Source organism: Microtus pennsylvanicus, chromosome 1, assembly GCF_037038515.1.
Source record: "Microtus pennsylvanicus isolate mMicPen1 chromosome 1, mMicPen1.hap1, whole genome shotgun sequence".
NCBI classification, from domain to species: Eukaryota; Metazoa; Chordata; class Mammalia; order Rodentia; family Cricetidae; genus Microtus; species Microtus pennsylvanicus.
The window spans coordinates 91,282,255-91,424,330 of record NC_134579.1 but is presented as its reverse complement, the minus strand read 5'-3'; the positions used below and the strand labels follow the sequence as shown (position 1 = coordinate 91,424,330).

General features: G+C 46.7%; 5 protein-coding genes across 9 annotated transcripts; 3 read left to right on the top strand and 2 right to left on the bottom strand.

Moving 5' to 3' along the window:
* Positions 1-52,934: 52,934 nt before the first annotated feature.
* Arpc1a (actin related protein 2/3 complex subunit 1A) lies at positions 52,935-78,207 on the top strand. Of its 2 annotated transcripts, none has more exons than XR_012910646.1 (10): positions 52,935-53,086; positions 59,490-59,583; positions 60,154-60,258; positions 64,048-64,270; positions 65,542-65,649; positions 70,349-70,561; positions 74,028-74,103; positions 74,275-74,468; positions 76,377-77,010; positions 77,218-78,207. XR_012910646.1 is itself a non-coding variant. In XM_075973155.1 (10 exons), exons 2-10 carry the CDS (start codon positions 59,520-59,522, stop codon positions 77,862-77,864), a joined length of 1,113 nt encoding a protein of 370 aa, XP_075829270.1. In that variant the 5' UTR covers positions 52,957-53,086; positions 59,490-59,519; the 3' UTR covers positions 77,865-78,207. The 2 variants fall into 2 exon arrangements, 1 of the variants encoding a protein (XP_075829270.1); XM_075973155.1 differs by having other exon boundaries at positions 52,957-53,086; positions 76,377-76,467; positions 77,826-78,207.
* Positions 78,208-84,889: 6,682 nt separating this feature from the next.
* Arpc1b (actin related protein 2/3 complex subunit 1B) lies at positions 84,890-100,242 on the top strand. 2 transcript variants are annotated; one of them, XM_075973073.1, is made up of 10 exons: positions 84,890-84,999; positions 93,548-93,624; positions 94,305-94,409; positions 95,242-95,464; positions 96,361-96,468; positions 97,628-97,834; positions 97,927-98,002; positions 98,987-99,192; positions 99,639-99,729; positions 99,932-100,242. In XM_075973073.1, exons 2-10 carry the CDS (start codon positions 93,561-93,563, stop codon positions 99,968-99,970), a joined length of 1,119 nt encoding a protein of 372 aa, XP_075829188.1. In that variant the 5' UTR covers positions 84,890-84,999; positions 93,548-93,560; the 3' UTR covers positions 99,971-100,242. The 2 variants fall into 2 exon arrangements, with proteins under 2 accessions (XP_075829188.1, XP_075829197.1); XM_075973082.1 differs by having other exon boundaries at positions 84,920-84,999; positions 93,503-93,624.
* A 1,099-nt stretch (positions 100,243-101,341) lies between these two features.
* Pdap1 (PDGFA associated protein 1) lies at positions 101,342-111,938 on the bottom strand. Its single transcript, XM_075973124.1, has 6 exons — positions 111,809-111,938; positions 108,008-108,099; positions 106,666-106,773; positions 104,578-104,699; positions 103,043-103,194; positions 101,342-102,066 (listed from the first exon to the last, which is right to left on the bottom strand). Exons 1-6 carry the CDS (start codon positions 111,819-111,821, stop codon positions 102,008-102,010), a joined length of 546 nt encoding a protein of 181 aa, XP_075829239.1. The 5' UTR covers positions 111,822-111,938; the 3' UTR covers positions 101,342-102,007.
* A 201-nt stretch (positions 111,939-112,139) lies between these two features.
* Bud31 (BUD31 spliceosome associated protein) lies at positions 112,140-119,784 on the top strand. Of its 3 annotated transcripts, none has more exons than XM_075973102.1 (6): positions 112,171-112,268; positions 113,257-113,393; positions 114,477-114,593; positions 116,826-116,948; positions 117,897-118,063; positions 119,549-119,784. In XM_075973102.1, the coding sequence occupies exons 3-6, from the start codon at positions 114,500-114,502 to the stop codon at positions 119,597-119,599; spliced, it is 435 nt and encodes a 144-aa protein (XP_075829217.1). In that variant the 5' UTR covers positions 112,171-112,268; positions 113,257-113,393; positions 114,477-114,499; the 3' UTR covers positions 119,600-119,784. The 3 variants fall into 3 exon arrangements, with proteins under 3 accessions (XP_075829209.1, XP_075829217.1, XP_075829226.1); XM_075973111.1 differs by having other exon boundaries at positions 112,199-112,268; positions 113,257-113,319; XM_075973094.1 differs by lacking the exon at positions 113,257-113,393 and having other exon boundaries at positions 112,140-112,268.
* Positions 119,785-119,934: 150 nt separating this feature from the next.
* LOC142850071 (pentatricopeptide repeat-containing protein 1, mitochondrial-like) lies at positions 119,935-121,832 on the bottom strand. Its single transcript, XM_075973138.1, has 2 exons — positions 121,583-121,832; positions 119,935-120,248 (listed from the first exon to the last, which is right to left on the bottom strand). Exons 1-2 carry the CDS (start codon positions 121,754-121,756, stop codon positions 120,066-120,068), a joined length of 357 nt encoding a protein of 118 aa, XP_075829253.1. The 5' UTR covers positions 121,757-121,832; the 3' UTR covers positions 119,935-120,065.
* Between the last annotated feature and the right edge of the window lie 20,244 nt (positions 121,833-142,076).

The following is a 142,076-nucleotide window of genomic DNA, read 5'->3' as shown; positions in this document are numbered from 1 at the left end:
TTCCAGTAATAACAACAGAGAAGGTGGTTGGTTCCAGAAACCCTAGGGTCATCAAGGAGGATACATGGGAGCCTGTCCGTATGAATGACCTCAAGGAAATTAAACAGGCTGTCATGACTTTTGGGATGCAAGCCTCTTTTGTTAAAGAGATGCTAAGATCTTGGGCCACGACAAACAGAGCAACCCCCTTGGACTGGCTCCAGCTGAGCTCTGCAGTACTTGAGAGTGGACCGCAATTGAAATGGCAATGCTTATTCAGGCAAGAGGCTAGACTCTTAGAACAGCAGGAAAAAGCAAAGAGAATTGACATTTCCCTAGATAAATTTCTAGGTGAAGGGCTCTTTTCCGACCCTCAGGAACAAGCTAATTTGGATGAAAACACACTCTCCATGTGTACTACAGCAGCCTTAAGGGCTTGGGACAGGGTACAAGACCCAGGACAGAGAATAGAATCATTTGTCAGAGTTAAACAGGGTCAGAGAGAACCCTTTAGTGACTTTTTACAAAGATTAACTAAGGCTGTACAAATAGGGATATCTGACCCAGAAGCAAGACGTATAATGATTGAGTCTTTGGCTTATGAAAATGCAAATGTGGAATGCAAAAGGATTTTGGGGCCTTTAAAGCTCAGATCAGCGCCTTTGGAAGAATGGGTCTTGCATACACTCAATGTTGATACATTTGATTATGGCACTGAAGCATGGGTAGAAGAAGCAATTTCCAATGGTAAAAGGAGACACCAGAATACCAAATGTTTTAATTGTGGCAAAATGGGTCATATGAAAAGGAATTGTAGACAACGGATTTTCAGAAATAATAATAATAATAATGCATCTTTCAGAAATAATAATAATAATGCATCTTCTAGAAATAACAGAAATAGGAGGACTCAGCCTTCAGGTTTATGTAGAAGATGTGGAAAAGGCAGACATTGGACGAATGAATGCAGGTCTACAAGAGATAGACAAGGCAACCTGATACAGTCGGGAAACGTGAGAGGGGGGGCCTCACAGGCCCCCATGGCAAACATGGTTCAGTCATATCCAGTTTCTGCAGAGAACGTGCCTCATCAGGACAATTAGGAAGCCCCATGCCTACTGTTACAAGCAATAATGATCAGAAAGATAAGTTACGTGTGTTTTGGCAAACTTCTATAAATGATCAAAGACCTAAACTGAGAGTGTGTGTAAATGGCATTTTTATTACTGGCCTGCTGGACACAGGTGCTGATGTAAGTATCATTACCCCAGAATCTTGGCATCCGTATTGGCCTCTTCAGAATGTAAATGTTCAGCTCCTGGGAATTGGAACCCTATCTCGAGTAAGGCAGAGCACGAGATGGGTTGAATGTATAGGGCCAGAGGGACAAATAGGAAAATTAAAGCCATATGTAGCCAATATCGCAATGAATTTATGGGGTCGTGACCTATTACAACAATGGAATACCGAAATTAACATTCCTGCTACTTCTAGAGCCTATAGTTCTGAGAATAATATTAAAAGATATTTCAAACGGAGAAAACCGGCCATTCGGGCTGTACAAGAACAAGCAATTGATGTCCCTTCAGAGATACCAACAGCCTTGCCTCTAAAATGGTTGACTGAGAAACCAATATGGACAAAGCAATGGCCTTTAGCTGAGGAAAAGTTACAGGCTTTAGAACAGCTGGTACAAGAACAATTAGATGCTGGACATATAGAAGAATCTACCAGCCCTTGGAATTCTCCTGTATTTGTGGTTAAGAAAAAATCAGGTAAATGGAGAATGGTGACAGATCTCAGGGCCATCAACAAGGTTATTCAACCTATGGGCCCTCTGCAATCTGGAATTCCTTTGCCCTCTTTATTACCAAAAGGATGGCCTCTCATAGTTATTGATTTAAAGGATTGTTTTTTCACTATACCTTTGCAAAAAGAAGATAGAGAAAAATTTGCCTTCACAGTGCCTACTTATAACAATTCTCAACCTTCGAGGAGGTACCACTGGACCGTTCTCCCCCAGGGTATGTTAAATAGCCCCTCCCTGTGCCAATATTTTGTGAACCAACCATTGCAAATAATACGCAAGAAATTTCCCAAATCTATAGTATACCATTACATGGACGACATCTTGTTATCCGATTCAAACATGGATACCTTGAACAGACTGTTTGAAGAAATAAAGATACTTTTACCTAAATGGGGATTGCAAATCGCTCCTGAAAAGATTCAGAAGGGAGATTCTGTTAATTATTTAGGTTATAAAATAGGTTTGCAAAAAATTAAGACACAAAAAGCACAAATTAGGAGAGATCGCCTACGGACTCTTAATGACTTTCAAAGACTGTTAGGAGACATTTCCAGTCTACGACCAGCTATTGGAATAACACCTGATCTAATAATTCATTTGAACAAAACCTTGGATGGTGATAAAGATTTAAACAGTCCCAGAGAATTAACAGCTGAAGCAGAAAAGGAACTGACAATGATTGAGGAAAAATTACAACAGGCACATGTGGACAGGGTGAATCCAGAGCTCGATTGTATTCTTGTCATACTACCATCAAAAATTTCTCCTACAGGAATTTTAATGCAGAGAGATGATATTATTTTGGAATGGATCTTTTTACCACATAAACCAAGTAAGAAACTGAAAACTTATGTGGAAAAAGTCTCTGAGTTAATTATAAAAGGCAAGCTGAGACTTCGTCAACTAGCAGGCATAGACCCAGCAGAAATTATAGTGCCCTTCACTGCTGATGAACTAAAGAAATTATGGGAAGATAATGAACCATGGCAAAGAGCTTGTGCTAATTTTTTGGGAGACATTAATAACAACTATCCAAAAAGCAAGCGGCTTAACTTCATAAAGAGAACTTCTTGGATTCTTCCTCGAATCGTCCGTGATGCTCCAATAACTGGAGCCCGTACATTCTATACTGATGCCAATAAATCAGGGAAGGCAGGTTACAAATCAGAAGACTTGGATAAGGTGGAACAAAGTCCGTATAATTCTGTCCAGAAGGCAGAATTATATGCCATTCTTATGGTGCTAAGGGATTTTAAAGAACCTATTAATATAGTTACAGATTCACAATACGCAGAAAGAGTTATTTTACATATTGAAACTGCTGAATTTATACCTGATGATACTGAACTAACCTCATTGTTTCTCCAGGTTCAAGATTTGATCAGAAACAGGCTTTGCCCTATGTACATAACACACATCCGATCCCATACGGGTCTGCCAGGTCCTCTAGCACAAGGTAATGCAGAAATTGATCAATTACTGATTGGTAGTGTGCTACAAGCCTCTGAATTTCATAAAAAACATCATGTTAATAGCAAAGGTTTGAAGAAAGAGTTTTCAATTACATGGCAACAAGCTAAGGAGATTGTAAAGAAATGCCCTACTTGCTCTTTCTATAACCAAACGCCACTGCCTGCAGGGGCTAATCCAAAGGGCACCCAAAGGAATGAAATCTGGCAGATGGATGTGTTCCACTTTGCAGAATTTGGCAAATTAAAATATGTTCATCACACCATTGACACTTATTCAGGCTTTCAGTGGGCAACTGCTTTAAGTTCAGAAAAAGCTGATTCAGTAATCACTCATTTATTAGAAGTCATGGCTATCATGGGTATACCTACACAAATAAAAACGGACAATGGTCCTGCTTATGTTTCTAGGAAAATAAAACGGTTTTTTGATTATTACAATATCAAGCATGTTACAGGTATACCATACAATCCTACAGGTCAAGCAGTCATAGAAAGATCAAATCGAACTATAAAAGATATGTTGAACAAACAGAAAGGGGTGGAAAACACCCCCAGAAATAGGCTACATAATGCTTTGTTAACCTTGAATTTTCTCAACGCTAATGAGAAGGGAACAACGGCTGCAGAAAGACATTGGATAATGGAAAAGTCTACTGAACTAAATCAACCAGTTTATTTCAAGGATGTGCTGACCTCACAATGGAAGCCAGGATATGTGCTACGTTGGGGAAGGGGTTTTGCTCTTATCTCCACAGGTGAGGAAAAATTGTGGATACCATCAAAATTAATAAAGGTTCGGTTTGAAGAAGAGAAGCCACTTGGAAAAGATAAATAACAATTCTTTCATAAGGATGGCGAACATACTGATGGTAAGAAATACAAATAGGTTTGGAGGCGGGGTTCTTTTCTTATCTCCACAGGAAAACACTCATCTTCAAAGAAATTAAGGAACCCTGAATATTTAATTACTGATGGATGGACACATTTTGTAAGTATTAATTTTTATTTATATATCTTATTAAACATTTCTTTATAAATATATAGAGCTGGTTTTGAAGTTGGACTCTGGCTCAGTCCTTCTCCAATTCCAAGCCTGTTAGTAAGAGAAAAACCCAGAGTTTCTGGAGTTTCTGTCTCATGTCAAGAGCCATGATATGGGACAGAAAGAAATATGAGTTTAGAAAACATCTTTGCTTTTCTTCATATCTATCATACTTTTCATTGAATATATATATCATGCCTTTTATTGAATATATATATGTATGTATATATATGTCTATATGATTAATGTTTAAGTTTTTCACAATGAACAATGAGTTTTTCCCGAAGTGACATTTGAAGTTTCCAGGAAGAAGATGGGGCCCCACAACAACAACTCTACCTGGTTGAGATGACGTCATGATACTGATAGCGCTACTACAAGACCTGTTTTGGATACCAGCTGCACAAGACGATCCCAACTTGGTTAGCTGAAATGGTGCACATCTTGTACAACATTCTGGCCAGACCTCCACAAAATACTCAGAGACTATTTGCAATTTTAAAAGACATTGATCTTGAAATTTAACCATCATTTTACTTTCACAGGATCCCCCAGAAAGAACGTCGCCCCCATGACAGCTGGAAGTAATTCTAGAGGACGACGTCCCCTCTCCCAGTAAAGTTTACCCCTGGGTTTAGGGACATCATTTAGGGGTTGGGAGGTTGGGGGAGGAATTTTATAAGCTCAGGGATCATTTTGAAAAAAAAAAAAGAGGGAATGATGGGATTATAGATTTATAATTGTGAGTTACTGCTTTTAGACAAATATATTGGTATCAATTCTTGTATATTGAAACAAAGTTAAATTATATTGACTATTGTATGCATGCATGTTTCTATGTCTGTTTAAAACATTTTTATATATTGACATATATTGTATTGATATATATATTGTATACATTTACCATATTGCGATGTACATTTCTACCTCTGATTAAGATACTTATATAATGTTTGTGCATTGATATATATTTACCATATTGCAATGTATATTTGTACAGTGTTTATATTTGGAGGTCATTATCCTCATTTGTTACACAGTTGTTTATTGTCTTTGTCTTTAAGTTAGATAGATATTGAGAATTATATAGATAAATAGTCATCTAAGTTTGTCATTTATAATCAGACTAATCAGGTTCTTTAGATATATAGAGATTATACTCAGTATAGATAGATAATCTTCAACCTCTTCAAAGAGCTGTAGAAAATGGCCTTTAATCTAACTCAGAGTTTCGTGATAGTGAGACACAATTGCTCCTGGCAACACCACTCCATTCCCGAGAGAATGTTGAGCACCAAAGACACTCCACCTGGAGCCTTTCTATTTGGCAGAACTGGCCTTTGGGCAAAGAAATGCCTATACCTCAACCACTGACACAGATACAGAGCGTGCATCAAAAGATAAAACAGGACTGTCATATCCTGCCAAGACAGGGTAAGATAGTTTTGAAAAGTTCCTTGCCTTTAATAATGGTATGTCAGTTATGTTAGGCTTTAGCCAAAATTGGTTGACTCAACATTGCAAACGAGACTTTGGGTGATTGCCCAGGTAGTCAGTTGTCTGTCAATTGTTGCACATTTTGGATATATCTCGTTTGTTGAGTAGTGTTTATTCCCTTCTCAGATCTTTGACTGAGTTGAAGATTATATAATTGTAGTTACTCTTTACATTATTTGGACTCCTTGAGATAGAATGTTTAGCAAAGCTTTTGTTCTCAATATTGTTTGTTATATTTAGTATTTGTTGTTATTGTATGTAGTTGTATTTGGTTTAGTTCTGTCTTATTTAGACAAAAAGGGGAGATGTAGGGATAAGTCCCGCCCCTTAGGGGGCGTGTTCGCCTCGGGCTAATGTCTGCCTATAAATTTGGCGAGCGTGCTCCGAGCTTCCTCTTCTACTTTCCTGGTCTCCGCGGGAACGGTGGTTCTGTAAGTCTATTTCTGCATTAAAACTATATATATATTTTTACAAACTGTCTGCATTCGTTTACGCCTCTACAAAGGAAGCTTGGATTCCCCTGTGAGGGCTGGGGTGTGGCTCAGGGGTAGAGCACCTGCCTAGGATTCCCCAGTGAGGACCTGGGGTGTGGCTCAGTGGTAGAGCCCCTGCCTAGAATCCCCCAGTGAGGGGCTGGGGTGTGGTTCAGTGGTAGAGTACCTGCCTAGAATCCCCCAGTGAGGGGCTAGAGTGTGGCTCAGTGGTAGAGCACCTGCCTAGAATCCCCCAGTGAGGGGCTGGGGTGTGGCTCAGTGGTAGAGCTCCTACCTAGAATCCCCAGTGAGGGGCTGGAGTGTGGCTCAGTGGTAGAGCTCCTGCCTAGAATCCCCCAGTGAGGAGCTGGGGCGTAGCTCAGTGGTAGGGTGCTTGCAACCGAAGGAAGTGCCCAGGGGGAGAATTTTCTGCTTACCCAGCATGGAGTATTTGCTTGCCCTTGCATTAGCCCAGTCTTCTCTCTAATGAAAATGCTGGCACTGAGGATGAGGGAGGGGATCTCCCCGAGTCTGTCAGACCTTATGATCTGCTGGGACCTTATGATCTATAATCAGAGTGCAGTGTGACAGCTGGGGGCGGGAGGAGGGGCATGCCTTTAAACCTAGCACACAGGAGGCAGAGGCAGAGCGAGTACCAGGAGAGCCAGGGCTACACAGAGAAACCCTGTCTTGAAAAACAAAACAAAAGAGAGTGCAGTGTTAGGAATCCAGGGGAACCCGAGAGTTCATTACAAGGCATTTCATATAGTCCTAGGAAGTGATGAGAAGGCCCCTTCCTCTGTTAGTGCTCAAGAGAACAGAAATTCAAGGGTGTAGAGACTTACCTTCCTGGGTGGGGATGGCAGTGGTGGCCTGGCTTCTGTCACTTGAGGTTACCTGAGTCGACATGTCATCCACAGAGTAAAAAATGAGACTGAGAAGGTGGATGAGGCGGAATTGATTTTCCTCCTCTGGCTTCTCAGAGCATCATCCTAAAAAGTCGGGTCATATACAATGCTGCCCTTCTCCTGAGGTTTCTCAGCCTTCAATAAGACAAATAGTCCACAGTCCCTGATCTGTGGGGCTTCAACCTGACACAGAGGGACAGGGAGGAAGTAAGTGGGAAGCCAGAGGCACATAAGCAGATATCACCAGACATCAGAGTGTGCTAACAGTCCCCTACCACTTACCATGTCCCCGTAAAACAAAGTGTTTGCCTAGACTCCCCCAGTGAGGGCTGGGGGGTGGCTCAGTGATAGAGCCCCTGCCTAGAATCCCCCAGTGAGGGCTGGGGTGTGGCTCAGTGATAGAGCCCCTGCCTAGAATCCCCAGTGAGGGGCTGGGGTGTGGCTCAGTGGTAGAGCCCCTGCCTAGAATCCCCCAGTGAGGGGCTGGGGTGTGGCTCAGTGGTAGAGCCCCTGCCTAGAATCCCCCAGTGAGGGCTGGGGTGTGGCTCAGTGGTAGAGTCCCTGCCTAGAATCCCCAGTGAGGGGCTGGGGTGTGGCTCAGTGGTAGAGCCCCTGCCTAGAATCCCCCAGTGTGGGGCTGGGGTGTGGCTCAGTGGTAGAGCCCCTGCCTAGAATCCCCCAGTGAGGGCTGGGGTGTGGCTCAGTGGTAGAGCCCCTGCCTAGAATCCCCAGTGAGGGGCTGGGGTGTGGCTCAGTGGTAGAGTCCCTGCCTAGAATCCCCCAGTGAGGGGCTGGGGTGTGGCTCAGTGGTAGAGCCCCTGCCTAGAATCCCCCAGTGAGGGCTGGGGTGTGGCTCAGTGGTAGAGTCCCTGCCTAGAATCCCCAGTGAGGGGCTGGGGTGTGGCTCAGTGGTAGAGCCCCTGCCTAGAATCCCCCAGTGTGGGGCTGGGGTGTGGCTCAGTGGTAGAGCCCCTGCCTAGAATCCCCCAGTGAGGGCTGGGGTGTGGCTCAGTGGTAGAGCCCCTGCCTAGAATCCCCAGTGAGGGGCTGGGGTGTGGCTCAGTGGTAGAGCCCCTGCCTAGAATCCCCCAGTGAGGGGCTGGGGTGTGGCTCAGTGGTAGAGCCCCTGCCTAGAATCCCCCAGTGAGGGCTGGGGTGTGGCTCAGTGATAGAGCCCCTGCCTAGAATCCCCAGTGAGGGGCTGGGGTGTGGCTCAGTGGTAGAGCCCCTGCCTAGAATCCCCCAGTGTGGGGCTGGGGTGTGGCTCAGTGGTAGAGCCCCTGCCTAGAATCCCCCAGTGAGGGCTGGGGTGTGGCTCAGTGGTAGAGCCCCTGCCTAGAATCCCCAGTGAGGGGCTGGGGTGTGGCTCAGTGGTAGAGACCCTGCCTAGAATCCCCAGTGAGGGGCTGGGGTGTGGCTCAGTGGTAGAGCCCCTGCCTAGAATCCCCAGTGAGGGGCTGGGGTGTGGCTCAGTGGTAGAGCCCCTGCCTAGAATCCCCAGTGAGGGGCTGGGGTGTGGCTCAGTGGTAGAGACCCTGTCTAGAATCCCCAGTGAGGGGCTGGGGTGTGGCTCAGTGGTAGAGACCCTGCCTAGAATCCCCCAGTGAGGGCTGGGGTGTGGCTCAGTGGTAGAGCCCCTGGCTAGCACAATATCCTAGTTCTATCTACTCCATCAAAAATTCCACAACACAGTCACTCTTAGGTTTGTGTCACACATAGCATGCCTGGACTCACAGAGGTTTAATAATGTTCCTCAGAACATGATGATGACCAGGGTTTGAGGATGGGTATTGGTCCTAAGTCCTGTACTAGATTGAGTCCTTGTTTTCATGGTCACATCTGTCTGGGGCGTGAGAGTGTGTCACATCCTCTGTTTAGTTCTATCCAAGTCTTCCTGTGGGGCTGGTCATCTTCAGCTATACACTGAGTTTGAGGCAACCCTCGGGTACATGAGGCTATGTCCCAAACAGAACAGAATCAAGCAAAAGCAGAGAGCGAGTGGGGAGGAAGGGACAGAGAAGTGGAGTAGGAGGGCTGTACACCCAGGCAAACTGGTCTTCAGCAGGCTTGGCAACCATGTCTGGGGTCTTCTAGAACACACACTCCCTGGGAAACCTCTAGGAGACTTGGAACAGAGACCTTTTTCGAACTCTCTGGCAGTGCAAAAGTCCTTGTCTGCATCCCAGGCTTGTCTCTGCCATAATTTAGGAGCCTTCTGCTCAGAACAGCCTGTCCTAGGCCTCCACTTCAAAGCCAGCACAGAGGGTTCCAACAGTCGCCTCCTTTGGCTCTCGCTTCCTTGAGATGACCCTGCAGAATTCCAAGGCTCTCTGGGGCAAGGGGCTATTTCTGGGCCCAGGATCCGTGTCCATGTTTGGTCTTTAAGGAGTACACAGGGAACCAGGCAATGCTTCATCCTGCACCACCCCTGGGACAGCACTGATCCCCCTTCTTCCCGTGTCTACTGTGGCAAACAGCTGAGAATGTGTCTTCTAGAGTGAGCCAGGAGGACCCTCCCTCCACCACCACAGTCTGAAGACTAAAGAGAGCCTCTGGCCATTGATTTATATTTGATTCCTCCTTATAATAAAACAAAATAGGTTCAAAATCACTAACAATAGTTTCATATCCTAAAACTAGTCTTCCTGGGATTATTTTCAAGGAACTTGATATGCTTAAAGAAGGTTTATTTACTCATTTATTTCATATTTATTTGTGTATATGTGTAATGTCTATGTGTATATATGGGTACCCATTCATGTGGAGGCCAGAGAAAAATGTTAGGTGTCTGCCTCAATCATTCTTCACCTAATTTTTTTGAGGTAGCGTCTCTCACTGAATTTGGAGCTCTCTAATTCAGGTAGAATAGCCCCAGGAATCCTCTTGACTTCATCTTCCAAGCACTGAGCTTGTGGCTTCTTACTAGGGTGCAGCAGATCTCAGTTCAGGGTCTTATGCTTTTGTAACAGACACTGAGCCATCACCTCAGCCACTAAAGAAGGCTTTTTGTTTGTTTAAGTCACCTTTGCTGGGTATGACATTACATGTCTGAGGATCAGGAGCTCAGGAGCTCGAGGCCAGCCTGGGCTAAATAGGGAGAAGCTGACTCGAAGCAGCAACAACAACAACAACAGAGTGTCAGCATGGTGGCACACATCTTTAATCCCAGCACTCAGGAGGCAGCAGCAGTTGGATCTCTGTGAGTCTGAGGCCAGCCTGGTCTACAGAGTGAGTTCAAGGGCAACCAGGAATACATAGTAAGATCAGGATTAAATAAGTAAATTAATAATTTTTTTAAAAAAAGAACAAACATCACCAGAAATTTCCTTACCCAGCACGTATGTGTGGCATCATCTGACTGAGCATCCTTTTAGAGAAAACACCCTTCATGTTTTCTGATCTTATCCTGGGGGGTCAGACAAGCTCCTATTTGGCAAATGTGGAGTTTTCCTATTCCAGACATTTTTCAATAGCCAACAAAGAGTTGGAACCAGGTTCCAGAGTCTTGTACATCCTTCGAGCTTGCGGTTCATATCAGTAGCTGCCTGGGGAGAAGATAGCTCAGTGAGCAAAGTGCCTACCATAGAAACATGAAGACCTGAGTTTGATCCCTGGTATCCATATACAAAAGCTGGGTATAGTGATACATGCTTATAATCCCAGTGCTGGGAACACAAGAGACAGGAGGTTCCCTAGGGCTCCCTGACTGGCCAGCCTGGCTCACCTGGTGAGTTCAAGGCTAAAGAGAGACCCTGTGTCAGAAAAACAAGGAGGAAGGCCTCTGAGCTTGATCTCTGACCTCCGCACAACACACACACCTACAACACACAAATGTATTCCCTCCTCAGAAAAGATACCAGCCTAATTGCTGTTGACAAAGGAGAAGGCTGAGAAGATGGCTCGGTGGGCACAATGCTTGCTGCACCAGAATAAGGTCTGGTTTCCTGGCAGGTACTTAAAAGCTGGATACGGTAGCATGGCATGCATCCTTAACCCAAGTGTTGAGGGGGAGGAGGCAGACATACGTAGATTCTGGGGCTAGCTGACCAGCCATACTAGGTGAGTAAGCCAGCTCCAGGTTTAGTGGGAGACTTATCTCAAAACACAAGTGGAGAGCATCCTGAAGACACAAGGTTAACCTCTGGTCTACTTGCTCACACACACGTATGTGCAAGTGCACACACACACACACACACACACACACACACACGCACACGTGCCCAAAAGCATGCAAACAGCCCAGGTGTTATTAACAGAAGAAATTCTTAGCTCTATTTTCCTCATAAGATGAGGGCAGATGTTTGTATTAGTGACAAGCTGTGTGTCTCTTACTCTGCCTTTGGGGCTGTTTGTGTATCATCCCGGGTGGATTTCCGTCTTATCTCCTGCCTGACTTCCATCTATGCTGAGCAAAACCAACAGAAACTAGAGAGCAAGAAGATAATGTGATTGAACTGTCAGGCAACAAATGACAAAGGGATGCTTATGGTGTGGGATTATCGCTTCCAGAAGACAGATGGGGAGGAGGGAGAGGCCATGGAGGTGACTGAGCTGTCCAAGGGTACTGTAGGAAGAGCTATACCTGAGTCAGGTTTCTTTTTTTTTTCCTATTTTTTAAATTTTTTATTCATTTTACATACCAACCACAGTTCCCACTCCTTCCCCTCCTCCTGCCCCCCCCATCTACTCCCACTCTACCCTCCAGCCACTCCTTTATCGGATGAAAGGCAACAGTTTCTCAGATTGTGCCTACAGTGGTGCATGCCTGGAATCCCAGTCTAGAGGCAGCAGAGGGGTGGGGGATCGCGAGTTCAAAACCAGCCTGTTCCACAAAGCAGGACCATGTCTCAAAAAGTGATAAAAGCACTTGCTGCTAAGCCTGATGACCTGAGTTCAATCCCTTCAACTTGATGGAAGGAGAAATTTGACTCCTGCAGGTTGTCCTCTTACACCTTGGCTTTTAAAAGACAGATGTTTTATCTTTTGAGATTATAATTGTCTCATTTCCCACTTCCCTTTCCTCCCCCAAACCCTCCCATATACCCCTCTTTCTCACTGTTTCAAATTCATGGCCTCTTATTTCATTACTTGTTGTTATATGTGTGTGTATACATACATATACATATATATATGTTACTTTTTGTATATGTTTTTAGGGCTGAACATTGGTTAAAAAACTGTTTTTACAATACCCTACACTATATACATAAGGCAAGATTCCCTACCCCCAGCTCTCTACCATGCAGTAGCAATGAAGCTGGTGGGGGGGGTGTTTTGCTTTTGTTTTTGTTTTGTTTTGTTTTAAGACAGAGTCTCACTACATAACACTGACTGACTGAACTTGCTATGTAGACCAAGTTGGTCTAGAACACACACAGAGATCCACCTGTCTCTGCCTCCTAAGTGCTGGGAACAAAGGTGTGCGCCACCACACCAGACCTTGGGGTTCTGGGACATCTTCAATGTGAAAACAATTGTACTATGATTTTCACTGTCTTTTAGTGAAAGGGGTTACAGCATTGAAGCCATCCTTTCATAGTACATCAATGGCAGGTTTCAAACCATTAATTCTCTAAGACAGTGTTTCCCTGTGTAGTCCTGGCTATCCTGGAACTTGTTCTGTAGACCAGGCTGGCCTCGAACTCACAAAGATCCTCCTGCCTCTGCCTCTTAAGAACTGGGACTAAAGGTGTACGCCACCATGACCAGCTACAAAACACTAATTCTTATTGACTGAAAAATGACAGTGTTCTTTAAATCCTCCGATAAGCCATGGGTGGCTTAGTTTATTTGTTTTCATTGCTAGGAATAGAACCCAGCACCTAGTTGATGCATGCCAGATACTCTCCCACTGAGCTATATATGTGTGTGTGTGTGTGTGTGTGTGTGTGTGTGTGTGTGTGCAAGCATATGTGTGAAGGTGACATATACACACCAAGCCACACCCCAGCCTCCCACTGGGGGATTCTAGGCAGGTGCTCTAACCCTGAGCCACACCCCAGCCCCTCACTGGGAGATTCTAGGCAGGGGTTCTACCACTGAGTCACACCTCACTAACTTGCCTAGGCAGGTCTTGAATTTACAATCTTCCTGCCTCAATTAAGCACTGGGATTAAATGAGTGCTGCCATCTAATCCCAGAAAGAAGGCAGAAGTGTCATGAGTTCAAAGACCGCTGAGTAACTTAGCAAGATCCTGTCTCGAAATGAAAAATTAAAGAAGAGGGAGCAGGTAAGAGGCTTATCGCACAGGCTGGTGGGTCTAGGTTCAGATCTCTGCACTTACACATGGTTGTGCAGGTCTATAATGCTGGTGTCATGAGCAGTGGAGACAGGAGGGATTGGTGGGACTTGTTGGCCACCAGCTTAGCTCCAGGTTCAGCAGGAGACTCTGACTCAAGGAAATAAGGCAGAGAGTAAAAGACGAGGACAGTCAATGTCCCTAACTTCCACACACATGGCCTAGAATCCCCCAGTGAGGGGCTGAGGTTGTGGCTCAGTGGGAAAGAAACACAGGAAGAAGGGACTTGCTCGGGGGTGTCTCAGCCAACAGTGAAAAAGGACAGCTTAGAACCAAGGCTGCTCTTGTATGTTTGGGCTACATACTACAACTTCAGATGCAATGCACTCTGGGATTTCTGGGGTGCTTTAATAATTTATGAGCACAATAGACAGATATTTTGAAAGCCTGCCAGCTGAGGGAAATCATCCTGCCAATAGTCACCCCACCCTTAGTAAACCCAGCTGGGACTTTCATAGTCTTTTCTAGCAGCTTTCGGATCTGGGAGTCTCGCGCACACAAACACCTCCCTGGGATCTTCCAACAGAGCAGTGGGGGGCTCTATCTTCAGGGAGGACTCTATCATCTCAGGAGCCACGTGAGTCAGCCCCATAGACTCAGCCTTTTCTGTCCCAAGCCTGATTGGCTGGCTCCTTCACTGGGGACCACTCAAAGAACTTGAGTGTTGCCCTTAAATTTTCTCCAGACCCCGGTCTCTGGGGTACCACCCCTATAGCTCAGTCGTTTCTTGCCACACTACTATGCTCTGCCCTTTGAGAAGTGTGCTTCTGGTAAGAATTGGGCTCACGTCCTATGTTCAAACCCACTGTAATGCAGCTATGGGCTCATATTTCTGAGGTCATGTCCCTTGAAGGCAGAGGCAGGAAAGAACACAGCTCACAGAAACAAGTTCTCTGATCACACAAGGACTTTGGCTTATTTAGGGTCTCGCTCTGCAGACCAGGCTGACTTGAACACACAGACGTGCACTTGCCTCTGCCTCCAAAGTGTTGGCGTTTCAGGTGTGCACCAGCACATCGAGCCTGTGGCCTTTAAAAAAAATATTTTCATCACATTTATTTTGTGCTGAGCTATATTCCTGGCCCAGGTTTCTTTAACTCGTGAAATTAATCAAGAATTGATTGACTCTCCACTACAAAATTATGCACGCCAAGGACAAATGGGTCAGCGATGCAGAGGTGCCTGGCGTTTACGCCAGATACAGTGTTTTGTTGTGTTTGAGACAGTCTTGCTACATAACCCAGACTGGCCTTAAATTCACTGTTTCCCTGCCCAGTCGCAAACTCATGATCCTCCTGTCTCTACCCCACAACACTTGGGAGGCAGAGGCAGGTGAATCTGTGCGTTTGAGGCCAGCCTGGTCTACATAGCAAGTTCCAGGACAGCCAGGGCTGTGTAGAGAAATCATGACTTGAAAAACCCCAAAAACTAAAAAATAAAGAATGAGGATCCTCCTACTTCTTTCTCCTCAGTGCTCTGATAACAGACATCTAGCTGGTGTGGCTTTGTGAGACAACCTGATCTAGTTCCGGCTGACTTTGATCTGATAACCTTCCTACCTCAGCTTCCCCCACGAGGGAATTATAGGTATGCACCACAATGGCCATCTTTATTATTTAATTATTTGTTTGTTTCTTCACTTAGGGGGGAGAGCACATGTACTATGGTTCTCCTTTAACTTTGGAGTTGGTTCTCTCCTCCCACTGCGTAGGTCCAAGGGATCGAACTTAGGTCATTTGGTTTAGTGGCAAGCACCTTTACCCCCTGAGCCATTCCAGTCCCACAGGCCCCTCTGTTAGCTTTTTATAACGACCCAGCAAAGAATCCTGTGTTCCAGGAGTGACCAGGGCCTTGTGGAAATAGTTTAACAAGAAGTCCCTGCTCCCATCTCTCCTTTGACAGGTGCAAGGGGCTCAGACTCTGTCCTTTTGGCACAGGAACCAGGGTCTATCGCCACCCCCTTCCCTGTATGACACCCACCCTCAGCTGCTTCTCCCTAATCCGTATTCTTATCTCATAGCACTAACTCACAGAGCAGCCAAGAATCACTAAATCTGAAGAGGGAGCTAGACCTTCTCAGGGGCGGGGCTTGTTTTCCAGTTCCCCTAATGTTGGTAAGCGATGATTCCCTCTGTGTTCTCAGTCAGCAGCGCCAGAGTCCCCACTGTAGGTGGAAAACAGAAGGTGGCAAGTGGAGGGGTCACAGGGAATCGTCCCTAGAGAGGGGAAGCTATAGAACGGACACCTTTCTACACACGTCTCATTCCCTCAGACCAGACAGATGAACAGGTGAGGGACACCAGGCTTCCCTCACCACCCTATGCCCTTAGCAGGTGCAGCCTCCCTCGCCCTGTTGAGCCTGCTCGCAGCCTGCAGACTTCTGCTCAAAGTCCCCAGATTAATTCCAAGAAGGCTTAATTATATGTGTAAGGCACAGGCCTAATTATATGTATATAGACTGAGAGACGGAAGAGACACTTACGTGATTAGCATAGACTGATTTTCACGATCTGTGGGAAAGAAAACAGCCACAGGAAGATGTAATTAGGAAACGTTTAGAAATTAAGCATTTGATAGTCCCCTACCCAAGCAGTCAGCCTTCTGCAAATCCCTCTCGGCTTCAGCAACAGCCTTGCCTGCACTCAGAAGCTCAAACCCACATCTGTAGGCACCTGTGGCCATGCACCCACTGCCAGGTACACTCTTGCAGAAAGGGCCAAGAATTTCATAGCTACTTATAAAGCAACATAAAGAGTAAAGATCATGGCCTGGGGGTGCAGTCCAGTCCCAGAAGGCCCACCACCATGTGCCCCAGAGCTTGTCATGGTAGGTGTTGCAGGAGAAGAAGAGGAGAGGTGGGGTGGCATCTCTCTGTGCTTCTTGCCTATTTATATTGGACACCCAGGTCCCATAGATAGGCAGCCACCTGGAGGGGCTCCATGAAGAACAGGCCTGCACAGGTCTGGTAGGAGGAGATGAAGATGGTGAGCTGGTCTTAGCTAGTTCCCTTGACTGGGCTATCACTGACTGAGCTAACTCAGAATACCACTGACTTCTCTGCACGAGAAGCATGGATATCCTTCAGGAATAACTGTAGATCTGAGATCAGCTGGCAAAAGACTTCTCTTCTCTTCTCCTCCTCCTTCTACTTTTTTTTTTTTTTTTTTTTTTTTGGTTTTTTGAGACAGGGTTTCTCTGTAGCTTTGGTGCCTGTCCTAGAACTAGCTCTTGTAGACCAGGCTGGTCTCAAACTACCAGAGATCTGCCTGCCTCTGCCTCCCGAGTGCAGGGATTAAAGGCGTGTGCCACCACCGCCCGGCTTTTTTTTTTTTGAGGTAGGGTCTCACTATGTAGTACTGGCTGCCCTGAAACTCACCATGTAGACCAGACTGGCCTCAAATTTACAGAGATCCACCTGCCTCTGCCTCCCAAGTACTGGGATTAAAAGTGTGTGCCACTATGCTCTTATTTCTTTGCTCCGTTTTATTCTGAGTTAGTTTGAGTTAGTTATTATACCATATAACTCAGTCACTGTGCGGACATCTCCACAACTAGAATTACCCTAGTCTGTTCAGTGCTCAACTCCCACCCCCCAGATACACAATGAGTTTGTTATATACAGAAATTCACCTGTCTCTGCTTACCTAGTGTTGGGAGTAAAGGCATGCATGGCCACATCTCCCTATTTTTAAAGATTTTCAAAATTATTTTTGTTAGTATGTTGTGGTGGTTTGAAAGGAAATGTCCCCCAAAGGGAGAGGAGTTAATGGAAGGTGTGGCCTTGTCGGGGTAGGTGGAGTAGGTGTGGTCTTGTTGGAGGAAGTGTGTCACTGTGGGGGTAGGCTTTGAGGTCTCCTATGCTCAAGCTACACCCAGTAAGACAGTTCACTTCCTGTTGCTGCACAAGATGTAGAACTCTCAGCTACCTCTCCAGCATTATGTCTGATTGGACACCACCATGTTCCATCATGACAACAATGGACTGAACCTCTAAACTGAGTCACCCAATTAAATATTTTCCTTTATAAAAGTTACTGTGGTCATGGTGTCTCTTCACAGTAATAGAAACCCCGACTAACACATATGTATATGTGTGAGTGTATGCCACACGTGTGTATGCCCAAGGAAGTCAGAAGAGGGCTTCAAATCTCCTTGAGCTGAAATTGCAGAGGGTTATGAGCCACCCTATGTGGGTGACAGGAAAGGCACTTAGGCCCTTTGCAAGAGCAGTATATGCTCTTAACTGCTGAGCCATTTCTCCAGCCCTGATCCTCCCTCTTTTTTTAAAACAAAAGATAACAGTCTATTTCCTTCCTTTCTCCTGGCCATCCTTTCTGATCCTATTTCCTGAGTGTAAAGATTATAGGTGTACATCAATATGACCAGTGTACGTGACAGTGGGGGATCAATCTCAAAGCTGAATTCATGCTTGGGGAGCACTAACCACTGATATACATAATGAGACTGGCTTGGAATTGATAGCCCTCCAACCTCAGCCTTCCAAGTGCTAAGATTAAAATTATGCCCCTACTACATGTGGCAGTATAATGTTATTACATTTCTTCCCACCCCACACTTCCCTTTTATTGTAGCAGAGAGATTTCTCATGGGAAGAATTCATTGAGAGGTTTCTTGGGTGTTTTACTAGTGAGGGGCACTGTGTAGGCTCAGTCTCCTACTCATGGGCACATGCATAGGAAGCACTCTTTTGTTTTGCTTTTGAGACATGCTCTCACATATCCCAGACTAGGCTCAGACTCAAAATGTAGCCATACATGACCTTGATCCTCCTGCCTCTACCTCTCAAGTGGGAAGATTACAATTGTGTGCACCTAGTTTATGTTGTACTGGGGACGGAACCCAGGGCAGGCCAGGCGAGCGTTCTACCAACTGAGCCACATCTCCAGCTCAATTTGTCTTTTTTTTTTCCAATACAGTTTAGAAACCTTCCACTTTGGAGCTGGGGAGATGTTTCTAGGATTGACAACTCAGTATTTACTCAGTTTTTTGAGAAGGGTCTCTAGTTGAAGATTGCCAATTTATCTAAACTGTTTCAGAAGTTAAGAGTGCTTGCCGAACCAGGTGTAAGTGGCACACTCCTTTAAGCCCAGCACTTTAGAGGAAGGCAGAGCAGGTAGATCTCTGTGAGTTCGAGGCTAGCCTGGTCTACAGTGGGAGTTCCAGGGCAGCCAGGGCTGTTACACAGAGAAACCCTGCATTGAAAAAAAAAAGTAGAGGCAGACAGATAGCTCAGTGGTTAAGAGCACTGGCTGTTCTTCCAGAGGTCCTGAGTTCAATTCCCAGCAACCACATGGTGCCTCACAACCATCTGGAATGAGATCTGGTGCCCTCTTCTGGTGCACAAGCATACATGGAGGCAGAACATTATACATAATTTTAAAAAATTCTAAAAAAAAGGGGGGGAAGTAATAAAACCTTTAAAAATCTTCACTTCAATGCAAATGGGAACAAACACCTGCAGCTTTTCTTTCAAATAATGGTGATAAAGAGTTTTCTTCCTTTCTTTTTTTTTTCTTCTTTTTTTAGTTTTTTAAAACAGAGTTTCTCTGCGTATTCCTGGCTGTCCTGAAACTGGCTCTGTAGACCAGGCTGCTCTGTAACTCAGAGATCTGCCTGTCTCTACCTCCTGAGTGCTGGTACTAAAGGCACACACCACCACCGCCCAGCAATGCAGTGAGTTTTCAAATGAGTCATTAAATAAGAATATTAGCAAGAAAAAGAAAAGAAACTAGAGAAAAACCATGAACGAGCTGAGAATGTGACACACAGTTTCTCATGTTGAAACTGTGGCCTCTGAGTCACTCCCTCCAGCCTTGTTTCAACCAGGTGAGCTGGCAGGTGTTCTGGAAACCAGCTGTGTCTTCATTTGGCTAAGGAAGGATCTGAGAAAGAAGTCGCTGCAGCTGGAGGGGCAGGCTCTACTTCACAGGTTGTCTGTAGTGGTCTGAATGAAGGCCTTTCATATGAGTGCTGTCTTCCAGGGTTGGAGAGCTGGCCTAGCAAGTGCAATGCCTGCCAAGCAAACATGAGGACCTGAATTTGATCCTCAGAGCCCACATAAAGAAGCTGGGCATATGGCTCCTCCAGATCTCCCCTTACCTTCTGTCAGACTCGAGGATGCAGCCTCTTTCATGTCTAAGTGGCCATGGAATTTACAAAGTGGTGGCAGCGGTAGCACACGCCTTTAATCCCAGCACTAGGGAGGCAGAAGCAGGCAGGCAGATCTCTATGAGTCTGAGGTCAGCCTGGCAGCCTGGTCTACAAAGTGAGTTCCAGGATAGCCAGGCTGATGTTAGAGAGACCTTGTCTCAAAAAGAGAGAGAGAGACAGAGAGAGAGAGAAGAAAAGAAAGGAAAAGAAAAAGAAGGAAGAAAGGGAGGAAAGAAGGAAATGAAGGAACAAAGAAAGTAGAAAAGAGAAAGCCTAGGAGTGCCATGAGCTATTCTTCCACACCTGTGGGTGTCTCCACATCTCTATTTCCAGCCACAGAGGTAACTTTTGGGGGTCCTGCAGCCTCCTCTAACTCCATTCTGTCTTCTTTCTTACAGCCTCAGGGGCATCTTCTCCATCTTAGAAGAATCATGTCTCTTCCCCAAAGCCATACAGCCACATTCAAGGCAGCCGTGTATGACCACCACTTGGAAATTCAGCACCTTTCTCGGGCCTCAGGTAGGCAAAGGGGGAGGGAGCTATGACCTGCTTCAAGCTCATCCACTACACAGGCACCCTAAGTGCCAGCTTTGGTGACTTCTGTAGCTACCTGCACGCTGTCATTCATCCCCTTGCCCCATCACTGGCTCCCTTCTCTAACTGGCACAACCGCAATGTAACAAGGTACTCTACCAATTGAAATGAATCATGGGACATATTTCATCCCTTTTCCTTTGGAGAATTCCAAAGTCATGCGACCGAGGAGGCCTGTTAGGGTCTAACCAGGAGTTAGTGCCATCAGATCCGCTAGAGCAATGCTAGGACGTATAGTCCTCTTCCATCCAGATGACTGAGAGTTGCTGCTGGCTTGAACCGATCTCTCTCTCTCTCTCTCTCTCTCTCTCTCTCTCTCTCTCTCTCTCTCTCTCTCTCTCTCTCACACACACACACACACACACACACACACACACACACACACTGTGCTGAAGGAATGGCTCAGTGGTTGAAGTTCTTGCCCATGTAGTTCCATTCTGTTGCTCGGACAAACACCCTGACCGAAATGACTGAGGAGAGGAAAGGGTTTATTTCTTCTTATACTTTCAGGTCACAATCCATCATCCAGGGCAGCACCCCCAGGCAGGAGCATAAAGATGAGACTGGCTACTATCTACACAGTGCAACCCCCAACCAGGGAACTGACTCACAGCCAAGGAAGTACAAGGGAAGAAACAGAGGCCTGGCGATCAGTCATTTGCTCTGGCTCATGCACTGCTAACTTCCTTACACTGCCCAAGACCATCTGCCCGGGGAACAGTTGTAATGGCGTAAACGAATGCAGTGGCCTGGGACCTCCTATACCAACTAACAATCAAGGCAGTCCCTCACAGATATGCCCACAGACCAGTCTGATCTGGGTAGTCCCTCAATTGACTCATGTCTCAGATGACTCTAGACTATAACAAGCTCAAGGTAAAACTAACTTAGGCATCATGCATGCAAGCGTCAGGATCTAAGTTTGGATCCCCAGAACCCAATGTATACCAGGTGGGCATATATGCAGCCTGCTATAATCATAGCCTTGGGCAGGTGGAGACAGGAGATTCCCCCAGAGCAAGCTGGGTATAGCCTTGAGCTCTGGGTTTGACTAAAAGACCCTGCCTCAGTGAGGTGGAAGACTGAGAGTGATTCCTGACATCAACCTCAGGCCTACAGAGAGGAGAGAGAGAGACAGAGAGAGATGGGCAAAGAAGAACACATGAGCCTATTAATTACTCACAACTCAGTATGCCCTTTTGATTGTTTGTATCTGTTAGACCAATAAAGGGGCATCTGAACATCTGTAGACCAGAGACTATTTCCCTCATGACAAACGTAGTCATTGGGAAAGAAGGAAATCAAGTGTAGACAGGACCAGGGTTCTCTCTGTATAATGAATGAGAAGCTAGCGTCTGTCCATCTAGCTTATAAGGAGGTGCCGACTTCCCCCTGGATTTTAATTTGACTGTAAGCATCAATGCGCCTGTTACCAGCAGAGTTCACAGAACCCCTGTGGATTTAACTGCAGGAAGCAGCAGCCATCAGCAGCACTGTCAGGAAAGCTGCGATTGCACTGGGCACCGAGGCCGAGATTTCATATCACCAGCCCAAACGATGCCAATTACTCACAAGTGAACTGGGCAGAGACTCTGAGCAAGCAGAAGGTTTGGAAGCAGATTGCTGTGTTCTGTCTTCCTCTCCCACACTGGAGTGAAGCTAGCACTCTATTTAGAGTGATGGAAAACCCAAAATCGAATGGGTCCCGTGAGCTTCCCCGAAGGACCTAAGACAGGCACTGAGGGGACGGATGACGAGAGGTTAAGTAGGAGAGGGGAAGCTCAAAGGTTTGGTTTTTCACTTTTTTCAGTTGGCTCTGCTCAATGGAAGGATCTAGAAGGCTGCTTTCTCTTTATCCATCTTACCAGAGGCACATATCAAAATAGGAAAAATGATCAGGAGGGATAGAGCCTCCTCCTTGAATGGAGGGATTGCCCTTCAGAGTTGAAACCTGCAGGGTCTTCAGCAAAGAGTCCGGAAGCCCTCATGGAGGTTTTTTTTTTATAGAGTTCAAGATTTTCATAGCCAGAGCTAATGACAGACAGAAAGCTCTATGCAGAAAATGACCCAAGTGTCAAGGAGGCTCAGTGTAGCCAGTAGTGCCAGCTGTGCTGAGGAAGGCCACAGCCCCAGAGGGAAAAGTCGTTCTGTTGACTAGACAGGATCTGCCAATGCTATGGCTTCAGTGCCTGTTCACTACCGAATGCATGCCTAGTGTCTAGAAAGGCTGTTTTGGTTGATGATTTGAATTTTGGGACAGTCTGGCTTTGTAGCCCAACTAAGCAGGCCTTGGGTTTACTACCGTCCTGCCTCAGCCTCCCATACTAGAATTATAGGCATACATCACCATTCCCAGCTCCAGAAAAACATTTTTATTTATTTTAATTTTCAAGACAGGGTCTCTCTATGTATCCTTGGCTGCCCTGAAACTCACTCTGTAGACCAGGCTGGCCTCAAACTCAGAGATCCGCCTGACTCTGACTCCTCAGTGCTGGGATTAAAGTTGTGTGCCACCACTGCCCAGCCAGAAAAGTATTTTTACACTAGAGAATGCATATGCTTTGGCACAGACTGCTTAAAGGGACTGTCTATCCCTGTGCTAGAGACTGGCACAAAACACACTTTGCCTCTTCCTCAGCTGCAAGCAAGCAGCACAAACGAGGGGCCTTTCTTCATGATGTGTACCAACTTTACAGGTTGAGTAAGGGCTGCCTGGAGACCACGTGGGGTCCATCACCCACCCACCAACCCCTCCTTCCTTCCAATGGAATGATGGACGACCTACCTGCTGCATCGCAGTCAAGGGTAGAATGATTTCATTTCTTTGCCTGTGTTTTCTCTTTAATTTGGAGTCTCTTTCCTTTCAAGGATGCCACAGAAGCATAAGACCATTAGGCCGAATGCCGCCTTTGAAAAAGTCTAATCCAGTTACTTCATCTTTAAGCTCAAAAGCACTGTGTGGGCTGAGTATGGTGCCTCTGACTGTAAGAGCAGAATGCATGGGGCTGATGCAGAAAAAAAAACTGACTTCCAGGCTAGCCTGAACTGCACAAGAGACCCTCTTTCCAAACAACAGTATAAAATAAATGGACTGTTCAATATAATAAATCAAAGATAAGAAGTACTCAAAACCAAAGTATACAGTTCAGTGATAGAGTGAATGAATCTAGAATCCCCAGTGAAGGGCTAGGGTGTGGCTCAGTGGTAGAACGTCTGCCTAGAATTCCCCGGTGAGGGGCTGGGGTGTGGCTCAGTGGTAGAGCCCCTGCCTAATCCCCCAGTGAGGGGCTGGGTGAGGCTCAGCTCTACAGTGCATGCCTAGTGTGTCCAAGACCCTGAGTTCCACCCCCAGAAACACAAGGTTTAAATCTTGTGTCAGAGATTTAGCTTCTCAGTCTTCAGAGCTGGCTACACCCTCTGGAGTTTGAGGGTTATTGGGAAAACTTTCCATAGTACAGCCAACAAGGAAATACTGCAAGAAGGAAGATTTCCAAAGCACTGGGCTACCCCAGGGCAGTCACTTCCTTTGAAGGATCCAAACTGTAGAGAAGGGACCATCCATACATCACAAAGGTTATCAGAAGACACAGGTTAACTGTCTTCTGGGTGTCTGTATGCTACCTGTGTCCACGGAGGCCAGAAGAGGATGTCTGATTCTCCAGAGCTGGAGTCACATGCAGTTGCGAGCCACAAAACATAGGTACTGGGAATTGAACTCAGGTCCTCTGGAAAAGCAACAAGCACTCTTAACCCAAGCCATTTCTCCAGGCCCTGCTTAGCAATTTTCTTTTTCTTTCTTTTCTTTTTTTTTTTTTTTTTTGTAGATCAGGCTGGCCTCGAACTCACAGAGATTCGCCTGCCTCTGCCTCCCGAGTGCTGGGATTAAAGGCGTGCGCCACCACCGCCCAGCTCCTGCTTAACAATTTTAAGAAGTCAGCAGGGAGACATTTCAGGGATTAAGAGTGCTTGCTGCTTTTCCAGAGGAAAAGTGGGGAGATAGCTCAGTCCCCAGAAAAGCTGGGGATTGGGGATACACACTTGTAAGCCCACTGTCAGAGGTTTGGAGACAGAAGAATGCCTGGGGCTCACTGGCCAGCCAACCTAGTCAAAGCAGTGAGTTCCAGGCCAATGAGAGATCCTGTCTCAAAATAAAGTGCACAGCACCTGAGAAACAAGACACAAGGTTGTTCTCTGGTCACCATATGCATGAGCACACACACACAAAACCCATTCACAGCCAAGGTCCTGGACCTGGCTAAGTCTGGCAGCGTATATGGGCAGGGCCTGGTTGATGAAATCCAGGTAATCCCAGCTCACTCATCCGTCGAGTCTAAACCTTGAGCTGGCAGACGAATCCAGACTGACTCAGAGTAGCCTCCTGACTTTGACTCACTGGGTCTGGGCCACCCTCCAGCTGCCCCCTTTCCTGCGGAGGGAAAAAAAGTCCCACTGAGATTTTAAGGGCCACACAGGCTGGTAGCACAAGGTGTCCATCTACAGCTTCTTGACAGAACTGCATCTCATTGTGACAGAGGGTGACCTAGGAGGAGTGATTGACTTGGCAGACAATCTACACATACATGAGCATATACCATCACATACATACACACACAGAGCAGACAATCTGCACATACATGAGCATATCCCCTCACATACACACACACACAGAGCAGACAATCTGCACATACATGAGCATATCCCCTCACATACACACACACAGAGCAGACAATCTGCACATACATGAGCATATCCCCTCACATACATACACACACAGAGCAGACAATCTGCACATACATGAGCATATCCCCTCACATACACACAAAGAGCAGACAATCTGCACATACATGAGCATATCCCCTCACATACACACACACACAGAGCAGACAATCTGCACATACATGAGCATATCCCCTCACATACACACACACACAGAGCAGACAATCTGCACATACATGAGCATATACCCTCACATACATACACACACAGAGCAGACAATCTGCACATACATGAGCATATCCCCTCACATACATACACACACAGAGCAGACAATCTGCACATACATGAGCATATCCCCTCACATACACACAAAGAGCAGACAATCTGCACATACATGAGCATATACCCTCACATACATACACACACAGAGCAGACAATGTGCACATACATGAGCATATCCCCTCATATACATACACACACAGAGCAGACAATCTGCACATACATGAGCATATACCCTCACATACATACACACACAGAGCAGACAATCTGCACATACATGAGCATATCCCCTCACATACATACACACACAGAGCAGACAATCTGCACATACATGAGCATATACCCTCACATACATACACACACAGAGCAGACAATCTGCACATACATGAGCATATACCCTCACATACACACACAGAGCAGACAATCTGCACATACATGAGCATAGTCCCTCACATACACACACAGAGCAGACAATCTGCACATACATGAGCATATCCCCTCACATACATACACACACAGAGCAGACAATCTGCACATACATGAGCATATACCCTCACATACATACATACACAGAGCAGACAATCTGCACATACATGAGCATATACCCTCACATACATACACACACAGAGCAGACAATCTGCACATACATGAGCATATCCCCTCACATACACACACAGAGCAGACAATCTGCACATACATGAGCATAGTCCCTCACATACACACACAGAGCAGACAATCTGCACATACATGAGCATATCCCCTCACATACATACACACACAGAGCAGACAATCTGCACATACATGAGCATATACCCTCACATACATACATACACAGAGCAGACAATCTGCACATACATGAGCATATACCCTCACATACATACATACACAGAGCAGACAATCTGCACATACATGAGCATATCCCCTCACATACATACACACACAGAGCAGACAATCTGCACATACATGAGCATATACCCTCACATACATACACACACAGAGCAGACAATCTGCACATACATGAGCATATACCCTCACATACATACACACAGAGCAGACAATCTGCACATACATGAGCATATCCCCTCACATACATACACAGAGCAGACAATCTGCACATACATGAGCATATCCCCTCACATACATACACAGAGCAGACAATCTGCACATACATGAGCATAGTCCCTCACATACACACACAGAGCAGACAATCTGCACATACATGAGCATATACCCTCACATACATACACAGAGCAGACAATCTGCACATACATGAGCATATCCCCTCACATACACACACAGAGCAGACAATCTGCACATACATGAGCATATACCCTCACATACATACACACACAGAGCAGACAATCTGCACATACATGAGCATATCCCCTCACATACACACACAGAGCAGACAATCTGCACATACATGAGCATAGTCCCTCACATACACACACAGAGCAGACAATCTGCACATACATGAGCATATACCCTCACATACATACACAGAGCAGACAATCTGCACATACATGAGCATATCCCCTCACATACACACACACAGAGCAGACAATCTGCACATACATGAGCATATCCCCTCACATACATACACACACAGAGCAGACAATCTGCACATACATGAGCATATCCCCTCACATACACACACACAGAGCAGACAATCTGCACATACATGAGCATATACCCTCACATACATACATACACAGAGCAGACAATCTGCACATACATGAGCATATCCCCTCACATACATACACACACAGAGCAGACAATCTGCACATACATGAGCATATCCCCTCACATACACACACAGAGCAGACAATCTGCACATACATGAGCATATACCCTCACATACATACATACACAGAGCAGACAATCTGCACATACATGAGCATATCCCCTCACATACACACACACACAGACAATCTGCACATACATGAGCATATACCCTCACATACACACACACACAGAGCAATCTGCACATACATGAGCATATACCCTCACATACATACACACAGAGAGCAGACAATCTGCACATACATGAGCATATCCCCTCACATACACACACACACAGAGCAGACAATCTGCACATACATGAGCATATACCCTCCCACACACAAATGGCAGACAATCTGCACATACATGAGCATATACCCTTACACACACAGCAGACAATCTGCACATACATGAGCATATACCCTCATACACATACATGCTTGCATACATCATACAACCAACTGTGGTCTGTACTTATGACCCACTTGAAAATCCAAAATGGAGTTTTCTGGTACATATGCCGATAACCTCAGCACAAAGGAAGTGGACCTGGGAGGACTGCCTCAACTGTATAACCAGCTCAAGGCTAGCCTGGGCTTTCTAAACCCTACTTCAATCAAACAACCACCTGGAACTTACACTTAACCCCTCAAGCTAGTTCTGAAGTTTTGAGTTAACTAGATCCAGGCAAGCTTCAAACTTCTGATCCTCCTGCCTCAGCCTTACAGGTACCCAAGTGCTGCGCACACACACGTACACATTCACACACGCACTCCACATACATATATGCTACATACATACATACATGTTCCCAGCTTGTTTCTAGCTCTTTCTGGTAACCATCAAAAGCTGGCTTCGTTTTCTTGGTGATGAGCTGCCCCATGCCTATGCCATGAGTTAAAACCTGAAATTGCTTCTCTTTTTTTATGAGGTATTTAACCACCTTCCTCCATTACTGTCCCTTCTCCCCACAGCCAGACCCTTTAGGACCATGAAGTGTTGGTTCTACCTAAAGCCTGTTCTTCATTGTAGTAAGGGAGAACCCTTCACCACGAGGCTGCAAAGCAATCCCATGTCATAATGCTCCCGCACATTTTGAGCCTGACTGTGCTTTTCCCCATGTTACCTCCCTTAGTCCTTATAGCCTTCCCTTTTCCTAGATGAAAACCTGGAGCGCTGATGGGATGGGGGATGCGGCTCAGCTGGGAAGGACATTTAGTGCACTCCTGTGATCCTAGCAGTTCGGAGGTGGGGGCAAGAGGATCAGAGGTCAAGGTCATCCTCAACTACGCAGTGGGCTCAGGCCAGCCTGGTTACTTGACCCTGTCTCAACAAAAAAGAAAAAGAAAGGGGGGAGAGCTGGGCAGCTCAGGAGGCAGGAGCACACGGATCTCCATGAGTTCAAGACCAACATGGTCTACAGAGCAAGTTCTCTGTCAAGAAACCCTGTCTCAAACAAAACAAAACAAAAAAAATCTAGGGCTGAAAAGTTGGCTTAGCAGTTAAGAGCACGTTCTACTCTTCCAGAGGACTTGAGTTTGGGTCCCATCCCCCACGTTAAGTGGTTCACAAGGACCCACATGCCAGCTCACAACCACCTGTAACTCCAATTCCAGGGCTCTAATGCCCTCTGGGGGTACCCGGCATGCACTCAGCGCACATGCATACATGCAGGCATCTGCACATGCTCATAAAATAAAAATAAATTTTAATTTTAAAAAATCTTTTTTTAAAAACACTGGGCAATGGTGGCACACGCTTTTAATCCCAGCACTCAGGAGGCAGAGGCAGGTGGATCTCTGAGCTCGAGGTCAGCCTGGTCTACAGAGTGATTTTCCAGGACAGCCAAGTTACACAGAGAAACCCTAGAAGCACTAGGGCAGTGGTTCTCAACCTGTGGGTCACAACCCATTTGGCAAACCTTAATCTTCAAAATTATTTACATTATAATTCGTAACAGCAGCAAAATTATAGTTATGAACGAAGTAGCAAATGAAAATACTTATATGGTTAGGGGTCACTACAACTTGAGGAACTGTATTAAAGGGTAGCAGAATTAGGAAGGCTGACCTAGGGCTTGAGCCAGTTCTGAGTTCAGGGTTGTTCTAAGACTACAACCCTCTCCGGGCCTGCACAGTGTTACTCCTGTGCTATCCAGAGAGGAGTGCAGTAGAGACCCTCACCCATGCTGGGGCCCAGGGCAATAGAGACCCTCACCTATGCCAGGTCCACAGCCAACTCCTGAAGGGTTTTCAGCAAGTATATCTAAGAGAGTTTTCCTTCCTGAATCTTCACGCGATGATTTTGAACCAAAGGCTCCTGTGGTCGAGTGCAAGCTGGAGTCAGGCGTCTGGCACATCTGTGAGCACTAGGAACTTACCAGTGAGTTCTGCTCAGTCACTGAGAGGGCCCGCATGGCTATGGCGGACGTACGTGCAGGTGTCATCCAAGTTAGTAGACAGAGCCTGGCACCTGAGCCAGCCCAGCTTGAAGGGCCTCTGTGGATTCATTCACAGAGACCTGCAAGGGACATGGAAACCTGCTTAGAAGGGGCCCAAAGCCAAACACATGACGTGGGGAAAGAATTACAAGTTATACATGATTTTGTCAAAGCCTGACTATTAAGCCAGAGAACTCTGAGCAAAGGAGTCATTGAAGTTGGGCCTTTCAAGAAGGAGGGGAAGCATTCTGCCTGACCGTAAGAAGGCAAAAGATGGTTATCAGCAAGATGTGCCACCAAACACTTCCCCTTGTGTCCCTTCAGGACTCACACAAACCTTGAAGATAAAGGAATGCAGACTTTGAGGTACTGGGGATCAAACCTAGGGCCTTCGATGTGCTGGGCAAGTGTTTCACCAGAGCCTCTGTCTCAGGGATACAGATGTTCATCCTCAGCCTTTCTACTTTCTGGAAATGTCAAGAGCTTGGGAACATTGTGGGCTTTATTTGGCACTGTTTCAAAGTCATAGACCCATGTATGGTATGCCTTTCTTGACTACATTCAGAACGTATTTGGGAATGAGGGAACAGAGAGGGAAACTGCTAACGTAGGATGCTGCTGTGTCCTGAATGGTTCCAGGGACTGACCTAACTAGGGCAATGAGGGAAGAAAGGTGTGTCAGGCATCGTCTGCACACACTGTCAACATTTGCACTCAGAGCAGAGGAAGGCTCTGCCGTCCCTGAACCTCACCCGGGGAAGGCTCTGCCGTCCCTGAGCCTCACCTGGGGAAGGCTCTGCCATCCCTCGCCTCACCCGGGGAAAGCTCTGCCGTCCCTGAGCCTCACCCGGGGAAGGCTCTGCCGCCCCTGAGCCTCACCCGGGGAAGGCTCTGCCATCCCTCGCCTCACCCGGGGAAAGCTCTGCCGTCCCTGAGCCTCACCTGGGGAAGGCTCTGCCATCCCTCGCCTCACCCGGGGAAGGCTCTGCCGTCCCTGAGCCTCACCTGGGGAAGGCTCTGCCATCCCTGAACCTCACCTGGGGAAGGCTCTGCCATCCCTGAACCTCACCTGGGGAAGGCTCTGCCATCCCTCACCTCACCCGGGGAAAGCTCTGCCATCTCTGAGTCTCCCGAGGAAGGCTCTGCCACTCCATGGACTGGGACACTGGTCCTTGACGTGGCTGTATCCGTGTCAGACAATGCACTTGCTCTCTATAGCATATTGTTCTGAGCATTCCCATTACGGACTGTGTGTCCCTTGTGGGCATGATATGAACGGTTTTACTTGAGTGTCACCAACTGGCAGGAGCTGTAGAAAACCAAGAGCTAAGAGGTCACCATCAAAGACCTGAAGGCCAAGATGCCTTGAGGATGTGGAGCAGCAGGCACTACTGGGAGGAAAGGCAGGGAGGAAAGGGAGGAAAAAGCACAACTATGGAGGTGAAAGTCAGGTCAGAGCCACACTGAGCCTTTTGCCAAAAGTCTTCCCTGTTTTGATGATGAATTGGGTAAAACAAGTACCAGGAAGGAAGGGAAAGGGAGACAACAACCTCAACTTATTTACCCAAAAATCCTCCTAACTCCCCCCTAGATAAATCCTCCTAACTTTCCCCCAAGATGTGTGTGTGTGTGTGTGTGTGTGATGGGCATGTATAATGTATAAGCAAGCGTGTTTGCATGTGTGTAGATGCGCATACATGTGCAGGTGCACATACGTGTTCAGGTACACACAGATGCTCAAAGTTAATGTTGGGCATCTTCCTTGACTGCTCTCCACTTTGTTTACTGAGAAGTAGCCTCTTGATGAACCTGGAACTCGCCTACTGGGCTAGTGTAGCTAGCCAGCTTACCCCAGATATCCCACCTCCACACCTCAAGGGCAAGGACTGCAGGCAGTTACCATGCCTGTTTGGCTTTCTTTCTTTCTTTCTTTCCTTTCTTTCTTTCCTTTCTTTCTTTCTTTTTCTTTCTTTCTTTCTCTCTCTCCTTTTCTCTCTCTCTCTTTCTCTCTTTCTTTCTTTCTTTCTTTCTTTTTTTCTGTCCTTCCTTCCTTTCTCTTTTGTTTTGTTTTATTTTTGGAGACATGGTTTCTCTATGTAGTCTGGCTGTCCTGGAACTTACTCTGTAGATCAGGTTGGCCTTGAATTTGCAGAGACCTGCCAGCCTCTGCCTCCGAAGTGCTGGGATTAAAGGCAAGCACCACCACTGCTCAGCTTCTGCCTGGCTTTTTTAATGTGGGGTTTTAGAAATCTGTGGTGTGGTCCTGAAGCTTTCAAAGCAAATGTTTTACCCACCAAGCAGTTCCCCAGCCGCCATTACCTTTCCCCTAGAATGTGCATGGCCTCCCAGTCAGGCAATTCCCTACTTTCTTCCTTCGTGTCCTTCCAACATGGTGCTTTCCTCTGACTTCTCACAGCAAATAGGCCCCACGTTTTGTTTTCAACAGGATAGCTATGCCTCAAAACTCACTATCCTCCTGCCTCATCCTCCCACAGGCTGGGATAATACACATGAGCGACTCTACCTGGTTACAGTCTTTACCCCACAAGATGTCAGGCCCAAGGATTGGAATGGTTCGTAATAACCATTCACTTTGTCCAGTGGTGGTGGCAACACCTTTAATCCCAGCACTCAGGAGGCAGAGGCAGAAGGATTTCTGAGTTCAAGGCCAGACTGGTCTACAGAGCGAGTTCCGTGACAGCTGAGGTTATACAGAGAAACCCTGTCTCAATCTGTCACTTCATCCAGCTCCCTGACACCTTTTTCCCAGAGAAGGAATCCTCAGGGGACAAGTGACATCGGATGTCTGGAGGAGGCAGTTTCCATCCAACTCTCCCGTGCAATATGATCCACTTATACCTGGGCAAGAGGTGGATGCTGTAGCCGTGATGCCCTTGTTCAGGACTCCCTGAACTCTGAACTTCAAAATCATTCTATACTCAGTTACATTTGTTCTCTTCTTCTCCCCTAGATAAAAGTATTGGAGACGGAGCTGAACAGAGTCACACGGCGACAGTCACGATGCTGTGCAAAGCCAGAACCATATGACCAGCAAGTCCATGTTCATGAAACAATGGCACAGCTCAGTGCTGGTGTTGGGACAGGACTCCCTAGTGCAGCTAGGCCAGCCACTGTTGCTTGTAGGGTTAGAAGAAAAGCTGATGGGGGATGTCAGACTTTTCTTTTTCTTCCTTCTTTTGTTTTGTTTTGTTTTGTTTTTCAAGATAGGGTTTCTTTCTGTAACAGTCCTAGCTGTCCTGGAGACCCAACTGGCCTCGAAATCACAAAGATCCTCCTGACTCCGTCCTCTGAGTGCTGGGATTAAAGGTGTATGCCACCACACTGACTGATGTTAGGTGTTCCTATACTAGAAGTTGAAGCTGTGTCAGAAAACTGGTCTTACAGACAGAGGAGGACTACAAGATGACCCAGTACAGGTGGGAGCTCGCAGGAGAGCTTTGGAACAAGCTGAGAGTCTACAAGCGCAGGTTAAAGAGGCAGTGTGTGTGTCCACGCCTCCTTACTTCGCTGTCCCAGCACTGCTTCCCAGTTCACGTCACTGTCAGCCTTGGTTCACACTGAAAGGGCCAAAAAGTGAGCCTAGCGATGACTCTCTTGAGCTTGTTACCCTTGGCACCCTGTTCTCCCCAACATGAACAAAGGAGACTAGATATTACATGTAGAAAATAATCCATGAAAAATGGTTGGCAGAGCTGGAGAGATGGCTCAGCAGTTAAGAGCATTGGCTGTTCTTCCAGAAGTTTGGAGTTAAATTCCCAGCACTCACATGGTGGCTCACACCAGTCTGTAACTCCAGAGGATCTGACACCTTCACACCAATGCACATAAAATAATTTTTTTTTAAAAAAAGGGTAGGGGTAGGCTGGAGAGATGGCTTAGCAGTTAAGAGCACTGGCTGCTCTTCCAGAAGTCCTAAGTTCAATTCCCATCAACCACATGGTGGCTCACAACCATCTGTACTGAGATCTGACACCCTCTTCTGGCAGGCAGGGATACATGCAGACAGAACAGTGTATACAAAATAGATAGATAGATAGATAGATAGATAGATAGATAGATAGATAGATAGATAGATAGAGTTTTTAAAGAGGTGTGGGGGCCTGACAAGATGGCTTCGTAGGTAAAGGCCCTTGCTGCCAAGTCTAATACAATTTCCAACCCTCATGGTGGGAGAGGAGAACCAACCTCCACAAGTTGTCCTCTGTCCTTCACGCACACAGCATGATATTCACACACAAACGAATTAAAATAGACTCCCTATCCCATCCTGCCCATGCATAGACCTTCTCGAAGTCTCTCTCGCTCTCACTCAGGCTGACATGGGTCTCGACAGCAGTCCTTAGAGAGGGAGAACATATGAAGGCAGGAAACGGGGCCTACCTTGACACTTGTTCTTGCGCAGAGCACACACCGGAAGTCAGTATTGAAGAACAAAGACAGTGTGGAGGAAAGGGGACCAATTCCCAGCCACTGGGACAATGAAACGGTGTGCTGTTGTAATGATGACTCCGTTCTGGTTGACAGTCTATGTGTTCATGTCAAGGACAGAATGTGTGGTTCTCATTTGTGACTGGCTGTCATGAAACAATTCCTCATGGTGACAGCTGCAATGCCTGTCCTAAAAGGGCATAATAAAAGAAACATGAAAAACTACTAGAGCTTGTTTTATTGACTTATTGTTTCTAGATAAAGTCTTGCCATGAAGACCAGGCTGACCAATGGAACCCTCTAGGTAGCCCAGGCTGACCACTGGAACTCTCTAGGTAGCCCAGGCTGCCCTTGAAATAAAAAAAAATCTTCCTGCTCAGACTCCTGAGTGATGGGGTGGCAGGTGTGTACCCAACTATTCCCAGTTTTAGAACTCTTTGTTTGGCCCTGAGAGCCTTGGAACTCATTTTGTAGACCAGGCTAGCCAAAAACTCACAGAAATCCACCTGGCTCTGCCACCTGAGTGCTGGGTTTAAATGAGTGCACCACCACACCTAGCTGTAGGGCTCTTTGAAAGAAAAAAAAACCGTGTGAGCTTGCATATATGGATGCAGGTTCTCAAGAGGGCCAGAGCACTTAGTTGGAATTACAGATAATAGTGAGTGATGTGGATCCTGGGAACTGGACTTGGGTCCTCTGCAGAAACGGCTGATGCTTCTGAGCCAGTGTTTCAGCTCCCAGATATTTTTGTTTAGTTTTATTTTGTTTGTTTTGAGATTGAATCTCACTGTGTGGCCCTAAGCTAAGTAGTGAGTTCAAGACAAGCCTGGGCTATATAGGGAGCCCCTTGGGGCTGGTTCTAGACTCTCTAGACAGCTCCAGAGGGAAGTCATTGCTGCCTTTGCAACTGGAGCAAATGTGTAAATACTGCCCTCTGGTGGTCAGTGTCTCTACTGCTGTACCTGAGTACTTGCTGCGAGATCAATTACAGAACCTTAGAAAACATTGCCAACTAGAGAGTCTGTAAAATTCTTGAAAAAGACAGTAATCCAATTTCTACTTGATGCATACTGTGGATGCATGGTGGGATGGAGCATCTCGTTCTAATTTGGACTGGTATTCACAGTCAGAGTTCCATTTACTGTCTCCAGAGCAGATCACACTGTATCGGGCCTTTATTTTCTTCTAGCATCTGTATTTATGATCATATAAGTCTAATCCACACACATTTAAGCTATATCCCAGTTCTATTGACCCGAGGGTGTTGGGAGGGTTTCCTCAACTATGAAATAGAGATAACAGCAGAATCTGCTTCGTAGGAATGTGAAGTTTATATTTGCATCTATGTACATGCATGCGAAGGAGTGTGTGTGTGGTGTGTGTGGTGTAGGCCAAATGTCAAACCCTGGTGTGCTCCTCAGGAGCCATGCAACACTTTTTAATGCTTTTTAAAAAGCTTTAATTTGTGTGTGTATGCACACACACATGCACATGTGTGAGATCAGAGGACAACATATAGGAATCTGTTCTTTCCTGCTGCCGTGTGGACTACAGGAACTGAACTGAGGTCTGCGTCAGTGCCACATGTAGTGGTCAAAAGACAGTTTGCAAGAAGCAGTCCTCTCCTACCGTGTGAATGCAGGGGTTGAATTCAGGCCACCAAGCTTAGAAGTAAATACCGTTACTCATTGAGCCATTTGCCAGCCCCCAACTTTTTTATTGATTTTATTGATCTCTACATTTTTCTCTGCTTCCCTCCCTGCCTCTCCCCTCCCCTTCAACCCTTCCCCAAGGTCCCCATGCTCCCAATTTACTCGGGAGATCTTGTCTTTTTCTACTTCCCATGTAGATTATATCTATGTATGTCTCTCTTAGTGTCCGCATTGTTGTCTAGGTTTTCTGGGATTGTGGCTTGTAGGCTGGTTTTCTTTGCTTTATGCTTTAAAAACCACCTTTGAGTAAGTACCTGTGATAATTATCTTTCTGTGTCTGGGTTACCTCACTCAATATGATGTTTTCTGGCTCCATCCATTTGCCTGCAAATTTCAAAATGTCATTTTTTTCTGCTGTGTAGTACTCCATTGTGTAAATGTGCCATATTTTCCTTATCCATTCTTTGGTTGAGGGGCATTTAGGTTGTTTCCAGGTTCTGGCTGCCAGCCCCAACTTTTTAAACATTTCTTTACATTGGAAATGGGATGGGGGAGTAGAGCACATACCATGGCATGTGTATGGAGGTCAGGGGACAACTTTCAGAAGTCAGTTCTCTCCTGCCAAACTCAGGTCGCCAGGCTTGGCAGCAAGTACTTTTACCATTGAGCCGTCTCACCAGCCCCAACTTATTTGTTTGTTTGCTTGTTGTTGCCTTATGGAGTTGGTTAGCCACTTGGGCAAGAAACTGTTCTTGCCTGGACTGTTACATAAACTGGACACAAAGAGCCCACAGAGAGAGGACTGCTGAACTTGCCTAAAGGTGAGATGATCCTTCGGGGTTCCTGATTCATGAAAGAGTCTGCAAGACATTCTGCAAGATACAAAAGAAAGTGATTGGACTGTCTTTGAAATTTCCTGCTTCATGGAAAAGTCTGCTGGATACTATGGGTCTGAAGGCTGAAGATGGATGCCCCAAAGGTACAGAGGAACTTTGGGTGACTGTTCAGGCAACGAGATGTCTCTGTCATTTCTAGAGTTTTGGAAGTTGCTTATAATGCACTTCCTGTTTACTTAGGTAGTATTATATCCTTCTAGAATCTTTGATGGAGTTGAAGAATATGTAGATATAGTTTTCCTTAGTTATGATAAAAGATAAAATAGATATAAATATTGTGACTATAATTCTTGCTTGATAACTGTTTTGTTATATGTAATTTTACTATGTTAAAATGAAAGCCCTTCCTTTTTTGTCTAAACAGAAAAGGGGGACATGGTGTAGGAGGGTCTTCTTTCTATGTGTTGCTTTCATTGGTCAAATAAAGAAACTGCCTTGGTCTTTTGATAGGGCAGAATTTAGATAGGCGGGGAAGACAGGACTGGATGCTGGGAGGAAAAGGCAGTGAGGCAGATGCCATGGCTCTCCTCTCCAAGACGGATGCTGATTAGACTCATGCCGATAAGCCACAGTCAGGTGGCAATACACATTAATGGAGATGGGTTAAACTAATATGTGAGAGTTAGCCCCAATAAGGGGCTGGAGAAAATGGGCCAGGCAGTGTTTAAATGAATATAATTTATGTGTTGTTATTTCTGGGTATAAACTAGCCAGGCGGCTGGGAACCAGGTGGGACGCAGCCCGCTCCTCTATACAACATTTGTTTGTTTAGACAGGGTCTCACTATGCAGCCGTGGCTGATCTGGAGTTCACTATGTAGACCAGACTGGCTTTGAATTCAGAGACCTGCCTGCTTCTAGTTCTAGGATTAAAGGCGTCACCATCACACCCGACCCCAGCTTGCTTTTGAAGCAAGGTCTCTCCTCACTGACTTGGAACTTGTCAATCAGAGGAGACTGACTGGCCAGTGAGCCCTGGGATGGAGTTACGAGCATGCACCACTGTGCCTCACATTTTTACACGAGTTCTGGGGTTCACATCCAGGTCCTCAGGTTTGCACAGCAAATATTTTATGAACTGCACTATTTCCTCAGCCCAGGATGTGAAGTTTAAATAACTTAGCACAGAAGCAAAATCACATGACAATTAGACATTCGCCATCTGTCTTCAAATGCTCTGTAGAACTTCAGCATTTTGGTCCCCAAAGGAAGTCTTAGCCAGGCCCATCACTCTAGTAGCCGACAGGCAGCAGCACTTGCTGGAGAGATCCCAGGATAGTCCATGAGACCTTAGCATCATTGCTTTCAGGAAATGGTCCGTCTGTGTCCTCTCTACACTCTAGGAGTTCTAAACAGCCTCTCGCTTTGCAATGGGACATGACCCACATGTGACTCAGCCAAGTTCTGAGCTCTGCAGGAGGTCCAATTCCCAGCACCCTCATGGCTGTTCACAGCCACCTGCAACTCCAGTTCAAGGGATCTAACACCATCTTTTGGCGTCCATGGACATTGTACACACATGTGCACAGACATAGACTCAGGAAAAACACCAAACATATGAAATAAAAATAAATAAAATGTAAAAAACGAAAATGTTCCTGCCTTAGTATCTATTTTGGAAAGAAAGAAAAGGAAGGAAGAAAGGAAGGAAAGAAGCACTTCCAGAGGGTGGTACACACCTGTAATTTCAGCTACTGGAGAGGCTGAGGCAGGAAGGTGACAAGTTTAAGGTCTACCTGGACAACTTTGAAAGACTCTATCCCAAAATAATCTAAGTTTATTTTACTTTATTTTATTGAGACAGTATTTTTCTGTGTAGGTCTGGCTGTCTAGAAACTCACTCTGTAGACCAGGTTGGCCTCAAACTCAGAGACCCGCCTGCTCTGCCTCCCAAGTGCTGGGATTAAAAGTGTATGCCACTCCCACCTGGCTCCAAAATTTTTGAAAGAGGATTATATGTAGTAGTAGAATGCTTGCCTAATATAGTCAAAATTCTGGATCCTTAGTACCACATACATACAAAGGAAGCAGGAGCAGGCAGATCTGGTCTGTATAGTGAGACCCTGCCCCCCGCAAAAAAAGAAAAACAGAAGGGAGGAGGGATGGAGGGAGGGAAAAAAGAAGAAAAGAAGGAGGGAGGGAAGGAAGAAAGGAATGAAGGAAGGAGGAAGGTAAAAAGTTGAGAGAGAGAGAAATAGAGAAGCGGGGGGAGCTAAACATGGTGGCATACAACTATAATCTCAGTAAAGTAAGAAGATCAGGAGTTCAAAGTCATTCTAAGCCATATAGTAAGTTCAAGGCCAGCCTGGGATATAAAAGAACCTTTGTTTTTTAAAAAAAATGAGGGGGCTGGAGAGATAGCTCAGAAGTTAAGAGAACTGATTACTGTTCCAGAGGTCCTGAGTTCAACTCCCAGCAACCACATGATGACACACCCATCTATAATGAAATCTGGTACCCAGAACACTATATATATAATAAATAAATTTAAAAAATTAAAAAAATAATAAAAAATAATTAAAAAATGGGGAACCAGGCATGGTGGCACACGCCTTTAATCCCAGCACTTGGGAGGTGGAGGCAGGTGATCTCTGTGAGCTCAAGGCCAGCCTGGTCTACAGAGCTAGTTCCAATACAGTAGAGGGCTACACAGAGAAACCTTGGCTTGGAAAAACCAAAGTGGAGGAAGGGAGCAGTGAGATGGCTCAGCAGTTAAAGGCACTTTCAACCAAGCCTAATATCCTGTGTTGTTGAATTCCAGAAACACACACAACCTTAGGGTCCTCTGACCTCCACACAGGTGCCATGGCAGGTATGCCCACACACATACACACATATAACAAATAAAATAAAGTGCATTTTTTAAAATACATATTTACTTTTTAGGGTTACAGGTGTCTGGTCTGCATTTTAGTCTGTGTACCACGTGCATGTAGTACCCACAGAGGCTAAAAGAGGGCACCAGATCCCTGGAACTGGAGTTATAGATCATTTTTGTGAGCAGTCACATAGGTTCTATGACTTGAACCTGAGTCCTCTGGAAGAGCAGCCAGTTCTTTTAACTCAGGTCTTCTGAACATGCTCTTAACCACTGAGCCATCTTTCCATCGCTGATGCTTAATATTGATTGTCAAACTGACATGCTCTAGAATCAACCAAGAGATAAGCCTCTGAATACATCTATTTGTTTGTTTTTTTCGGGGAGGATATAGAGTTTATTTAGTAAATATTGGAAAGGGTGTAAGGGTAAGGGGATTATGGAGGAAAGAGAGAGAGAGAGGGAGGGAGGAAAGAAGAGAGGGAAGGGAGGAAAGAAGAAACAATGGTTACCTCTTCAAAAGAAGGATGGAGAGAGAGAGAGAGAGAGAGAGAGAGAGAGAGAGAGAGAGAGAAAAGGTGGGTAGAAGATACCAGTCAGCTTGCCTCAGCAGGAAGGGGGTGGAGAATGGGGGTAGGCAGATCTTGTCTCTTAAAGGGACAGGCTACCCAGGTGACCGGGAAGGTTAGCAGAATGAGAAAACTTCCACCTTTCTCTTATAATAAGAAGGCAAGGAGTTAGGCATGGCAGGTTAAGGGGGTGGGGACATCGGGTTCTCAAGACTGCTTCCTGCTTATTTGTAGACATTGTGGTCTTGGGAAGAGAAAAATAGAGAGAGAGAAAGAGAGGAGAGAAGGGGGAAGGAGGAAGGGAGAGGCAATGGTCCTTCAGAAGGATGGACAGAGAGAGCCCCTCTGAGAACATCTGTGGGAGAGGTTTCTGAACTGTGTTCACTGAGATGGGAGCTCTACTCTAAATGTGAACGGCACCTTTTGGTGAGCTGCATATAAAGGAGAGATGGAGCTGAGCAGCAGCATTCCTGTCTCTCTGCTTCCTGACCGGACCGAGTTCCCCACCATCGCGATGGACTGCACCCTCAAACAGTGAGCCAAAGAGAAACCTTCCTCAAGTCACCATTGTCAGGGACCTTGTCACAACGATAAGAAGAGTAACTGACACGTACAGAATGCACGATCTCTGACCTTGGAAAAACAGAGACAGTTCTTCTCCACAATACTAGGAGTCAGGGCACTGACTCCACACTTCTGCAGAGAAAATGGCCCAAAGACTGTTCAGATGGTTTTGCTACATTTCCAGAGCCAGGCTCAAAGGCTGAAAATGTATATTCCCAGTTGCTTGTTCCTTTCTTCCCCTTTTTCTCTGGGAACAAATTGTGAATCCCTGTAGGAAATTCAGAAGGTTCTGAGACTTCCTTGTGTGGCACACTCGTGGGTGTTGCTAAGACTGAGGAAATCGTGACAGACCTCCGCAGTCTCCCACTCACGATCTCCCAGGAACCGAGGCTGGAGATCGGTTAGAGAAAAGCCATTCTGAGTGAGAGCCTAATCAAAGCAAACTGGCTAGCAATTCTTAGAGGCAGTTTTGTTGTTGTTATTCTGCTTTGTTTTGTTTTGAAGACGGAATCTCACGTGAATAAGGCTGGTGTCAACCTCCTCCCTGCGATGACCTTGAACTGCTAGTCCTCCCCCGCCTGGTCTACAGCAGCTGGGGTTGGAACTGGGGGTCCCGTGTGTGTGATGGATGTGATGGACAAGCATTCTACCAACAGAGCTACACTCCCAGCTCACAAAGAACTATTCTTTCTCTTCTTCCTACGCTTAGGCTAATAGAACCAAACAAAATCTGATCTGGGAGGTGGGGTTGGGAGTAGCTCATGCGCTAAAGTGTTCACCATGCAAACATGAAGGCCTGAGTTTACCAGAACCCAGGTAAAACAGCCAGCACTGGGGAGGCAGAGACCCGAGGATCCCTGGGGCTTGCTGGCCTTTAGGCTAGCTGGAACGGGAGAGATCCTGCTTCAATAAATATAGTGGAGAAAGATGGAGGAAGACATGTGTTATCAACGTTGGACTTTCACATGTTTGTGTACCTATACATGCGTACATACATGTAAACATGTATACACACACACCGCACACATAGAAAATCATCCCCTCCCCACCCCTAGCAACTAGCTCCTCCTCCTGGAAGCACCGATGGAAGCCCCTGTTGGTAAGCAGACACTATTGAGCTACATGTCTGCTCAGAGCCCAGTGCGCCTTTGCAGAATCCACTCTATACCTTTGCTGTGCTTCTGAATAAAACTCCTTGCTGCTATTCTTATCTGTGCATGCTTCCTCAGCCCTTTGAACAGATACCAAGAACCTGGAAACAGGGTTTCTGAGAACACCGGAAGCCTAGAACTGGTCAAAGGACTTACAGAAGATATGGTCCGAATGAGAAATACCCAACACACCAAAGCACTCATGTGCTTGAACACTTTGTCCCCAACAGGTGGTGCTGTTTGGGGAGACTATGAAACCTTTAGGACACGGAGACTTGCTGGAAAAAAATGTCACTGGGAGTGGGCCCTGAGGGTTTATAGCCTTGTCCCACTTCCTGCCCTGCTTCTCCCACCGTTTAGTGACTAACCATCTGGAGCCAGCGGCTAAAAGAAACCCTTTTGTCCTTAAGTTGCTTTTATTTATCACAGCGACAGAGTGGATGTGTGTAGAGGGAGGCTCTTAGCCTCGGCAGCAGCATCTAAGGCTCAGGTGCAGCAGCCAACCAGGAACCATGATGCTCATGAGCAATCTTCCTCAGTGCTCTTACAGAAATAATCATCAAACTTAAAATTTCCTATCCGGGCAGTGGTGGTGCACACCTTTGACCCCAGCACTCGGGAGGTACAGATAGGCAGATCTCTGCGAGTTTGAGGCCAGCCTGGTCTACAGAGTGAGTTCCAGGACAGCCAGGGCTACACAGAGGAAACCCTGTCTTGAAAACAAACTTGAAGCCGGGCGGTGGTGGCGCACGCCTTTAATCCCAGCACTTGGAAGGCAGAGGCAGGTGGATCTCTGTGAGCTCGAGGCCAGCCTGGTCTACAAGAGCTAGTTCCAGGACAGGAACCAAAAGCTACAGAGAAACCCTTTCTCGAAAAAAAAAAAAAACTTGAAATTTCCCATCCTTTTCAACTTGTTTCTAGAGACACCCGCATTTAGATATATCCTCCTTTCCAGCTAAGAAATCACTAGACGGCTGCTAGAGTCTTACAGGTCAAAGGTGAAATTCCATGTGTTTGAACACGTGGTACCCAGTTTTCCATGACTTTATTTTTTAAAGAGTTTTAAAATTTGTGTGTGTGTGTGTGTGTGTGTGTGTGTGTGTATGTGTTGAGAGGGAGGGGAGAGAGGTGTGTGCAGTGCCTGAGGAGGCCAGAAGAGGGCATTGGATGCCCAGGAATTTGAGTTCCCAGCAATGAACTCAATGTTCATTGAGTTGGCCAGTGTAGATACTGAGAACTGAACTCCAGGATCCTCTGGAAGAACAATAAACAGGTTTGCTCAACTGAGCCATCTCTCCAGCCCCTCTTGGTCCTGTTTTGAAAGACTATGGAACACTTAGGACATCAGACTTAGCAGGTGGAATGAGGTTAGCAGGGCGGGCCATGAAGTGTCTACGCCCCTGTTTCCAGCTTGCTCTCTCTGCTCCCTGCCTGGTACTGTGAACAGTGGCTGCAAGCTCCTTCCTCCCCATTCATGGACCTGGTTGCTTGTGTCCCACTTTCCCACAACCATGGACTGAAACCCTACACCAGAATTAATCTTTGCCCCCTAAGTTGTTTCTGCCCTTTAACACATTGACAAAAATAAATACAATCACCATTTGGGAATGTGATTTGGTTAGAAGCTCATAAAAACATGCATATAACACAGATGTATGCTATATATACAATTATAACTACAGTTCTTCCAGGTGAATCCAACCTTTAAAAAAAAGATTTACTTTTATTTTTCATGTAATATGTGTGTGTCTGAACTGATTATACAGCATGGTGTGCAATGCCAGCAGAGACCAGAAGAGGGCCTGCAATGCCCTGGACCCAGACTTACAGGCTTTAGGGGAACCACCCAGTTTGGTTTCTGGGAACTAAACCTCTGTCCTCTGAAAGAGGAGCAAGATCTCTTAAAAACTGAACCACCTTTCCAGTCCCTGATCCATTCTTGAACACAATCTCACTCAAAAGAGTCAACCTGGCCAAGTAACATTTGCTTATGATCCCAGCACTCTGCAGGTGGAGGCAGGGAATCAGAGATTCAAAGTCATCCTTGGCTATACAGGAAACTTGAGGCCAATCAGAGCTATGTGATGATGTGGGAGTGTCATATATCAATCTGTTGATTTCATTGGTTAAGCAATAAAGAAACTGCTTGGCCCTAATAAGCTAAAACATAGGTGAGGAGGAGTAAACAGAAGAGAATGCTGGGAGGAAGAGGAAGTGAGCTCAGAGAGATGCCATGCTCCCCTCTCCCGGGCGGACATGAGAGCTCTGCTCTCTGAGGCAGACGCGATTCAGCTCCGACCCAAGATGGATGTAGGCTAGAATCTTCCCCGTAAGCGCACCTTGGGGTGATACACACAGATGATTAGAAATGGGATAAATTAATATGTGAGAATTAGCCTAGAAGAGGCTAGATAGAAATGGGCCAAGCAGTGTTTAAATGAATACAGTTTGTGTGTTGTTATTTCGGGGCATAAGCTAGCCAGGCGGCCGGGGTGCTGGGGACACAGCCCTGCCGCTTCTATTACAACAATGTGAGACCCTGTCTCAACCCCCTCCTCAACAGACAGCAATGACAATAAAAGAGCCTATATTGCATTGTTTATTTGAGAAATAGAAAGTATTCCCACCCTGCCCCAAAAGTCAATCTCTCTAAATATTACTAGAACCTTCCACCACTTCCAAAATAATCTCCCAAACCATTCTATATAATATAAACATTTGAACAGCAATTACCCAATTAGGACCTAATAAGCTCCATAATGATTATGCTTGTGAGTAGCCTATGATGGTATGCGTTCTACTGAGTATCGGTTACATATTCCTTCAGGGTATAATGGCTCACGCCTGGAATCCCAGCACTACAGAGGATAAAATGGCAGGATCAAGAGCTCAAGGCCAGGGGACTGGAGAGATGCCTCAGAGGTTTAGAGCGCTGGTTGCCCTTCCAGAGATCCTGAGTTCAATTCCCAGAAACCATGTATATGATGACTCACAATCATCTATAACAAGATCTGGTACCCTCTTCTGGCATGCAGGTGGAACATTGTATATATAAAAGATAAATAAATCAATAAATCTTACCCCCCCAAAAAAGTTCAAGGCCAGCTTGGCCTACATAGTAAGTTCAAGGTAATCCTGGGTGTGTTAGCACTCACCTTTTTTTTGGGGGGGGGTTTCAAGACAGGGTTTCTCTGTAGCTTTGGAGCCTGTCCTGCAACTAGCTCTTATAGACCAGGCTGGCCTCAAACTCACAGAGATCCACCCGCCTCTGCCTCCCAAGTGCTGGGATTAAAGGCATGCGCCAACACGGCCTGGCAGCACTCACCTTTAATCACAGCACTTGGGAGGCAGAGGCAGGAAGGGGATCTCTGTGAGTTAGGTCAGTCTGGTAGACACAGTGAATTGTAGGAAAACCAGAGTTACATAGTAAGGTCCTGTCTCAAAAAAAAAAAAGCAAATTGGGTGATGGTGGCACATGCCTTTAATCCCAGAACTTGAGAGGCAGAGATGGGCATATCTCTGTGAGTTTGAGATCAGGCTGCTCCTTAGAGAGAGTTCTAGAATAGACTCCAAAGCTACAGAGAAACTCTGTCTCAAAAAAAAAAAAAAACAAAAACAAGTAAACAAACTAAAAGGGTAGCCTGGCCACATAGTGAGACTGCTAGGGTTTCTATTGCTGTGAAGAGACGCCATGACCAGGGCAACTCTTATAAGAAAAACATTTAATTGGGGCTGACTTACGGTTTCAGAGATTTGGTCCAGTATCTTCATGGCAGGACATAGTGGCATGCAGGCAGACATGGTGCTGGAGGAGTTCAGAGTTCTACATCTTGGTCTGCAGGAAGAAGCAACTGTGTATCACAATGAGCATAGTTTGAGCATAGGAGACCTCGAAGTCCTCCTCCACAGAGACACACTTCCTCCAACAAGACCACACCTCCTAATAGTGCCACTCTCTGGGGGAACCATTTTCTTTCAAACAACCAGAGACCCTGCCTCAATCAATCAATACACAGTCCCTACTACCCTGTAACCAACATGTATGATTAACTAGACAACGATATAACTGCACACACGTGGCAGAACACTTTTCAGCCTAACCACCACAGAGGTGACAGGCAATCGTCTTATTCATGACTATTAGAAAATTAGGCAAAATATGCAAAATATATGCCCAATGATTAGATAGAGCGAATAAGGCGGCAAAACCCTACAAGGTTAAATACAAAGAACAAAGAGTACTTAAGAGAACCAGCCCCAGCCGGGCAGTGGGAGCTCACACCTTTAATCCCAGCACTTGGGAGACAGAGGCAGGTGAATCCCTGTGAGTCTGAGGCTAGCCTGATCTACAAAGAGCTAGTTCCAGGACAGGCTCCAAAGCTACAACAAAACCCTGTCTCAAAAGAGAGAAAGAGAAAGAAAGAGAGAGAGAGAGAGAGCCAGCTCCATATGTGGGACTGCTTTTCCTCACCTAAGATAAGCTCTTGCTATGTGCCCAGAACCAAATTCCAGGATTCAGAGTAGCTGGGACTACAGCAGCATACCACCACACCTGACTTTCTGGTTCCAGGGGATTGAGAGCCAAAGCAGTACTTTTAACAGCATCTCAGAAGCACAAAGACAGGAACTAAAGTCCAGGGCCTACCAAGAGTCTCAGTAATTTCTAGATGCTTTTCTTAGCTTTCTCTTTGCTGGTACGAGGAATGGAACTCAGACCCTTGTACATACCAGGAAAGCACTCTGCCTGTGAGCCACAACCCTAACCCCTCACTGGGGGAATTCTAAGCAGATGCTCTACCACTGAGCCACACTCCAGCCCCTCACTGGGGGATTCCAGGCAGGGACTCTCCCACTGAGCCACACCCCAGCCCCTCACTGGGGGATTCTAGGCAGGTGCTCTACCACTGAGCCACACCCCAGCCCCTCACTGGGGGATTCTAGACAGGTGCTCTACCACTGAGCCACACCCCAGTCCCTCACTGGGGGATTCTAGACATGTACTCTACCACTGAACTACATCTTTGAACTTTGGCAATTCTCCTGCCTCAGGACTATAGGCATGAGCCATTAGGTCCAGTTACTCTTCAACTGTCTGGATATGGACCTAATACAATCTGAGTAGACAATCTGTTTATTTTAGCATACCGGTTTAAATAGCAATCTAATTTATGTTACTCACAGAAACAGCCAGAATATTTGGCCAAATATCTAGGCACCCTGTAATCTAGTCAGGTTGACACATAAAATATCTATCTGTGGCAAAATAAGAAACACCACCTGAATATGCCCAGTCTGTTCTTAGAAGTTAAATAGTGGTAGACTTGATTGACACTCAGATGGAGACACTTGGGAGAAATACAGATAGAAGCTGTATTAGTCAGGGTTCTCTAGAGTCACAGAATTATAGGATGAATCTCTATCTATTTATATCTGTATCTATGTCTATATATATATATATATATATATATATATATATATATATATATATATATATATGGGAATTATTTGGAATGGCATATAGGCTGCCATCCAATAATGACTAGTTATGAATGAAAAGTCCAAGAGTCTAGTAGCTGCTCAGTCCCATGAGGCTGGGTGTCTCAGCTGGTCTCCTGCGATCCCAAGGGAGGAATGGATGTTCTGAGGAGGTGAAGGCAAGCAGGTGAAGAACAAACTCTTCCTTCTTTTGTTGTCCTTATACAGGCTTCCAGGAGAAGGTGTGGCCCAGATTAAAGTTGAGTCTTACAGCCTTAAGATCCAGATCAAAGGCATGTTGTCTTCCAGCCTCATGATCCGGGTCACAAGTGTGCCCTCCATTTCTGGATCATAGTTCATTCCAGTTATAGGCAAGTTGATAACCAAGAACAGCCAGCATAGAACTATCTCACAATAGTTTGACTTCTGATTTTTCAATTTTATGATGGGGTGAAATGATACAAATTTACTAGAAACCAGGTTTCAGTTCCTGAATTTTGCAGTTCCCAAGGTGAGCTATATGGATTTGAGCCTTTTCTTGTGGCACTGGCCGGGGCAGTGAGCTGCAGCTTCCAATCGGCCATGGAATCACAAAGGAAAGCTGATAATACTGTGTAGAATCCTGCCCTGCTAAACTATCAAAGTTGGTAGTTAGAAGTTATTATGGTTTGTTATTGTCGGTTTACTAAAACTCGAGTCACTTGAGAAGAGAGCCTTGGTGGAGGAATTGTGTAGAACAGGTGGGCTTGCAGATATGTATATGTAGGATTGTTTTGATTATCAATTGATATAGGAAGACCAGGCCCCTTAAGGGCAGCACTATTCCCTACACAGGGGATCCTGAGCAGTCTGAGAGGGAAGCAAGCAAAAGATTCAGACATTTATTCTCGCTCTGCTTTTGACTATGATGTTTTGAGTTCTTACCTTGACTCTCCCAGAATAATGGACTATAAGTGTAAGTCAAACAACCCCATTTTCTCCAAGTGCTTTTGGTCAGGGTGGGGTTTTTTTTGTTTGTTTTGTTTTGGTTTGGTTTTTTTTGAGACAGAGTCTCTCTGTGTAACTTTGGAGCCTATCCTGGAACTCTGTAGGTCAGACTGGCCTTGAACTCACAGAGATCCGCCTGCCTCTGCCTCCTGAGTGCTGGGATTAAAGGCGTGCGCCACCACTGCCCAGCTGGTCAGTGTGTTTTATCACAGAAACAAATATGAAGCTAGCATTCTGTATTTCCTTTCTTTGAATAATTTATTTATTTATTTAGTTTTTTGTTTATAGTACAAGGGCATGGTGCCTGCCCGTGGAGACCAGAAGAGGGTGATAGATCCCCTATAGCTGGAATTACAGGTGTTTTAAAGCTGTCTGACATGGGTGTTGGGAACTGAACTCGGGTACTCTAGTGGCTTTATTTAGGCTAACATGCTAAAGAGTGACTCAAAAGGATGGAGTTGAAGCTGATTGCAGTGGTGCACACCTTTAATCCCAGCATTTGGAGGGGAGAGGCAGATGAATCTCTGCAAATTCTGGGCCAGCCTGGGATACACGGCAAGTTCCAAGACTAGCCAGGTATACATAGTGAAATCCTGTCCGCAAAAACAAACAAACCAAAATAAGCAAACATGGAGTCAGATGATCCACTACATGGCTCTTATTTACTGGTGTTGTGATGCTAGAATCACCTAGGAGACACATATCAGGGCATGTCTGATTGTGGTGGCTCCATCCCACAGCCGGGATCCTTCATTTCTTTGCTTCCCAGCCTGGATCAGATGAGGGGGCACCTGCCTGTGACCAATAACCTCCAACTTCCTCTGCCATACCTTCCATGCAATGAAGGACAGCATCTCTTCAAATTGCAAGCTAAAATAAACTCCTTCTTCCTTAAGTGATCTCTGTTGTGGATTTTATCACAACAGTAAAGGGACAAATTGACGTGGATGCACACTTGTCATTTATCATAGACAGCATATTTTTATCTATCTAGACAACTTCTCCAAAGAAGAAACCATCCTTTGTAAAGACTTGGAGTCTCGATAAAGCACAGCTGAGTTTTCCCTTGTTTGCTTGTTTTCAGCTCTGGGTACCAACTCTATACACCCATGAACTGGCTCACTTAACCTACAGATGCATAAGGAATATGCATAAGGAATATTGTTTCCCACGAATGCTGCTCTTCCTTCATCAGGTTGTCTCTTAGCAGAGACATTTAATTTACAGTTCTCTTCCTGCTCTGTCCTCTTGCTCCCCCATGACAGTACCTGTGCTATGAAATATTCCTTTACACGGTGAGAAGATGATCTCTGTGATTGGTTCAATAGAGCCGAATGGCCAATAGTTAGGCAGAAAGAAATCAGGCAGGACTTCTGGGGACAAAGAGGTGTTGGGAAGAAGGGAGGAGTCACCAGGCAGTTGCAGAGGAAGCAGGACATGTAGGAGCCATGCGGCAACATGTAAATGAACAGAAATTGATTACTTTAAGTTATAAGAGCTAGTGGGAAACAAGCCTAAGCTAAGGCTAAGCTTTCATAATTTTTTAAAGATTTATTTATTTATTTATTATGTATAGAGTGTTCTGCCTGCATGTATGCCTGCATGCCAGAAGAAGGCAGCAGATCTCATTGCAGATGGTTGTGAGCCACCATGTGGTTGCTGGGAATTGAGCTCAGGTCCTCTGGAAGAGCAGGCAATGCTCTTAACCCCTGAGCCATCTCTCCAGCCCCAAGCTTTCATAATTAATAAGAAGTCTCCATGTCATCATTTGGGAGCTGGCTCCGGACAGAGAAAGACTCGTTACAAATCTGTAATGAGTACAGATTAAAAACAAGGACTTCTTAGTCATGAGGGCTCTATGAACAACTGGACTACTTAATTGCAAATAATACAGCACAGGTGTGAAATCGGGAGTTTTGCAAGTTCACCTCTGTAGACAGTACCTTACAGTCAAGGACTTGTGAGCTGAAATTCCCTGAAGTTCTGTCTGCATTAAAGATCCTGAAGACTGCTTGACCTTGCTTGACTAGAACGTGCAGTGAGAGATCAAATGGTATAGATTCCAAGACCAAATTATCTTGGGGCATCCTGGGATTTTTAGGAGTCTTTTCTTTCTTATTTAGTTTTTATTCATAATCATAAACTTAACTCTGCAATCCAGTTAGACTTGGAGGGGAACGGGGAAAATACAGAACCCAGAGAAGTTGAACGAGAGCAGAGATTATAGGGTATTTCGAGCAAATGGGGTGGGTTTGCTGTCCTGAATTCCAGAAGGAATGATCTAGTGGGTAAGATGCCCCGAAAATCAAAAGAATTAGTGTTGTCCACAGTCGGAAATGGCAATCTACTTGTTGGTCTTTCCATTCCTGGACCCAAAACACTGCATGGCTTTCATGATGCTTATGCCTTCTTTCAGCCTCCCAAAGACCATGTTTGCCATCCAGCCACTCAGTCTTGGTGGTGCAGATAAAAAACTGGGAACCATTGTGTTTGGTTCAGCATTTGCCATGGACAAGATGCCAGGACCTGTATGCTTCAGGATGAAGGTCTCATCCTCAGATTTCTCCCTACATAAGAACCAGTGCCATTATGGTGTGTGAAGTCACCACCCTGGCACATGAATCCTGGAATAATCGTGTGACAGGAGTAACTCTTATATTCAAATCCTTCCTCTCCAGTGCTCAGAGTGCGAAAGTTTTCTGCTGTTCTTGGAAATTTGTCTGCATACAGCTTGAGGGAGATGTCTTACCAACGGCCAAGATGTCGAGATGTCAAAGAACACGGTGGCATTGAGCATGGCTGCAGGAAGCGGTGACAGGACAGCTGCCTCTGCATTTTTGAGTCAGGAGCTCACATAGTCTAGGCTGCCCTCAACCCCCTTACATAACCTAGTCTGGCTTTGATCTTCCTTGCCTTGCCCCTGAAGTGCTGAGGTTACAGGCATGTGGTGCTCCATCAGGTTTACACAGAACTGGAATCCAACCCAGGGTTTCGTGTGCATGCTAGGTAAGTACTCTGTCAACTGAGCTAATCCCCAGCCCTTATCTTTATTTTTATACTTAGCTTGACATTCTCAGGCTTCTTACAGAAACCCTTTACAGTGTATCGCTATGCTCTGCAGACCTCTAGTTTCCACCAACCCGGAAGCTGAGAGGACTCTAACATTTGAAACTCATGGAACAGACGGACTCTTCTTGCTGCGTCCCTCTTACCTGACGTTCCCACCAAAGTAACTCTGCTAAATGCATTGATTTCTTTTGTCTTGCAACTATACGAGTCCATGAAAGGCCAGGAAGATGGCTTAGCGGGTAAAGCATTTGCTAAGCAATGCTGGCCCCGTAAGTTTGATCCCTGGAACCCACGTAAAGGTGAAAGCAGAGAGTTGCCTCCACCAAGTTGTTCTCTGGCCTCTATAAGAATGCTACCATACCGGATCTCTGTGAGTTCGAGACCAGCCTGGTCTACAAGAGCTAGTTCCAGGACAGGCTCCAAAACCACAGAGAAACCCTGTCTCGAAAAACCACAAATAATAATAATAATAATAATAAAGAATGCTACCATACACACGTCATACAAACGAGCTAACAACAATTCTAAAAAACATAATGTAACTGGTTTCAAGGTGGAACATGCATTTAGGGTAATGAGTCTGAGAATTGCTGGGCAATGTTCACATACTTGATTCAGAATAAACTATTTCCTTATGTCTTTTAAAAGTGTTTACTGTCCACTGGGGCAAATATGGAAACCACCGCAAGAGGACAAGACAAGGGCTGGGCGTCCACCAGTAGGGGAACCTGGGTGTGGTTTGCCTCATAATTTCTACCAGGACAGGGGCAGCAGTCTGACTGGATGTGGGGTTCAGGGTAGTTCTTTAGAAGTTGCATCTACACAGCAAACAGTCTCTGGCCATATTGTCATTGTTCCTTCTTGCAGCGTCAGTTAGGGTGCAGGACACGTGATCCTGACCCAGGATCGGTCAAGGAGACTCCCGGGTAGACATGAGACTTTCTACAAGAAGGTGCATGGCAGAGGCAGCCCTCCCGGCAAAAAGTGGTCTACCAGTTCTGACCCAACCTCTGTGACGGGACACAGACCTAGCTGCAGAGGCTGCAGAGGGGAGACGGCTCAGCTAAAACAACTGTCCTGAGTTCAGTTCCTGGCATCAACGTCAGGCAGCATATAGTTCTAGCTCCATGAGAATTTAATGTCGTCTTCTGGCCTCCAAGGGCACCTGGACTCACATGCACATATATATATATATATATATATTAAATTTGAATTGCTTGGGCTGGAGAGATGGCTCAGAGGCTAAGAGCACTCACTGACGGCTCTTCCAGAGGTCCTGAGTTCAATTCCCAGTACCCACATGATGGTTCACAATCATCTACATATAATGAGATTTCGAGACCTCTTCTGGTGTGCAGGCATACATGTTGTATATGTAATAAATAAATAAATAAACAACCATCTATAATGAGATCTGGCGACTTCTGTGTGCAGGCATACATATTGTATGTGTAATAAAAGAGATAAATAGATAGATAGATAGATAGATAGATAGATAGATAGATAGATAGATAGATAGATAGATAGATAGATAATAAATAGTTCTTCAGACCCATGAGGCCCGAGAGAACCTAATCCTCAGTAATTTACAACAAAAACCACCATTTCACACCTAGGCCATGGCTCACATATGTGTGTCTGTATGTATGTATGTACGTGTGTGTGTGTGTGTGTGTATATATATAATTAATTCATCCTTAAAGAAAGGAGTAGGGCTCCCACCCAGCTCCACAGGCACGCCCTAGCGCTGACACGCGCTGCCTCACCGAACCGACCTCAGCTATTCAGACACGGCCTCCCAACGCGCGCTGAGCTCTGCGCCTGCGCCCGCCACCTGCGCGTCGCGCTGCGCAGGCGTCCTGGCCACTTCCGGGATCTGTCAGCCGCTCCCTCTGGGCCTCCCTCCTCCGTCGGCGCTCGCCGGAGCCTGTTCGCGTCGACTGACCAGAGTCCGCGAATCGTCCGCTCCGGCCCTTCGGACCGCCCCGACCCCAGGTAAGGGGCCGCAGAGCTGAGCGCCTGGACCGGGTCTCCTCCATTTGTCGCATCTTCCATGGGATGCGGGGGCGGCGGGCCCGGGGTGCTTAGGAGTGGGGTCTCTGACTGAGGGGGCTGGGATCGCGATTCTTCGTGGTGACCCCTGAGCCCCTGGTGTCCCCCCCCCCAACACACAGATCGAGCGTTTCTGAGCGCTTTCCAGCTGCCCTCCGTCTCGGATGAGGGAATAGACAGCTTGGCCTCCGACACCCCCACAGTACCATTTGCCTCCCTACTGTGAGCATTCACCACCATCTGTAAAATCGGTTTAGACGGGCCGACCTCCCCCATGACTTGTCACGAGTATCTGTTCATCTCTTCAGCGTCTAGGATGTTGTCTGCAGCAGCCTGTAACCCGTCAGTTATTGGGGGACCCTCCCCAACAAGGAAAAAGCCATCTTTCTGAGTAACCTTAAGATTCTTCTGGTCCACCCCCACCTCCCGTCAAAGTTGCGCCCTTCTCTGCATTCCTATTCATTGCATAAAGTCCTTTATGTCGGACGGCCAAAGTTCTCATTTGACTCTGTCACTTTGCCGGGTGACCCTGGGAAGGTTGATTCTCGGTGCCTCAATTTCCCCAGCTGCAGTAAGAAGATTCTTTGTCTACCTGGTTTTTATTAGGTTCAAGAGTAGCTGCTCAAATAATAAGGAAAATAAATAATAGCCACACTAATGCTTCTTAGACATTCTACTAATGCCTGCCTTCCTTGCCTTTCCTCTCTCTTTCCTTGTACTTGAAGGCTAGGATTTATTTGTTTCTGGCCTCATTCAAATACTCAACACTGTTGGGAACATGGTAGGTGCTTAATAAATTGTAGCTGAGGATCTCTGATTATAAAGGCATCTTTTGTCATGCTGTGGCTTGGGAGCCTCTCTCCTGTCTACCTGTTGCCCAGTTTATTGAAATGACCTAGTTTGCACCCTCTTTTATCGATTTTGTTTAATCTTCTTGTTTGTTTTTTGAGAAAGGGTTTCTCTGTGCCCTGATTGTCCTGGAACTCACGCTGTAGACCAGGCTAGCCTTGAACTCACAGAGATCCACCTGCCTCTGCCTCGCAAGTGCCGGGATTAAAGGCCTGTGCCACTACATCTGGCCAATTTTAATTAATCTTTTTGTTTCTGTGTTGGCTTTAGGATTTCAGGTCTCAGCCAGGCGGTGATGGCACATGCCTTTAATTCCAGCACTCGGGAGGCAGAGACAGGTGGATCTCTGTGAGTTCGAGGCTAGCCTGGTCTACAGAGCGAGTTCCAGGATAGGCACCAAAGCTACAGAGAAACCCTGCCTCGAAAAATCAAAAAAAAAAAAAAGTATTTCAGGTCTCTAGAAGTTATCAGGTTATCAGTTTAGGGTGTTTACCCTGTTAGAGGGAGTAGAGGGAGTCTTGCTGGCTGGTTCCTACCACAGAGTATCTGGGGGTCTTCTCCAGTTTATCTGCTGTACCCCAATTGGGGGATCCTTTTGGAAATTACAAACTCCCTTGGAGGATGAATGACAGTGTTTTGGTCTAAATATCTAGTGTTATGTCCAAACAGATTGGGTACAGGGAGTGCAGAATGGTCTGCTGAAGCTGGAATTTGAAGTGAACTTGTCTGAGCATTGGTAGGGTGTGGTGACCTTGTCAGAGTACCTGGTGTTGCTGGGTTGGGTAACGTGAACAATTAGAAACTAGATGAATCACAGACTTGAAACTGACCCATCCCTCAGTGCTAGACATAGACAACACAAGCCTGGCTTTCGTTTGTTTCATTTTGTTTGAGACAGGGTCTTAGTCCTGCTTGTCCTGGAACTCACAGAGAGTCTTCTGCCCCTATGCCTCCTGAGTGCCTGGAAAAACCCGTTAAGTTCATGTCCTCACCTATGGTGCTCCCTTTTCTCTTCTTGAGCACCTGCAGTTTAGAGATTAGAATTATCAACATATGCATGAAGGTTTATTTTACTTGGTACAAAATTCAGGCTTAAAATAGCCAAATGATTATAAAGGGACTTTCTGGGACCATCAACCCCCAAATCGTGACATGGAGACTTATTATTAGGTTTGAATGGTCTGCCTTTGTTCAGGCTTGTCCCACTGGCTCTTATCACTTGGTTCAACCTGATTCTCTTCATCTACGTTTTGCCTCAGGGCTTTTTACCTTTCTTTCATTTTGTTTGCCTTTTTTGCTTATTCCGTGTCTGGCTGGCTGGTCCCTGAAGTTTCCTCTTTCTCCCTCGCTCTCTCTCCTCTTGAGCCTAAATTTCTCCTCCTACTTACTCTCTCTGCTGCCAGCCCCACCTATCCCTCCACTGCTTAGCTGTTGTCCATTCAGGTTTCTATTAGACCAATCCAGTCCCTCAGGCAGGTAAGATGAAAGAGCAACACATCTTTACATAGTTAAACAAATGCAGCATAAGCAAATATAACACATCTTTACATAGTTAAAGTAATATTCCACAGCAGACATGTATGAATGTTTATTCAATTATAGAACGACTGATCTAACAAAATTAGAAGTGCAGTTGTAGAAGTAATTCTGCTGACTGCTCACCTCTTTTGGAATCTTCTATGTGCATAGAAAACTGTATAGAAGAATGAGAAAGTCTTCCTCTGCACTTGTGTAGTTTCAGCTATTCATGAAATAGCTGTCCCTGTTCACATGGATATCCAAGCCTGCTAACCAGTTTTGTTCAGTTAACAAGTGAGCTTAACAGAGGGGAGTTTTATGCTAAATTGCTTACAGTTAGTAATATGTGTGGGTTTTGTTTCGTGGTTTGAGACAGGGTTTCTCCGTGTATATTTGGTTATACTGGAACTGTACTGGAACTAGCTTTGTAGACCAGGCTGTCCATGAACTCACAGAGATAATCCTGCCTCTGCCTCTTGAGTGCTGGCATTAAAGGCATGTGCCACCTCGGGCCAGCTACAGTTAGTAATATTTTTTAAAGATTTATTTATTTTATGCATGAGTGTTATCTGCATGTACACCTTTATGCCAGAAGAGGGAGTCACATCCCACTAGAGATGGTTGTAAACCACAGTGTCATTGCTGGGAATTGAACTCAGGACCTCTGGAAGATTAGCCAGTACTCTTAATCCCTGAGCCATCTCTCCAGCCCCAATTAGTAATATTTGTAACAAGCTGTTTTTAAAAGATTTATTTTTATTTGTGTGTGTATGTGGGGGGTGTGTGTGTGTGTGTGTGTGTGTGTGTGTGTGTGTGTGTGCGCGCACATGCACCTGCACTTGTAGAGGCCAAAGAGGTGTCATATCCCTTGGAACTGGAGTTGAACAGAGATGGAAGCTGCCTGACGTGGAGGCCAAAGAGGTGTCATATCCCTTGGAACTGGAGTTGAACAGAGATGGAAGCTGCCTGACGTGGATGCTGGAAACTTAACTTTTGTTCTCTGGAAGAACAGCTAGTGAACACTTGTTTTGTTTTGTTTTTGTGGCAGAGTTTCTCAGTGTGCCCACTTTAGTTGCTCTTAAACGCGAATTGTTGACCAGGCTAGCCTTGAACTCAGAGATCCTCTTGCCTCTGCCTCCCAAGTGCTGGGATTAAAGGCGTGCGCCACTATCCAGGGAGCAGCAAGTGCTCCTGAACATTGAACTTTCTCTCTTCCCTGCCCCCACAAGATGTTATTTTGAGTTTAATGTGTGACAAGATTAGAGTAAGCACATGAGATATCAGAAAGAAGGAGAGACTGAATGAGGTGTGCATCTAGAAGTTTTTTTGTTTACTTGGGACATACACACATAATTGCTCTACAGACACTGCATTTCCGTGTATAAACCCAGACAGACAGGCATACAGACACACACACATAATTTTAAAATGTGAAAACCCACTTTTAAAAAAAAAGTAAGTTAATTTATTGAGAAGAAAGTCAAATTAAGGACTATGAAGTGCAATTTGCTTTCTAGAACATGAGAAAGGAAAAATGCAATAAGTATTTCACTCTTTTCTCCTTTTTCCTTTAGTTTTTTTGAGACAGTCTCACGTAGCTTAGGCTGACCTTGTAGTTGCTGTATTGCTGTTAATTGAATTCCTGATCCTTTTGTCTCCACCTCCAGAGTGTTGGTTTTTACAGATGTGCACCACCACATCCAACAAAATATCTTCACACTTGAGCAGAGTGTGTGAGGTGAAGATAGATAGCAGATGTTTTTTAGTTTTGACCTTTGGGTTCCTTGAGCAGAGTCTTCCGGCCGCAGGCACTCATTTTTGCTGATCACCTTTACCTGTTGTTTGCCTCACAACCTTCTGGTGTCCCTTCCATTCATTTTCTGCTGGTGTCAGAATTCCTATCTCACTGGACGTGGTGGCACATGCCTGCAATTCTTCCAGCATTCCGGAAGCTAAGGCAGGAGGGTTGTTAATTGAAAGCCAGCCTGGGCTACATAGTAAGACCCTATCTCAAATATAAATATATTAATCACAGCATTTAGGAGGCAGAGGCAGGAGGATCTCTATGAGTTTGAGTCCAGCCAGTTCTACATAGTGAGTTCCAGGACAGCCAAGGCTATGTAATAAGAAGAAAGGCCGTTTCATCACAAACAGGCCATCACTTTATCTCCTGACAGATAAGACTTGTTCTTACCTAAGGCAGTACCATTATCATAGCTAGGAAATTAAAATAATTTCATGCTGTTATATAATAATTGAGCTCAAATTCAAACTTGTTACACAGCACATGTCTTTTATGGTTATTTTTAAACATACCAATTATAATCAACTGTCTTTTTATGAAATTTGATTTTCATAGCTCTTTTGAAAGCTAGTACAGACTCTTCTTTCTGCCTCCCAAGTGCTGGGATCGCAGCTGTTTGCTGCCATACCTGGCCATGTTGCCTTTTAAGATAACCCAGGAAGTTGTTCTCTAATGGGCATCTCTGGGAATGTTAATCTAGAGAGAGAAAGAGAGGCAGAGACAGAGTGTGTGAGTTTGTATTTGTGTGTGTGTGTATGTGTGTGTGTGTGTGTGTGCAATCTTGGGAATGTGCCAAGGCATGCCAGAAGTCAAAGGGCAGCCTTGGGTGTCAGTCCTCACCTTCCACCTTGTTTGAGGAGAGTCTCCTGCCTCCACCTCCTATCTCCCTGTAGGGTCACTGGGACCACAGAGACATGATCTTCTGTTTCCAGCTTTCCTGAGCCTTTGGGGATTGGAACTTAGGTCATCTGGCTTATACAGCAAGCACTTTAACCGCTGAGCATCTCCAATGACCTCCATCGTTTTTACTTTGTTTCTCGGTGCTGTTTAATGACTCTTTCCCCCTTTATCTCCTATAAACTGAAAATGAGATCCAGAGCTTGATTGGATTTAGAGTAAATATGTTTGGCATATTTACTTCATAGTTTCATAGCTGGGTTAATGGTCTTCCAAAGTTTATCTAGGATGGTCCTGTCACGTCTTGTTATACCAACTGACTTACTGACTGACTTTCTTTTATGGCAGAGTCTTACTCTGTAGCCCAGGCTATCCTGTTACTCACTATGTAGATCAAGCTGGCCTTGAACTTCCGGAGTTCCTCTTGCCCTGCTTTCTGAGTGTTCTGGACTAAGGGTGTGTGCCACCATTCTTGGTCAGGTTTATTTTTATTTTACAATTATTTGTATTGTATGTCTCTGGGGGTCTGTCCTTGTGAGTGCAGGTGCCTGTGGAGATCAGAAGAGGGTATCAGATCCCCTGAAACTGGAGTTACAGGTGGTTGTGAGCTGTTCATTGTGGGTACTGGGATTTGACTCTGGTTCTCTATAATAGCAATATGCATTCCTAACCACAGAGCCATCTCTTCAGCCCCCATTCTTCTTCCTTTCTTCAGTGGGGTTTGCATCCAGAGCCTTCCACATTCTAGGCAAGCATTATTCCATGGAGCTACACATACCCCCAGTCCTTTCCATCTTGATTATCTGTTTTGTTCTTACAAGTACCCTGGTGTGGATGACAGATTAAAATCATTGTTTTCAAGTTATGTGCTGGTCCCGTTCCAGAAGGACTTCGAATTAGATTGCTCTGCTCCCATTTGTAGTTCCAGGTTTGATCACTTGGTCAAGGTGACGACTCCCAGATTTCTTTATTGTGAAGGCATGTTTCCCTTGTAATTAGTAAGTGCCGTGTGGAGTGGGAGTTTGAGACTGATTATCCCACCCACTCTGTCACAGTCTTTAACCTGTGATTTCAGAGTCCGTTGATGACCCTTGAGAATAAATTCCACACTGGCGGTTATGGGGCTGGTTCCTAGTTATGGAATTAATGTTTGCATTGAGATTGACTCTAATGGGAGATCAATATTGTATTGAGCCCCAAATAGTTTGGGTTCCTCTGACAACTTAAACACCTGTAGTATGACATTTTAAGTATCTTCTTTCCTGTTGCTTAATACAGCTTTCTGACTTTTGAAAACACTTAAGAATCATGTCTCTGCATCAGTTTCTGCTAGAGCCAATCACCTGTCACGCCTGGAACAGGGATCGTACCCGTAAGTGTACTTTCAATTTGCTGCTGCTTGGCCCAGGGGGGGGGGAGCAGGGGGTTAGGGTGTCTGGACACCAGAGGTGGTGTGTCTTACCACCCCCCCTTTTTTTTTTAATGAGACAGGGTCTATCAATGAACTTGGAGCACTTCGGTTTGGCTAGCTGGCCTGCCCATGGCCACTGAGATCCAGGTGTTCTATCTGTCCCACCACCACACTGCAGTGCTGAAGTTGTAGACATATGCTGCTAGACCCAAATTTTACATGGATTTTGGGGATCAAACTCAGGTCCTCCCGCTTATATGGCAAGCACATACTATCTGAGTTATATCTGTAGCCCCTCATTTTGCTTCTGTGTGCATTTTGGTTGTGGTAGCTCAGGCCTGAAATCCCAACAGTTGGAAAGCTGATGCAGGAGTTCGGGTCTTGCCTGGGCTGTGTGTATGAAAAAAAGAAGAAAGTGGGACCTAGCTCAGTAGTAGGTCCTTGCAGTTTTGATCCTCTGGATTCAAACTCCAGTGTTGCAGATAATAACAACAGATGGCTGAGTGTTAACAGTTTGACTTTTTTCCGCAGAGATTGCCCTTAGCCCCAATAATCATGAAGTGCACATCTACAAGAAGAATGGGAGCCAGTGGACGAAAGCTCATGAGCTGAAGGAACATAATGGACACATCACAGGTAATGCAGCTGCTGACTCAGTGCTGTTTCCAAACGAAGCCCTCTCCTGTGTAAGTAAAGACACATCAAGTTAAGTGGGCCTTCGCATTTCAAGCCCCAGAGTGACTGACTTTTCTCTTTCCTTTCCTTCCTCTTTCTTTTCTTTTTTTCTTTTCTCTTTCTTTTCCCTCCTTTCCTCCCTTCCTTCCTTCTCCCCTCCCTCCTTTCCTCTCTCCCTCCCTCCCTCCCTCCCTCCCTCCCTCCATAGCTCCCTCCCTACCTTTCTTTTTTCTCAGTTTTTTTGGTTTTGTTATTTATTTATTTATTTATTTATTTATTTATTTATTTATTTATTTATTATGTATACAACATTCTGTCTATGTGTATGCCTGCAGGCCAGAAGAGGGCACCAGACCTCGTTACAAATGTTTGTGAGCCACCATGTGGTTGCTGGGAATTGAACTCAGGACCTTAGGAAGAACAGGCAATGCTCTTAACCTCTGAGCCATCTCTCCAGCCCCTCTCAGGTTTTTTTATACAGGTTCTCTATATGTAGTCCTTTCTTGGAACTCACTTGTATAGAACAGGCTGGTCTTGAACCTACAGAGATTGGCCTGAGTCCTGGAATTAAAGGCAGCTAGCTAAGTTGTTCTTTATAGAATATTTGAGGGGAAAAAATAGTAACCTTAATTATATGCTTCTCGTGGCCCAGGTGGTAGATAGCTCTCTTGTAGTATGTAGAGCACCGAACCTGCTGTGCAGATGGGATGAGCCAGGAAAGCCAGGGCTAGACCCTATGAAGTGTGAGCACCAAGGAAAGTTGAGGTTAACTGTCTTTGCTGTGGGACACACCCTCCTTTGTATTGTTTTAGAAGCCAGAACAGCTTTCCAAAATACTGAATGAGGCTGGTGAGCGGCCTTGGAGAGTAAAAGCATCTGTTGCCACAGGTTCAATCCTGGTACCCGCTAGGAAGAGAACTAACTCCCACCAGTTGTCACCTGACCTCTACGTGTGTGCCATGACAGCACAAGCGCATATGTACACACTCTGAAGAGATGTAATCAAAGTTGTTAAAATTGAAGCAGGAGCGATGTAGCAAACACCCATTCAGATTACCTCCCACGACGGTTAACAGATTCTCCTGTATGAAGAAATGTCTTTGCTTCTGTACCAGAACATTTAAAAGAGATACAGGAATAAGGAAAGAGGTGAAGTCCTCTTGTGTGTGGTCTTTTCTGCTTTCCCAGAAGACCATCTATGACTTGTTCTGACATCATCCAGGTGTGTCGTACATGTGTGTGCTCATACATTCAGGGCATGTCTTCAGTGCTGCGGCATGAAACTGTCCTGCAGCCATTGAACGATTCATTACTTATAGATTGCTCCTATATTTGTCTTCCTTTCTGAGAGGTGTAGCACTTGGGAGGTGGAGGCAGGAAGACAAGGTCATCCTTAGATATATAAGGAAATTTGAGGCCAGCCTGGGCTATATGAGACTGTCTTATACTCATCAGCTTAAAGTTATTCTTGCCCAGATCAGCAAAACAAACAACAACAAAATAACAACTTAGCATGTTTTTACCTTCTTTATCCTTGGAAGTTGTTCAGCATAGGGCTAGAGAGACGGCTCGGTAGATAAAAGTGCCTGCCACAAAAGCACAAACATGTGAGAGTTTGAATCCTCCAAAGGCAGGTGTGGGAAGTGGGCTAGACAGGCAGATCCCCAGCCAGCTGGCCAGTCTAGCTGAAACAGTGAGCTTCAGGTTCAGGGAGAAGTCCTATTTCAAAAAAATAGAGGAAGAGCAGTAGAGGAAGATGCCCAAAGTTGACCTCTGGCCTCCATGCATATGCACAAACACAGGTGTCCAGCATCCCCTTTGTGCTTCCTGCTCTACTGGGTGATTAGTATGTGATGCTCCTGAGCATTGGAGCTTTGCGTGTCATCATTGCTGTCCATGACGTTGTTTCTAGTAGAGTTGGACTCTTTAGGTTCCGTTACCAGTGGCTTTATGCTTAACGAATAAGGACACTCAGTTTGAATTTTAGCATCAGGAAATATTTTTAAATGAGAAAAGACAAAGATGAAAGGACCCTTTCCACCTTCCTCTCAAAATTTTTGAAATATTCATAACTTTTCTCCCTATGTCTTTTGAGGTCCTTTGAACTTGGACCCATTTTCTGATGGCATCTTTTTGATCTGAAGAACTTGGAAAAGTCTAAATATACCTCTAACGGACTCCAGGATTAACAGTGTTTTCTCAGCCGGGCGGAGGCACACGAGCAGGCGGATCTCTGTGAGTTCGAGGCCAGCCTGGTCTACAAGAGCTAGTTCCAGGGCAGGCAACAAAATGACACAGAGAAACCCTGTCTCGAAAAACCAAAAACAAAAGAAAAAAAACAGTGTTCTCTCAGACCGTCAGCCCTTCATAGAACAGAGTGTAGCCTATGGCAGCGTTCTGGTGTGCTCTCAGGGTTAACAACTTGATCACCACTCTTTTTTGTTTGTTTGTTTTTGCTTTTGTTTTGCACAGGGTCTCACGCCCTAGATGGCCAGGAACTCTTAAGAGATCTGCCTGTCTCTGCCTTCTGTGTGCTGGAATTAAAGTCTTGTGCCACCACACCTGGATGCTCAGCTACTTAAAAACATTTTTATAGACTAAGAAGACTCAAGGGATAAAGTGTGAGGCCTGGAATTCAGGTCCTCAGAACCCACAGAATGCTGGGCAGGCTGCTGCCTGTTGTAGTACGAGCGGCGGGCTACATTCCAGCACCCGGCCGCCCATACGGCTAGCTTTACCCGAAATATTACACGGAAACTATATTCTTTTAAACACTGCCTGGCCTCTTATTGGCTAGCTCTTACATATTGATCTAACCCATTTCTAATAATCTGTGTAGCTCCACGAGCTGGCTTACCAGGAAAGATCTTAACCTGCGTCTGCCTGGAGTGGGAGAATCATGGCGACTCCCTGACTCAGCTTCTTTCTCCCAGCATTCTGTTCTGTTTACTCCTCCCACCTATGGGGCCAAGCAGTTTCTTTATTACTTAACCAATGAAATCAACAGATTGATATATGACACTCCCACATCAGCTGCCCATAATCCTAGCTCTGAAGGAAAAAGTCGTGCTTGCCAGCACAAGCTAGGTAGTTAGACCATCAGGAACTGACCACCTATGAGTTTAGTGAGATCCTGCCTCAATAAATAAAGGTAGAGAATGTTCAAGATGACTACTTCAGGCCTCCACAGGCACATGGAACATGTCCAAAGACGTATGCAAAAACAAAGCAAACCCAAAACTATTTTATTATAGAAATCTTTTTTATCACAGTTTTTAATTAATTAAATTTTTTTAATTTATGTCCCATCAGCAGTTTCTCCTCCCTTCTCCCCTCCTGTTCCCTCCCTGCTTATTATAGAAATCTAAAGTGACTTAAAAAGAGAAGTGGCTAGGCATTGTGGCACCTATAGTCCAACTCTAGGAGGCAGAGGCAGAAGGGTCAGGAGTTTAAAAGTATCCTCAGCTTCATAGTGAATTCAAGGCCAGTCTTGGCTTCTTGACACCCTGTCCCAAAAGAAACACAAAAATCCCCAGTTTTGTTCTAGCTGGCTTTGTAAGGATCCCGAGTCCTCCTGGACACCTGGGAGGGAAACAGCCTTGGTTTTCTGTGAGATGATAGCTGTAGATGGGAGAGACATGGGAGGAAACCAACAAGCCCAATGCTACGCCATATCCAGTTCTCACTGCCAAAAGTCTAAGTCCCTTGTCATTGGCCGGGTGCAGCAAGTGACCTGTGCCTCACTTGCAGGTATTGACTGGGCTCCTAAGAGTGACCGCATCGTCACCTGTGGGGCAGACCGGAACGCCTACGTCTGGAGTCAGAAAGATGGCATCTGGAAGCCTACCCTGGTGATCCTGAGGATTAACCGCGCAGCCACTTTTGTGAAGTGGTCCCCACTGGAGAATAAGTTTGCTGTGGGGAGTGGAGCCCGACTCATCTCTGTTTGTTACTTTGAGTCTGAAAATGACTGGTGAGCAACGTTGCGCCCTCTCTTTCCTCTCTGTTTTTTTTTTTGTTTTGTTTTGTTTTGTTTTTTTGGTTTTTTGAGACAGGGTTTCTCTGTAGCTTTAGAGGTTGTCCTGGAACTAGCTCTTGTAGACCAGGCTGGCCTCGAACTCACAGAGATTCACCTACCTCTGCCTCCCGAGTACTGGGATTAAAGGCGTGCGCCACCACCGTCCGGCTTCTCTTTCCTCTCTGTATAGCCCATGCTTGGATGGCTGTGCTCTTGGGACTTGTTAAGGCTCTATGCTTCACTGCAGTGGCCCCTCTCTGGCTGGAAAGTAGTTTCTCCCTTTGAATTCCTCCTCCCAGAATAAATGCTGTTCTTCCTATGCACACGACTTAGTTCCGACATCTTTTCTTTTAATCTTCCTTTTTCCTCTCTTCTCCTTCCCTTCCCTTTTCACTTCCCTACTTCCTTTTTTCTATTACTTCCTCCCTCCTTCAGTTTCTTCATTTCCATCCTTCCCATTTCTGCCCCCAGCTTTTTTTTTTTTTTTTTTTGGTTTTTTGTGACAGGGTTTCTCTGTGGTTTTGGAGCCTGTCCTGGAACTAGCTCTTGTAGACCAGGCTGGTCTCGAACTCACAGAGATCCGCCTGCCTCTGCCTCCCGAGTGCTGGGATTAAAGGCGTGCGCCACCACTGCCTGGCCCTGCCCCCAACTTTTTTAAATAGGAAATTTAATTATACAGGAAACATTTCCTCCTGGCTGAGTTTCGACCACAGTAACTGTTTAATGTTGTGTTTCTTGAGAGATTGTCCCCTATGTAGGTAAATTAGACCTTACTGCCATCTCAGATGTGGTCTTTGAAAATAAGTTGTGTATTCTGTGACGTTTCATCAGGCCACATGTGGTGCACACACCTGTAATCCTAGCATTCAGGAATTTGAGGCCAGTCTGAGCTATGTAGCAAGTTCAAGATCAGTCTGAACTTTGTATGAGAAGCTCTTGTCTAACAAAGAGCAAGCATGTGGATTGTAGTTAGCCCATAAAAAAGGACTCAGGTATACATCAAAGGATATCAGAGAAATCATTAGAACATTAAAAATAATTGGGCTTACAGAACTTATTTCAATAAATGTAGCTAACATTTCTTGTGGATTCCAGAATTTAAGCTATATTTATAAATGTATATATAGTTTAGCTATTTGATTTGAATTGGGTTTATTGGGTGGCTTGGAAAATGTTACAATTTTTGTTTGTGAGGACAATGTAAACTAGTTTTTCTCTTTTCTTAGGTGGGTGAGCAAACACATTAAGAAGCCAATTCGTTCCACAGTCCTCAGCTTGGATTGGCATCCCAACAACGTTTTGCTGGCTGCAGGCTCATGTGACTTCAAGTGCAGGTGGGGATAAGTGAACAGAGACTTTGCTTTGACAAGTGTCCGTGGGATTCCTTTCTTCCCAAGGCTCTATAATAGCACTGTGAGGGGCTCAATAATGAGGGGAACTTGTGGGCTGGAAAAGGAGCTGGGGGTTGGGGGTGTGGCTCAGCAGGAGAGTGCTTGCATAGCTTGTACAAAACTCTGGGTCCCATCCCCCAGCACTTTGTAAGCCAGGCATGATGCTGCACGTCTGTAACCCCAGCAGTCTGGATGTAGAGGCACGGAGATCAGAAGTTCATGGTCATCCTTAGCCACATAGTAAGTTTGAGGCCAGCCTAGGCTGTATGAGACCCCATCTCAAGAAAAAGAGGGAAGGAGATGGAGGAAACAAGCAGGTGAGCTAGTAAGCTGATGCATAGTGATTAAAAGAACAAGTAGCAGAGGCAGTGATGGATGTGGCCCTGGAATAAGCAGGGCCTGCAGCAGGTCAGCCAGGCCAGACTCTTTAGGCAGAGTGTCAGTAGTTCCAAGTGCAGGAGTAACCTGTGCTGTGTCCATCTGTCTGTCTCTCTCTTTCAGCCTGTCTTTCTCATTTTTATTTTTTAAATAGATTCATTTCATTTATCTGTATACATATATGTACGTGTGTCTGGCAAAAGCCAGAAGAGATTGCACAGGATCTAGAGTTATAGGTAGTTGTGAGTCCCTGATACAGGTGCTGCGAACCCAACTCCAGTCCTCTTCAAAAGCAGCAGGTGCTCTTCACCACTGGGCCATTTCCCCAGCCCCATTTCTTGTCTTGTCTTGTTTTGTTTTAAAAGATTTATTTATTTAGTATGTATAGTGTTCTATCTGCGGGTAGGCATTCAGGCCAGAAGAGGGCGCCAGATTTCATTACGGATTGTTGTCAGTCACCATACAGTTGCTTGGAATTGAACTCAGGACCTCTGAAGAGCAGCCAGTGCTCTTAACTGCTGAGCCATCTCTTCAGCCCTTATTCCTCAGTTTTTGATGGGATAAGAAGTTTGAAACACGGACTTGTGTAGCCTCTGTTGCTCTGGAGCTCATCATCCTTCTTTGCCTTCCCCTTGTGCCGAATTACGAGCTGCACCTTCGTGCCTGCCAGCCCATTTTTCTTGACCACAGTTTCAAATCCCCCCCCCCTTTTTTTTTGGTTTATTGAGACAAGTAGCTCTGACTGTCCTAGAATTCACTTCATAAACCAAGCTGGCCTCAAACTCACAGACATCCACCTGCCTCTGCCTTCCAAGACTAAAGGTGTGAGCCACCACCACCCAGCCAGTTCCTCATTTTGTATCCCAGACCACAGACTACAAAGTGAACCTGAGATTAACCAAATGTCCTGAATCATGAACATTGTGCTGCCGAGCTGTTACTGCACTGGCTTTTCCAGTTATAGTGTTTGTCATTAGCCTGTGGCTAGGGGGGATGGAAATGCTTTTTGAAAGTTGTTCTTTGCCAGGCAGTGGTGGCTCACACCTTTAATCCCAGCACTCGAGAGGCAGAGGCAGGCAGATCTCTGAATTCGAGGTCAGCCTGGTCTACAGAGCAGGTTCCAGGACAGCCAGTACTGTTACACAGAGAAACCCTGTCTTGAAAAACTTAAAAAAAAAAAAAAAGAAAAGAAAAAAAGGATTATCAGGGGACTTTTTCCTTAGCAAAAAGGAAAAAGCAAATAATTACTGTTTTGTGTTGACTCTTGGGTGGCAAAGTTGAGATACACCCATGTTCAGTACCTATGTGAAAAATTTCTAGAAAATTTGGCCAGAGATTTATATTTTAAAATAATAGGGTTTAATTACAAAACAAAACAGAAAACAGAGCTGGTGTGGCTCAGTGGTAGAGCCCCTGCCTAGAATCCCCCAGTGAGGGGCTGGGATGTGGCTCAGTGGTAGAGCCCCTGCCTAGAATCCCCCAGTGAGGGGCTGGGGTGTGGCTCAGTGGTGGAGCCCCTGCCTAGAATCCCCCAGTGAGGGGCTGGGGTGTGGCTCAGTGGTGGAGCCCCTGCCTAGAATCCCCCAGTGAGGGGCTGGGGTGTGGCTCAGTGGTAGAGCCCCTGCCTAGAATCCCTTAGTGAGGGGCTGGGGTGTGGCTCAGTGGTGGAGCCCCTGCCTGGCATGTAGCAAAGCCCAAAGCCCAGTCTTCAGCACTGCCATAAAGAAAAAAAAGATGGCGTTAGAGTAGTCTAGGAACTTTATGTTCAGGAATTTGTTGGCTGTTATTTATACAGAGTCATCCTAGCTCCCTTGGAAAACAAGACAAGATCGTACTGTCTGGACGTGTTGGCAGGTGACTACAACTCCACACACAGGAGATGATGTCCTACCCTTCTAGAGCCTCAGCTGCCACTGTCAATCTGGAGTTGGGCTTAGGGGAACAGAGTTCTTTTGGGCAGTCTTAAGATGTAGTTTGCCCCTCCTAGCTAGGCTACCTTTGACTTCTGGTCTTCTGCCTTAGCCTCCTGAGGCTGGAGTTATGGACGGGCACTCACCACACAGGTTCAGATGTTTTATTAAAGAGAAGAGGGGTCAGGAGAGACTGGAAGGCAGATTCCAGCTGTTCTTTGTTATTAGTAGCCCTAAAAGTCCAGCTCTCAAGGCTACTCCCAGGGTTTGAAGAAAAGCTTCACAGTGTAGCAGAACTAAACTTAAACGTTTTTCTATCTGAGTGATACAGAATAAATTCACACACATGCTGTTTGGGTCATGTTCTTTATTTTTCTGTCCTTTAATTTTCTTCTAATTCTTTCTAGTTCTCCTTTGTTCCAATTCTTTCTTGCTTCTTTGTTCACCTAGCTTAAATACATTTTTTACAGGAGGCTTGAGGCAATAAGAAAAAAGTTACAAAAATTATATGTCATTGGTCATAGCATATTCCTTGGGTAAATGATAAGGACAGAGCTGTTTACCATGACAGCACAAGGTTTCATGGGTTTTGGGGTAAGACTTTGACTGGAGGCTAGGGGCACAGTGCCCAGTGCGACATGCTGCAAGACATAGTTCTTCCTCAGCCAGACTTGGCAAGAAAAGAATTTGCATGATTTTTTAGGTTGCTTTTTGTTAATAAACTTGGTTCAACATCTGTAACTCCGGCCTTGTGTATATCTGTAAAGTTTTTAACTTATGATCTGTTTACAGAATCAGTCTAGTTTGAACTTTCTCTGAGGTAAAAATGAGTTAATTGTGTGTAGTTTGAGTAAAAGGAACAAAGCAGACTTAAGTGTCTTATAGTTCTCGTGGGACGATAAATCTAGTGAAGCATATTTTAGTATATTTTCTATATATCAGAACCATACAGTTAATGAGAAGTCATCTTTCTGACCATCCACAGATATATGTACCCATAATATTGAGATGCAGTCATGAGATTACATATAAATATTATGTGAGATTGCACACTACAGTGCAAGTATTGGGAAGACACCAAAGCTGCTTTTGCACATGTAAAATTACAGACAGGAGCAACAGTTTCCAGAGTCAGTGGTCCTGCGAGCCTTGCCTGAATGGGATTCTCCTCCATCAGAGGATCATTCCTCTGGTGGGTTGACCTCTGAACACTAGCTGTCACCTGCTGTATATTCCCACGGCCTCTGATACTTTGTCCCTCCCCTTCCTAAGTCTGGGCTAAAACACATTACATACAGCTGTGGGGAACTAGAGTCAAGGAGTTGGAAAGAGACTGAGGACTTCGGCTGTAAAAACTCCACGTTTTATTTATCTCTGTGTGGTATATGCATGTGTTCATGTGGGCACATGTGTGGAGACCAGAGTTAACTTCAATTACTGTCCTCTCTCTCCACCTTATTTTTCGAGTCAAAGTCTCTCACTGAACTGGGTGCTTTCTGTTTCAGCTAGACTGAGCCTCCAGGATCTGTTTGTACCCTGCTCAGTGCTTGGGTTACATACAGATGCATGCTGACATACCCAGCTTTTTATGTGGGTGATGAGGATCTGAACTTAACGTTCTCATACTTGTTCAGCAAGCACTTTACTGATTGATCGTCTCCCTGGCTCCCCCCCTCCCCTGCCCCTTTTTGGAAAACATAGTCTTACTACAGAGTTCTGATTGATCTTAAACTTGGAGAGATCCTCCTGCCTCTGCTTCCTGAGTACTGATATTAAAGATATGCCCTGCTCAGTTTACCAGCTCATTCATCTGTCTTTAAGTGAGTTGATATCTGGCTTGTTTAGGGTAGCGGCAGCTTCCTCTCCTGCCACTGACTGTGGGCCTCTTGGAGTGTGTGCTGAGGCTGGTGCTGTAGGAGGCAGCAAAGGGTGCTTTGCTGTGAGTACAGTCTGACGTGGAGTGACAACAGTACCTCCTCTCTGTGGCTATCAGCCCCTCAACCCTTCTGTGTCTGGAGCCACTTGTGGATCTGAACTTACCATTGTGCCTTGTTCCCTTTCAGGCCAACCCCTCCGTTCTGCATTGCCTCCAGTAGCTGCCAGTGGCCCTTTATTTCTTTTTTTAAAAATAATTTATTATGTATACAGTGTTCTGCCAGCGTGTATGTCTGCATGCCAGAATAAGGCACCAGATCTCATTACAGATGGTGTGAGTCACCACATGGTTACTGGGAGTTGAACTCGGGACCTCTGGAAGAGCAACCAGTGCTCTTACCCTCTGAGCCATCTCTCCAGCTCCATATTCACACATTTTCATTTGTTTTTTTCTTTATTTCCTATGTTTTGAACAACAGAGTGTTTTCTGCCTACATCAAAGAGGTGGATGAGAAGCCAGCCAGCACTCCCTGGGGCAGCAAGATGCCATTTGGTCAGCTGATGTCTGAATTTGGTGGCAGTGGCACCGGCGGCTGGGTGCATGGGGTCAGCTTCTCTGCCAGTGGGAGCCGCCTGGCCTGGGTCAGCCATGACAGCACTGTGTCCGTTGCTGATGCTTCAAAAAGTGTGCAGTGAGTATTTGCCTTGCAGGTGGAAGGTGGAACATTCCATGAAAGCTCTCAGCAGCACACTGAGGCCGCTTTCCTAGTATCTTTTTTTTTTGTTTTTGTTTTTTTGTTTTTTGTTTTTCGAGACAGGGTTTCTCTGTGGCTTTGGAGCCTGTCCTGGAACTAGCTCTGTAGACCAGGCTGGTCTCGAACTCACAGAGATCTGCCTGCCTCTGCCTCCCGAGTGCTGGGATTAAAGGTGTGTGCCACCACCGCCCGGCTCCTAGTATCTTTTGAGCACCTCAACAGCTGTAGCTGCCTTTAAAGTTATAGGCAGGTGTTAAATACCTGTTGGGAGACTTAGAGGAGTTGGGACTTTCTTCCAGGAACACTTCTTGGTAAAAGTACTGGTAGTGTCCCTTTGAAGACCCTCCTGGTGTGCTGTTAACAAGGGTGCCTTTGGAATAGCCAGGTTATTCTGTGTCTTGTGAGCCTTTACTAGGGGAGGTGTGAACAAGTACCTCCTCACCTGAGGCAGTGTGCATACAGCAACCAAAGGACGATCCTACTGAGGTCCAGCTTCCCAGGCAGTGAGCGTCCTGGGCTTAGGCACAGAGTGTGGGCGACTCCAAAGCAGATAACAACATTCAGCAGTCTCATTTGCCAGGGATGACTTGTCCATAGAGGCATAGATGGGATTCCCCCACTTTACCTAGCCCTCCACACTCAGTACACTCTAGCCTCTCCCTAGATTACCTGCAGTTAGGGCAGAATTGCATACAGCTAGCTGAGAGGCACAGGATAGAGCAGCTGGAACCCCAGGTGAGGGTCCCGTAACTCTGCCCCCTCCTATGAGGCAGTGCCAACAGGCTTGACCTTGAGGGTCTCTGGAAAATAGTCACAGATTCTCTGATGAAGATGAAGGCTGTTAGGCTTGGAAGACAGCACTAATAAGTCTGTGATTGTTTCCTAATGTCAGTGTTACCTACCAACCTTAAGGGAAATCCCAGTGAGGTATGGTGGCACATACTTAAAGCACTCAGGAGGTAGAGGCAGGAGCATGAGTGCAAGGCCAGCCTGGGTTACTTACTGAGACCCTTTCTCAGTAAACAGGACTGAGTCTGTTGAACCTGCGTGGTATGCACACACCTTCAATCCTTTCCCTTACACCACCCAAAAAATAGAAAGGCGATCCATTCTTATTCCACACGGTTGGAGAACAATGCTGCCTTCATGCTATTTGGGAAGTCTGCTGGAAGAACCCGAATTGCAATGACTCATTTGTGAGGGAGTCACCCCCTCAGCCTTGAAGCACTATCAGATATGGGAGTAAAAGTTTGCTCAGTAGCAGAGGAAGAAGCCTGGAGATTCCTCTTAGGAATCCATTCCTTGCTGTGAGCCCTTCCCCATGGTAGCTGAGGAAAGTTCATTGTGACAGTCTCCAGACTGGCCACTCTGTGTCATGGGGGGAGGCACAAAACATGACATTGCAGAGGTGACATTTTCTCTCCTAAGCTGAATTACTATAGGAATTCTTTTGTGAAAGCTCACCCTTATTAAAAATAATGTTTGGAACTCGCTATGTATCCTGGACTGGTGTCAAGCTTATGATCCTCCTGCCTTAGCCTCAAAAACAAATGTAGTTTTTTTAAAAATATATATTTATTATGTATAGAGTGTTCTGTCTGCATGTATGCCTGCAGGCCAGAAGAGGGCACCAGATCTCATTACAGATGGTTGTGAGCCACCATGTGGCTGCTGGAAATTGAACTCAGAACCTCTGGAAGAGCTGTCAGTGCTCCTACCCTCTGAGCCATCTCTCCAACCCTAAATGTAGTTTTATAAGCCAGGCATGGTGGTACTAGCCTTGAATTCCAGCATTCAGGAACTGAGGCAGGAGGGTCATGAGTTTGAGGCCAGCCAGGGCTATCTTAAAGACTCTCAAAACACCAAACATGTGAAACTGGGTAAAGGTGACTGATGACCTGGGTTTGGTCCCTGGAGTCCATCCACTTCATGGAGGAAGAGACTGACTACCACAGGTTGTCCTATCACTGCACACAAAGAATGCACACATTCTATGATGCGCATGCACTCAAATATGCATACATATGTGCATTCGCATTTAGTCTTTTTACTTTGGGTGGTATTTAATGGCAGTGCTGGTTCTGGATTGGCTGTTGAAGCGCTGCGGCTCTCAGCACTTGTTACTGTTGCGTGTCTCCTTGCACTCATTCTCCCTAGTAAGCTGACTGTTTCAGCTCTGTCCACTCCACCCCTCCCCTTCTCTAGTGTAAATATGCCACAGCTTGAGCTTCTGATAATGTGTTAGTCCTTTAATTCTGTAGCTGCTTGATTAAGGGGCCTCCTGAGACACAAGCACTTAGCTGTTTCTATGGGTATGTGGATGTGTTCTGGGACAGGGTCTTTTTGAGCCAGGCTGTCCTCAAGCTCACTATGGCATTTAGACTGAGCTGTCACCCTAGGTCCACCTGCATCTGCCTCCCAAATGCTAGTATTATAGGTGTGTACCAACCGCCTTTCCAAAATGCATCCTGTAGTCTGGGGATGTAACTCAGTGGGTAAGAGCCATTTACAAGGACCTGAGTTTAAATTCCCAACACCCATGTAAAAGTCAGTCATGACCATGTGCCTGTGACCACAGCATTGAGGGCAGAGGCAGACAGACCCTGGGAATTTGCTGGCCAGCCTGTAAGCCAAAACATTGAGCTTCTGGTTCAGTGAGAGATCCTTCCTGAGGGTTTCAGACAGAAGAGTGATAGAGCAGGACATCAGGTGCCCTGCCCTGGCTCCACATGCTCCAGCTTTCACGTTTACAGTGGGAACATTTATCACTAGGTGTTTTTCTGCCACAACTGGTTATGCACATCTGTTCATGTGTGTACACACACACACGGCTGTTGAGTGTGAGCTGGCTAAGATCAGGAGTCATCTCATAGCGGTGGCTCTCACAGGGCATGGCTGCCAGCAAGGGTCTCTGTAGTGCCAGCACCAGACTGCACTCACCAGCAGGAATGACGGCAAGAGCTGTGGTGGGTAAGAAAGGAAAAGCCATTGTAGGCAGAGGCAATGGTCAGAGCCAAGGTTTGAGGACTTCAAACTTTGGATGGACAAGGCAGAAAGGAAGGACTCCTTGGGGGCCACGAATAGCAACGCCTTAGCAACGGGCAGGGCAAAGGCTAGAGAGAGCCAGTCCTTGACTTTTATCTGATTGATTGATAGAGAGCTAGGGGTCAAACCAGGGCCCGTGCATGTGTTATATTCCCAGCCTCAAGGCCTCAGTTTCTGAAGGTCACTTTGGGGTCACCTCATGCTTAAGATTCCTGCAAGGAGAGGTCAGGGGGCTCTTTTTAGAGAAGTGTGGCTGGTACAGCAGAAACCACTGTGAGAATGGGGTCTTTGTTGTCCTCTGTCTGTGAAGAAGCCATGGGCTGTGGTTCCCCAGTGTAACAAGTGTTCTTGTGTTCAGGGTTTCTACTCTGAAAACGGAGTTCCTGCCACTGCTGAGTGTGTCGTTCGTCTCAGAGAACAGCGTTGTGGCCGCTGTAAGTATCTGTTGTCCTTGCAGTGTGCCACGTGCATCTCCAAGCCAGGAATAATGCATGCTCTGTGACAGGCACAGAGCACACCCCTTCAGAGAAAGAGTGGCTGGGAGCACTCTGCTGGGGTTGGCAAGTGGGCAGGGGCTCTCTGGACTGACTAACCTTCTATTTCAGGGCCACGACTGCTGCCCGATGCTATTTAACTATGACGACCGTGGCTGTTTGACCTTTGTGTCCAAGCTAGACGTCCCAAAACAGAGCATCCAGCGCAACATGTCTGCCATGGAACGCTTCCGCAACATGGACAAGAGAGCCACAACTGAGGACCGCAACACAGCCTTGGAGACGCTGCACCAGAACAGCATCACGTAGGTGTCACCAGCTGCCTGGAGCTAGGGCACTGGGCTTCTGTAAAGAGGTGGCTGGCCAAGGTGCCCACTCCTTGTCATTTCATTACAGAAGCCCTCTGTGCTGCTGAAGGAATGAGGGCAGTGCTAAGCCTGTGCCTCCCACCTAAGGGCTTATTGTAACAGAGAAGAGTTGGCTGGACGTGGTACCCAGACCTTTAATCCCTCCATTAGGAGGCAGAGGCAGGTGTGAATCTGTGAATTCAAGACCAGCCTGGTCTACATAGCCTACATAGTGAGTTCCAGGCGAGCCAAGACTGCATAGTGAAACCCTGTCTCAGCAACAAAAAGTGAGCTGCCACCACCTCATCATTGTGCCTTCAAGATGCAGTTAGCACCAGGCATGCAGGAGGAGGAGTGTGACCCTATCAGAGAAGGCCTGGCTGGCTAGTAGTCTCCCAGTGTGTGTGGGAGGTAGGTTCATGCTGGGCATGGTGGCACAGGCCTGTAGTCCCAATTCTTGGGAGGCTGAGGCAAGAGTGCTAACAAGATGGCTCAGTGGATGAAGGTGCTTGCTGCCAAGCCTGACAGATTGAGTATGCTCCCGGAACCCACATGGCAAAGGAGAGCACCGACTCCCAGAAGTTGTCCTCCGCCATCCATGCACACAGGCAGTTAGCTGAAGCAGTGGTAACGCGTGTAAAGCCATCCCCAGCTCCTGGGCTGCACACATAGTCCTTGGCTGTAGTGTACAGTGTCCTTAGAGGGCAGACTCTCGTCTGGACATTTGAGACGGGAGAGAAGCTGCATCTTGGAAGGTTTCCACATGATTAGCTCACGTAGGTTGTTTCCCTTATCTGCTGGGCTCTGCTGGAATCTGGAGGAGTGACTGCCTGCTGCTGGCATTGTGATGAATCAATTTATTTGTGTATTCTTTGGTGTTTAGGACTTGGGACTGCACTCAGGACCTAAGACTTGCTAGGCAAGCACTCCACCACCAAGGCACAGCACCTGCCCTTATAAAGACAGATTTAAAATGCAAGGGAGGCGTTGGGCCTTGTGCCTGGCTGTCCTGGAAGGTTGATTTGAAAGGGCTTGTTGGAGACCAGTTGGCTTCAGTCCTGCTCTGGTCACGCCTGTATCTGAAAAATCAAAACAGTTCCTTACATGTGCATTACTACTGAGTCCCTGCCCTGTTGTACCCATCACATGCTGTGAGGTCACTGTCTCTCCTTCTGGTCTCCTCTTTCAACTTTTGCCTTTCTCTGACGTTCAGTAACAAAATCACCCCCCCACACACACACACACACACTCACACACAACCTATACAGCACCTTGGCTGGCCTGGAGCTTGCTTTGTAGACCAGGCTGGTCTGGGTCCGTAATTCACATATCTGATGACCTCTGTCTTTTGAGTGCTAGGATTAAAGGCATGTGCCAACATGTGCCCCTCCCCCGTTTTTGACATAGGATTTCATGTAGCTTAGGTTGGTCTCAGACTCACTAAATAGGGTAGGGATTGGGGGAAATAGGTGGGTAGAGGATTGCTGTGTTACTGAGGATGACCTTAAACTTACCTTCTACCTCTACCTTCCAAGTGCTAGGGTACATAGGCATAGGCATGTATCAACATACACAATTGATGTTAATGGTGATCCAACCAGGACCTCTGCCAACTGAGCCACATCTCAAGCTAGTGAGGGCCCTCACCTCCTCCTGTTTGAGACAGGGTCTTGCTATGTCACCTTGATGAATCTTGAATTTGAGCCTAGCTGTCTTTGGGATATTTTGACTCTGACTGTTATGGCCCAATGCTGATGGACATGTTACTATCTGAGAGTAAGGAGTGCATTTCCTTACAGTGAGTGAAGAGGGTTGGGCTCACTTCCACACAGACCTCACAATCTCTTGATTTTGCTTTTCTTTTAGTCAGGTGTCTATTTATGAGGTGGACAAACAAGACTGTCGAAAATTTTGCACTACTGGCATCGATGGAGCCATGACAATTTGGGATTTCAAGGTATTTCTTCTTGGTACTGGTTTATGCAGCATTGGGAATGGAACCCAGGGCCTCACACTTGTTAGGAGAGCTCTCTTCTACTGGACTACCCTAACCCTTGATTTCCAAGTGTTTCTACTCTACATGATTGTGTTCAAACTCTTCCTAAAAGAAAGATTTCTTCCTTCAGTGAATGGAAGCAGCGCTGGCCCCAGATCTTTAAGCATGAGGGGGACCACCATTCCTAGTAGGTGATTGATGTCTCCTAAATAGTATTTGATTTCAAGAAACCTTGAATGCCATTGTTGAGACGGGCCCTGTGTTGGCCACTAGCTTACATTTCTATGTGTAGACAGATTTTTATAGTTTACAGAAATTTATTTAATAAATACAACTAGCATGGAGCTCATTCCTGTAATACCTACACTTGGGAAGCTGAGGTAGAAGGATTGTTTTGAATTTGATGTCAGTCTGTGCTCCCCCGGCCCCCAAATAATGCAGTGAGCAGAGAAGATGGAACACACACACACACACAACCACACAATGTGTGGTAGTGCAAGAACAGTATAGGGTTAAAAAAAAAAAGGGGGGGGCTGGAGAGATGGCTCAGTGGTTGGGAGCATTGCCTGCTCTTCCAAAGGTCCTGAGTTCAATTCCCGGCAACCACATGGTGGCTCACAACCATCTGTAATGAGGTCTGGTGCCCTCTTCTGGCCTGCAGGCATATGTGTAGGCAGAATATTGTATACATAATAAATAAAAAAAAAATAGTATAGGGGTCTAGAGTGATGGCTCAGCAGTTAAGACCACTTGCTTAGGATTCAGGGTTCATTTCCCAGCACCCACATGGCAGTTCACAACCAAATGTAACTCTAGTTCTAGCATCCAGTGCCCTCTTCTGACCTCCACAGACATTAGGCACACATGTGTCAAACATATATGCATTCAGGAAAACATTATACACATAAAAATACATAAGTGAATCTTTGAAAAAAAGTACGTAGTGATGCACATTTTTAATCCCAGCACTCAGGAGTCAGAAGCAGGTGGATCTCTGTGAATTTGAATTCAGCTTGGCCTGGTCTACAGAGTGAGTTCAGGACAGCCAGTACTACACAGAGAAACCCTGTATCAAAAAAAAAAAAAAAAGAGAGAGAGAGAGGGAGAGAGAGAGAAAAAGAAAGAAATGAGTGAGATGGTGTGAACCCATTGGGAACAGAGATGTCCAGGCCTGGGGAACCAGCCTGGAGCCAAGGTCTGGAGAGTAGAGGGTGAGGAAGGTCGGCTTGTGTACCTACCAGGGAGGGGTGCAGCAGTGTTGCACCTCAGGAAACAGGCAGCAAATCCTCAGGACTGACCAATGTTCTGCTTTTCTCAAGACTCTGGAGTCTTCCATCCAGGGCCTCCGGATAATGTGAAGCTGCGTGAGCCTCTGCCGTCCAGCACGAGGAACAGACGGGGCTGCGCACACTCTGCCGTTGGCATGCTGGTGAGGACCACCGGCCCATGGAAACACTGTCAAACTATCAAGCAACTAGCGTGTGTTCGTGTGGATGTTGTGGGTGAAGTGTGGGTTTAAAGACAGCAGGGGTTTCTTTTTGTTTTTTCTTTCTTTTTATTTTGTTTTGATTTTGCTATCTCATTCCATTTTTGACCAAAGCTTCTCTTTAAGTAGTTTATTATGGAAGATTGTCACACTAACTTAAAGGGTAAGGGAAGTGTGTATTGTCTGCTAAAAAATTAAAAACCCAAGTGTGCAAATGTGTTTTGATTTGTTTTTTTTTTCCCTTCATACTATTTGTGTTGTTAGTGGAACAGATAGTTCATTTTTAGGGTCAGGCCCTAGACCTCAGGTCCCAAAACTGCACTGTCCTCTACAACATTCAACCAGGGAGAAGTAGTTATTGAGGGCTGAGACAGGAGGATTGCAAGTTCAAGGTACAAAAACAAACAGTGTATCATGTCTCACAGGAGATAGAGTTGTCTGTTCTGGAAACACAGCATTCCTTCCGCAAATTGGTGCCCAGGACCCTATACTGGATAGCTGAAGAGCCGTGGAGCATCCCTCCTCCTCTGCTGGGCAGAGCCAGTTAGAGGCTGCTCTGGAGACTGTGACTTAGCCAGGCTCTTTCCTGTGCTCCACCCATGAGCAGAGAAAAGGGGACTGCTGCCATCTTGGCTTAGAGATCCCTATGTCCTGCCTGAGCTATTTCCATCGTAACTCAGTATCACATTTGATGGGGCAAGACTAAGGATCATTCTAGATGCAAATCTAAATGAGTGGCAGGATCACTTGTAGGGTGGAGGCAGAGGATTGCCACAAATTTGAGACTGCTCTGGTCTACATAGGTTCTGGGCCAGCCAAGACTACATATTAAGATCCTGTCTCCCAACACCAAAATCAGTGCATGAATCTGGAGCAGCGTAGTGTGACCATCTCTTCATTCCACTGCACAGGGCAAGCCAGATAGGCACTAAACAGGGTCTCGTGTAGCCCAAGCTGGCCTGGAACTCCCTATGCAAGCAGGAATAACCTTGAAGAACTGTGGTTTACACCTCCAGAGTTGTAAGGTGTGCTCCGTGGTGCTGAGAATGGAATCTAGGACCCTGTGTGTGCCAGGCCAGCACTCTTCCAACTGGGCCACAGCCTCAGGCCTCTGGGTGGCAGTTTGCTCTCTGTTGGGGACTGGCTAGCAAGGGTCTAAGAATGTTAAGAAATTTGAAAGAAAATGACCCTTTTGATGACACATGGCAGACCTTACTATCTCCAAGAGAGGCCGTGGCAGCAGCACCTGGGAGCTGGCCTGTTGGCCCTGCCTCGGTCACCCCTGTGCTGCAGTGCCCTCCTGGCACCTCTGACATCAGGAACTCCTCCGTCAACACGAACTTGTGTGCTTGAATATGCCAAGGTAGGTGCTGAGTGCGCACAAGACCTCTATAGTTGCTGTTTCTGTTACACTTGAGGGCTGACAAAACTCAAGCGCACCGGAGGAAGTGAATAACCAGAACCCCAGCAGTAACCACTGTGCGTGCTCCCCACTGGGCAAGGCTAGGCATCCTCCTGCCTCAGCCTCCTGAGTGCTCACCACCACACCAGGCTTTGGACCTTCCTAAGGAACACACTTTGAAGGGTTTCATTCTAGACTTGAGTTTCTCAATTGTCAGTGTGCTGTTCTGACTGAGAAGGTGGGTGTGCAGCTGAGTGCCCTTGAGAGCTGGGCTGGGAGGCCATGGCCGCTGGTGGCCATGCCCCCTCTGGACCTTTGGCCATGGGTGGACAGAAGTTTCTCTTCTGCTGACAGTTTTCTGACCTCAATCGCTTGCTCTGACCCTTGAAACAAAAGGGAGGGTAAATGGAGCTGCTGTGGAAGGCCTCCCACTACCTTTTTGGCCAGTCCAGTCCACTGCGCAGGAGGCAGCAAGGCGGGTAGGGGTGGGGTGAGAGCCAGCACGTGCTAATGGACGATGCTGTAGCAGCCCCACCCGCTCCCTCTTCCTAAGTGCGCATGAGGCTGCATTTTTTGGAAACCAGAGATGCAGAAAAAATAGAGCAGGTCATCATCATTCCCAAGGCACTGTGCAGATTCCTGGAAGAGACAGAAAGCTGTCCGAGATGGAGTCTCCCGAGCTCCTCCCCACCGAAGACTTGCTTCATTAGAGGTCCTAAAGCTCCCTCTCTGGTGCCCATGTCAGGATAACCCCAGCACCAGGGAGCTTGAGGCAGGAGGATTTTGAATTCTGAGACAGGCTGAGACCCTGAGGTGGAAGGTGGGGAAAGGGGAGGAGAGGGGAGAACAAGCCTCCTATTGCTTTGCAGTCTGAAAGTTAGTTTCTGTGTTTTTATTTATTTTATATCGGGGCATGCACGCCACAGTGCATACGCCGAGGTCATAGGACAACTGGCAGAAGTCATTACCATCTGCACCACTTGGTTTTAATGGCTATGATAAATAAATGACAAGAACAAAAGAAAGAAAGGGGCTGGGAAGATGGCGGAGGCTTGTTTTGCAAGGACCTGAGTTCCAGCCCCAGAAGTCGCTTAAAAAAAAAAAAAGCCAGGTATGGTGGCACACACCTTTAATCCCAGCACAGAGACAGAGGCACAGGGATCTCAATGTGTTTGAGACCAGCCTAGTCTACATAATGAGTTCCAGGACTGCCGGGGCTATATAGAGAGACCCTGTCTTGGAAGGGAGAGAGGGTGGGCTCAGTGGTTAAGAGCATTTGACTTCTCTTGCAGAGGACCTGAGTTTAGTTCCCAGCGGCAACTCACAACCATCTGTGACTTCACTTCAGGGAATCTGATGCCCTCTTCAATCCTGGTGTGTACTGTATACATGTGGTGCACATACATGCAAGCAAAACACCTATACATATAAAAGTAATCTAAATATAAAAAAGCAGGGCTGGGGGGCTGGAGAGATGGCTCAGTGGTTAAGAGCATTGGCTGCTCTTCCAAAGGTCCTGAGTTCAATTCCCGGCAACCACATGGTGGCTCACAACCATCTGTAATGAGGTCTGGTGCCCTCTTCTGGCCTGCAGACATACACACAGACAGAATATTGTATACATAATAAATAAATAAGTATAAAAAAAAAGCAGGGCTGGAGAGACAGCTCAGAGGTTAAGAGTACTGGTTGCTCTTCCAGAGGACCTAAGTTCAATTCCCAGCAACCTCATGGTAGTTAACAACCATCTATAATAAGAACTGGTGCTCTCTTCTGGTATTCAGGTGGAACACTGTATACATAATAAATAAATGTTAAGAAAAATAAATAAGGGGCTGGAGAGATGGCTCAGAGGTTAAGAGCTGCTCTTCCAGAGGTCCTGAGTTCAATACCTAGAAACCACATGGTGGCTCAAAACCATCTGTACTGAGATGTGGCGCCCTCCTCTGGCATGCAGGCATACATTGAGGCAGAATGTTGTATACATAAGAAATAAATAAATCTTTTTAAAAAAAGAAAAATAAATAAAAGAGCTATCTGGGCATGGTAGCACACGTCTTTAATCCTAGCACTCAGGAGGCAGAGGCAGGCAGATCTCTGTGAGTGCAGGTCAGCTAGGGCTACACTGTGAGAACCTGTCTCAAAAACTAACAAACAAGCCGGGCGGTGGTGGCACACGCCTTTAATCCCAGCACTTGGGAGGCAGAGGCAGGTGGATCACTGAGTTCGAGACCAGCCTGATCTACAAGAGCTAGTTCCAGGACAGGCTCCAAAACCACAGAGAAACCCTTTCTCGAAAAAAAAAAAAAAACAAACAAAAAAAACCAAAAGCAGGCTTAGTGGCATGTACCTATAATCCCTCCACTGGGAGGTGAAAACATTCCTGGGGTGCAAAGGCCTGCCAACCTAACACTCAGTGAATTCCAGGCCAGGGAGAAACTCAAAACAAGCTGTCTAAGGAAGGCTGACGTCTGGCATCTATGCACGAGCACACACACGCACGCACAATCTGCTTTGATCCATCACTTCGACCCCTGGTCACTCAGCTCCAGGCGGAGTGTGACAGCACAGAGGGTGTAGTGGAGCCCAGCTGCTCACCACACAGCAGGAAGGAAGCAGAGGGAGAGCCAGCAGGTGAAGATGGACTCTTCAGGCACTTCCCCGGTGACTTTCTTCTCGGGTTCCAGCTGCTAGCATTGAATTCAGCTAAGAACAGTGGACTCACCTTCCTGATCCAATCACATCTCAGTAGCGCTATCAGCAGGAGACCCTTTAACAGAAGGCTTCCGAAGTTGCTTAATATCTAGTATTTCCTTCCAGGATGCAGGGGTCAGAGGCAGAGCCTGAAAGCCTCACTTTGCAGATGTGGAAACTGAGGCAGAGCAAAGGTTAAGTGGCAGAACCAGAATTCTATTCTGTTTTCTAGCACAGCTTTCTCATCTCCTCATTTTCTGGATGGCGCTGAATCCTACCAGCAGCTTCTCCAGGAGGGTCTGAGGACGGGAGAGCCAGTGACATGAACACGGCTGCTGCAGCACAAATCATGGGTTTCTTCATCCCGTCAGACCACCTCAGTTCAGGTCCATTTCCAGAGCAGGAAGAAGCAGTCCTCAGGGATTCATAAAAGACCTGCAAGCTGACTCAAAGCAGATAGGGGCCAGGGTGTGGCCCAGAGGTAGAGCCCCTGCCTAGAATCCCCCAGTGAGGGGCCAGGGTGTGGCCCAGAGGTAGAGCCCCTGCCTAGAATCCCCCAGTGAGGGGCTGGAGTGTGGCTCAGTGGTAGAGCCCCTGCCTAGAATCCCCCAGTGAGGGGCTGGGGTGTGGCTCCATGCATGTCAAAGCCTTAGGTTCCTTACCCAACACCACCAGAGAGAGAGACAGAGAGAGAGACAGAGAGAGAGAGAGAGAGAAGGAGGAGGAGGAGGAGGAGGAGGAGGAGGAGGAGGAGGAGGAGGAGGAGGAGGAAGAGTAGAAGGGAGGGAGAGAGAGGAGAGAGAGAGAGACAGAGAGAGAGAGAGAGAGAGAGAGAGAGAGAGAGAGAGAGAGAGAGAGAGAGAGAGAGAGAGAGAGAGAGAGAAGCTTGGTCCATGCCTCTCAACCCTCCTGAAGGCAGCTTTAGCTCAAACTGACTAGAGTTTACCAGAGCTCTGGTTTTCTTCATGGGATTGCCTTGTTCTGTGGTCTGCTTTGAGGTCTCATCTCCTCTTCCAGGTTCCTGCCCTTTGCTCATACAGCTCACCCAGAAAGGGCTTCTCTGCAGTGGGTCACTATCTAGAGTGGCTTGGCTTTAACTTTGTTCATCCACTAAAGACGCTGGGTCATTTTAGGTCACTAGTTCAGGACAGAGGACGCCACAAGCTTACAGAGTCAGATCACTCAAGGCCTCCTGGGGCCATTTCCAGGCTTTTACCCTGGGCTCTTACTGAGCTGAGCAGAGACAACAGAACGGAAGCCAGGGAAGTACTGTCCCATGGGAAGAATGTCGCTGGTGCAGTGTTTTTTTTCTAGCCAAACCAAAGAAACCTGACTTTGCCAAAGCTAAGGAAACAAACCTAGAGGAACAGCAAGGTGGGGACCCAGGATGAGGGTTCCTCTGTCTTGGTGACAGGAGCAGTAACTCATGCAAATCTGAACCAAATCTTCTGGTGGCACAGGGAGAATGGAGGCAGGAGAATCACAGGTTCAAGGCCTGCCTGCCTGAGTTCAAGTCCAGCCCCAGAAATTTAAGGAGACAATGGAAAAAGTGAAAACCATAGAGTGCTTGCTGACTGTGTAGGGTCCTGAGTTTGAATCCCAAACCACAGTAAGAAAAAAGAAAAGGATTCACTGGGCTTGGGCTGTGGGAACCACTCCAAACTTAAAATATTTTTTATTTCACCAAACATAGTGCTGTGATCTCAGAACTCAGAGGCAGAGACAGGTGGATCTTGTGAGTTTGAGGCCAGCCTGGTCTAACAGTGAGTTCCAGGACAGCCAGGGCTACATAGAGAAACCCTGTCTTGAAAAAACAAAACAAAAAAAGTATTACACATATTGATTTACTCTGTGTGTGTGTGTGTGTGTGTGTGTGTGTGTGTGTGTGTTTACACTACAGTGCACTATGGCATGTGTGAAGGCCAGACGACAACCTGAATGAATTTGTTTTCTCTTTCTACCTTGTGGTTTCTCGGGATCCAATTGAATTGGTCCTTAGGTTTGGTGGGAAGCCACTTTGCCATCTGAGCCATCTTGATTGCCCTTTTGCTTTTTTGAAGCAGGGTCTCGCGTAACCCAGGCTGGCCTTGAACTAGTTATGCAGCCAATGAAGAACTTGAACCTGATCAGGTGTGGGTCGCCACAGGCTTAAGCACCTCTAACCATGATAGTCATTCCTTGAGGAAGTGCTCAGGATCTTCTCAGTGTAAACGATGCCAGAATTAGTGACATAGGATACTGCTGGGAGTCTAGGGAGGGTCTCTCACAGGTTGGGGGGCAAAGTGACCTCAGAAACCACCGGCCTGGATGACCCTGGAGCACTCCCTGGGTGGCTTCAAGGCGTCCCAGGTAACTTGCAGGAGTGAAGTGTGTGGGTGGGACGACAGAGCAAGAAGTCACCTGGGGTGGAGGGGCTCCCCTGCCTGGACACCGGCGACTCTGCTACTTTGGGACGCTGAGGATCTGCGGGGCGACGCCGCCTACCGCCAGGGCCTCTAGTTGGGTGCCAGGGGTGGCTCCCAAAGTGCGAGGGGCGGAGGCACGCAGGGGTCACTAAGTTCCGGGGTGCCGGCGTGTGGTCTCTGCATTCTTGGTGGCCCGAGCTCGGGCTCCCCTCTCTCCCAGCCTCAGTTTCCCCACGCAGAAAGTAGTTAGGAGAGACAACGTGCGCTCTTCCAAGCGAATCTTGAGCTGAGCTGGACTTTACTGCGGTCAAGCGGGCTTCTTACCTCGAGGGGTGGGCGTGCCCTGGGATCTGGCCACGGACGCCCGGGTCCCGCCCCCGGTCCCTGCGGGGCTGTGCCCGGAGGCCCCGCCCCCCGCCCACGAGGAAGTGGCTGCTGCGCTGCGCGGGTCTCAGAGCCGGTTCGGCGCGTCGACTGTCCAGAGTCCGCGGCCGGGGCGCCCCGAGGTGAGGGGCGTGGGATGATCGCGCGGTGTGTGTGGGGGGTATAAGGCCATCTAGAAGTCAGGGGACTTGAAGCTATGTTCGACGGTGAGGGGGATGGGAGTAAGAGGAATGAAGGGCCGTGTGCTTGGGGGCCTTGATGGGACTCCCGACGAGGGTGGGACTGGAGAGGAGCTATTGGGGGCGGCGTTCTGGGGATGCGGGGCGCGGTGGGAGGAACCGCAGAAATTCCCCGCGCACTCGACGCCATCAAGGCGGCACAGCCCCAGCCCTCGCGCCCCCTCTCCACTTTCCCGGGTCAGCTTTTAGATCCCAGTTCCCCGTGTCGCCCCGTTACTTCGGGTGCAGGGCCCCACGCCCAGTCACTTCCCCCTTGGTCCGCAGCCTTCCGGGTTCTTGCGACCGGGAAATGAGCTGGCGCCCCCGCCCCGCCTCATCCCTCCACCCCCAGTGACCATACCCACCCCACTAGGATTCAGGGCTTCAGGTCTCACCCTGTACGGGGCGAGCGGACCCCTGCAGCACGAAAGTAGCCCAGCAGGCCACTCGGGACTGGGCAGGTCCAATCGGACCCCCGGGAATCCCGAACTGGGAGTCAGCCCAGGTGCTGGCCTTAGAACTTGTTCCCTCAGGCAGCTCCAGTCTGGGGCGGCGTGGTCGCTGTCGCGGGCGAGCCACCCTGCCGCTGTGGAGCTCAACTTGTCTTGCCTGGAAAATGGGGACCATCCAGATCCGGAGGCTTAGCGGCCAGATGTGGCCAACACAGTTGGCAGTGTGCCTGCCTCCTGCTGCCGACCTCATTCCTGCACCCGGCTGAACCTGGCCTTGTGTGGCGGTAGGGTGGGGTGGGGTCCCAAGCTGCAGCCCTGCCGGGTGACTTTGAGAGAAGTTAAGAAACAGATTTACCAGGCAGGCAGACTTCGGTTATAAGAGAATGTGTGGAGCTGGGATGGCGCATAAAAGCACTAACCGTGCAAGTGTGAAGACCTAGTTTGAATCTCCAGCGTCTATGAGAAGCTGGGGGTATGTCTGTAATCCTAACGTTCCTATTGTGGGGATAAGATAGCCGAGGTTGTCCTCCAACACACACACACACCCCAGAGTGTAACGTAAAGTTCTGTGTGAACGAAATTTTCTGGCGATCCTTTTTTGCTTTGGGTTTTTGGTTTTTAGACAGGGTCTCACTATGTAGAACAGAAAGGCCTCGAACTCTTAGAGCTCTGCTTACCTCTGCTTCCCCAGTGCTGAGATTAAAGGTGAACACACATTTGCAACATTTAAAAAGTATCTCCACATGGGTGTTTTGGTCCCGGGGTCTCAACAATTGTTAGGCATATGCATTATCAATGAGCCGCACCGTCCAGCGCCTCCCCCCGCACCCCCCCCCCCCCGCAGTGGTATGTGAGCTTTTCCACTGTCATTGGTTTGTATGTGTGCGCGCGTGCGCGCGTTCCTAATCAGGGCATCTTTTCAGCCCCTGTTCTGTCCTTTCTTATATGAGTTATTGGAATTTGGAGTTAGCACATCAAGCTTCAAATACACAGAACACATGAACAGCTGAGGATCTCTTCACAGCCCTGCCAGCACTGAATTTTATGTGTTTTGGAGGCGTTTTGTTTTGATTATTGTAAAACTGATGTTTTACAGTATTTTATTTTAAAATTATTTTAATCTGTGTTGCTGGATTTGACTTTGCCTAGCTCTGTAAGACTTCAAGTGCAGCCTAGAGGAGGAGGAACTGGGGGTTTCGAGGGCTGCTCACACCACCCAGGCTCCTACCCACAACAGGAAGTTGAGTAAGGCTTAGCACCATAAAAAAGAAAAAAGAAAATGCTGCTGACTGCCCCGAGCAAGCGAGCAAGCGCCTGAGCTGGGCGGGGACTTCCTGGATTGCCTGTGGAGCCAAGGTCCTTGCTGCAGGCAACTCCTGCTTGGTTTAAGTCTCAAATCTAGCCAAACTGTGGATTTAAGGAAACCGCCAAGAAAAGTCAACTGTGCAAGGCAGAACTAACAGGCTGTGTCTGTGGAGCGGAGGCTATCTAGCCAGGATGGAGAGAGCTAGAGTGTGTGTGTGTGGGGGGGGGTAGGTAGATGTATGTGTGTAGGTAGATGTGTGTGTGTGTGTGTGTATCATTGCATTGTGTATGTAGGTAGATGTGTGTGTGTGTTGTGTGTAGGTAGGTAGATGTGTCAGAGGACAAGAGTTGGTTCCCTCCTTCCACTGTGTAGGTAGATGTGTGTGTGGGGGGGTAGATGTGTGTGTGTATCATTGCATTGTGTGTGTGTAGGTAGATGTGTGTGTGTGTGTATCATTGCATTGTGTGTGTGTAGGTAGATGTGTGTGTGTGTGTATCATTGCATTGTGTGTGTGTAGGTAGATGTGTGTGTGTATCATTGCATTGTGTGTGTGTAGGTAGATGTGTGTGTGTGTTGTGTGTAGGTAGGTAGATGTGTCAGAGGACAAGAGTTGGTTCCCTCCTTCCACTGTGTAGGTCCAGGGGATCAGACTCAGGTCATCAGACCGGGCAGCAAGCACCTTTACCTGCTGAGCCATCTTGCCAGCCCCTATTATTTATTTATCCAAGACAGGTTCTCACTATGAAATCCAAGCTAGCTTCAAACTCATGATCCTCCAGCCTCAGCCTCCCTGAGTGCTGGTCTCAGTGTGGCACCACACCCTCTTTTATTTAACCCAACACTCTTAGAAGGAATTCTGAGACCCAAGACCTGGAAGAGTGTCCTTGTCTGCACGGCAGCTGCTGAGGACGCTGGAGGGGAGCCTTATCAGTATCAGCCCTCCCCAGCCACAGGAGATGGCCTAGGGCAAAGGCTTCTGTCTGACTTTTCTCACCACTTGCTTCATTAGGAGAACATAGCCCCCCCCCCCATTGTTGATGCATTGCTGTGATGCAGCAGGCTATGTTCCCTGCCTTACCATCCCTCAAGACAGTAACACCTGAGTGGAAGGCATTCATTTAGCAATGGCCAAAAAGTATTCCTGGAGGGCTAGGGTGTGGCTCAGTGGTAGTGCATCTGCCTAGAATACACAAGACTTTGGGTTCCATCCCAATACTGTGAAAGGGGAAAAACCTGAAGCTAGCCTCAAATTCATAATCCTCCTGCCTCAGTCTCTAGACTGCAAGTGTGTTCCACCAGGAACAGTTTAAGAATTCATGTCTAGCTCAATGATGGTGGCACACACCTTTAATCCCAGCACTTGGGAGGCAGAGGCAGGCGGATCTTTGAGTTTGAGACCAGCCTGGTGTACAGAGCAAGTTCCAGGACAGCTAGGACTACACAGAGAAACCCTGTTTCTTTCTTTCTTTCTTTCATTTTTTTTTTTTTTTTTGATTTTCGAGACAGGGTTTCTCCGTAGCTCTTGGTTCCTGTCCTGGAACTAGCTCTTGTAGACCAGGTTGGCCTCGCACTCACAGAGATCCGCCTGCCTCTGCCTCCCGAGTGCTGGGATTAAAGGCGTGCGCCACCACCGCCCGGCTAGAAACCCTGTTTCAAAAAGCAAAAAATAATAAAAAATTCCTATCTAAGAAATTAGGGTCCTGTCAAAGACCCTAGTTCATGTTCTTGGGCATTCTCAGGATAAAAACAACTCGCCTTGAAGACCCAAAGACCATTCCGTGCCCCTGCTGGGAACTCAGAGGGAAACAACCTTTCCTCAGGATGACGTGCCACTGTCCCTCCCTTGCCCTACCCAGCCCTGGGTCTGCTGGCAGGGAGTGATCCTGCATGGGCAGGGCTCCTGGGTGAACAGAGACCCCCACTCCCCTCAGTCTCCCCCAGTTTCCAGGGCAGTAACAGAGCAGGAGCCCCCTCATAGCCACCCTCCACAGCCCCCTTTGACAGACCCATGAGAGGGCGAAGGGTCTGGCTCAGCAATGGAGCGCACAGGTCTTGGGGCTCATCCCCAGCAGCACCAAAATAAGTAAGTTAAACACCCCTCCCCCTGAATACCAAAGTTACAGTTGTATCATCCCACTCCACTCCTGATTGCTTTTCTGTTGTTTTTGGGTTTTTTTTTTTTTTTTTGGAACAGCGTTTCTTTGTTTAGCTCTGACTGGCCTGGAACACACTATGTAGACCAAGCTGGCCTTGAAACTCTCAGAGATCCCCCTGCCTCTGTCATGAGTGCTAGGTTTTAAAGGGGGGGGGGTGTCACCAAACACAGCTTTTGGGTACTTTTTACACCAAGGTGGATGGCAGGCAGTGGATGACACTCTCTCCCCCAGTCCCTTTTGTCTTGGGTCTTGCTAGTTTGCTTGCTTTCAGAAGCTGTAAGAGGGAAATGGGTCTTCTCTTTCCCCATTTGGTTTTTGGCTCTCTCCTGTTCCCTTTTAGGGTGTTGGTGCTGTCAGAAGTCCTGTTCGAGTGTCATTGGTTGGTAGATGTGTCCCCATTTACCCAGTCACCTGTGCCTATGGTTAGCGTTACCAGCTTTTTACTGCTTCTCCACACAACCTTTAGGTTCCGGGAAACTGGGGCCAGGGCTCCTCCAGTTGTTTGTCTTAAATTACCCATGAGGATACACAGAGCCTGCTGCTGCGGGCAGTAAAGAGAGAGATGGGGTGATACTCCTACAGCCCTGGACTTCTGACTGCCACGGGGAGATGGCCATCAACTTCCACTGGAGTTAGGGGCCAACCAGAGCTCAACTGGGCTTTGGAGTGACTTCAGGCTTCCTCTGCTGATCTTTTTGTTTTTTGAGACAGTCTCTGTGTAGCAGTCCTGGCTGTCCTGGAATTCCCTCAGTAGACTAGGCTGGCCTCGAATTCAGAGATCTACCTGCCTCTGCCTCCCGAGTGCTGGGATTAAAGGTGTGCACCATCCCCACCCGGCTGATCTGTTTTTTGTTTGTTTTTTCTTTTTTTTAAGGGAAGATCAGCGAGGATTTATATAATTACTGGCAGGGTAGCCCTGGTCCACCACTTGAATGTGTCTCCTTTCAGGGTACATTTCCTCTGTGAAGTCTTCTGTAGTGAAGGGAGCCCTAAAGGACTGACAGAATCACCAGCGAGAGTGTCACGGTCCAAACTGGAGTTTCTTCTACTTTAAAACAAAACAAAAACCCAAAAAACAATTTTTAATTGTGTGTTATCTCTATGTGGGTATGTACATGTGACTGTAGTACCTACAGAGACCAGGAGAGGGCGATGGGTCCCTCAGCAGGAGTTATAGCTCCTTGTGACACCTGATGTGGGTCTTGGGAACCAAACTCTGGTCCTCTACAGGAGTAGATGAACCGCTAAACCATCTTTCATCCCTCTTCTACTTTTTTGATAGGTAGCAGATGTACTCAGGAGATAAGTAAGATGGGCTGTTTTGACAGGAGACACTCAGCATACCTGTTTCTACTTGTTTAAATGTGAATAGAATCTTTATCTCCTTGTGAAAGCTCTGCCCTCCACTCATATGTTTCTTTTTTTAAAAATAATTATTTATTTATTATGTATACAATATTCTGTCTGCGTGTATGCCTGCAGGCCAGAAGAAAGGCACCAGACCTCATTACAGATGGTTGTGAGCCACCATGTGGTTGCTGGGAATTGAACTCACTCAGGACCGTTAGAAAAGCAGGCAATGCTCTTAACCGCTGAGCCACTTCTCCAGCCCCCCATATGTTTCTTAATATTTGTTATTTAAACATATCATGCTGGTCATGGTGGTGCACGCCTTTGATCCCAGCACATGGGGCAGGTGAGTGGAAGGTGGGCAGATCTCTGAGTTCGAGGAAAGCCTGGTCTATGTAGTAAGTTTCAACTTTGCCAGAACTACACAGTGAGACCCAGCCTAAAAAAAAAAATTAAACTGGGTGGTGGCGGTACACACTTTTAATCCCAGCACTCAGAAGGCAGAGGCAGGTGGATCTCTGAATTCGAGGCCAGCCTGGTCTGGTCTACTGAACAAGTTCCAGGACAGCCAGGGCTATACAAAGAAACCCTGTCTTGAGGGGTGGGGGTGGAAGAAAGAAAAATAAAAACAAACAACCAGATTCAATACCCCCAGTGAGCTTTTGATTCTATGCCTATACTCTCCTTCCCACTGCTGAGTCTTGTCTTTGTTCTCCGGGTGTCAGGTGTCCCTGGCTGGAACGTCCACCCAGAAGTGCTTGGGGAAATCCCCTTCTAGCCTGCAGGCTGAGGTGAGGGCTTCAAGGTTCCCAGTTCCTCCCTTATCCTAGTGCCTCAGAGATCAGGAAGGCAGGGGAGGCTGCTGTAGCAGGGGCCGTGTGATTGATCTATAAAAAGAATAGGTATGTATGCTAAGTGTGCCTTGCAAGCCTGAGGACCAGAGTTTGAGCTCCAGACTTCTGTGAAAAAGCTGGGTGTGGTGTTGGAGATGGCTCATCAGTGATAAACCAGGTAGGATGGCTCACAGGGAACTGTAATTCCAGTTCCAGGGAATCAGACGCCCTCTCCTGGCTATTTTGGGTTTTGCACTTGTGTCCTTCAACTTCACATAATTAAAAACAACAACAACAACAAAAAACCCAGCAGGGTGTATGGTGGTGCGTGCCTTTAATTCCAGCACTGGGGAGGCAGAGGTAGACAGATCTCTATGAGTTCGAGGCCAGCCTGCTCTACAGAGCGAGTTCCAGGACAACCAGGGCTATAAAAGGAACACTGTTTCAAAAAAAAAAAAACCCAGAAAAAGAAGACGTGACTAGGTGTGATGACGCACACATGTAATGCCAGTTTTGAGGAGACAGACAGGCGGTTTCCTGTCTCTGAAAAGCAAGATGGATGGCGTCTACAGATGACACCTGGCCCGTGTGCAACACACCACTCGCTGAACACAGGTTTTCTGAGAGTTCACTGGGTCCCCATTCTGGGCATGGGGAGCCAGATAGAGTCCTGGTTTCTGCTGGCAGATGTCTTCTATGCCACCCCAGGAACTGTCTAGAATGTTCCTGTTGTGTCTGGAAACAAGAGGTTTTCACCAGCTAAGCAGGCCATGGGCAGGGCTTATCAAGGAGTACACCGTGGAAGGTTCATGATGCAGCTGAGCCCACATGAACTGACAAAGGGAGTAGGCGTGAGGCGTGTGTGTGTGTCTGAGTGAAGAGTATTACAGGCTGAGCGAACAGCTAGTGAAGAGGCCCGAGGCAGGAGCATGCCCCTGTGGCTGAGGGTTAGCTGGTAGGGTCAGAGAGGGTGTGTCTTAGTGAATAAATTGAGGCTGGGCATCATGCATATCTTGGAACAAAAGCATGGTTTGTCGCTTGGCTTCAACGTACCTTAAAAAAACAACACAAAACTGTATCTACTTACTAGATTGTGTGTTCATGCTTGTGCCAGGCATGATGTGGAGTTACACAACAACCTGAGGAATTTGGTTCTCCCGTTCCATCATGTAGGTCCCAGGGATTGAACTCTGGTCGTCAGGTTTGGTGGCAAGTGCCTTTACCCACTGAATACATCCATCTAGACTGATGGACCCTTCCTGAGCACCTCCGCTGTGCTGCATCTTTTGTTATTAGACAGCATCTCTTGTAGTCCAGACTAGCCTGGGATTCACTATGCTGAGGGCTTTGAATTTGCGATTATTCCCCTGCCTCTGCCTCTTGTCACCACACCCAGTTTATGTGGTCCTCATGAATGCTAGGCCAGCACTCTGCCAACTGAGCTACATCCCCAGCCCTGTTTGTTTTCTGAGATAAGTTCTGGGTAGCCCAGGGTGGCCTTGAACTCATGGCCACCCTGACTTACTCTTACCATGGCTGGAGTTACAGGCACGTGCTGTCAGGCCGCAGAGGGGTGAGGGCAGGGTGGGCAGGGTTACTGTTGTCTTATGCTGATGAGGAAATGAGGTTCAGAGACAGCAGGTGGCTGGGTCACACGGCTGGCAAGCAGGGCCTTGATCCCTCCTGACTCTGGGGAGATGACTGCAGGATGGGTAGAACAGGGTGGGGGGAGTGACTTCTGGGTATTTGGGATGGGTATCTTAGTGGAGAGCGAATGGAGGGGACAACAGCAGCTCTGAGGCATGAAAACGAGGATAGATGTCTGAGAAGCATGGTGAGTGCCCAGGGGGAGGCCAGGCAGGGCTGGTGGGGAGCCTGGAGGCTGGCCTCAGAGACCTCTGAACCCGATAGGGGTGGGGAAGCCCTAGAATGTCATCTGTTTTATCTGCCTGGCCTGCTTTGTACAAGGCTTGGGAAGGGAGGACCAGGGCACTGACAGGCCTACCTGCTGTGAGCTAGGCTCTGTTTGAAGTGGATTATGGGGCTCTTTAATTTTTATGACGTGTGTGTGCTATGAAGAAACTAAGGTGACTGATGACAAGCCTGTGTGGTTCAGGGTCCCAGCCCCCACTCACATAGTCATTGCCTTCGATCCCAAGCTCTGTTCCAAACCCATCTTTTGTTCTCTAGAGCCCAGGACATTTGTGACACGTGCTTTTTTGGGATGAGGGACATTGGGGCTCAAGGAGAGGGTGTAGCATGCTTGGCCAGTCAGGAGACTAGGGTGACCCAAGCTGCTTCTCTACCAAGACGGGGCACAGCTGACGCGCAATCTTTCCCCTCCCCTGGGTCCAGGAGACAAGTGACTATGGCCTACCACAGCTTCCTGGTGGAGCCCATCAGCTGCCATGCCTGGAACAAGGACCGTACACGTGAGTGCTCACTTCTGCAAGGGTGGCCTCTTGAACTGGAATTAGTTGGGACGAGCTGGGGACAATGGGGTGACAGAATAGTGAAACAGCTTTGAGAGGTGGGGTGCAGTCAGAATCCACACCTTGGGCCTCCGTGGAAGGCAAGTGCTTGCTCCTGGAATGGGGTCAAGAACTGAAGAGCAAGCAGGGGGGCGGGGCAGGCAGGTAGAAAAGGAGATGTTGGCATATTGGGTGGACAGTGGTTTAACAGCCTGGGTCTCCTGGAACAGTCTGGAGGGTAGTGGAAAGAATTAGGATGAACAGCACACCTGTCATTCCAAAACTTAAGAGGCTGAGGCAGGGGGGTTATAAGTTTGAGCTAAGCTACATAGTGATACCTTTTGCTAAGCAACAACATGGGCCAGTGGGATGGCTCCGCACTGCTTGCTCTCCAGGACCCACATACTGGAGAGAACTCACTGCTCTCGGTTGCCCTCTGACCTCCACTCACGGACTGTGCACTCCCAGCCGTACACACATGCACGGCTGTGGGATGATGGATGAGCAGCTCCAGGGTCCTGAAATTGCTGTGGAGAAATTCAGGGGATGGGTCCAGGCATGGGGTGGCCCAGCAGGACATGAGGTGGGAGGGGTGGGCACCCATGCCACTGCCTCCCTAAAGTCATGCCTGTCTCCTACAGAGATCGCCATCTGCCCCAACAACCATGAGGTACACATCTATGAGAAGAGTGGTGCCAAGTGGAACAAGGTTCACGAGCTTAAGGAGCACAACGGGCAGGTGACAGGTGGGTGAGGACCCCCCTCTTGAGGAGGCAAAGGGACAGAGCAGGTCCAGGCAGAGCTGACTACTCACTCGCTCTATTAGTGGGAGTAGTCTGGGTTGCAGAGAAAACAATCCTCTTCAAACTGACTTAGGGACCATAAAGACGGCTCAGCTGATAAAGGGACTTACTTGAGTTCCATCCCCAGACCTCACAAGGAAGAGAACCAGTTCCTGCACGCTGTCCTCTGACCTCCACAGACTACCATATACAAACACAAATACATTTTTAAAATTAAAAGTCAAATTGATGCCAGGCAATGGTGGCGCACGTCTTTAATCCCAGCACTTGAGAGGCAGATGCTGGCGTATCTCTGAGTTCAAGGCCAAGCCTGGGGTACAGAGGGAGTTCCAGGACAGGCTCCTAAACTACAGAGAAACCCTGTCTCGAAAAACCAAAACCAAACAAACAAAAAGTCAAATTGGCTTCAGTGGTAAAAAGATTGTAGACTTCCCAAGGGGCTAGATCCAGCAGCTCAGCTTTACTAGGACCTATCTCTTGGCTTTATCTCCAGAATGTTTGGGGTTATCTTGTGGAAATTGGTAGTCCCCTAATAAGCTTCAGTAGTCACCCCTAGAGTGTGTTAGGGGAGGGGGATGCTAGTGAGTGGAGATGTGGCTCATCAGTCCAGCACTTACATAGAATTCCCCAGTCAGGGGCAGGGGGCTAGAGGCATGTCTTGGTAGTAGCATACTCGTTAGTCAGAGCAAAGCACTGGGCACCATAGTTACACGGCTAGGCATGGCCACTGTAGCTTGGGTGGCTTTAGCTTGTGTCCTCTGACCCTGTCCTGCAGGTATCGACTGGGCCCCTGAGAGTAACCGCATTGTGACCTGTGGCACAGACCGAAATGCCTATGTGTGGACACTGAAGGGCCGTACATGGAAACCCACACTGGTCATCCTGCGGATCAACCGAGCTGCCCGCTGTGTGCGCTGGGCCCCCAATGAGAACAAGTTCGCGGTGGGCAGTGGCTCCCGTGTCATCTCCATCTGTTACTTTGAGCAGGAGAATGACTGGTGGGTGCTCTGTCGGGGCCAGAGGAGGCTGGGGGTGGGAGAGTCCAGGGTGGGGTAGTGGTGCTGCTGGAGCTAGGGACTGCAGGGGTGCAAGGTCAAAATGGCCCCAGAATGCAGCAAATGAAACGCGAAGACTCTTGCTCCCATGACTCCAGGGAAATCTGTCCTGAGTCTCACTGGGGAGGCAGATGGTCTTTTACTGTGGTCCCACAGCTCTGACTTGACACAGAGCACACCAGTGCTCCTTCGGGGGACACTCCAAGCCCTTTGCACACACTGCCACCCACTTTCAGGTGTGCCATACTTCAAGGGCCACTCACAAACACCCAGCCCAGGATGGCTTCAAGTTCAGTGTAGAGCCAGGGTGACCCTGAACTTGTGGTCCTCCTGCCTCTGCCTCCCTAGTCCTGGGATGACAGGCATGCACCACCATGCCTGATTTATGCAGGGACAGGAATGGAACAGAAGACTCCATGAATGCTGGACAAACACCCCACCATTTGAACTTCATCTCCAGCCATAGGGAATTAAAACCTAGGGTCTCCTGCATGCGAGATAAAAGCTCTGCCACTGAACCACATTGCGAGCCCTAGTTTTGGTGGAGACAGCATCTTGCTAGCTAAGGCTAGAACTCAATTCTCTAGTATTTGTGTGCACCAGATGCCTGTCCCAACCAGTGTTGGAGGACAAGGACAGCTTTGAGTCTGGAAAACCATAATTCAGATCCCACCCTAGCCACAGAACCATGCGATCTTCAGTTGGTGGTGGCAAGTTCTCACCTCAAAAGGAACCCAGTACATCACTGCCTGGAGTAGGCACTCAAGTGTTGATGCAGTTGTGCCCCCGGGACTCTGCTGTCCATGTCACCCGCCTGCCTTTCTCACCCATGTGTGTAGGTGGGTGTGCAAGCACATCAAAAAACCCATCCGCTCCACCGTCCTCAGCCTTGACTGGCACCCCAACAACGTGCTCCTGGCTGCCGGCTCCTGTGACTTCAAGTGCAGGTAAGCTGGACATCCACCTGAGACGGAACCCTAGCTGAGCAATAGTAGGGACTGAAGGATGGAGGAAAAACCTCAAGCGCCTCCTCCTAGACCAACTCCTGTGCTACCAGCCAGGCCCCCTGGGGATCCCCGGGGCATCAGACAGGATTTTCACCCTGATGGCCTGCTAGCACCCCAGGATAGAGTCTTAGCAAAACTTGTCCCTTGCTGTCTCTTGAATGTCAGCAGGGTCCCCACAAGTCCTCCTCCCCTGTGTCCCCCCATACAGCTGTCCTGATTTCTACTGAAGGAGAATGGTGTTTAGTGTAAAATTCCTACTAAGGTACAAATGACTGATAACCTGGTTACTTACGGCCCTATAAACTCTCTTGGTCACTGAACCCAAATTCCTCCCAATCTCTGAATTCTCACCTGGGAAACTATAGGCCTATAGTTTCCTGATCCAGGGCCTGGAGATTGTGGCTTCCCGTGAGGCTTTAGGTTGATAGCTAGGGAGCTGATCTGTTGGCCCCACCCGTTTTTGTTTTCATGAACTGGTGCCTTGCGGTTATAGCTCAGGCTGTCCTCAAACTTATGGTCTTCTTTTTTTAAAAAAAATTTATTTATACATACAATATTTTATGCATACAATATTCTGTCTGTGTGCATGTCTGCAGGCCAGAAGAGGGCACCAGACCTCTTTACAGATGGTTGTGAGCCACCATGTGGTTGCTGGGAATTGAACTCAGGACCTTTGGAAGAACAGGCTATGCTCTTAACCACTGAGCCATCTCTCCAGCCCCCAAACTTATGGTCTTCTATTAAGGGTGTTAAACAGGTGGATCAAGAAGAGTTTAATATGTGTGGGAATGGTGTTGTGGGGCCAAGAGGAGGGCAGAATTGGAGCACAGGAGCTGTTGTAGCCACAGTCTAGCCTGGCAGGGACTGGGACACCTCCTAGAGCCATCTGTAGCAGTTATAAACAGTCACCTTTCATGTTAGGGTCCCATGGGTGCTGGGAGGTCACAGGACTCTGAACTAGGCCTCCCATCCTGGCCCCATCTTGGTATATAGAAGGCAGAGGCTCAAGCCTGAATACAGCAGTCCTGAAGAGTCAGGTCTGGGACCCACAGACTTGGGGGAGGATCCCCTTCTCAGGCCCCTCTGTTTTCCCCAACAGGATCTTCTCTGCCTATATCAAGGAGGTAGAGGAGCGGCCAGCCCCGACACCATGGGGCTCTAAGATGCCCTTTGGGGAGCTGATGTTTGAGTCGAGCAGCAGTTGTGGCTGGGTGCATGGCGTCTGCTTCTCGGCCAATGGGAGCCGTGTGGCTTGGGTCAGCCATGACAGCACTGTGTGCCTGGCAGACGCTGACAAAAAGATGGCGTGAGTGTGGGAACAGAGGTGGGGAGGACAGTGTAACTGAAGTACAGAGCAGGGGTGAAAGGGACAGCATGGCGGACCCATTTCTCTTTCAGTGTTGCAACCCTGGCCTCGGAAACCTTGCCACTCCTGGCCATCACCTTCATCACAGAAAATAGTCTAGTGGCAGCGGTAAGTGGCCTTTGGGGATACAAGGGCAGAGGCCAGTAAGTAGTCCCTTTTCACTCAACCTTCCCTCCCTCCCGCATCCGTATATTATGTACAACTGTCTGGGTTATGCTGTACTAACAAATTTCCCAGCTCTGTGTGGCATGACAAAAGGGTATAGAGTCTCACTATGTTGCCTAAGCTAGTCTTCCCTTTTCCCTCTGAGTTCTCCAGGCTTGCCTTTAGTTCTGTAACCCAGGCCAGCCTCCTGAGTAACTGGTATTGCACGTTCTTGCTGGCACATCTATCCAGTGTGGGTGTTGGGGAAGGGGGGGCGACTCTGACCCTGAAGAAGACTTCATTTCCAATGCTTCCCCAGCTGTCTTGAGTGTAGAAGAGTCCTAGAATCATGCCCTAATATCTTTGCTTACACTGACCAGTGCAAATGACAGGGTCATACCTAACTGGAAAGGCATGTGGCCTATGGGATTGCTCTGGGAGTGAAAGCACTTGCTGCCCACTCTGATGACTCCAAGTTCAAGTCCTGGATCCCACATAGTGAAAGGAGAAAACCAACTCTCACAGGTTGTCTTCTGACCTCAACATGCACCCATACACCAAATTAGAAGCAGGCCCACAGAAATGAACTAAGAGTCACCAAGTGTCCCGAAACCTACTGTCTCTTCTGCCCACTATTCTATTAATATGGAGGTTGCCAAGTTTGCTTTCTACCTGGAGGGTCACCCAGCTAGGATGGAAGTCCACCAATGAAAGGGCCCCAGACATGCCTTGCATAGTGGAGGAAGGGCAGCCTTCTTAACTGTGCCTACTTGATACATCTGAGGCTGAGGTCCCTCTCTCTGGGTCTTGGTCTATCTCCCAGCTGGGGCATTGGTCTCCTGGTAGCCAGATGCCCTCATGGTCATGGTCCATCTCAAGCCTCAGTTTCCCTGTTTTAAGAGTCCCTACCTCAAATGATGCTTCAATGGTACTCCTGTCCGTTCTCAGGGCCACGACTGCTTTCCTGTGCTGTTTACCTATGACAGTGCTGCGGGGACATTGAGCTTTGGTGGTCGGCTGGACGTGCCCAAGCAAAGCTCCCAGCGTGGCCTGACAGCCCGTGAACGCTTCCAGAACCTGGACAAGAAGGCCAGCTCTGAGGGTGGTGCAGCCACGGGCGCTGGCCTAGACTCACTGCACAAGAACAGTGTCAGGTGCTTCTGCAGACACTGGAGAACACTAGGCTAGGGTGGGAGCCAGAGGGAGGTGGGGCTGAAACAGCACAATGCTGGAGGAGGTACTAGGCGGAAGCAGGCTACACTCAAATAGTAGGAACTCTTAGCAGTCAGCCTAGCTTTACTTGTGTGGCTAGCAGGACTTGCCTAGGTATGATGGGGCCTCTAGGATGTTGCAGTGACTGGTGGGCTTCCTGGGAGTGGGTCCCTTCCTAGATTCCTTCCAAGTGTGAGAGATCCTCCAAAACCCAGAGCCACAGGGGTCTACCCTGTAGCATACTAGGTATCAGGGACTCTGCATTCTCTATACATTTGGGCTTGTCCTTGTCTAGGCCTCAAGGCTCTTGTTCTTTGTAGTTTTCATGGGAATAGGTCTGGGCACTTGTGGCCAGCAAGCCAAGCCTCTAAACCCAATATTCCTACAGTCAAATCTCGGTGCTCAGTGGAGGCAAGGCCAAGTGCTCGCAGTTCTGCACCACAGGCATGGATGGTGGCATGAGCATCTGGGATGTGAAGGTAAAGCTGCCCCTGCACCCCCTCCCTCTTTTCTCCTTGGCAGCTGCCACCGGGCCTGGGACAGGGAATCATTTTCTGACTTATGTGGTTGCATGCCCTTCTGTTGGGATTAGGACTCTGCCCTCTTTTGTGCTGGGGCTGAGATGGGTGTGGGGTGTCTGCAGGACAGTGGAGAACCATCCTGTCCATTCTCTACTTGCAGAGCTTGGAGTCAGCCTTGAAGGACCTGAAGATCAAATGAGCGGTTGGAGTGCCACCCTCATCCCAGCTGCTGGGAAAGAAGGAAAGGGGCTGGGGAGGCTAAGGGTTGCTTTGCTGAATGCTTCTAGGATGCCAGTACGGGGCTCCCCAAGAAGGGAGAAGACAGGTAGGAACTTTCCTACCTATTTAAGGAACATGTTAAAGAAATGCTTCTACTTATTGCTTAAAAAAGAAAGAAAAAAAAAAAGCCCCTAAGCACAATGCTGGTCATGAATCGCTTCAGAATATGGGGTAATAAACACACCAACTGTGGACAGGCCTGTCTGTGTCTCAAGCTGTATGGGTGTGGGCTGCTGGAAAAAATACTGACCTTCTCTCCTGACTGCGCTTCAGGTCAGATTCTAACAAACGTACACATTACTCCGGATCATAATGGAATCTTTTATAATGTGGGCAGCTGATTTTTGGCAAATGTTCATTGGTTTTTTTATACAGTCTCCTATTTCTATTTTAGCCTGAGACCTTTTGTCACATGCTTTGGGTTACCAGCATCTGAGCTGGTAAATTCCATCAAGGATTTCCTAATGGGGAAAAACCATCATTCTGTAAGACATTACCCTAACAGCCCCAAGCCATGTGAGATCTTGATTCAACCCAGGTCTCAAGAGTTTGCAAGACAGATTCTATGCTGAAGGCCATTCATGGTTCTCCTTCAGATGGGCAAAGGGCTCCACCAACCCTCAACCACACTCAGCTAAATAGCTACCACCTTCTTTGGCCCTGAGAGAGACTTCCCCTCTAGAGGCTATTAATTAGACTTAGGCCCAAGGGTGTATGGTAGAGATCACTAGGAAATGGACTCAATGCCATGCCATCATGTTGCTTGATCCTCTGGCAACCGCACCACCCCTATTTGTACCCTGACACACCCATAGACACACCTCCCCCACACCCCCCCCTCCCACAGAAGCTCCCTGATCTCTGGGGATGCACAAAGGACAATGCCATTCAGGTGAAGCATCCTGCTCAGATGGGGACAGGACATGAGCCTTTCATTGGTCCTGAATGCACAAGTAACTCCCTGGCTGTGTTAACGTACGTCTGCTGCTTCAACAGCCATAATGCTAAGGATCAAGTTGGTAGCTTAGGCTGTGGTGAGTGTTGGGCATTACCTTTGAGAGATTTCCTCTAGCAGAGGATTAGGAAATCAACAGGCAGGCAGTACCTGGAGGCCCACAGGGGAAGCTCAGCACTGCTCTTGTCTGCTGTAGGTTGAGTCCTCACTCTATTCTGATACTGAGATCTAGGCCCTGCACCTTGCTTGGTGGCTGTTTTCCCAGGTAGGCATGTGCCCTGAACCCTGCTAGTACCTGCCATGAGCAAAATTAGGGTACAGAGGCCAGAAGACGAATTGTCATACAAGGATTACGATAATGTTGTTTAATCTGCCAAATATACAAGTTGAATTTAAGGAGCGTGTCTTGTCTGGGTGATGCACAGTAACCAGAGGTTTCTTGAAATGATCAATGGGTAGGGTTAAAAATGGCTACTAGCCCTGACGAGGTGAATGGAAAGGGGGCAGAACAGGGCAGAGAGGAGAGGCCTCATTGGACGGAACTGGCCAGGCACAAACCTCGGACCCTTAGGGGCACAGGCTTCCTGACAGCCCCTGAGTGAGCACCCAGACAACAACCTGGGCTGGTTGTCATCAACTCCCACAGCAGCTGCCTGCTGGCACTAATTCTCCCCCCTCCCCCACGTGCAATCTACTGGACAAATGGAATCTCTTTACCCCACTTCCCAGGCACCCCTTAAAAACAGCAAAAACATTCAAATGGTTATGTATGAAATGCTGTCCTGCATCTTTCTGTCTCAAAGATAGCAGCTTGCCCCTCCCCCCAGCCCCCCCACATCCCCTGAACAATTTCTGTGCCAAGATGAAGAGGAGGCCCCAGGCCGTGGGGGCTCCTGGCCATGAGGGGCTGCTGCAGCGGCGCCAGGGCACAGGGTGGGTGAGACATGGCAGAGGTCCTGGCGGCACGGCCCAGTTCCCCGGCATCTCCTCCCACAGGCCAGCTTACTTATTCAGGGAGAGTGACTGCATTCGTTTTCCTGACAAAGTTGCGTCATCTTTTGCTGAAGGATTGGAAGGGAAGGGTGGGGATTAGAACACAGCAAAAACAACTCCCACATCCCTCTGAATCACAGGGCTTCGGGACCAAGGCCTCAGAAAACATTTTGTGCAAAATGGCTAACAGATAGGAAGAGAGCCAAGAAGGATCCAGGCTGCCACCTGAGGGAGAGGATTTCTGCTAAGGCCACATGGCCCAGATTCCTGTTACACTTGAATGGCAGTCACTGCCCTGTCAAAAGCTGCCTGTCCATTCAGGCCCACCAACATATGGTCTGGTGACTACTGAGAACTTCTGGCATCCCTGGCAGAACCCTGCAATTCTAACCTTCATGTATGTCTAATGTCTTAAGTCAGCAACAATACCTAGCTACATGTCAAGTTCTTCCTTGCTTAGAGTTTGGGAAGCTGAATGAATTAGGATAACTAAGCATAGGAAAGGGATGGATGCCCCAGTGAGTTCACAGTTCTAGGTGTCAGTTTCCTAATAATTCAGTAAATAGGAAAGAGAGCTAAGGGCGCTCATAGCCATCCTTGCCTCCTTTCCCATGGAAGGTCTCAAGTAAAGTGTTACCCTATACTAGACACCCCAAGGCCTGTGAGAACCTAGATAACCTTTAGATGGCCAGGTGAGGAGTGGACACAGGTATGATGCCTGGCATCTTTTTCTTTTATATATAGCTCTACCATCTCAAGCCCCTGAAAGGATGGTGGCAACTTCAAAGACCTGAGCTGCCTCTCAAAGGCTGCCTGCTGCTGAAGTCAGTGACTGTTAGATAATGCTCTACTAATCCCAACTCTCATCTACTCTATGATGGTGGACAAGAGTATCTATTTCCACCAGAGATCGCATGGCTTTACTGGGTCACATGGTGATCAGGCAGCTGTCATTCCTTAGCCCCTCCCACGTCAGACAGGGTTCAGGGTCCTACCTAGAACCAAGCAGGTAACTGCAACCAGAGCCAACAGACCTGGACCTACCTTTCCTCTCCTCTTCTTTCTTTCTTGCTGCTTCCTCTCGCTGTTTCCGGATGATTGCCAGCCGGGCAAGATCAGCCTTGGCCTGCTCCGTCTTTCCAGCCAAATGCATCTTCATGTAGCGCTCTTTTGCTTTCTGCTTTTCGATTTCTTCTCTGTTTTGTATAAAATGTTGTCATGGGCTAGTTTTCCCGCCACAGTTAGCTGGGCTAGACATGGGAGTAAGCACTCAGGTGGAAAGGAAAAGGAGGGTACGCTCTGGTTCCAAGTGTCTCTGTGGACACCCCCAAACAAACAAGGAGAGGGAATGGGCCCAGAAGGCAAACCTGTGAGAACCTTAGCACAAGAGACAATGCTAATGTCTGAAAACTTGAGTTTAGTGGCCAAAATGAGAACGTGGAACTCAAATAGAGTGCACTGTGTTTCAGACAAGATAATCATAACCAAAAAGGTACAGGGCAGGGAATGCAAGCCACAAATGATGGGAAAGAGACAGAACCTGTCTTCAGGGCAGTCTTACAGTAGCTTACGTGTACCTCCCAAGCAGGTTAACCCCCTCAGGTAGGGTGTGAGAACAAAAGCAGAATTCCTTGGGACCAGGGTGTGGTCAGTAATCAACTGTCTAAATAGAGTGTGAAAGGCCATCAATCCCTGTGTGGTTCTGACCAGGAGGGCTGTCTAACACATGAGAACACAGGGCTCCATTTGCACTGAAACATTGGAGGAGTCAAATAGCAAAGGAGGAAAGAACCTTGCCTGGCAGGAGCAGCAGAGGGACTTTCTGGAGGCCTTCCCAGTCCACAAGGCTGGGGAGTAATAGGAAGCAAAGCATGGGGGACTGCTTCAAGGGGATGGATGAGAAACTCAGCCAGCTAGGGCTCGATGGGGAAATACTACACTCAGGAGACTAGACAAGACACCTACTATGGAGGTGTGGAGACAGCACAATTGAGTCAGCAGGTTCATCCTGACAGGGATGTGCCAGACTGAAATGTCTCTTGGCTATTCAGGACTAACCAAGCTGCTTCAAGGTTCTGCAGGGCCCCTTCAGTGAAGGCCAGGTACTGGCAGCGTGTTGGCTTTCATGATCATCAGTTCTGCATCTCTGTTGGGCAGAGATGCAAGTTTTTGATTTGAGGCCCAAAGAGGAAAGTAACCTATCCATGGCTGCTCGGATGAAGTGGCAGAACCCTGGTGGGCACTAGAGCCTTTCTGCTCTGGAAAGAACAGCCCAGCCTGCTGGGTTTCTCTGAGTCAATCACAAAAAGGAAACTAATGGAGGGGTATAGAAACAGAGTCCTCCACAGCCCCAATGACACCGAAACCCCCTCTCTGAGGAGTTTGGAAACAGGTTCTTTAGTCATCCTGGGATTTGCACAGGTGGTAGGCTGGAATCCTAGCTGCTTTCAGTCTGGTAAAAGGCCAGAGGTTGTCTCCTCTTGGGAAGTCAATGAGACTGTAGGTGTGGCTAGAACACAGAGTGCCTACTTTGGGGCCCTAGTGTGTATGCTTAGGTTGCAGGTCCCAGCAGACATTACCGTTCTCTCCTTGAAAGCTCCTTTGGCCCATCCAGATCCAGTTGTGTGACCTTCTTGGTTGTCTGTGCCACCCGGTTGGGGTTTTCAATGTCAATGAGCCCTTCCACACCTTTTCGCTTTTGCTAAGACAGAGCAGGAATATTAGAGGTTAGGTCTTGGGGTGCCTCAGAAGGCCAGCCCACCACCTCCCAAGAGCCCATCAGGATGGGAACAGCACTTTAGTGTACCTCAGCAGTCTGGAAGGGGCAAGGAAAATGAGTGCATACAATCAAAGCCCAGCCTGTGTCAGACCCCAGCATCCTGGCAGCTCAGGCTTCAGTAAGTTGCCCCAAGATCAACAGAGAGCAGTACTGTTCTATTTCAATCTGTCTCTAGAAGCAGCTTCCCATGCAATTCTAAGCCTGATTTTCCCTATAATGACCACATGCTGGGTTCTAGGGCAGGTGAGCCATGGTGTTGCAATTCCTGCCCATCTCAGCTTTGAGTAGGAAATATGACACCAGGATGAAGGAGATTTTTGGATCACATGTCTAAGGAGCTAAGCCATCCTATCTGGAGAGGCCCAAGAAACGAAACAAGTTTTATAGTAGGTTTGCTTAATCGCGAGCTTTATCAAAACTAATTTTTCTCCTCAAAATGACCAAGAAGAAATTCCAAGTGTCTACATTCAACTTGAATACCTCTTTCTATAACATGCAGCCATCCATGACAGCTTGACCTGAGAACAACCCTCACCATGATAGGCTGAATGGGATAAAGGTGGTTGCTGCAAAGCTTAATGTTTGATCACAAGGACCTATGATTTCTGCAGTTTGTCTGACCACACATACACTATGGCATGCTTGTACACCCATGATAACCCTCCTCACCATAAATAAATTTTAAAACATAAAGAAAACATGGATATCCCTCTCCTACTTTCAAAATTTCGATAGTTGCCCCCGCCCAGTCCCTATGCAGTAAAGCCAATATCCTTCTGTAACTATAGAGATGCCCTTGACCACTAACTCACAGCTCTGCTCTTCAAACATACAGAGCTTGTTCTCATCCCAGGGCCTTTCTACTTACTAGTGTGTCGACTGCTCTGCCTAGCATCTGTTGTTTGTCTGTTTGCTTGTTTTAACCTGGCTTGTCATAAACCACCTTACTAGCACAATGCCAGTTCAAGTACCCTCTATCACATTGATTCATAGGATTTCTCAGTTTGAATTTACTTTACTTTCACTACATGTTCCTATTAGATTATGAGTCCTTAAGAACAAGAACTTTTAGCCAGGCAGTTGTGGCACACACCTTTAATCCTAGCACTCAGGAAGCTAAGGCAGGTAGATCTCAATGAGTTCAAGACTAGGTCTATAAGACCTAGTTTCAGAGAAACCCTGTCTCAAAAAAAACAAAACAAAACCAAAAATCAAAACAAAAACAAAAAACACACCAAAACCAACCAAACAAACAAAAAAACCCACCAAAACAAAAACCCCAAACCAAACCAAAAACAAGAGTGTTTGAGCTGGGTGGTGTCAGCACACGGATCTCTGAGTTCAAGGCCAACCTGATGTAGAGTGAGTTCTAGGTTCTAGGACAGGCTCCAAAAAACAAACCCTGTTTTGAACCCTCCCCCTCAAAAATCACATCAAGAGCTTTTGGTAATCAATGTGTCTTCAAAATTTGTAGATGTCATGTCACTTCACACACAGGCAGCAGAGACAGGATAGATTATAGGTTATATAGCAAGTTTGAGGTCAAGTCAGGATACATGAGACCCTGACTCAAAACAAAAACAAGAGGGCCAGAGATAGCTAGGCGGGTAAAGAACTTGCCTTGCAAGTCCGACAACCTGACTTTGATCTCTGGAACTCACATCAAAGTGGAAGGGGAGTTGACTCCACAGCCAGTCTCTGACTTCCTATGCCAGCATGGTATGTATGTACGTTCCTCCAATTAAAAACCTAACTGGGCATGGTGGTACATGCTCATAAACCAAGCACTTTAGGAGGTGGAGACAGAATCGTCAGGAGATCATAACCGGGCTAGGTCAAGTGAGACCGTGCCTCATCTGCCCATAGAATGGGTATGGCCTGCAGTCACCTGGTAGTCATCATCTTCATCTTCACTCTCATCTGAATCTAGAGACTTCTTCTCTTTTTTGGGGTCACCTGAAGCCCCATCTCCACCTTCTTCTTGTTCATCTTCTTCCTGTTTCAGAAATGGACAACCTGCAGAATCAAAAATGCAAACCAGACCCCCGAGAATGTAACACCCATGACTACCCCCTCACTATGGACCGTCACATTAAATCCTTGGAAGGCTCAGGCCAACTATGACAAGGGTCCTAACTCTGTGACCCCAGTAACTCAGCATCATGGACCAGAGACCAGTCCTTTAGTCCAGCAAAGCCTCTAATACAGCCACAAAAGACCCCAATTCTTTTCATAGCCACCTTGGTCAGTCCAGGGAGCAGCTGATCTCACAAGGTGAGAAAGATCCAGATGTGGGCTGAAAACTGTGCCTGCTCAGTTGGTACCTGCAGCATGCAGCTGCCAAAGTGACTTTCCTGGTTTTATGCTCCCACAGTCACGCCTGCCCACAAACTCCCTTTAGCACCCAATGCCCAAGACCACATCTTGACAGGCTAACTGCTTCTACTCTTTCTGTCTCAAGACTCCCCCTCCAAATCACCTGGAAGAGCCCACATTATGACTTATGCCTGTAATCTCAGCACACAGCAATAAGGCAGAAAGATTGCCAAGAGAGTGCAAAGCCAGCCTGGGCCACATAGTGAGATCCTGTCCCCAAAACCAAATTTAAAAAGCCCCAATAAAAACCTTTTGTCCATCCTCTCTTAACACCTACCCATACATTCTCCAAGGTCCCATGCAAATGCCAGCAACTCCACAAAGCCCTACCAGATTCCCCAGCTAGATATGGCTCCTCCCTTTCTCAGGGTTGGGGTAGGAGAGGGGGCTGTCTGTACCCTTAGGCCCTTAATCAAGGTGTAGGTACTCAGTATTACAGGAGATGCAATTAATAGTGGACTGGACAGGGTATCCTGGGCCCAGAGGAAAGAGAACTACTAGTTCAGCTTGGACTGGAGGAGGACAGGCAACACTAGTAAGAGTCACAGTGCAGTGATGCTGGACAAAGTCAAGAGCAATGCTGAGGGTGTGGGAAGGCGGCCCTCCCTGTGTGGTTCCGGGAAAGCAGAGGTGTAGACGGACAGCGGCAGGGAGAGGGAAAGCCTCTACAAGGAGCACATAGGACCAAGAGTGGAGGCCACTAAGGCAACTGCTTATTGGTCCAATCACACCTGCCACCTGCTGCCCTTCCCACCCCATGTGGTGACTTTTCCTGGAGAACAGTCCTCTCCTGTCCTCCCCAGTAGCCAGAAGCAAGGCACCACGCAGGCCCACTGGATCAGACATGTACTCACGTTGGCCTTCTGCTTCTCAGCCTGCAGCTGGGCATCGATCTCCTCAGGGCTTGTATACTGTCTCACCCGGCCTTTGTGGCCTCCCTTTCTACCTGCACAAAGATCAGAAGTTCAGGAAGGTGAGAGAGAAGGCTGCCATTTTTGCACTGACCCCAGGAGGAGACAAAGGGAACTTCACCTACCCCCACCAAGTACAGTGTTCCCCCCCAAAAAACAAAAGTAGCAGCTTATGACACCTGATGCACAAATCGCCGGATGTAGGTTCCTAATAAGACCTGAGGTGAGGAAAGTAAGGAGGAGTCTGACTGAATCCTGTTTTCTTAAAATCCAAATATGGCTGGCTATAGTGGCGTATACCTTTAGTCCTTGCAGTCCAGACTGCAGAGGCAGGGAAGATATAGACAGACCTCTCGAGTTCTAGGCTAGCCTGGTCTACATATGGAGTTGCGGGCCAGGCAGGGCACATAGTGAGAGACCAAATAGAGAAGCATAAAACATGTATGCCTTTTCTGGCATAACAAAGCTTTTTACGTTAGTATCACTCTGTCACAAATCATCTGATCCTTAGAACAAAGGTACAATACAAAAGCCATTGCTGGTTTTCTACCACAGGGAAGGAGACTTACTTACTGTCAAGCAAAGTGCAAAAGAGGAAGAATTCTGAAGCCTAAATCTCTGGGTACCAATCTAGCTTTATCATTTCCTAGATGTGTGGCTCTCTGGGCAGGTATACACTTTCCTAAAGCCTCGGGTTTTTTTTCCCCCCAAAAAGGCTGCTATGGAAATAAACTGGTTACCATTCAAAAAGCAGCAGGGCCGGGCATGGTGGCACATGCCTTAAATCCCTGCACTGAGTTCTGGGGCAGCCAGAGCTGTTACATAGAAAAACCTTGTCTCAAAAAAAAAAAAAAATTAAAGCCGGGCGGTGATGGCGCATGCCTTTAATCCCAGCACTCGAGAGGCAGAGGCAGGCAGATCTCTGTGAGTTCGAGGCCAGCCTGGTTACAGAGCTAGTTCCAGGACAGGCTCCAAAGCCACAGAGAAACCCTGTCTCGAAAAAACCAAAAAAAAAAAGGGGGGGGGGGGCTGGCGAGGACCCAGGTTCAATTCCCACCACCCACATGGCAGCTCACAACTGTCTAAAGATCCAGTTGCAGGGGATCTGACACCTTCACACCAATGCACATAAAATAAAAAGTTAAATAAACCTTTTTTTTTTAAAAAAAGAAAGCAACTGTAATTGTGAGTGGCATTGGATAAGACACAAAATGTCTGCTAATCTGTTCTAATACCTTGCTTATTATAAAAACATAAGGTACCACTGGCGCCATAAGTGAACTGTCACCAATAGCAGCAGAAAGAATGAATATTCCACATTTATCTTGGTGATATGAAGAGAATACTTACAGGGGTAAAAGCCCAAAATACCCAGGTGATTGCGGCACACACCTTTAATCCCAGCACTTGGGAGCCAGAGGCAGGCAGATCTCTGTGAGTTAGTTTAAGGCCAGCCTGGCCTACAGAGAGAGTGCCAAGACAGGCTCCAAAGCTACAGAGAAACCCTGTCTTAAAAAAAAAAAGCCCAAAATATACCCGCAGAAATTCTGTGTTCATTCTGTGTTCATAATCAAACTAAATTAGCAAATGGGGCTGGAGATGGCTCAGCAGTTAGGAGCACTAGCTGCGAGACAGTCCTGTTTGGTTCCCAGCACCTACATGGCAGCTCAAAATCATCTGTAACTTCAGTTCCAGTGTGTTCCAGTGTCCTCTCCTGACTCTCTGGGCACTGTACTCACATGGTGCATTCACATACATGCAGACAAAAACGCCTCACTCACACAAGAAAAATTAAACTGGCAAAATTAATGTTGAATACAGATCCAACAACAGCAGTTTAACACTGACTTGGACTATCTGTGACAATTCATCTAAGAGGTTAAGTTCCCGTACTCTGATGCTCTAGGAGAACAGTAGCCCAGCTCCTGCTAAAACTCATCTCACAGCTGGGTGGCAGCTCCAGGGCAACATGACCTCTCTGGATTTCCCAAAGCCCCTTGCTGTGAGTAGAGAATCTGTAATTAGTCAGCCAGAACCACTCCAAGCTCTAGAGAACACTGCAGAGACACTGATTTCCTAGACAGCAGCTGCAGAGCTGTAATTGGGCTGCCACAGCCCACACCACCCATTTTTAATGACTACCTGAGTTCCCAAGGGTACCTAGGTGTGCTCATGAAAGGTCTATTGTGAGATGTCAAGCTTGCCATTCAAAACAGCTGGGTGGTGGCACACACACCTTTAATCCCAACCCAGGCGGCAGAGGCAGGTGGATCTCTGTGAGTTTGATCTGGTCTCCAAAGAGCTCCAAAGGACAGGCTCCAAAGCTACAGAGATACCCTGTGTCAACCCCCTCCCCCCAACAAAAACAAACTAACGAAAAAAAAAAGCCCTAAAAACACCTCTTCTTGCCTTCTTAATATTCCAGGCAGTGGTAACAACTCAAAACGGGTCATTATAGGCCCTTATTCCCTACACTTCTCTATGGGATACTGACCTTAGCTTGGTTCACAGTATGAAGAAAGAACTTGTCTCTTGTTCTTGGAGAATTTTTCTTAAAAAATATTTGTTTATAGTTGTATCATATTAACTCAAGCCTTGTCTGCATGCAGGGCTTTTCACAAATCAAAAGACTAAATGAATTAGGCAGTATTTCATATTTAGGACTGAGAAACTGGAATCCGCAACCTTGGCGTCAAGAGTTCTGGAGCTGGAAAAGTTCCTTTGCCTCTCACAGATGAGAACGAGGAACAAAAGACAGTGAGTGTTTTTCCAGACACAGAATAAATCGGAAGAGAACTAGGTTTAGCCCAATGTCTGCATATTGACAGGAAGCAATTTAGGCTTGAAAAAGTTCCAGGCAGATGTTCCTGTAGGCTCACTGAATTAACTGGCTTAACACGTGAGCTCCCAACATTAACAGAACATCTGTTCGGTGCCAAGAGCTAGCCAGGTCCTTAGTGCGATCTCTTTTATCGTCCCCAACTCAATTCACACCCGTGTAGTTCAGGTCTTGTTTGAGGCTACAGAATTAGGATGTGACATATCTGGTATTCAAACCCCCAATTCTACTGTCTTTTGGGGGCTTGCCTGGGCATTTAGGGACCACGGGGCACTAGACTGAGTACGGGGGCCCCCTAGTTTACGCCTCGAAACGGAACAAGAGGTAGAGATATAATCAATGCCTCCCCTTTGGGCAACGACAAAACCGAGACACAAAGAAAGTTAGGCGACTGGCTCAGAGACGCATCCTTAATGGCTACCGTGCAAAGAGAGAGTCAAAGCAAGGTGGGCCAGAATCCACATCATTAAGTCAAGGTCTTATTATGAGGCAGGCGTGGCCGAGTTGGAGCCCCACAGAACCCACACTTTCTCCTCGCGGCGGACAGGCTCCGCACCAGCGCGGGACACGGTGACTCAGTCTCCGGCCGGCCAAGTGGGAGGACAAGTCCAGACGCTCGCCAGACTCCGAGGACCGACTCCTGGGTCCCCTTTTCCTCGGGGGGGGGGAGGACCTAACGCCCGGGAATTTCCTTAAAATCCCCGATGGCGAGGCTCTCGACCACTGTGATCCTGTTTCCCAGGCAGGACAATTGAGCGTCGAGGCCCACGCTGGGCTGTGAGGCGGCGGGGATGGCCTCCTTCGGCGCGGATCTCCTAGAGGTCCGCGGGCTGAGGGGACAGTGGCAGCCCACCCACGGCAGCCCCTAGCGAAGTCTCGCGAACCACGCGCGCCCACTCCCTCACCTCCTTTGGGCATCTCGGCTCCGGCTGCTGCAGCGGCGGCGGCGCCTCGAACTGACACCGGAACCGGAAATTCCTTGGAATCGACTTCTTCCGTCCAGGCCAGAGCCTACCCGCACGCCGCCGCCGCCGCCGCCGCTGCGAGGAACGGGGACCTCACCGAGGCCGGGATGTCTTGCGAGTTGCCTGATTTTCTGGCCCGACCGCGTGCTGCCTGGCAACAGGGCTCCCTGGGATCCCGGTCCGGGGAGACGCGTAGCTGTGCCGGCCACCCCCACAGAAAGTGAAAAGAAAAGGGTCGTAGGACTTTCGAAATTCTACAAAGGCAGTGTTTGGACACCTAGGATGACGCAATCTCCGCGCGAAGTGGGCGGGGTCCCGCGAGGGCCTTATTCTGAAGAGTTTCTCACCGGGGCGGAAGTCGTCAATAAAGCAGCGGCGGCCGTAGGTGCTTGGTCTTCCGGTGAGTGTTTCTTTCCTCTGTTCTCGAGTACTGTCTCTTTGGCAACGGTTACGGCCAAGGAGATCTTAACTGCGTAAGCGGCAGAGGCTGGAGTCCCTGACAAATGGGTGTCTTTATCGTTCTGCACAGGGTATGGAGGATTTGAGGCGCTTTCTTTCTCAGTGCCTCCCCCCCCCCCCATCGTTGTCTCTTCCTGGACCATTTTCTAAATATTGCCTGTTTCTCAGATGCTGGTCTCTGAATTTCCCCCAGTGTTTCGTCAGTAACATCCCTCTCGTTCACCTCTTCTCCCGAACTCTGTAAAGCGCCCAACACCTCTTTTCTCCTGATACGTTCACCTTCTCATTTTACCTTTCTCCTGACCCGAGAGTCTCCCCGGTTCAATTCTCCTGGGTCGGGAGAAAGTGATTCTGTGGTGAGGCTGCGCGCCCTGGGAAGGACTCGGACTCCATCCACCTCTTCACTTTAGTGCTGGGAGAACCAGTGCAAAGACCACTGATGGGGAAGTCTGCCAGTTCTCGGCTGTGTGACCCTGAGTACACCTCACTGTTTTGAATTCATTTGTAAGAATGTTAAGGGGAGGTGTATGGGGGGGGCATGATTGTAAAGCTCACTCACCACGCAGTGGGTGGGAGGGCATACATTTGGAAGACAGGAGTCGGTTGTACTTAATAATAAGTACAACCAGTAATAAGTGGACAGGATTCTCTTTGCCAGCTAGAAAGCTTAATGCAATTTGAAAGGATGCTTTTTGCCTTTTAGGTGATTAGAGGCGTGGTGGCTCATGCCTTTAATCCCAGGAAGCAGAGGCATGTGGATCTCTGAATTTAAGGCAGGCCTGGTCTACATTCCAGGACAGCCAGGGCTACACAGTGAAACCCTGTCTTCAACACAAAAAAAAAGGAAAAGGAATTTTTCTATTATAATATGAATGATTTGGCCGTTGTTTATTACGTGTAATCTACTGCTCTCTGCTCTCATTTTACAGATGAGACAGAGGACCAATGAAGAAAATTGATCTTCCCAAAGTCACAGAGTATTGGTGAATCAGGTCAAGAGCACAGAATTGTAACTGCAAAGACCAGGGAGGGATTTTTATATATTCTCATAGGAAAGAGTTCGAAGGTATTGTGCTTTTTATATCTATGTTTTCCCCTTTAAAACTGCCACCCCTTAGATCCTTCACTTAAAGACTTTAATTGTAATTGACTTGCAATCTATTTTTAATAATGATCCCATAAGGTATATCTTATACTCACTTTTAGAGGTGAGAAAGTGAAAACTTTTTCTTTTTGAGACATACTGTCACATCTAGATTGCTAGATTGGCCTCAAACTCACCATATATCCAAAGCTAGCCTTGAACGCCTCCTGATTCTTCTGCCTCCAACCTATAAGTGTGTACAGCCATTCATATCTAAAGGCTATGTACCTGTCTGGGGCCTTCTGAAGAATAATCTACTGTGGGCATACTTTTGGTTTTGATGCAAGCCAAAGTAACAAATAGCTAGAGAGAAGGGAGAAAGTAGACGGAAATCTACTGGGGAGGCTGCTTTAAAGCATCCAACTGGAGTGAGTGTCCAGTAGAGTTCTGGCCATAGTGTCCATCAGATGAGATTCCAAGCCAAAAAAAAAAAAATTGAGATAATGACATCAGATGTGCTGCTCACAACAACCAGCAGAAACTAACTGGGAAAACTGAAGCAGTCAGCTCAAGTTCCCATGGCTGAAGTTCCAGGTTCTCATTTCTACGGTAGACACTCTTATATGGTGAGATAAACAATACTAACTGTTGGAAATAGAGTACCTTCCAGCAGATTCCATGGTGTTTTCACTCTCGGTCTGTTTTGCTGTTCTCATTCCTCCCTATGTAGAGTTAGGCAGCTTTTTGGGGGGCAGCCCGTGCCCAGATAAAGGACTGGGGAGGAGACTGAGATACATGTGCTTGGCTCTGAAATAGGGGGTGGAGAGCCAACTTCTAGAGGTACTCAGAAAACACATATACATGACTTACCGACATAACATACAATACACTTCCTGGGCTTGACAGACAAGCTGCAGCGTGAACTCGGGAGTCTGGATAGGAGTCCGTCCCTTCATGGAGCTACTTAACTGCTCTTGCTGCTTTGCGTAAATGAATGTGCATCCGCATTGGCTGCCAAAGGCCTCTGGCAGTCCAAGACTCAGAAAGCTCTTGACTTTCTTCTAGATCTTTACAAATCTTGCTGGAAAATGCCCAAAGTCAAAAGAAGCCGGAAAGCTCCTCCAGATGGTTGGGAATTGATCGAACCAACACTGGATGAACTAGATCAAAAGATGAGAGAAGGTAAGTGGTAGTGTCCTAACTGGGTAGGTTGGATGTAGGAAGCTCAGGTGCCTCCAATGATAGACAGGCAACTGTGAGAAGAGGCGCATTGCCAACTGGTCAAGTTTTGTTTACTTATCAGCTCAGAATGCTCGAAAGTCCTGAAATAGGATTATTAGCGTTCATATTTCTGAGAGAAAGATCCGGTGTCTTTTTCACTTTAAGTGTTGTCTTGGAGACAGGGTCTCACTGTATAAATTTTTTTCATTAATTTTGACACAGTGTTTCTACATAGATCAGTAGATCAGGCTGGCCCAGAGCTCATAGAGAGCTGTCTGCCTGTGCCTCCCTAGCACAGAAATTAAAGGTATAGCAAATGCCCAGCTTCCTCGCTCTCGCTCCCTCTCTCTTTCTTTTTCTTTCCTTCCTTCCTTCCTTCCTTCCTTCCTTCCTTCCTTCCTTCCTTCCTTTTTTTCTTTTAAGATTTATTTTACATTGGGGGGAGGGGATATAGGCATGGGAGTACAGGAGGCTGGAAGAGAGTGTCAGATCCCCTAAAGCTGGTGTTACAGGTAGTTGTAGCTACCCTGACATGGGTAATGGGTACTGGGAATAGCCCCATTATAAAGCATCTCCCCCCCCCCCCCCCCCCCCGTTTTGAGATTCCTTGTAGTGGCCTGGGGCTTTGGAAATCTTTGTCCCTGGGTCCTTGCACCATGTAGCGGTTTCTGCACCACAACCCCGCTGTGGAATCCTGGCAGTCAGCTTGTCTGTGGACATTTTATCTGACCTCAAGTATATGCTAGCCTTTGGTGAGCACAGCGGGTCCTAGTTCGGCTGCTGTTAATGTAATAAAAACACCCTGACCAAAAGCAACAAAGGGAAGGGAAGGGTTTATTTGGTTTACAATTCCAGGTTGGAGTCTATCATTGAGGGGATGTCAAGACTGGAACTGAAACACACACACCCATAGTCAAGAGCAGAGAACAGGGCTGGAGAAATAACTCAGTGATTGAGTACATGCAGCTCTTGCTGAGGACCCAGGTTCGTTTCCCAACACCCACACGTCTGCTCATGTGTTTATGACTCCATTTCCAGGGATCCAGCACCTCTTCTGACATGTATGGGCACCGGGTACATACATATATGTAGGCCAAACACTCATATATAAATGATCTAAGAAACTTTTTTAAAAAGTGGTAAATGCACACATGGTGCTTGCTCACACAGAAGTTCAGCTAGCTTTCTTCACTCTCAGACGTTCAGGATACACACACACACCGAGAATGGTGCCTCTATTCAGAGTAGATCTATCTCAGTTAGGCTAACTTGATCTAGCTCATTACTCAAATAAGGCCCCCTTAGGTGATTCTAAGTCTGCCAAGATGAATAAAAGACATCTTGCTGTATGACTACTTGCTTGTTCTTTGTGTGGTGTGAGAGTGGTTTTGCACAAACGTGTACTACAGAGCATGGTAGAGGTTAGAGAACAACTTACCGGAGTCAGTTCTCTCCACCCTGAGGATTCCAGCGATCAGCCTCATCGTAGTTTTTATCCCACCACCCTGAATTGCTATTTCATGTTTTGCTTCATGTGTACAATCTTTGTGCCTAGTGTTTGCAAAGGCTGAAAGAGGGACGCTGGATCCCTGGAACTGGAGTTACAACATAAGCCGCCACCTAGGTACTGGGAATTGAACCTGGGTTCTCTGCAAAAACAGCCAGTGCTCTTGACCACTGAGCCACCTTTCCAGCCTCCTTCAGATTGCTATTTAAAACAGTCTTTGAAATACCTGTTTACAGCTGATCTGATCATTGCTATTGAGGTTATACCTATAGCAATAATTTCTAAGCCGCTGTTAACTTTGCTTTCTCTTTTCACAGCTGGTTGCGCCAGTTTCTGTTCAGTACTCAGAACTTGTAGTAGTCAAGCTTGCTATGTATGGGTCAAGAGATTTCTTGACACAACTCTGAAAGTAAAGGAAATTAGAGTGGGTGAAAAAGAGTCTGTATTCATCCTGCTTCAGTGTGTTCCTACACTCATGGTAACTCTAGACATTCCCTATCCCATTCTGCATTCTGCTAGAAGGGCTTGAGGATTTCAGTTTTGTCCACTCTTGTCATTGTCCGTTGTTTTCATTACTATCCCCACGGGTATAAAATAATCATAGCTATAGTTAAGGAAGCAAACATGCTGCGTGCCATGCAGACTGACTGTCTCCTAAAATATAATACATGCTTTTTTCTCTCCAGCTGAAACTGAACCCCATGAGGGAAAGAGAAAAGTGGAATCTCTGTGGCCCATTTTCAGAATCCATCACCAGAAAACGCGATATATATTTGACCTGTTTTATAAGCGGAAAGCCATTAGTAGAGGTAAATGTGACTGGCTAAATACCTTGGCCTTTAAAAAGCTATTGTTATTCTGTTTATATACCTGTGGAGGCAAGTGCATTCCAAGGATTCAGTGTGGAAGATGTGGGACAATCTTCAGGAACTGGTTCTCTCCTTTTGCCATGTGGGCCTGGGGGATTGAACTCAGGTCATTAGGCTTGTATGAAAAGCATTCTTGACCTCTGAGGAAACTTGTTGACCTTTTGTATTTGAATAGTTTTGAGATATATATAGTGGTTCATAAAAAGGCCTTTAATCCCAGCAGTTTGGGAGGCAAAGGCAGGTGGTTGTCTGAATTCAAGGCTAGCTAGATCTACGTAGCAAATTGTAGGACAGTGAGGGGCTGCACAGAGAAACCCTATCTCAAAACAAGTGAAAAAGCTGAGTGCTGATACCCATAGTTTCAGCACTTGGAAAGCAGAAGCAGGAAAATGTTAGGACTCCAGGGAAGCCTTGACTGTTGTGCAAGATTCTGACTCCAAAAACAAAACTAAAGACAATGGTTCTTATTTTTGCAAACCCAGCAAGCATCAGTTTACTGATGGAGAAATTTGTATGTTTTCTTTTTTGAAACAAGGTTATACCAGTGTAGCTCTGGCTGGCCTGGAGTTTACATAGACCATACTGACCTTAAAATAACAATGTTCTACCTACCTTTGTCAAATTCTGGGATTAAAGACCCCCCCCCACTTAAATTCTTTTTTTTTCTGTTTGATTTCGAGGCAGGGCCTGTGTCGTCATAACTCTCCTGGAACTTGATTTGTAGACCAAGCTGGCATCAAACTTAGAGAAATCTTTCTGTCTCTGCCTCCCAAGTGCTGGAATCAAAGGCTTAGGCCACCATACCCAGCTTAATTTTCCTTTTTAGTCTACGATGAAGGCAGGTTTATTGTGCCATGTTCTGATGTCTTGTCCCTACCTTTCTGGCAGAGCTCTATGAATACTGCATTAAAGAAGGCTATGCAGACAAAAACCTAATTGCCAAGTGGAAAAAGCAGGGCTACGAGAATTTGTGCTGCCTACGCTGCATTCAGACCAGGGACACCAACTTTGGGACAAACTGCATTTGCCGGGTTCCGAAAAGCAAGCTGGAAGTGGTAATGCCTGATGGCTGGACAGGGAATTATTTTGTTTAAAGCTTTGCCTAGTTGACCATAATGGGTATTTGGGGAAGGAATTTTGACATTTGCCATCCCTCCCAAGAGTGAGTCCTTCTGATCAGAATCCTTCCTAGTGAGATCTAAGACTGGTCTCAACACTACCTGTGGTCAAATAACTGGACCAAGCCTCTTTTCTTAGGCGGTAGCTCTGAGGTGATGGAAGGGCTACATTGGCGTGGCTACTAGGCAACCTAGCCCTTTCTGTCTGGCCTCATGGTGACAGTCTCTGTGTATCTTCTGTCAGAACTTTGTCCAAAGCAAGGAGTAGTGACTCATGCCATAATCCCAGCACTTGGGAGGTTGAGACCAGCCTGGACTAGCGCTGAGATCGTGTTTCAAAATAATGATAATGATAATAATGATGATGATGATGATGATGATGATGATGATGATGATGATGATGATGATGATTTCAAAGCTAGGCACCTGGCAGTAGTGCTGGGGTATAGTGGCTGAACTCCAGTTTCCAGACCCTTGAAATGGAATACCAGGACATCAGGCCAGGGCCATCCACTGAGCTTTCATTCAAGTGCAGATGGCCTCAGCTCAGCAGGCAGCTCTATCTGCCCTCTGTGCCAAAGCTAGGGCTCTGGTGTGGATGTGCCAAGCCATGGCTAGTGGTTGATGGCTGCTTCCCAAGAGGAGGCTCTTGGTGTCCCAGCGTCTGGATTGTTCCTCAGTTGGCAGAGGGCTGTCTAGTATGCATGAGGCCCTGGTTCCATCTCCAGCACCCCATAGAACCAGATGTGGTAGCCACATCTGTACATTAAGCTGTGAAATGTAGGGTTATCCATTATGAGACTTGTCTCAAAGATTTAGCAGAACTTTACCAGAAAACTTTATTTGCTTAACATGAACTCTTGCACTCCAGAAGAAGGTCAAGACAGCATTTCCCCAGCCCCAGCCACTATGCCCTGGGACAATTCTGCTCTGGCCACAGGAACTTGAGTGCATAACTTCTGCCCAGTGTCCTCAAGAACTCTGGCCTAAGCCCTCTAGGCAGTAGCAGGCCCACCAGGAGAATAAAAAGGCTGGCTTACATCAGGTGGTCACACACCTTTAATCCTTTAAGCAGAGACAGCGGGATCTCTGAGTTCAAGTCCAGCCTGGTCTACGGAGCAAATTTTAGGACATCCAAGATTACTACAGAGAGAAACCGTGTCTCAGAAAAACAAAAGTGGTGGTGGTGGGGGCTTTGTTTACAGAGGACTCTTTGTGACAGGTGTGTCTTGCCTTAATCACACACAGACGTGTAACTTTTCGGCTAGTGGTAGCTGTTTCTACTTTCCCAAAGGAGCTAAAATATCCAAATGGAAGTGTGTAGGGACAGGGACTGTTCCACCAGCACCCTGTACAGCACGTTTCAGTCGGTATGTGCAGGGTTGTAGCAGTGTATACAAATGTCCCCGTCTTCTGTTACAGGGTCGCATCATCGAGTGCACGCACTGCGGCTGCAGAGGTTGCTCTGGCTGACACCCGCGACTCTGCTGTATTCTGGACTTTGGACTTTGTTGGTTCCTACCTACTGGGCCACCCCCTTCTGGAGCAGCTCTTCTCAAAGCGGTGCCCAGAGAAGAGACCCAGAGGGAACATGGGCTCTAGAGGTGAAGGCTTTCCAATCGCTGAAATCTGTAAAAATAAAACCATTAGACCTCTTGGCTATATTCATTCTTTCAGAGCATCAGGCTGTGGGATGCAGGGGATGGGCACAGTCGTGACTCAGTGTCATAGCCAGTCTGTGAGCAGAAGCTTACACTTTCTCAGCAGTGACGTGGAGGGCAACCTGGGCCCAGTATTTTGTCCTCATGCCTACGCCTGCAGAACGCTGTGATGCCTGTAGGAAAAGGACACCAGCACACTCTCTGCTTTTAAATGGAAGGAGCTCCTGGGCTCCAGCTGCACTGTGAACACTGGGAGCTTGTCGCAGCAGCATGCGCCATCACTTGTCCCTAAGGCCTCCCCGGACACCAACATTCCCAGTGGTGTCTTGGTTCCCCATAGGCTTGGTCCGGAACTCCTGCCAGGGGTGGGAGGCTTCCTCTGCTGGCATCACTTTCAGCCACTGCTTGTAATAAGCTCGAAAGCCATCAATCTTCTTCAAGTAGGTGTTATTCCCTTTGTACTGTAATTAGAAATGAACAGAACTATGTCAAGGTGAGTGACATACAGGGACAGAAGCTTCACCATGAGACCTATCACTCTGTACAATGAATACAGAGTACACTAAGAAAAACGGAGCCAGGCTGTAGTGGCGCACACCTTTAATCCCAGCACTCGGGAGGCAGAGGCAAAATGTTCTCAGGCAATCCAAGCCACTGCATGTCACCCAGAGCTAACCCAGCAGCTGACCTCTGCTCTGCATTCAAGAGACTACAGTGGACAGGATAGAAAAATGGACATTAGATTCAGTGCTGTATTGCGGGGCAGGACAAACTGCCCTTGGCCTAAAAGCCATCGATTCTAAGGACACAGCAGCGCTCCTAAACCTGTGGAGGTCACCTCAGCCCCTCAGCTAGAATTGAGGCATCCCATCAGTTCTGCCTCTTTTGCTGAGATGCTCCCATCCTGACCACTGCAGCATCCACTTGTAGGGAGGATAGGTATGAAGGGCCTGAAACAGCTGGCAGGAGTTATCTAGGAAAAATAGGCCAAACCAAAAAAAGAGAGGAAAACCCCATTAATTACAATTTTAAAAGTTTGATTTAAAAAGATTAAGTTCAAGTCAGGTGTGGAGATACATGCCTTTAATCCCAGTACTTGAGAGGGAGAGGCAGGTAGATATCTTAAGTTTCAGACCAGTTAGGTTTACAAAACTAGTTCCAGGACATCCAAGGCTACACAGAGAAACCATGTCTCAGTAATAAGCAATAGATTAAATGTGCTGAGGAAATGGCTCAATGGTAAAGTGTTTGGTATGCAAACAGGACAAATTCACTCTAGTACCCATGCCTTGTGAGATAACCCGTGCTAGGGAGATGAGACAGGCAACAAGAGCAACTCTAGCCAAACATTAGCTCCAGTGTCAGTGAGACGCTCTCAGAAATTAACTCCGAGAGTGGCAGAAGGCTTCAGCTGCACCTAACGCCCCTCTCTACGCACTTAGCAACGAGACCATCTCCTGATAAGATATTTACAACATGGAACTGAAGAAAGTCTAGGGGCCAGCCTGAGTTACCTGAGATTGCCTCAAAATGAAAAGTGGCCTGGAGAGATGGCTATGTGGTTAAAGTACTGTTCTTCCAGACGACCTGGGTTCAGTTCCTAGCATCCACACCAGGCAGCTCACAGCCACTTGTCGGCTCCAGGGTACTCAATGCGGCTCAGGGCCTTGGGGTTCTCTTAAGGAAAGCTACTGAACAACTTTCAGAAAGGAAGTGAACGTCAAGCCCCAAATGCCGAAACCAGAGATGGCAGCGGCTAAGGCAATGGTGAGCACTGTAAGGTTGGCACACATACCCGGTCAAAGGTGGGAGGGTACTCAGCAGCAAACTCTAGCTGACAGATGATCACTTCATTCACTGGGACGCTGTTCTGCCTCATGTCCTTCAGGATATCAATGAGATAGGCATAGTCCAGCTTCTTGAGGGCCACGTTGATCAGAGTGCTGTAGATGTGGGTGTTAGGGGCCATCTGGGATTTCTAGAACGTGGACATCACATGGTCAGCAGGATGATGGTGGCTGCTAGGACAAGGGAGTCTGCCAGGCCCCATCCACAGACCCACAGATAGGCACCAGAAACAAGACGGGTGGAACCGTACAGCAACAGCTGGCTGTCCAACCCCACACAAAAGCAAGTTTGTCCTGTCACTTCAGCCCTGAAAAATCTGGAGAGAAGACTGCCGCTCCGGCGGCAACAGACAGGAAACGAGGTGTAAAATACCTCCACACTCTCACCCTTGGCTGCAGCTCACTGCTTAAAGGGTCTTCACCACAAGGTGGGGGGCAGTCTATAACAGCCAGCATTAGTACGGGGGTAGAATGTGGGAACACAACTTGGTCCTTATAGAAGTGGCCACTGCTGGGGTCCGCTGGAATTGAATGAGCATCAGAGCAGCCACAGCTGAAAACCACCCTCTGCTCTCCAAGCTTCTAGTCCATCTCTCCTCTGGCCAGAGCTCCCATCTCTCCAGGTGTTAGGACTCAGCCACCATTCACATCTCTCCACTGGAACCAACAGTCCCTTCAAGATGGAAACACAGGGGGCTGGAGAGATGGCTCAGAGGTTAAGAGCACTGATTGCTCTTCCAGAGGTCCTGAGTTCAATTCCCAGCAACCACATGGTGGCTCACAACCATCTATAATGAGATCTGGTGCCCTCTTCTGGCATACATGGAAGGAATGTTGTATACATAATAAATAAATAAATCTTTAAAAAAAAAAGATGGAAACACATTCCACAATACCTCACAGAATCTGCTCATTCCCACGGGGTCACGGTCATTCCTGCTCCACACTCATTTGATCCTGCTGGGTCCTATTTCCCCCATAACTTCTTGAGAACTCCCTGGGTTTTCTCCCAGAACCGGAGGCATCCACCTTGGCTGTTGACTTGTGGAATAGTCTCCAGGAGGAGTATTTGTCAGGGTCCCAAAGCTCTCTTCGTCCTTCTCCTCCTCCTGAGGGGCCACAGTGCTGAGCTTATTGGAGTCAGAGCAGAAGCTGCCCATGTTCTTCTGGCTCCCCTGGCCCAGGGGCAGGTGGGAAGAGCTGCAGAAGGCTGCCGACACCTGCCAATGTGGCCATGCAGACCTCAGCTGTGCAAGTCCCTCCTTGACTCCTGTCCATCGGGTGGATCCAAGAAGATCCCAGTGTTGGAGGACAGACAGTCCTATGGGGTGGGGGCCAGAAAAGAGCCGGGAAAGTCTCATGAGGTCTATTGCTGGCCTTCTTGTACCTGAAATGAAGAAAAATAAGGAAGTCCCATCAGCCTCTGGGCGGAAGCTGGGAAGAAGAGAGAAGTGCAGATACTAGGGTGGCTCTGAGTTAGGAAGTCTGGGCTCAGGCTGGGGATGGGGAGTAGGAGACAGGCCGTTATTTACACTCTCAGCAATCAGAACAAGGCCATCCTCAGCTACATATCAACTTCAAGGGCAGCCTGGGCTTCTTGGGATTGTGTCAAAAGAGTAAGAGTAACAGAGAGAGAGAGCACCAGGTGTGGTAGGTAGCCCACACAGTTAATCCAAGCACATGGGAGAGAGAATTCCAAGCTAGTCAGGGCTACAGAGATCCCCTGTCTCGAAAACACAACAACAAAGAGGGCCTGAGCCTATCTCAGCAGATAAAGGTGCTTTCTGCCATACTTGATGACCTGAGTTTGGTCCCTGCATCTACGTGGTAGAAGCTGTGGTGCGTGTGTTCTCTGACCTGTGCACATACACTGTGCAATGCACCCATGTAAATGCACACATAAACAATTGTGTTTCAAAAATGCACAGGAGTGCAGGGTAGCCTCTGCTATAAATAAGACCAGGCTATATGAGACACTGTCTCAAAAACCAGAACCAAACCGAAAAAGAAGTCTTCGGCAGTTGTGAGATTCTTGGTACTTAGCAGCCTCTGGCAGAAGGACTACAATAAACAAAGTGGGGTGAGATTGTTTGTAGCTCCATGGCAGAACTCCTATCTAGCCTTCATGAGGTCCTAGGTTCAATCCTCAGGACTGAAAAAAAAATACACATAGGGGGCTGAGCGGTGCTGGAGTACACCTTTAATCCCAGTGCTTGGTAGGCAGGGACAGGTGGATCTCTGTGAGGTTAAGACCAGCCTGGTCTACAGAGAGACTTCCAGGACAGGCTCCAAAGCTACAGAGAAATCCTCTCCCAAAAAGCAACAAAACAAAACAAACAAACAAAAAAAAGCCTGCTCCCGTGTTTAGGAGAACTGGAGAGGTAAGTTGCCACACAGCCAGCCAGCCTGAAGTGCCACTCTCTGGGACAATCCCGGGGGTACTGAATCCAGGCCCTCTCCAATTCCCTTAGCTTTTCTGGCCATCCAGCGGTGTGTGTCCCTGCTGCTGGATTTTTTTTACCCCTTCCTACCCAGCCCCCAAGCCTGCCTTTTCATCTGTCAGGTCCTGGGATCCAGCAATACAGCCTGCTCAGGGCTGAGGGGACCGGAGAGCCAGCGGGGAGTGTTCCAGACACTGGGCCTTCTTTCTCCCATCCCACCCTGCACCCAAGCTGCCTTTTTGTCTGCAATGTTCTTGGAACCCTGCAAGAGACCCTGTTCCCGTGCTGAGGGTAACCAGAGAGGTGAGTAAACTGCCACAAGGCTGGACAGCCTGAAGTGCCACTCTCTAGGACAGTCCCAGGGATACTGAATCCAGTCCCCTTCCAATTCCCTAAGTCTTTCTAGCCATCCAGCGGGGTGTGTCCCTGCTGCTGGCTTTCTTTACCCCATCCTACCCTGTCCCCAAACCCGCGTTTTTCTCTATGAGATCCTTGGAACCCCCAACACAGCCTGCTTCAGGGCTGATGGGATCTGAGAGCCTGCTCCAGGGCTGAGGGGACCTAAGGGAGGGCAGACCAAGAAAAACTCAGTCAGCCACAGCAAAGATTGGACCAAGACGCCAAGACTCTGCTGGCCTCATTTGAAAAAGAGATGGGCAGGCGACAATGCAACAATTTCTCCAACATCCCTTAAAAGAAACATGGTAACACCAGAATCCAATAAACATGCAACAGGAAGACTTGAGCATCCTAACCCAGAAGAAGTAGAAGAAAACAACTTTAAAGGTAACCTTATGAAAATGATGGAGACCTTTAAAGAGGAAGTGAAAAACTCCCTTAAAGAAATGGAAGAAGGGCTGGAGAGCTGGCTCAAAGGTTAAGAGCACTGACTGCTCTTCCAGAGGTCCTGAGTTCAATTCCCAGCAACCGCATGGTGTCTCACAGCCATCTGTAATGAGATCTGGCGCCCTCTTCTGGCCTGCAGGCATACATGCAGACAGAACACTGTATACATAATAAATAAATAAATCTTTAAAAAAAAAGAAATGGGAGCAAAGATAAACAAAACGTTAAAACAAATAAAGAAATTCCTCAAAGATATCCAAGACACAAATAATAAAGCAATCAAACAGGTAAAGGAAACAGTTCAAGGTGCTGGAGAGATGGCTCAGTGGTTAAGAGCATTGCCTGCTCTTCCAAAGGTCCTGAGTTCAATTCCCAGCAACCACATGGTGGCTCACAACCATCTGTAAAGAGGTCTGGCGCCCTCTTCTGACCTTCATGTATACAGACAGAATATTGTATACATAATAAATAAATAAATAATTTTTAAAAAGGAAACACTTCAAGACTTGAAGACCCAAATGGAGGAAATAAAGAAAGCACAAACCGAAGGACGGCTGGATATGGAAAATCTGGGTAAATGAACAGAAACTACAGAGACAAGTATAACCAACAGAATACAAAAGATAGAAGAAAGAATCTCAGACACTGAAGATACTATAGAGAAAATAGACTAGATCAAAGAAAACATTAAATCCAACAAATTATTAACAAAAACCATCCAGGAAATCTGGGACACCATGAAAAGACCAAACCAAAGAATAGTAGGGGTAGAAGAAGGAAAAGAACTCCAGTTCAAAGGCCCAGAAAATATATTCAACAAAATTATAGAAGAAAACTTTCCCAACCTAAAAAAAAGATATCCCTATGAAGATACAAGAAGGTTACAGAACACCAAATAGCCTGGATCAAAAAAACAAAACCCATACCCTTGCCATATGTTAATCAAAACACAAAACATACAGAAGAAAGAAAGAATTTTAAGAGCTGCAATGGTAAAAGATCAAGTAACATATAACAATAAATCTATCAGAATTACACCTGACTTCTCAGTGGAAATCATGAAAGCCAGAAGGTCTTGGATATATGTACTGCAGACACTAAGAGACCATGGATGCAAACCCAGACTACTATACCCAGCCAAGCTTTCTTTCACCATCGATGGAGAAAACAAGATATTCCATGACAAAACCAGACTCAAACAATACGTATCCACAAACCCAGCCTTACAGAAAGTACTAGAAGGAAAACCTCAATCCAAGGAAGCCAACAACACCCACATAGCACAGACATCTGACAACCCTCCACCAACACAACTCAAAGAAGAGAAACACACAAACACTACCACCAAAAACTAACCAGAGTTAACAACCACTGGTCATTAATATTGCTTAATATCAATGGACTCAATTCACCTATAAAAAAGGCACACGTTAAGAAAATGAATACAAAAATAGAATCCAGCATTCTGCTGTTTACAAGAAATACACCTCGCCGGGAGGTGGTGGCACACGCCTTTAATCGCAGCACTGGGGGGGGGGGCAGAGGCAGGATCTCTGTGAGTTCAAGGCCAGCCTGGTCTACAAGAGCTAGTTCCAGGACAGGCTCCAAAGCCACAGAGAAACCCTGTCTCGAAAAACCAAAAAAAAAAAAAAAGATTAAGGCTCAGGGGCTGGAGAGATGGCTCAGCTGTTAAGAGCATTGCCTGCTCTTCCAAAGGTCCTGAGTTCAATTTCCAGCAACCACATAGTGGCTCACAACCATCTGTAATAAGGGCTGGTGCCCTCTTCTGGCCTGCAGGAATACATGTAGACAAAATATTGTATACATAATAAATAAATAAATATTTTAAAAAGATGAAGGCTCAATCCTGAATATCTATGCCCCTAATATAAAAGCACCCACAGGGTTGGTGAGATGGCTCAGAGGTTAAGAGCACTGATTGCTCTTCCTGAGGTCCTGAGTTCAATTCCCAGCAACCACATTGTGGCTCACAACCATCTGTAATGAGATCTGGTGCCCTCTTCTGGCCTGCAGGCATACATGCAAACAAAACACTGTATACATAATAAATAAAAAAATTTTAAAAAAAGCACCCACATATGTAAAAGAAACATTACTAAAACTCAAATCACACATCAAACCCAACACACAGACAGTAGGAGATTTCAACACTCCTCTCTCACCAATGGACAGGTCAACCAGACAAAAACTTAACAGAGAAATAAGAGAACTAACAGATGTCATGAATCAAATTGACTTAACAGACATCTATAGAACATTCCACACAAACACGAAAAAAAATACCTTCTTCTCAGCACCTCATGGAACCTTCTCGAAAATTGATCACATAATCGGTAACAAAGCCAACATCCACAGAAACAAAAAAAAAATTGGTATAACCACCCGTGTCTTATCAGATCACCATGGAGTAAAGTCAGACTTTAACGACAATACTATCCCCAGAAAGCCTACAAACTCAAGGAAACTGAACAGTCAACTATGAACAACCCCTGGGTCAAGGAAGAAATAAAGAAATTAAAGTCTTCCTTGAATTCAACGAAAATGAAGACACAACATACCCAAACCAATGGGACACTATGAAAGCAGTGCTAAGAGGAAAGTTCATAGCACTAAGTGCCCACATAAAGAAAACGGAGAAAGCTTACATTAGAGACTTAGCAGCCCACCTGAAAGCTCTAGAAAAAAAAAAAGACGCTTAAGAGTTATGTTTGAAGTAAAAAAAAAAAAGAAAAAAAAAGAAGCAGACTCACCCAGGAGGAATAGAAGACTGGAAATAATCAAACTGAGGGCTGAAATCAATAAAATATAAACAAAGAAAACAATTCAAAGAATCAATGAAACAAAGAGCTAGCTCTTTGAGAAAATCAACAAAATTGACAAACCCCTACCCAAACTAATCAGAAGGCGGCAAGAGAACATGCAAATTAACAAGATCAGAAATGAAAAGGGGGACATAACAACAGACACTGAGGAAATTCAGTGGGGAAATTCATTAGGTCTTACTACAAAAGACTGTACTCCACAAAATTGGAAAATGTAAAATTTTTTAGATAAGTACCATATACCAAAATTAAATCAAGACCAGGTGAGCAATTTAAATAAACCTATAAGTCACAAAGAAATAGAAGCTGTCATCAAAAACCTCCCAACCAAAAGAAGCCCAGGACCAGATGGTTTTAGTGCAGAATTCTACCAGAACTTTAAAGAAGAGTTAATACCTATACTCCTTAATGTGTTCCACATAATAGAAACAGAAAAGTCATTGCCAAACTCTTTTTATAAAGCTACAGTTACCTTGATACAAAAACCACACAAAGACTCAACCAAGAAAGAGAATTACAGACCAATCTCATTCATGAACATGAATGCAAATATACTCAATAAAATATTGGCAAACCGAAACCAAGAACAAATCAAAAAATTATCCACCATGATCAAGTCGGTTTCATCCCAGAAATGCAGGGTTGCTTCAATGTAAGAAAATCTATCAGTATAATCCATCATATAAATAAACTGAAAGGAAAAACCCATATTATCATTTCATTAGATGCTGAAAAAGCATTTGACAAAATTCAACACCCCTTTACGATAAAGGTATTGGAGAGATTAGGGATACAAGGATCATATCTAAATATAATAAAAGCAACAATATACAGCAAGTCGATAGCTAGCATCAAATTAAATGGAGAGAAACTCAAACGATTCCACTAAAATCAGGAAGAAGACAAGGCTGTCCACTCTATATCTCTTCAACATAGTGCTTGAAGTTCTAGCAATAGCAATAAGACAACATAAGAAAATTAAGGGGATTTGAATTGGAAAGGAAGAAGTCAAACTTTCATTATTTTCAGATGATATGATAATGCACATAAGTGACCCCAAAAACCCTACCAGAGAATTTTTACAGCTGATAAATACCTTCAGTGATGTGGCAGGATACAAGATCAACTCAAAAAAAAAAATCAATACTCCTCCTATACACAAAGGATAAGGAAACAGAGAGGGAAATCAGAGAAGCATCACCTTTCACGATAACCACAAATAGCATAAAGTATCTTGGGATAACACTAACCAAGGAAGTGAAAAATCTATTTGAGAAGAACTTTAATTCTTTGAAGAAAAAAATTGAAGAGAATACCAGAAAATGGAAAAATCTCTCAGGCTCTTGGATTGTAAACATAATAAAAATGGCAATCTTACCAAAGCAACCTATAGATTCAATGCAATCCGCATCAAAATCTCAACAAAATTCTTCATAGTCCTTTTTCAAGACAGGGTTTCTCTGTGGCTTTGGAGCCTGTCCTGGAACGAGCTCTGTAGACCAGGCTGGTCTCGAACTCACAGAGATCTGCCTGCCTCTGCCTCCCAAGTGCTGGGATTAAAGGCGTGCGCCACCATCGCCCGGCCTCTTCATAGTCCTTGAGAGAACAATAATCAACTTTATATGGAAAAACAAAAAAGTCAGGATAGCCAAAACAATCCTATACAATAAAGGAACTTCCAAAGACATTACCATCCTTGATTTCAAACTCTATTACAGAGCTACGGTAATGAAAATAGCTTGGTATTGGCATAAAAACAGAGATGTTGACCAATGGAATCAAATCGAAGACCTGGATATTAATCCACAAACCTATGAATACCTGATTTTTGACAAAGGAGCTAAAATTATACAATGGAAGAAAGAAAGCATATTTAAGAAATGGTGCTGGCATAACTGGATATCAACATGCAAAAGAATGAAAATAGATCCACATCTATCACCATGCACAAAACTCAAGTCCAAATGGATCAAAGACTTCAACATAAAGCCAGCCACACTGAACCTTATAGAAGAGAAAGTGGGAAGTACATTTGAACGCATTGGCACAGGGAACCACTTCCTAAATATAACCCCAATAGCACAGACACTGAGAGAAACAATTAATAAATGGAACCTCCTGAAACTGAAAAGCTTCTGTAAAGCAAAGGACATGGTCGACAAGATAAAATGACAGCCTACAGAATGGGAAAAGATTTCACTAACCCCACATCAGACAAAGGTCTGATCTCCAAAATATACAAAGAACTCAAGAAACTGGACACCAAAAGATCACATAATCCAATAAAAAAATGGAGTACAGACCTAAACAGAGAACTCTCAACAGAGGAATCTAAAATGGCTGAAACACTTAAGGAAATGTTCAACATTCTTAGTCATTGAAAGACCCTACAGACTCCCTCCTCAAAACCCGTAGCTAGCATGCTCCCGGGGGAACGTCCTGTTTGCTTTGAAAAAAAAAATTCTCCGGATCAGCAGCCAGCCTGCTCCCGTAAGAACATCCCATGTGCCTGAGAGAGCAGGATATCTATGAGATAGAGATAGGAAGACTGCAAGGCAAGATGTCAATAAGATAGGACATCAACAAAGCAGGTTAGCTATAAGATAGGAACAGGATGACTGTTGCCAGGCATCCATGCTGAGAGAGGAAACCATTCATGCCCCCCGCCACATTCCGATAACCACGCTTTTGCTTCTGTAAACTTGCTTCTTGCTGACACCCATGCTGAGAGAGGAAACCATTCATGCCCCCGCCTCATTCCGGTCGACCGATAACCACGCTTTTGCTTCTGTAAACTTGCTTTTTGCTCTCCCCTATAAGAAGCCCGCCCTCCAGTTGACAGGCGCGCAAGTCCTCCGAAAGACTTGCTGCCCGCAGGTACCTGTGTCTACTCAATAAACCTCTTGCGATTTGCATCCATGCAGTCTCGGCCTGTTCCTTGGCGTTGGGGAGGTCTCCTCCCGAAAAGAGGTCCTCGTCGAGGGTCTTTCAGTCATCAGAGAAATGCAAATGAAAACAACTCTGAGATTCCATCTTACACCTGTAAGAATGGCCAAGATCAAAAACACTGATGACAACTTATGCTGGAGAAGTTGTGGGGAAAAGGGAACACTTCTGCATTGCAGGTGGGAATGCAAGCAGGTACAACCCCTTTGGATGTCACTGTGGTGATATCTCAGAAAATTAGGAAACAACCTTCCTCAAGACCCAGTAATACCACTTTGGGTATATATCCAAAGGATGCTTAATCGTGCCACAAGGTCATGTCCTCAACTATGTTCATAGCAGCTTTGTCATAGCCAGAACCTGGAAACAACCTAAATGCCCCTCAACCGAAGAATGGATAAGGAAAATGTGATACATTTACACAATTTACAGCAGAAAAAATTACGACACCTTGAATTTTTCAGGAAAATGGATGGAGCTAGAAAACATTATTTTGAGTGAGGTAACCCAGACACAGAAAGACAATTATCACAGGTACTCACTCATAGGTGGTTCTTAAACATAAAGTAAAGAAAGCCAGCCTACAAACCACAATCCCAGAGAACTTAGATAACAATGCCGACACTAAGAGAGACTCACATAGATCTAATCTACATGGGAAGTAGAAAGTATAAAAGGACAAGATCTCCTGAGTAAATTGGGAGCATGGAGATCTTGGGGGAGGACTGAAGCGGGGAGGGGAGAGGTAGGGAAGGGAGTAGAGAAAAATGTCAAGCTCAATAAATATCAATAATTAAAAAAGGGAAAAAAAAAGCAAAAAAAAAAGCCTGAACTCCCCCAAATTGGAAGCATGCTATCAGCAGAGACCTGTGGAAGTCCTTGATTCATGCTGCCCCTGGTTGTTGTGGGCAAGGACACTTCTTTTGAAGTGATACAGATGACTGCATACTTAGAACTGAGAATGAGAGACACTGAAGGCTTCTGTGGCACCCTTGTCAAAAAAGGGAAATAGTCTAGACAGGATGCCATGGAAGAAAATCCTTAAAAATTGTGATAAAGATGCTGAAATGCAGGTCTTCACAGTTAATGAAGTCTGTGTCCGGGGCAGGCTGGGGATCTTTATGGGGCTGGCCGCTAGGTGTTTGACCATGCTCCAATGAGTATATCGGCAACATAAATTGGTGTTTGACCATGCTCCAATGAGTGTATCGGCAACATAAATTGGTGTTTGACCATGCTCCAATGAGTGTATCGGCAACATAAATTGGTGTTTGGCCATGCTCCAATGAGTGTATTGGCAACATAAATTGGTGTTTGACCATGCTCCAATGAGTGTATCGGCAACATAAATTGGTGTTTGGCCATGCTCCAATGAGTGTATCGGCAACATAAATTGGACTTGGTGCATTTTTTTTCTTTTGGGGCAGAGAGTAGCACAAGGGTGGAGGTGAACCTGGGAGGAATAGAAAGTGAATGTGATCAGGGTACATTATATATATCATATAATAATAATCAATAAAAATATTATGTTAGAAGTTGAGTGGTGGTGGCACACACCTCTAATCCCAGCACTCGGGAGGCAAAGGCAGGCAGATCTCTGTGAGTTCTAGGCCAGGCTGATCTACAAGAGCTAGTTCCAGGACAGGCTCCAAAGCTAGAGAAAACTTGTCTTGAAAAAAAAGTTGGGAAAATAAAAGAAAAGTCTTAAAATGAGGGAAAGGTTTTGGTTGGTTCATTGCTGTAAACTGTTTTCTTTCATTTGTTTATTTATTATTTATGGTGGTTACAGTCTAGGGTCTTGTGAATGCCTTTGGCCTTTTCCCACTCTTCTGGGGTTTTTTATTTGTTTGTTATGCTTTGCTTTTTCTCATTTTTGGGCACAGTTACAAAAAGTTTCCTTGGCAAACTATGAACTTGGAATTTGGGACCTTTCTACTTCTGCCTCAAAACTATGTGGGATTACAGGCTTGCCTTAACAGGTTGAGCAGCACTCTTTGCTTTCTAAATTCTTACATTTTGTGTGTGCGTGTGTGTGTGTGTGTGTGTGTGTGTGTGTGTGTGTGTGTGAGAGAGAGAGAGAGAGAGAGAGAGAGAGAGAGAGAGAGAGAGAGAGAGCGAGCCGTGTCATGAAGTACACGTGGAGGACAACTTACAGAATTTGATTTACTCCTTCCACAGTATGTGCTCCAGAGATTAAAGTCAGGTTGTCAGGCCTGGCAACAAATGTCTTTATCTCCTGAACCATCTTGCCAGGCCAGTCTTTTTTCTTAATGCATATCAACTGTATAAAATGTGTTGCCTTAATGACATTTTCACACACATGAACAATGTACTTTGACAGTTTTCACTTTCTGTCACCCTCTTTTTGTTGTTGCTGTTTTGGGTTGTTTGTTTGAAAAACTTTCTCTGTGTAACAGCCCCGGCTGTCCTAGAACTTTCTCTGTAGACCAGGTTGTCCTCAAACTTGCTTTTGCCTCCCTAGGGCTGGTACCACTGCCTAGCTATTGTCTCCTTCCTCCCTTCTGTTGGTTCCTGACCTGCCCAATACTCTCTTCCACATTCATGTTATCTCTTCTCCACATCTCTTTTCCACAGATGGAGAAGCAACTCCAAGCACACCTCTCTTCCAGAATTTGTCCTACTTTGTATCAACTGCTCGCCAGTTCCTTCCATTCCCCCCCCCCCGCACCGGACATGATTCTGCTCATCTCTCTCTTAGTCACCATTACATTGTTCTGAATAGACACCATGACCAAGACAATTCTCTTTTTTGAAGGCACTTATTTAATCAGGGACTTGCTTTCAGTTTCAGAGGCTTGGTCCATTATCAACGTAGTGGGGAGCATGGCAGGCATGGTGCTGGGGAAGATGTAGAGAGCTACATCCTGATCCATAGACAGAGAGAGTGAGGCTAGGCCTGTGTGGCATTTTACAACCTCAGAGTCCAAACCCAGTGACATACTGCCTCCAACAAGGCCACACCTCCCAGTCCTTCTAAGCCTTTCAAATAGAGCCACTCCCTGGTGACCAAGCATTCATGCACGAACCCATGGAACCACTTTTATTCAAGCCACCATAATCTCCATCAGTAACTCAGAAATTCTGGGTTTGTGTGTGTGTGACAGGGTTCTCTCTGTAGCTCAGGCTGAACTGGAATGAGCTATGTAGACCAGGCTGGACTTGAACTCACAGAGACCCATCTGTCCCTACCTCTTGAGTGCTGTTAGCAAAGACATGCACCACCACACCCAGCATAACTCATAAGATTTAAAATGCCAGGATCACAGAGCTGGATCTGGAGTTCAGTTGGATAAAGGCCTTGTATGCATAAGGCCCTGGGTTCAATCCCTAAACCAACCAAGGCTGCAAATACATTCATCCTCAGGAGGTAAAGACAGGAGGTAAAGACATTCAAGGTCACTCACTGCTATGTAGTAAGTTTTAGGTGAGCCTGGGCTACATAAGATGCTGTCTCAAATAAAAATGAGCCACAGAACTAGATAGATTGTTTAATCTCTTTGCAGAGGTCCTGAGAGTTGGATACCAAGCCCTCATGACAGCTCACAATTACCTATTACTCCATCTCCAAGGGTGTCTGATGACTCTGGTCTCCACAGGTACTTTCACTCAGATGCACACACTCAGCTATACATAATTTAAAATAATAAAGAATCTTTTAAAAAAAATTGAGGCAGGGTCTGGCTGGGTACCTCCCCCTCCCCTCCAGTCAGTTCACATTCAAAGAACAGTAAGAAGAGGCAGTGTGAATGAACCACTAGGGATGGAATGATCTGTGTGCCAGAAGCATACGGCAGGACTCGGCAGTGCATCACAGTTTGGGAGTGGTCAGCAGCAGAGATCTTCACTGACATGACTGAGGGGAGCCACGTCACAGAGCCCAGAAGGGTTATCTGCCCACTTTGGGCCCCATTCCCTGAATAGCATTAGCCTCCAGACTCAGGCCCTAACACTAAGCTGCTCTAAGGAAAGGACTGTCTTCCTCACCCCCACATACTTCAAAATTTCTCAGGGAAACATTCTGAGCTAGGGTCACAAACTTCATTCCACTCTAGCCAAAGAGAGTAGCTATGAACCAGGTGGCTGAAGTGAGCTACACTCTAGTGACCAGGGAGCTAGGATCACCTAAGAAGGCAGCACTTCAAACCTTAGACCCAGGGAATAAGCAGAATGTTCCTTTCTTTTTTTTTTTTATTGACGCTGTGTGCACCTGTGGGAGGGAATGCACGCATCCATGCAGGTGTCTTCCTTGATGATGACCATCATGGTGATTATCATCATCATTTGAGACAGAATCTCTCATCACGTAGAGACCAGACATTCTCCGGCTCTACCTTCTCAGCACTGGGATTAAAGGTGTGCACCACCACACCTGACTCTACCTTACTTTTTGAGACAAAGCCTCTCATTATTTTTTTTTTTTTGATTTTTCGAGAAAGGGTTTCTCTGTGGTTTTGGTTCCTGTCCTGGAACTAGCTCTTGTAGACCAGGCTGGCCTCGAACTCACAGAGATCCACCTGTCTCTGCCTCCCGAGTGCTGGGATTAAAGGCGTGCGCCACCACCGCCCGGCCCAAAGCCGCTCATTGAATATGGATCTCAGCAATTCTGCTAGAGTGGCTGAGCAGTGAGCTCCGGGTGCTAGGCTTACAGATGTGCCTCACTACACCTGCTTTGCACACGGGAGCTGAGGATCAGGCTTGGGCAGGTCCTCAGACTTCAGCAGCAAGCGCTTTACCCGCTGAATCCGCTCCCTAGTCTCAGGTCTGATTTTTTAAAAACCGCGTGTGCATGTATGAACTGTGTGTGGCATGTGTGTGACTGCACATGCCCAACTGGCACAGCACTCATGTGGAGCTCAGACAACCTGGATGTCAGTCTTAGCCTTCCATCTTGTAGGAGGCAGAGGGTTAGCTGACTGGTGAGCTTTAGAGGACTCCCCTCTATCCACTAAGGTTAGAGATTGACTGCTATGTCCAGCCTTTCTTTTATGGGCTCCTAGGGATTGGAACTCAGGCTTTCACATGCGCACAGCAAGGGCTTTACCCTCTGGGCCCTATCCCTGATCCGATTCTTTAAATTGTGTTTAAAAGTACTTGAGGCCAGGCATGATAGCAAATGCCTAAAATCAAAGCACTAAGAAGGTAGAGGCAGGAGGATCAAGAGTTCAAGGTCATCCTAGACCATACAAGACCCTATCTCAAAACAAAAAAGAATTAAGAAGGAAATAGAATACCCTCCTAGATACCCAGAATAAATATATTTTAACTACTTAGTCTTATGTTTGTGAATATGGATATATCTACCTGTGGGAAGAGGGCATCAGATTCCCTGAAGCTGTAATTATAAGCTGCCTGATGTGGGTTCCAAGGACTGACTTCATGTCACCCAGAAGAGCAGCCATTGACCTTTGACCACTGAGCCATCTCTACAGGCCTTTAGAATAGCTGTGACACCACCACACCCAACAGAAGAACTTTAAAAAACTCTCTGGCTTTTTTTTTTTCAGTTTTTCGAGACAGGGTTTCTCTGTAGCTTTGGAGCCTGTCCTGGCACTAGCTCTTGTAGACCAGGCTGGCCTCGAACTCACAGAGATCCGCCTGCCTCTGCCTCCCGAGTACTGGGATTAAAGGCGTGTGCCACCACCGCCCAGCCTCTCTGGCTTTTTTTAAAATTTATAATGCATAATTTATTCAGAGACAGGATTTTTTTTTCTGAAACAAGGTTTCTCTGTCTAGTCCAGGCTGGCCTTGAACTCAGAGAGATCTGCCTGCCTCTACCTTCGGAGTGCTGGGATTGAATGCATTCACCACCACCGTATGGTACAGTGTGACTTTTTAAAAAATATTTGTTTTAAACTCTGTGTATTGTATGTGTGTATGTATTCTGTGCCTGTGTCACACACAGCACACACATGAAGGTCAGAGGACAATCTGAGGAATGTTTCCCTCCACCACAGGGTCTCAGAGATGGAATACAGGTTTTCAGACTTGGCAGCAAGTGCCTTTACCCACTGAGTTAACTGGCCAGCACTGCTTTTGGCTTTTAAACAAGGTCTTATGTAGCCCACTGTTGCAGGAGGGGGTGGCCCCTTGTTTGTCCTGGCCGCCCAGCTAGCTTACACCCAAAATAACCACACAGAAACTGTATTCATTAAAACACTGCCTTAGCCCATTAACTCTAGCTTTTTATTGGCTCTTACATCTTAATTTAACCCATTTCTATTAATCTGTGTATTGCCATGTGCCAGTGGCTTACCAGGAAAGATTTAGCATGTCTGACTCTGGCAGATCCATGGCGGCTCTCTGACTCTGCCTTCTTCCTCCCAGAATTTAGTTCCGTCTTCCCTGCCTAACCTAAGTTTGCCCAAATGGCTAAGGACACCTTAGGCCAAGGGACAGGGCAGTGTGGACTGGCCCCATTCCCGCCTCCAGAAGTCCTCCATCAAGGCTAACATTGCCCAGGCCTAGCACTGTCTCACCTTACCCAGCTCCTGGCAGATGATGCTCAGCTTTCGTCACTGTCAGGACCACTAATCATAGGGCAAAATCTGTGTGCACCTCCGGGTTCCCTCTAGGAGGCTCAGAGGTGAATTGTCCAGAATGGGATGTTTTGAGTGTCCATTGTCATCACCTATGGACTCTATACCCACCCATCTTCACTTCAGTGGACCTGGAGTTTGGTTTACCGTTGGCTTCCTCTTCGTCATGGCCTCAAGTGCACCCCTCAGTTCTCCCCTGAATTCCCCACATACCAACCTGTCTAGATGATCACAAAGCCAAGCCAACCCCTGTAGGCTGAACTCTGCCCAATAGTCCTTCATCCAGCCCCTCCCAGACCTTTAGAAGGAGTTCCAGTGAGTGAAATAGGAAGAGAGAGAGAGAGAGAGAGAGAAAGAGAGAGAGAGAGAAAGAGAGAGAGAGAGAGAGAGAGAGAGAGAGAGAGAGAGAGAGAGAGAGAGAGAGAAGGAGGAAGAGGAAGAAGAGGAGAAGAAAAACCCTTAGAACAAGGCAGAAATCATACTTCTTAGTAATGAAACAAGGGAGAAAAGGGGAGGGGAAAGTGAATTGTTCATATTTATTATTTATTATGCAGAAAGAGCAGCGCCAGTTGTTGGATACTTAAGCTGACCTGTCACTAATCCTCATGCACCTCTTTCCTATTTTCTGTGCCTAGTCACAATGAAGAACACAAACGTAGGGTTTGAACCACACATCAAACCAGAGCCCAAGCATCTAACTAGACTCATGATGGGCCATGGAAGACTGGGTAAAAAAAGAAGAGGAATCTTATATTTTACACCTCAAGGTGACTATTTTTTACTTTTTTAAAAGATTTATGTATTTATTATGTATATAGCATTCTGCCTACATGTATGCCTACACACCAGAAGAGGGCACCAGATTTCATCATAGATGGTTATGAGCCACCATGTGGTTGCTGGGAATTGAACTCAGGACCTCTAGAAGAGCAGCCAGTGCTCTTAACCTCTGAGCCATCTCCCCAGCCCTCAAGTTGACAATTTAAAAACATGTATAAAATATAAAGGGATCATTTTTTTTTTTTTTTTTTGGTTTTTGGAGACAGGGTTTCTCTGTGGTTTTGGAGCCTGTCCTGGAACTAGCTCTTGTAGACCAGGCTGGTCTCAAACTCACAGGGATCCGCCTGCCTCTGCCTCCCAAGTGCTGGGATTAAAGGCGTGCGCCACCACCGCCCGGCCTAAAGGGATCATTTTTGAAGAATAGAAGAAAAAGTCAGCAAATTAATTTCAGTGCTCATTACTTTTGCTTTGGTTTGGTTCATTTAAAAAATCTATTGTAGTCTTAAATGATTAGTTTATATTCTGAAGGGGTACACAAACTTTGAGACAGATGCCAGTTTGCTGACTCAAACAGCAAACAGTTCCTACTATTCTCTAGGCAGGTCTCCAAATTTAGGGTTTCCATCCCCTACACAATTCAAATTTCCACAGCTAGATGTTTATTCATTTTTTAAAAAAAACTTCTGTAAATTGGTTTTCATACCTGTATGTATATTAACAGGAGGAATCTTAATTCTATATTTACTTACGTGTGTGATGGACAGCAAATGTATCACAACACACGTGTTGAGACCAGAGGACACCATTTTGGAGGTGGTTCTTTCCTTACACTTTTCTGTGGGTTCTGGGGTTAGAACTTATGTCACCGGGCTTTTGCAGCATCTTTTTTTTGTTTGTTTGATTTTTGTTTTTTTGAGACAGGGTTTCTCTGTGGCTTTGGAGCCTGTCCTGGAACTCACTCTGTAGACCAGGCTGGTCTCGAACTCACAGAGATCCACCTGCCTCTGCCTCCCGAGTGCTGGGATTAAAGGCGTGCGCCACCATCGCCCGGCTTGCAGCATCTTTATACTGAACCATTCTCCTGGCCCAATTTTGGAAGTTTTAAAATACATTCTCGTGTATATGTGTGTGTGTACTTAGATGTACTGAGGAGCCCAGACTGTAGAACCCCCAGAGCTAGAATTAGCTTTAAGGTGTAGGCCACTTGACATGGCTGCTGGGACTTGAATTCAGGTCCTGGCATACACGGTGGCACCTACCTTTAATTCCAGCAGAATCAGGTAGATCTTTGTGATTTCGAGGTCAGCCCAGTCTACATAGTGAGTTGCTGGACAGCCAGAAAAGATTTAATACACTTTTTATGCGTATGGCGTTTTGCCTCTATGTATGTCTGTGCAGCACACATTTGCAGTGCCCATGGAAGCCAGGTGTCAGATCCCCAGGAACTAGTTACAGCTGTGAGCACATCTGAGTGCTGGAAACTGAATATAGTTACTATGAAAGAGGAACAAGTGCTCTTAATACACTGAGCCATCTCCCAAGCAGCATTTTTAAGAATTTAACTATGTTTTTGGAAATTGAACTTTCAACGTGCCTATGCACAGCAGGAATCTGGAGTCCATGGATGGAACCAGGGTCATCAGACTTGGCAGCAAGCATCCTTACCGGCCAATCCATCTTACTGGCCCCATGAATTTTCGAGCTCTTGCTATGCGGCCAGTACCCTTTACATTTATCTTTCACTATGCCTTTATTGCGTAGGCAAGTCATATAAAAATCTCAAGTGACGCTTTATAGAGTTGAACAAAGCCCATCTATGTCTACTTCCAAAGCACTGCATTAATAACCAGTTCACTTTATCCCATGGATTAATTCACTTGATTAACGGCCACATTGGCTAGCACTAATGTCATACACAGAGCAACTAGGTGAGATGGATGGATGGAGCTACAGTTTCAGGTGTGGGAACGTCATTACGCTTTGCTGAAGTGACTATCTGGGGCATGCTTTTAACTCCCATAAACCCAGGTCAGATTAAAAATGTAGCTTAGTGGCATAGTATTTGCCTAATGAAGCCTAGATTCAATGCCATATGGAGACTGGGTGTGTTCAGTTGCTCACATCCATTTCCTAGAGTAAAAAATTCCTCCCTTTATAGAATTCCCTTACTCAGGACCTTCAAATATCCTACTGCCACTACGTTCTGGCTGGATTTGAGGCTACCTGACATGAATTCACACCTACAACTATAAACATGGTCACAGCAGGGGAGGTCATAGGCCCAAGAATCTATTATTGCTGTCTTACAAAATGGTCGTGTTGTCAGAACACTGTGTACATGTATGAAATTCTCAAGGAATAAAAATTGTATTTTAAAATAAACGTTAGAAGTTGATAACAAGGGCTGGAGAGATGGTTTAGCAAATAAGGGCACTTGTGGCTTTCCCAGAGGAAGTTCAATTCTTTTTATTTTTGTTTTGTTTTTTTCTGTTTATTTATTAAAGATGTCTCTCCCCCTCCCCCAATCAAGTTCCCCTCCCTTGTCAGCCCATAGAGCTATCAGGGTTCCCTGCCCCGTGGGAAGTCCAAGGACCACCCACCTCCATCCAGGTCTAGCAAGGTGAGCATCCAAACTGCCTAGTCTCCCACAAAGCCAGTATGTGCAGTAGGATCAAAAACCCATTGCCGTTGTTCTTGAGTTCTCAGTCCTCATTGTCCGCCATGTTCAGCGAGTCCGGTTCTATCCCAGGTTTTTTCAGACCCAGGCCAGCTGGCCTTGGTGAGTTCCCGATAGAACATCCCCATTGTCTCAGTGTGTGGGTGCACCCCTCACGGTCCTGAGTTCCATGCCCGTACTCTCTCCTTCTGCTCCTGATCTGGACCTTGAGATTTCTGTCCAGTGCTCCAAAGTGGGTCTCTGTCTCTGTCTCCCTTCATCGCCTGATGAAGGTTAATATTCAGAAGGATGCCTATATGTTTTCCTTTGGGTTCTCCTTATTTAGCTTCACTAGGATCACTAATTATAGGCTCAATGTCCTTTGTTTATGGCTAGAAACCAAATATGAGTGAGTACATCCCATGTTCCTCTTTTTGGGTCTGGCTTACCTCACTCAGGATAGTGTTTTCTATTTCCATCCATTTGTATGCAAAATTTAAGAAGTCCTTGTTTTTCACTGCTGAGTAGTACTCTAATATGTATACATTCCATACTTTCTTCATCCATTCTTCCATTGAAGGGCATCTAGGTTGTTTCCAGGTTCTGGCTATTACAAACAATGCTGCTATGAACATAGTAGAGCATATACTTTTGTTGTATGATAGGGCCTCTCTTGGGTATATTCCCAAGAGTGGTATTGCTGGGTCCAGGGGGTAGGTTGGAAGTTCAATTCTTAACACCCACATAGCAGTTCACAATTGATTCTCTCCAGTTCCAAGGGCTTCAACACCCTCTTCTGGCCTCCACAAGCACTGCATGCACATGATGCACAGACATCACACAAGCAATACTCATAGCACATACACAAAGCATTCTGTCTTAAACCCCAATACTTGAGAGACAGGAAGAGTAGGTACAGCAAAATTCCAGGTCAGCCAGGACAGTGAGACCTTGGGTTTTTTGTTTAAAGACTTACTCATGTATTTTATGTGTATGAATGCTGTCTTCATGCACATCAAGGAACTGAATCCCATTACAAATAGCTGTGAGTTACCATGTAGTTGCTGGGAACTGAACTCAGGACCTCCAGAACACTCAGGTACTCTAACCACTGAGGCGTTTTTCCAGCCTCCCCAGGACCTTCTCTTTAAAAAAGAGATCATTTTCATTGTGGTTTGAATGAGAATGGCACCATAGGGGTTATATATTTCAATGTCTGGTCGCTAGTTGGTAGACTGTTTAGGAACGAAGAGGAAGTGAGGCAGTTTTGCAAGTGTCTCACTAGGGGGTGAGCTTTGAGATTTCAATAGCCCATGAAAGTCAAGTTAGTTCAATTCCTCTGCCTCCCACATAGATCTGGATGTGAGCTCTCA

Excerpts from the sequence above, each read along its gene's own strand:
- LOC142850071 (XM_075973138.1), bottom strand. The coding sequence starts at position 121,756 with ATGGCCCCTAACACCCACATCTACAGCACTCTGATCAACGTGGCCCTC. Across the intron at positions 120,249-121,582 it reads ACCCTCCCACCTTTGACCGG|TACAAAGGGAATAACACCTA; the intron begins GTATGTGTGCCA and ends TTCTAATTACAG.
- Pdap1 (XM_075973124.1), bottom strand. Across the intron at positions 106,774-108,007 it reads CTGAGAAGCAGAAGGCCAAC|GAAGAAGATGAACAAGAAGA; the intron begins GTGAGTACATGT and ends TTTCTGAAACAG. Across the intron at positions 103,195-104,577 it reads GAGCTTTCAAGGAGAGAACG|AGAAGAAATCGAAAAGCAGA; the intron begins GTAATGTCTGCT and ends TATACAAAACAG.
- Arpc1b (XM_075973073.1), top strand. The coding sequence starts at position 93,561 with ATGGCCTACCACAGCTTCCTGGTGGAGCCCATCAGCTGCCATGCCTGG. Across the intron at positions 96,469-97,627 it reads TCCTGTGACTTCAAGTGCAG|GATCTTCTCTGCCTATATCA; the intron begins GTAAGCTGGACA and ends TTTCCCCAACAG. Across the intron at positions 98,003-98,986 it reads AAAATAGTCTAGTGGCAGCG|GGCCACGACTGCTTTCCTGT; the intron begins GTAAGTGGCCTT and ends GTCCGTTCTCAG.
- Arpc1a (XM_075973155.1), top strand. The coding sequence starts at position 59,520 with ATGTCTCTGCATCAGTTTCTGCTAGAGCCAATCACCTGTCACGCCTGG. Across the intron at positions 74,104-74,274 it reads AGAACAGCGTTGTGGCCGCT|GGCCACGACTGCTGCCCGAT; the intron begins GTAAGTATCTGT and ends CTTCTATTTCAG. Across the intron at positions 76,468-77,825 it reads TGACAATTTGGGATTTCAAG|ACTCTGGAGTCTTCCATCCA; the intron begins GTATTTCTTCTT and ends GCTTTTCTCAAG.
- Bud31 (XM_075973094.1), top strand. The coding sequence starts at position 112,151 with ATGACGCAATCTCCGCGCGAAGTGGGCGGGGTCCCGCGAGGGCCTTAT. Across the intron at positions 112,269-114,476 it reads CGTAGGTGCTTGGTCTTCCG|ATCTTTACAAATCTTGCTGG; the intron begins GTGAGTGTTTCT and ends ACTTTCTTCTAG. Across the intron at positions 114,594-116,825 it reads AGATCAAAAGATGAGAGAAG|CTGAAACTGAACCCCATGAG; the intron begins GTAAGTGGTAGT and ends TTTTCTCTCCAG.